The following is a 144,179-nucleotide window of genomic DNA, read 5'->3' on the forward strand; positions in this document are numbered from 1 at the left end:
TGTTCTTCAGCATCATGAATGAATGAAGAATAAACACCAACCTCTTTGTTCTTCAGGATCTTCAGTGTGTTTCATTCTGCAGGGTTCTGGATCACTCATGTTCTCACTGTCCTCTTTAATAAACTCAGTCTTTGCAGATTTCAGCTCTTCCTGATGCTCTGATGCTCGTCTTCACTTGTAGCTGATGGGAATTTACAGCATTTATTGGAGAATTACAGTGGGAGGAGCTTCACTGATGATGTGACCGCTGTGGGAGGAGCTTCACTGATGATGAATTACAGTGGGAGGAGCTTCACTGATGATGAATTGTAGTGTGAGTTGATCTGCCAAAATCAAAAATATTTAAGTTACTGAGTTTGTTTTATGTTCATGGACTACAGAATATAATAATGTCAATTTTCCCAAATATAAATAATGGTAAGAAAAACAGTTGAAAGCATAAACTGTGGTGGCAAACAATTTTCTATTACTGAATGAGAGACAAACATGTATCAAATGACCACGAGAGGAGGGCATCCTTCCTTCATTATTGTCCTGACTCCCCCAAGGTTATTTTTCTAGGATAAATGAAGATATGTCTCAGTTATAACTTACACATTGTTACATAATTTATCACATGCTAGCTTTGAGTGGAGACCCTCTGTCTCGGTCATACTTACACATTTATTTGCACGCATACAAAAGTCATACACATACATACAATCATAAGGGTTAATAACAGTTCACTGTTATATCCATGTAGCAGAGAATCATGGGACTTCACATGCAATCCCTGTGCATTTTATTACCATCATGTTTTCTAAGTTTCTAGGAATATAAGAAAATGTAAACACATAGAACATATACAATTTCTACCACAACAGAAATAAACATTGGCTACATATCATAACCATCAAATACCCTCAGTCTGCTGACACCAATGAAATGAGCTTTAAGTGTCAATTTACAGGAGATCTGAAGACATCAGCATAATAAATGAGGTGAAAACAGGAACTATTGTCATGAAATAAAGAGTGTTTTCAGCAGATCTGTTAATTGATGAGCCTCAGACTATCAACACTCATTCAACAAGCCATTCAGGATCATCAGCAGATCATCTCACTTTATTCTGAGTGTTTGCTCTTAGAAACACATTATTTGAGTCAGGATACATGATAAAAGCCTGTTAAACTGCTCTATTGAAAGACATTACTGCTATTCCTCACAATATAGTCTATCATGGATAAATCATCAATAATAGAACAAAATAATTAAATAAATAACCTATCTTTGTGAACCTCTACAGGCAAATAACTACAACACTATAATATGTAAATTTAAAACTAGTTTGACTTTATAATAACTATTAATTGTAATAAAGTAATTCAATCATTAACATGTTACAGATTTGTATGTACAGAAACTGACAATGATCATAATACTCTTAAAAATAAAAGAAATGTAAAGTTTCCGGTGTCAAACTTCATTAAAATGTATCTATATTCCCATGGATGTATAGATTTCAAATTTCCCTTCGTTACTCATACAGTAATCTGCCAAAGATAAATGTCGAAAAAGAAATAAAGGTAAACATGAAAATGGCAACAGCAACACTTGGGATCGATTCCCATCAATTCTCCTCAGAGATCTCAAACTTTGACTCTCGACTTGACATTCAGTAACAGTTCTCACACAAACATCGAAACAATCACACAAACGAACACAAAATCGCTCAGGTCTGAATGAACTCAACATATTCTCCTCATGCTCGCTGCTGCTGCACTAAATGTTTATTTCAGAAGGAAGATGCCAGAAAAGACGCACAAGTATCGCTGTGATCAATGAAAACAATACAGAAATGAGTCTGTCGCTTAATCAAACTGTATAAAGTGTGTGTGATGGTTGTGTAAATATGAGAAATACAGTGAACTGCTCTCCTCACCTCAGAAGACTTGACGCTGAAACTCAATGAGGGAAGAGACGGCGCGATCGGCCTCCAAAGCATCACGGGCGCGCACTGTTGAAGATTTTATTATTTAGAAAATAAGTAATTTAGCTATATATTTGTACACTATTATTTCCTTTCTGTGTTTGTCTTTGGGTTTTACTTTGGAAGCCTGAACGGCCAGAATGTTGATGCAACAGAGAATTCTATTTCAGTAATTTCACATGGTACAAAATATTTCACAAAATATCCATAGAATGTATTACCATTTTTGGAAGGGATGTAGGAGAAGCTGCCACTGAGCTGGAGTGCCTTTCTGCAGGACCTGTTCGGCTTTGTTTGTGAAATAAAATCTAATATTTCTGGAATCAAAGATCTCTGAGAAGTGATTTCCCAAAAACATTGAAACCACAACAGCACCCAACTGAAGAAGCCAGGTGACGTAGACACTCTAGTGTGTAATACTGAAATTAATGACTATTTAAAAATTTTTGGGTTATATTGCACTTTGCAGACGGTGCCTTCAGACTCTCTCAACCGCCTGCTCATAGAGATCAATTTATATTATAAAGCTCATTTTTAGGAAATTTAGGTTGTAGCTCATTGTCTATGTTACTGTGATTGTAAACTGTAATTTGTGTTTCATGAGTTATTGATCTGGGAAGTTTGAATATGTAAATTGCCAACTTCACTGAACTCCTTGAACTGGGCAAAAAGTTCAAGGCTGACCAAGGAGGTGCTGGCTTAGGGGAACCATAACCATGAAAATCAGAGGGTGGGATGGGAGAAATGGGAACTTGATTGGAAGCACCATTGGATACAGGAACTGGCCTAACTGGTCTGGACTTCCAACTGGGCTTGACAGACTTGGGGGCAAAGACAGAACTGAATCTGCCTTCGGCTCCTGCACCCCTGAATCTGCCTTCGGCATCTGCACCACAGAATTTGCCTTTGGCTCCTGAAGCACTGACTTATGTTTAAATGTGTGTTATAGATTGTTATATATAGCAAACATACAATTGCTATTTCTGGGTTTCTATTGTTAGATACAAAACAATAGTGGACAGTAAGAAGAAGACTGGGAGTGGTGCCTGCAGCTTGGGTCGTTTTCTCATCAATGGAGGACCTCCTGGCTGATGATCCCAGTGTGGTAGCAACATGTATCCAATATGGATGCTAATGTTTTTATGACATCACTGAGTGATTGAATTAAAACGTACTAATAAGATCCAATAATGTATACGTTTTTATAAAAGCATGAATATAACATTTTCTGATACGCCCACTGTTGCGAATTCGCAACAAACCCCTTCCATTCAGACTGCAGGCGAGATAGCGTGTGTTTTCCCCCAATGCCTGTTTGTGCACATTCGATACATACCTAGGAACCTTTTGCACGCACTGGTTTCTCGTAGGAGCGGTCGGAGTGGGAACTACATCCGGTTCACGGAAGCTAATATTTTGGTTTGCAAAATCCGCATATCAAGGGCGCAAATGTGGAGAAATTGCCCTAAAATGAGTTAAGTTGTGCTAAGATAACAATATGTACCAGCTTATTGATTGCTTCTATAGCTATGTTATTCATATAGACTTCATGTGACGAATATTTTTTACGTACTTTGTAGATTTCTGTTTGTAGCAAATTCGCGACATTCGTCCATAACGGCCATTTGGCTAATGGCTACATATTATAATAATGCTATATTTAGATGGTTTCAGCCAAATTTTTTTTATTTTTTATTTATTTTTTTCACAAAAAATAGCATGTTAGGATATAACACTATAAGAATATATAATGTATGCACTGGAGAAACAAGGAAAGAGTTAAACAGAGTGTAGCATGGAATGTATAAAAACTACTGTCAATGTTAGGGAGTAGGAGAGTGTTTTGTTTCTTGCTGTTGTCAAGATTAATTAATTTGTCAATTAAAGTTTATAAGTTCTAACAACTTTGTGCCATGAATAAAATCTACATACCTGAGATGGGAAAATGTGTTTTATTAATTTTACCATTTTGTAAAAAAAATTACCCTAAATGCCTATTGTCGCTAATTTGCAACATACCTAAATTTATATCTATTCTATATGGTATAGACAAATTAACAATCTCAACTTAATTTAGCATCAGCTTGGAGCCAGAAACACACAAAATCAATTTTTTTATTTAATTGTAAATAGATTCAGGCGTCAAGCACTCAACTCATCTGATGTACTAATTAATGTTAGCTTTATTTGAAGGATGTCTATTTTGTGGCTCAGGTAATTAGAAGCTGGGTTAACTGGATGTTTAAAGTAGATTTGTTGGCACATGACTCTAATTTAAAGTAGATGCAGAACCGTAAAATGTATTTGTCAGAGGAAAGTGATGTTTGCTGCCTTGATCATTACCGTTTTGAGGCCACCAAGTTTAAACTTTCTTTCCACTCAGGATCTTCATCAGATCCATTTGGCCCAGGACCATCATCTTCACAACCTAAGCCATCAGCAGAACATGGCAAAAAGAGAAGGCGCAAGTCTGAAGCACCCGAGTGGATTGAGCAGTACGTCACTGAGCAGAGGAGGCAGTCGTTAGATCTCATGGTCCAGCAAAAGCAAGCAGTGGAAGTGGCAAGCGAACATAGCGTAATCTTAAAATAATCTATTTCTGCTTTGACGAAGAAATAGCAACTTGTGTTTTCTCCTTTTGCCACATTCTGCTGATGGTTAGGTTCTATTTTGTTTGTTTAATACCATAAAGTACAGTATATATGATAAAGGAAATACATGCGATCTAGGTTACCCTCACCTTTGTGGCTTAAATACATATTAACTATAAACATATACATACACAACTATACATATGAACTTTATTTTCATGAAATAATTAAAGGTCACATTGCATGGATTATTTTATTATTTTAGAATGTTTCCTGGGGTGCCCTTATAATGTTAGTATGTTTTTTAGATCAAAACTTGTTATAATTTGATAAGCCTAATTTTAGCCTCTGATTTGAACGCTGTTTGAAGGGGCGTGTCTGTGTGAGACTTCAGTGTAAACGCCCACTGCTGTGATTGGCTGCTGTGAGACTTCAGTGTAAACGCCCACTGCTGTGATTGGCTGACATGCTTGCATTTGAAATATCTAGCATTACATGTGGAACTCTATCAAATACTTTTACTATTACAGCTATTATACGTTTTTACTATTACAGCTATCGGCATTAACGAATCGTGAGAAGTTTTTTAAGTATTTAGATCTATTCCCTTCACATAAAAGGGTGCAGTGATGAGCATTGAGCAGATGACAGCCTGTTGATCACGTGAATGAAGATCTTATCATTGCAACGCAGTTTCTGCACTCTCACTAATGATTTCACCAATGCAAACATGAGGTAAGTACAGTAAGAGCTTCGGTGTGCAGTGTAAAAGCGTCATTGATTTCATAATGAGTTTTGGCAAGTGTCCAGATAAACTTGCGCTGTGTGATTGACAGCTCGGGAGATTGGAAAGGGATTGTTCTTTGGTCGCTTTCTGTATATTTATTAAATCACAGTTTAAGTAAGATGTGAAGTTGATCGTTTAGTCACTGGCTTGATTTACTGATGCATAAACAGTATTGAACCACTTTGAGAGAAAGATTATCTGTCTGAACTTGAACAATTACACATCAGACATTCACATAACCCACTGGATCTTCAGAGGCTCGGATGAAGGAACTAAAAAAATACCTTTGTGTTCATTTTTACGTCCAAACACTGAGCAACTGCCATGCTTCGCTCGTTTGCAAGCCATGATGTCTCTCAGGGAAAAACCATATCGCGCTCGCGCAGCTCATTTTCTCAAGGGCAGGCCAAATTCTTTTTGCAGGCAAAGAAGAGAAAGGGGAGGTGACCTTTCCCCTTATGATGACATAAGGGGAAGATTTCTAGATTCGCCCGTCTGAGCTTTCATTTTCTCAAAAATACCCAGGGCTTGGTTTACACCCATCGAAATGTCTGGCCACTGGGGGACCATAGGCAGGCTAGGGAAACTCATATTAAGGTTAAAAACCTCATAAAGTGAAATTTTCATGCAATGGGACCTTTAAAAAGTAGAACCAGCCTATTAGCTCAACATAATGATAGTGTTATATTAATACAATTAACTCAAACTCATGTTTGTTTTCAGTTTCCGGCCAAGTTCATCTAATTTTCTTTTCTGGCCCGGTATCCGGTAAGAGTTGTATGACATCACGGTCATCTCATGATTTGTGGCTCATAGATGTTTGCAATGATAGATGATAAAAAAATTCGCCAAATACTGTTCACAATGACAATGAAAATGTCTATAAACATCAACATAATCACAGACAAAAAATTAAGAAGGATTACACACCGCTTCTCTGTATTCCAGCTGCTCTCTTTCTGCTGGTTGAGTAAAGCAGTGGTGAGATAGAGACATAAATCATTTCAGTTTATTTTGTGAATACTGTGTGTTGTTTAAAGTTCAGAGTAACTATTCTGACTTCATGAAGCCTCATGATGTGAATGAAACATCAAACTGACTAGAACAAACTCTTTGAAATGTATATATGATACTGGATATCAAGGGTGAAACTGATAATAATGTTGACACAGCAATCTCATTCAGTGTCAGTCATGTGTGCATGTGTTTTTTTTTTTTTTTTTTTGTGAATTTTCTGGCACTCTTTCAGTTCATCTTCTTCTGCAGTAAAGGACTTCCAGCAATGGTCTTTCTTCAGAATGAGAAGCAGAAGTGATTTCAGAGCGAAAGCCTGAGCTGCTTCTTCCCAGTGTGAACTCTCATGTGAATCTTCAGACTTGATTTACAGACAGCATTTTTAGCTTCTGTTTTTCCTTTCTCATTCAGGTCCATCGGACCTAAAAGAAACATTAAATCAAGTGATATTTCAAATGAGAGACAAACGTGAAATGAAAAGTCAAGCCTAATGTCAAGATCACTAATGAGTTCAATATTCATTTTCATCCCATTAAATCTGGTCAACAACTGCTGTGCACGATTATGATCTATTTTAATGTCATGAAGATGATTTGTGTTCTAAATCACTAGTTTGGTCATGAAACTCTATTTTCACAACACAAGCTAATTGGCCTCTAGGCAAAAATGTGAGAATTTGTTGACAGACCATCTTTTCATACCGAACTTTACACAAATGTGTGTTGGACTGAAGGAAAAGCAAATTCACGCCTGTTCAACAGAGGGTGATACATGCAAACGTTCAGCCATCGTAAAAATGTCTGCCAAAGCAATAAATGCAAATGTCTTGACACAATTGACTAATCATGGATTACTCGAGTAGTTCAAAGTGTTCATGAAATGCTAATGTTTCATTTAAAGTAATTGTAATGCTTAATGCTGCTTTCACTAATGCCACCAAATGGTCTTAAATGTGTATTTTGCAGCAGCTCAAAGTTTATATCTTATTGGTCAGCACATTTCTTTAAAGACTAAAGAAAATAAAAGAAATTTTCTCTTAAGAATAAAAGCATTGCTTAATTAGTGGGTGAATATTTCAGCCCAGCATGAATGTCTCCACTGTTTCTATTCATATGGCACTTTTCCACTACACAGTACCAGCTCGCCTCGCCTCAACTCGGCTTTGTTTGGTTTTCCACTGTGTAAAAGTTGTACCTGTACCTGCTTTCAGGTACTTTTTTTCGTACCACCTCCGGCGAGGTTCTGAGCGAGCTGAGGCGATACTAAAATGTGACGTGAAAACACCTGTTGACAGGCTAGATCAGACTTAATTTAGCTTACTTTAGGCACAAACACTGGATTGGTTTTGAGAACTGAATACAGGAGTTATGAACCAACTAAGCATGAAGTTCACTTACCCGCCTCACAGTTGAAAGAGCCAATATTAATGCAGTCTTTAGCGAAAGGAGCTTTAAATCAATTCTACCTATAGGATCAAAAGGGGCTGAGGACCACAGACAGATCCCACAATCTGGTTTAAACATAAAAGGCTAAAAGTTTTTTGAAATTTTCAGTGCATGTCTGTGTGAGGTAAAAGGACACAAGCTGTTGAAGCTCCGCCCTCTGTGCCAGGAGCAGCAGCTCATTTGCATTTAAAGGGACAGGCACAAAAACTGTGTGTTTTTGCTCACCCTCAAAAATCGACTATTTGAACATGCTATATAAAAATATCTGTGGGGTATTTTGAGCTAAAACCTCTAGGGACATCAGAGACTTATTTTACATCTTGTGAAAAGGGCATTATACCACCCCTTTATTTAATTTGTATCTTTGTTGTTTTGCATTTATTTGTACTTTTGCTTGTAATTTGATTTTGTTCTTATTTTAATACTGACTGTTTACTTGTCTTTTAAAATGTTGGCTATTACATTTATATAAGTTAAGCTAGTAGTTTTAGCTGAGGTATCACATTGGAATAGAAAATTATGTCATAACTGCCTGTTATTCTGTCATGGCTGGTAAAAGATTATTTGGCATGTTCATTTTTTAACCTGTTAAGCTGCAACCCCACTTTTGAAAAATCCCCAGAAATGACATACCCAAACTGAAACAGATACAGTTCATGAACCCTTTGCATTAAAAGCACAAGTATGATCTCATTTGAAAGCTGACACCTGGCAGTTTATTGTAAATGTAGAATTAATTATTGTCATAATGACAAAAATTGTTATAAATAGCTTCAAAGTTTTGTAAAATTATTAGAAATTAATTTTTATGAAACATCCTCATGAAAATAAAATTGAAGTTGGCACTGGAGCAATCTAGAAATGCACTACAGCTAAAGCCATATGTCTAAACATTCTATGTTTAAAATCTGAAGATAATAAGTCCAAAACTCTGTATTTGGTTAAATGTTTTTCAAGACCATGTCAAATGACTTTATTTTGATTTGACGCTAAAATGCTACTGATGTTTATTGTCATCTTCTAACCATCTATCCAGTATATTGTCTCTATTGTTTTGTGGTGCAGACGATCCCCATTCAGTCTCAGTCTCCCCCTGCACACATTCACACTTCTCCAGCCTGGTTATGGCTCGAAATATGCATTTCTTTTGTCTGCATTATAGCTACTAACGACTGGCTATTCACAGGCTATTCATAGGGTTTCAGTCCCTAATTTCTTTTCTCAAAGTTTACCACACATTTTAAACTGTATCAAATGCATTTCTTGAATAAAGACACATTTCAGGTAGCATTCAAAAAATAATAAAAGTATAACTTCTAGGTAGCAGGTGCACCTAGGGCTAGCTAGCATGTTAGCTTAGCACACCATCAATACACGACAATTTATGAGATTAAAACCATGTTTGTGCTCTAAACTTACTTTTTAACGCACGTTGAGTATTTTAAATAATCTTCTGTGATCTAATTTGGCTTCAGATAAAAAAATCAGACAGAAAATATACTATTGGATAGTGTTCTGCACAATGATAGTCTATATAGATTAGCATTACATTATAAATATAATCTATTATTATGAAAATACCTGGCATGGCTTGAAAAACACAGGTAACTCAAATATCAGTGCAATCATGTTTATTGTCTTCAAAACATCTGTATCTGCATGTTACAGCGCGATCTCTTGTTAGCTTTGTGTGTATCAGTGATGTCCTGGAATGTCACATGGTCATGGCTCTTCTTCTTGTTCCATATATGGACTATTATTGTGCATGTAGCGCCCTCAGGCTATTGGTATGAATTAAAAAACACAGTATCGGAATACCAAATGCTCATAAAGATTACATCGACGCATTTGGGTATAAATTCAATAAATATTATTCCTGTCTATAGAAATATGATGTAAATCTATGAGAATCTATCAATATTTCTCCAAATCTGCACAGTTTTGAGGTAAAGCCCTGAGGGACGTTGTTTTGTGTATCGCTGTCATGACGACAGCACAGAGTTTTTTTATGAATGAAAGCGGCTGACGCGCATAATTCATATTAAAGGTATCGACTCATTTTTTCATTTCATAACTCCTGACACAAATTAAGACATAACTGTCACTATGAGTTTCTCAGAATACAATAGTGGTCAAATACTGAAACTTGAGTATTATATCTTTTTAATTATGTATAGTTTGTCAAGGTATAACATTAAATCTGATAGTAATTTTGAATTAAATAAATAAATAACGCTTCAGTGCGCGGGCGCACTGGCAACGGTTAACAGGTTAAGTCACCGGCCATTGACAGGTGTGACAAAAAGTTAGTTTTGGGCCCTGCTTGCACCTCATAATGAGATACTTATAATAATGAAAATCTTTCCAAGCAGATACCAATCAAAACAACAAAATGTCCTAACGCTCACCATGGCTGTAAGGAAACTACTTTGTTGCTCAGTACATAAAGATGAACTACTTACTGTGATATCTCAGACTGTTTAAGTGGTTTCTCCACTGTATGGATCTTCATGTGTAGCTTCAGGTGACTTTTAAAAGAGAAACTCGTCCCGCACTGATCACACGTGTGCGACTTCTCTCTGCTGTGGGTCCTTTCATGTTTCTTCAGAGTTGATGACTGATTGAATCTCTTGTCACAGAGTGAACACTTGTAAGGTTTTTCTCCAGTGTGGATCTTAATGTGTTGCTCCAGGTTGCGTTTAATAGCGAAACTCATCCCGCACTGATCACATGTGTGCGGCTTCTCTCCAGTGTGGATTCTCTCATGTGTTTTCAGATGTGTTGGCTGACTGAATCTCTTGCCGCAGTGTGAACACTTGTAAGGTTTCTCTCCAGTGTGGATCCTCTCATGTGTTTTCAGAGTTGTTGACACACTGAATCTCTTGTCACAGTGTGAACACTCATAAGGTTTTTCTCCAGTGTGGATCCTCATGTGTAGCTTTAGTTGAGCTTTAACAGAGAAACTCTTTCCACACTGATCACACGTGTGCGGCTTCTCTCCGCTGTGGATCATCTCATGTTTTTTTAGAGTTGATGGTTGACTGAATCTCTTTTCACAGTGTGAACACTTGTAAGGTTTTTCTCCAGTGTGAATTCTCTGGTGCAGTTTTAAAAAGGCCACTGAAATAAAAGACTTCCCACACTCAAAGCACACATGATCTCTTACACCAGTGTGAATTTTCTCATGTCTATGTAAATATGGCAGCAGTGAAAAACTCTTCCCACACACAGAACATGAATGTGGCTTCTCCTTCGTATGAACCGTCAGGTGTGTCTTCAGGGCTAATGCCCACATAAACGTTTTCCCACACTGATTACATGTGTACGGCTTCTCTCCGGTGTGGATATTCCTGTGCCCTTTAAGTTGTACCAATTGTGTGAAACTCTTCCCGCAGTGATCACATGTGAACGGTCTTTCTCCAGTGTGGATCCTCATGTGAACTTTAAGATTTTCTCTGTGTGTGAAACTCTTCCCACACTGAGTGCATGTGAACGGTTTCTCTCCAGTATGAACTCTCATGTGAACCTCTAGTTGTTGTTTGCTTGAGAATCTCTTTTCACAGCAATTACAAGTGAACAGCTTCTCTCCAGTGTGTCTCCTCATGTGAACAATAAGACTTTCTCTGTATGGAAACCTCTTCCCACACTGATCACATGTGAACGGCTTCTCTCCAGTGTGAACTCTCATGTGTTTCTTAAGTAGAGAAGATCGCAAGAAACTCTTCCCACATTGATCGCATGCATGTGGCTTCTCTCCAGTGTGAACACTCATGTGAAGCTCAAGACTTTGTTTGTATGCAAAGCTCTTCCCGCACTGATCACATGAGAACGGCTTCTCTCCGGTGTGGATTCTCATGTGAATCTCAAGACTTTGTTTATTTACGAAACTCTTTCCACAATGAGTGCAGGTGAAAGATTTATTGTCTCTTTTCTTTAAAGATGTCATTTTAGTCTTTGAGCGACTCAAAGGTTTTTTCCCAGGTTTAACATGTTCCTCCTCCACTTCACTCAGTTCTTCATTTTCCTCCTTCACTTCCATTAGTTCTGAAATGAAAGGGATTAAAAAAAAAGTCATTTTTGGTAAATCTTCCAGTTATTGAACATTATTGTCAGAGTTCTGTCACTTCTGTTTGGGTTACATCTTGGGTTGGTGACAGAGCTCTTGCATTCCCGGTCTGTCATGCATTGGGTATAGTCTGGTTTGTTGTGAGCACATGGCTTGTCATGTATTTCCTTGTGCCATGTGCTCTCCAGTCTATTGTCTAAACCCTCCCATCTTGTTACCTGATTATTGATTAATTTGCCCCACCTGCCTTTCTCGTTACCCTCTTTTGTTTGCTTCCTATTTAGTCTCCCTGTGTTTACAGTCCTGTGCTGGATCGTTGTCTAAGTTCCCTTGTGCTTCCTGTTCCTGCCGATGTCTGTCCTGTTTTCCCCCACGGGGAGTTTTTGTTTGTAGTGTTGTTTTATTTCTTTTGTTAATAAATACCCATTTGTTTTCTGCACTTGAGTCCTCGCTCCTTTCAACCCAGTCCGTGACAATTATAGGCACATATCCAATATTTCTGTAGTGAGAACTACAATTTTAATTGAACAACAACACAATTACCTAATGTAATATTAACATTAAATAATAGAGAATACTGCCATAATTATGGCACCAGTCACCTCTGCTACTGAGGATAAGTTTATCCGAGTCACCAGCCTCAGAAATCGCAAGTTAACAGCAGCTCAGATTAGAGACCAGATGAATGCCACGCAGAGTTCTAGCAGCAGACACATCTCTAGAACAACTGTTAAGAGGAGACTGCGCGAATCAGGCCTTCATGGTCAAATAGCTGCTAGGAAACCACTGGTAAGGAGAGGCAACAAGCAGATGAGATTTGTTTGGGTCAAGAAACACAAGGAATGGACATTAGACCAGTGGAAATCTGTGCTTTGGTCTGATGAGTCCAAATTTGAGATCTTTGGTTCCAACCGCCAAGTCTTTGTGCAACACAGAAAAGGTGAATGGATGGATTCTACATGCCTGGTTCCCACCGTGAAGCATGGAGGAGGAGGTGTGATGGTGTGGGGGTACTTTGCTGGTGACACTGTTGGGGATTTATTCAAAATTGAAGGCATACTGAACCAGCATGGCTACCATAGCATCCTGCAGCGACATGCCATCCCATCCGGATTGAGTTTAGTTGGACCATCATTTATTTTATAACAGGACAATGACCCCAAACACACCTCCAGGCTATGTAAAGGCTATTTGACCAAGAAGGAGAGTGATGGAGTGCTGCGCCAGATGACCTGGCCTCCACAGTCACCGGACCTGAACCCAATCGAAATGGTTTGGGGTGAGCTGGACCGCAGAGTGAAGGCAAAAGGGTCAACAAGTGCTAAGCATCTCTGGGAACTCCTTTAAGACAGGTGACTACCTCTTAAAGCTCATCAAGAGAATGCCAAGAGTGTGCAAAGCAGTAATCAGAGCAAAGGGTGGCTACTTTGAAGAAACTAGAATATAAGACATGTTTTCAGTTGTTTAAGTACATAATTCCACATGTGTTCATTCATAGTTTTGATGCCTTCAGTGAGAATCTACAATGTAAATAGTCATGAAAATAAAGGAAACGCATTGAATGAGAAGGTGTGTCCAAACTTTTGGCCTGTAGGGGTGGAACGGTACATGTATTCGTATTGAACTGAAATGGTACGGGCGTCACGGTTCAGTGCATGAATTTACACGGAGAATACACGTTATGAAAATAAAAAAAAACTTGTGTGCAAATTAATGAATGTAATGCGGAACTACTGTTAGATACGCAGGTTCTTTAGGGACAGCTAATCTTTAGCCCCGCCCCCACTCTGATTGGCGCCTATGCAGCCGAGCTCCGCCTATGTTGCACTATGCAGTTTTTTGTCAGGTCGACGGTCCAGTGAGTGAGTCAGAGATAGCAGCGAATATGGCGAGTGGTGGCGACCCACAAGAGTTAGAGGATCTGCCGCCCTCTTTAAGATCACAAGTTTGGGAAAACTTCGGTTTCCCAGTCAGTTACAGTAGTACAGGCGAGTGGTGGATAAGACGAGGACTGTGTGTCGGCGTTGTTCAGCAGTTGTTGGGTATGTGAGTGGAAATACATCTAACATGCTAATGCATATCCGACGCCATCACCCAGATGTGCAAATCACTAGAACGAGACAAAAAAAAAAAAACTTCTCCTCCCTACAGTGCTTAACCAGCCTTTAGATACAAATAGGGCCAAAAAAAAAAAAAAAAAAAAATTCACTGAAGCAATCGGAATTTACATGTCATCTTCAATGCGCCATATTCATTCATAGAGGAACCTGGCTTCAAGTATTTGCTGTACATACTCGAACCTCGTTACAACATGCCATCCCGTACATGAGGCAAAAGCCATTTAACGGTGACAGCTCATTTTATTGACTCTGAGTGGGAAATGAAAGCATCAGTTCTACGGCCCCTGTATGAGCAGCACACAACCACTCACCTAGCTGAGAAGCTAATGGAGGTCGTGGCAGAGTGGAAACTAGAGAGGCCTGGAACAACTATTTCAGTGACCACAGACAATGCAAAAAACATTGTTAATGCCATCAGAGAAGCAGGGCTGGGTCTGCATGTAGCATGATTTGCCCATACCTTAAATTTAGCTGCACAAAAAGCACTGGCAGTCAACCAGGTATCTAGATTATTAGGAAAAAAATACTTTTTTTCATCGTAGCACGACGGCTGCGTATGTTTTGGAGCGTAAACAGGTGGTCCTCGACTTGCCAAAACACTGCCTCGTACATGATGTTTCGACACGCTGGAACTCCAGCTACGAAATGGTCGAGCGCTATCTGGAACAGCAAGTTGCCATTTACTGTGCATTAACAGACAAGTCAGTAAAGAACAAGCAGGACGCCTCACATCTGTCAGACCAGGAGGTGAGCTTCGCAGAGAGTGTGGTTAAGATTATGAAACCTTTGAAGACCATCACTACAATTTTGAGCACAGAAACAACACCGTCGGTTTCAATGATCCTACCACTCGTCAGGGAAATGAAAAATGCCATCAGAGAGAACATGCAAATCCGATACATTGACCCAGATCTCCAGGATTTCTTCAATAAATGCACTGCATTGGACCCCAGGTTCAAATCGCTCCCTCAGTTGGATCCTGCCCGTCAGACCAGAACGTCTTTGAAGATCTCATCACAGAAGTTGTGAGCAGAACAGAGCAGGTATGTATTTAATGCATCTTCCCTGACAATTTGTAAGTCTCTTTTAAAAACGTATTTGTTTTCTTTGGCGTATTGATTTTTTTTTAACAAACTTTTTTTTTTAAATGTGTATATTATATTATATTTGTGTGTATTAAAGTGTGTATATTTAGGATCTGCATTTAGTTGTGTTGTACAGCACTTTGGTCAGTCTTGTGGCTGTTTTAGAATGTGCTTTATAAATTAATTAAACTTGAAACTTGAATGCTAAGGTTGTTTTTTATTTGATTGATTTTTCCTCACTTCTGTCATGTCTTAACCAAATATATTGTTGTTACAGTGTTCACTGATAAAAGCCAATCATTGTCTTTGTTGTATAACACTGCAGACTGAGACCACAGAGACAACACAGGACAAAGAAGTCCTTCCTTCCAAAGAAGTCAGCCATGGCAGAAGTCTTTGGCTCCCTCTTTGCAACTGGTCAGATGAACCATCCTGATTTGAAGCAGAAGGGGAAGGAGGAGGTAAATGCCTACATAGCCAAGGAAAGCACTTCTTTTGGAAGCCAACCCGCTTGGCTGGTGGAAGTCCATTCAAACAATATTTCCAAATCTAGCCAAGTTTGCCAAATGCTACCTGGCAGTACCTGCCACCTTCGTCCCAAGTGAGAGGTTTTTTTTTTTTTTTTGCCCACCTCCTCTTCGGAGGACAACTTTATTTTATTTATTTTTTGTTTTGTTTTTTTCGTACCGGCAATATATATTTTTTGTAAGTACATACACAATATGTTACATTCGAATTACATTTATAGTCAGTGTATTGAACTGTTGTCCTACCATAACCTTTCACCATGTTTTAGTAAGATCCTGGATCCTTATAAGGGCATGGGGGATTAAAGCACCACATACAGAGTAAAACACATAACACTTCTTTTTCTTCTTTTCCCTCGATGCTGATCTCATTGTTCTTCTTTTACCTTGTCCTTCAGTGGTCCTGATGCAGAGTGAATCCAGCGAACAGAATGAGTCTGAGTTTTGAAGTGGTATTTTAGTGGGTTGCTCCAAAGGTTCGGGACCAAGACTGGAAAGAGACCTGTAACTTGACTGCTCTGGCTTAGGAAAGACCTGGAATCGAGACTGCCGGGACACAGACTGGTAACGGGCTTGTGCTGACTGCAGGCCACTGGGCTGGTCCACAGACTGGTAACGGGATTGTGCGGACTGCAGACTGCTGGGCCAGAACACAGACTGGTAACTGGATTGTGCTGACTGCAGACTGCTGGGCTAGTCCACAGACTGGTAACGGGCTTGTGTTGACTGCAGACTGATGGGCCGGGACACAGACTGGTAACGGGCTTGTGCTGACTGCAGGCCACTGGGCTGGTCCACAGACTGGTAACGGGATTGTGCTGACTGCAGACTACTGGGCTGGGACACAGACTGAGAGCTGGTTTATGCTGACTGCAGGCCACTGGGCTGGTCCATAGACTGGTAACGGGCTTGTGCTGACTGCAGGCCACTGATCTGGTCCACAGACTGGTAGCGGACTTATGCTGCCTGCAGACTGCTGGGCCGGAACACAGACTGGTAACTGGATTGTGCTGACTGCAGACTGCTGGGCTGGTCCACAGACTGGTAACGGGCTTATGCTGCCTGCAGACTGCTGGGCCGGAACATAGACTGGTAACTGGACTGTGCTGACTGCAGACAGCCGGGCTGGTCCACAGACTGGTAACGGGCTTGTGCTGACTACAAGCCACTGAACTGGTCCACAGACTGATAACGGGCTTGTGTTGACTGCAGACTGATGGGCCGGGACACAGGCTGGTAACGGGATTGTGCTGACTGCAGAATGCTGGGCTAGTCCACAGACTGGTAACGGGCTTGTGCTGACTGCAAACTACTAGGCTGGGACACAGACTGGTAACTGGATTGTGCTGACTGCAGACTGCTGGGCTGGGACACAGACTGGTAACGGGCTTGTGCTGACTGCAGACTGCTGGGCTGGTCCACAGACTGGTAACGGGCTTGTGCTGACTACAGGCCACTGAACTGGTCCACAAACTGATAACGGGCTTATGTTGACTGCAGACTGATGGGCCGGGACACAGGCTGGTAACGGGATTGTGCTGACTGCAGAATGCTGGGCTAGTCCACAGACTGGTAACGGGCTTGTGCTGACTGCAGACTGCTGGGCAGGGACACAGACTGGTAACAGGCTTGTGCTGCCTGCAGACTACTGGGCTGGGACACAGACTGGTAACGGAATTGTGCTGACTGCAGGCTGCTGATCTGGGACACAGACTGAGAGCTAGTTTGCGCTAACTGCAGGCCAGTGGGCTGGTCCACAGACTGGTAACAGGCTTATGCTAAATGCAGGCCACTGGGATGGTCCACAGACTGTGAGCTGGCTTGGGCGGGTTGTTGGATGCCAGATTGATCCACAGACTGTGAGCTGGCTTGAGCTGGTTGTTGGATACCAGACTGGTCCACAGACTGGTAACGGGCTTGTGCTGACTGCAGACTGCTGGGCTGGGACACAAACTGAGAGCTGGTTTGCGCTGACTGCAGGCCAGTGGGCTGGTCCACAGACTGGTAGCTGGCTTATGCTAATTGCAGACTGCTTAGCCAGGACACAGACTGGTAACGGGCTTGTGCTGGCAGCAGACCACTGGACTGGTCCACAGACTGTGAGCTGGCTTGGGCTGGTTGTTGGATGCCAGACTGGTCCACAGATTGTGAGCTGGCTTGGGCTGGTTGTTGGATGCCAGACTGGTCCACAGATTGTGAACTGACTTGGGCTGGTTGTTGGATGCCAGACTGGTCCACAGATTGTGAGCTGGCTTGGGCTGGTTATTGGATGCCAGACTGGTCCACAGACTGTGAGCTGACTTGGGCTGGTTGTTGGATGCCAGACTGGTCCACAGATTGTGAGCTGGCTTGGGCTGGTTGTTGGATGCCAGACTGGTCCACAGATTGTGAGCTGACTTGGGGTAGTTGTTGGATGCCAGACTGGTCCACAGACTGTGAGCTGACTTGGGCTGGTTGTTGGATGCCAGACTGGTCCACAGATTGTGAGCTGTCTTGGGCTGGTTGTTGGATGCCAGACTGGTCCACAGATTGTGAGCTTACTTGAGCTGGTTGTTGGATGCCAGACTGGTCCACAGACTGTGAGCTGGCTTGGGCTGACAGCAGCCTACCTGACAGTTCAACAAACTGTGAGCTGACTTGGGCTGGTTGTTGGATGCCAGACTGGTCCACAGATTGTGAGCTGGCTTGGGCTGGTTGTTGGATGCCAGACTGGTCCACAGACTGTGAGCTGGCTTGGGCTGGTTGTTGGATGCCAGACTGGTCCACAGACTGTGAGTTGGCTTGGGTGAGTTGTTGGATGCCAGACTGTGAGCTGGCTTGGGCTGGTTGTTGGATGCCAGACTTATCCACAAACTGTGAGCTGGCTTGGGTGGGTTGTTGGATGCCAGACTGTGAGCTGGCTTAGGCTGGTTGTTGGATGCCAGACTTGTCCACAGACTGTGAACTGGCTTGGGTGGGTTGTTGGATGCCAGACTGGTCCACAGACTGTGAGCTGGCTTGGGTGGGTTGTTGGATGCCAGACTGGTCCACAGACTGGTAACGGGATTGTGCTGACTGCAAGACACTGATCTGGGACACAGACTGAGAACTGGTTTGCGCTGACTGCGGGCCAGTGAGCTGGTCTACAGACTGGTAAAGGGCTTGTGCTGACTGCAGACTGTTGAGTCGGAACACAGACTGGTAACGGGATTTTGCTGACTGCAGGCCGCTGATCTGGAACACAGACTGAGAGCTGGTTTGTGCTGACTACAGATCACTGGGCTGGTCCACAGACTGGTAACGGGCTTGTGCTGACTGCAGACTGCTGAGCTGGGACACAGACTGGTAACGGGATTAGGCTGACTGCAGGCCGCTGAGCTGGGACACAGACTGGTAACGGGATTGTGCTGACTGCAGGCCGCTGATCTGGGACACAGACTGAGAGCTGGTTTGTGCTGACTGCAGGCCACTGGACTGGTCCACAAACTGGTAACGGGCTTGTGCTGACTGCAGACTGCTGGGCTGGGACACAGACTGGTAACGAGATTAGGCTGACTGCATGCCGCTGAGCTGGGACACAGACTGGTAACGGGATTGTGCTGACTGCAGGCCGCTGATCTGGGACACAGACTGAGAGCTGGTTTGTGCTGACTGCAGGCCACTGGACTGGTCCACAAACTGGTAACGGGCTTGTGCTGACTGCAGACTGCTGGGCTGGGACACAGACTGGTAACGAGATTAGGCTGACTGCATGCCGCTGAGCTGGGACACAGACTGGTAACGGGATTGTACTGACTGCAGGCCGCTGAGCTGGGACACAGACTGAGAGCTGGTTTGTGCTGACTGCAGGCCGCTGAGCTGGGACACAGACTGGTAACGGGCTTGTACTGACTGCCGACTGCTGGGCTGGGACACAGACTGGTAACGAGATTGGGCTGACTGCAGGCCGCTGAGCTGGGACACAGACTGGTAACGGGATTGGGCTGACTGCAGGCCGCTGAGCTGGGACACAGACTGGTAACAGGATTGTGCTGACTGCAGGCCGCTGATCTGGGACACAGACTGGTAACGAGATTGGGCTGACTGCAGGCCGCTGAGCTGGGACACAGACTGGTAACGGGATTGGGCTGACTGCAGGCCGCTGAGCTGGGACACAGACTGGTAACAGGATTGTGCTGACTGCAGGCCGCTGATCTGGGACACAGACTGAGAGCTAGTTTGTGCTGACTGCAGGCCACTGGGCTGGTCCACAGACTGGTAACGGACTTGTGCTGACTGCAGACTGCTGGGCTGGGACACAGACTGGTAACGGGATTGGGCTGACTGCAGGCCGCTGAGCTGGGAAACAGACTGGTAACGTGAGAGGGTTTTTTCAACGGCAGGTGACGTAGTCACTGCCACAAGATCTACCCTCACTAGTGAAAGTGTGGACATACTTGTGTTTCTGAAAAAAAAAAAAAACTTGAAGCTACAATGAAGCTACCTTTAAGAGGTACATCTTGTGATATACCAGATACACTGCCTCTATTAAGCACAGATTGTTCTTTTATATTTTATAGGAGATGATGGACCACATTTTTATTTTTACTTCACCCATCAGAAATATGGACTATGGGACAGTTTATGTTTACCTCAGCAAGCCATGGTATAAATACATTTAACTGTAATGTCGTAATACACATTTTTTTTTTGACTCCTTAATCTTCTGAAGTTACCAAATTTGCCAGTTGGCACAGGTATGCTTGTTGCACTTAATAGCAAGTAAGTATACATATAATTTTTGTTGTTGTTATTATTCTATGTAATTTACACTTTCAGAAATAAGAGATGCTGTATTTTCTGTTTTATAGCTGATTGTCTTATTTTGTTTACAAGTTACTGATGGATTCTGGAGATGATGTGGGGTACTTATTGTTTACCATTTACATCTTATAGCTCAGAGCACTTCGACTCGGCGCAGTAAAAAGTCACGTTGGTGAGTCCCAAGTGCTATTCCGCCATACATTATAAACTCAGCAAAAAAAGAGACGTCCTCTGACTTTCAACTGTTTTTACTTTCAGTAAACTTAATGTGTGTAAATATTTGTATGAACACTAAAAGAGTCAACACCATAAGACATAAACTAAAAATGTTTCACAGACATGTGACTAACAGAAATAGAATAATGTGTCCCTGAATGAAGGGAGGCTCAAAATCAAAAGTACCAGTCAGTATCTGGTGTGGCCACCAGCTGCTTGAAGTACTGCAGTGCATCTCCTCCTCATGGACTGGACCAGATTTGTCAGTTCTTGCTGTGAGATGTTACCCCACTCTTCCACCAAGGCACTTGCAAGTTCCTGGACATTTCTGGGGGGAATGGCCCTAGCCCTAGGGCTGGGTATCGTTCAAAATCTTTCGATCCGGTGCCATTTTCGATACCTCAGTTTCGATACCGGTTCCTAACGATACTTTTTTCGATACAAATTTTATGAAATCCATTTCAACAAGATTACATAACACATTACCTCAGAAAATTTTGGTTTTATTTTTTCAGTTTGACTCATGCTCCTTAGCCAGTGCACAAAGGAACAAAAAAAGCACAAAGGAACAAAAAATGTTTTATAAAGAGCTCATGCTCACCAAAGCTGAATTTTTTTATATATAAAAAATACAGTAAAACTTGTAATATTGTGAAATAGTATTACAATTTAAAATCTTATTTGAATATATTTCAAAATATAATTTATTCCTGTGATGTCAAAGCTGAATTTTCAAAATCATTACTTCAGTGTCACATGATCCTTCAGAAATATAAAAACAGTTTGCTGCTTAATATTTTGGAAACTATGATACATTTTTTTCATGATTCTTTGATGAATAAAAATGTCAAAAGAACAGCATTTATTTAAAAACTAAATATTTTGTAACATTACACATGTTTTAATGTCACTTTTGATATTAAATGATATCTTTAATGCATCCTTACTGAAAAAAAACCTGACCAACCAAACCAACACATTTTTGAACGGCTGTGTACATTCAGTAGGTTATTATTGCAATATAAACACTGTCAGAGTGATCAACAAGGTACCTCTTCATTTACCAGTCGAAGGCGAAGCAACTTTCTGCTATTATGTTTACTCTGCTGGTATTTGTCGTGGTACCGCAGCAATTATAATACCGCAAATACTGCATCGCGCGCTATGATCGCGCGCTGTTGGCATCGAGCCTGGAGAAATATACCCACACTTTTGATCGACTTTTCCACATCTTTAAGGTATTATGTGTGTATGCTCGCGTCTCATGAATATGTGCGCGGAGTTTGTGTGTGTGCTCGCGTCTCATTGAGTATGTGCGCGAGTTTTGTGTGTGTGCTCGCGTCTGGTATGCACGTGGAGAGTTTGTGCGTGCGCGCGCGCGTCCAATATGAGTATGTGCGCGGAGAGTTCCGCGCTTCTCGTGTGTGTAGAGTTACGCAAACTCTACACATGTATGTGCGTGAGCGACTTTATGTGTGTCGTTGTGCATTTCATATGTATTTGTTTGAGCACTGACGTTGACGAGTTAACCCCTTAGGTATCGAAATCTGGTACCGAACAACATGTCATTTTTCGATACTCAATAGTATCGAGGCAATTCGATCGTTACCTAAAAAGTATCGAAACTCGGTACCCAGCCCTACCTAGCCCTCATCCTGCGATCCAACAGGTCCCAGACGTGCTCAATGGGATTGAGATCCGGGCTCTTCGCTGGCCGTGGCAGAACACTGACATTGCTGTCATGCAGAAACTCACGCACAGAACGAGCAGTATGGCTGGTGGCATTGTCCTGCTGGAGGATCATGTCCGGATGAGCATGCATAAAGGGTACCACATGAGGGAGGAGGATGTCTTCCCTGTACCGCAAGGCATTGAGATTGCCTGCAATGACAACAAGCTCAGTCCGATGGTGATGTGATATACCGCCCCAGACCATGACGGACCCCCCACCTCCAAATTGATCCCGCTCCAGGGTACAGGCCTCGGTGTAACGCTAATTCCTTCGACGATAAACACGAATCCATCCATCACCCCTGGTGAGACAAAACCGTGACTCATCAGTGAAGAGCACTTTTTGCCACTCCTGTCTGGTCCAGCGAAGGTGGGTTTGTGCCCATAGGCGGCGTTGTTGCTGGTGATGTCTGGTAAGGACCTGCCTTACAACAGGCCTACAAGCCCTCAGTCCAGCCTATTGCGGACAGTCTGAGCACTGATGGAGGGATTGTGTGTTCCTGGTGTGACTCGGGCAGTTGTTGTGGCCATCCTGTACCTGTCACGCAGGTGTGATATTCGGATGTACCGATCCTGTGCAGGTGTTGTTACACGTGGTCTTCCACTGCGAGGATGATCAGCTGTCCTTCCTGTCTCCCTGTAGCGCTGTCTTAGGCGTCTCACAGTGCGGACATGGCAATTTATTGCCCTAGCCACATCAGCAGTCCTCATGCCTCCCTGCAGCATGCCTAATGCACGTTCATGCAGATGAGCAGGGACCCTGGGCATCTTTCTTTGGGTGTTTTTCACAGTCAGTAGACAAGTCTCTTTAGTGTCCTGCGTTTTTAGAACTGTGACCTTAAATGCCTACTCTCTGTAAACTGTTAAGGTCTTAACGACCATTCCACAGGTGCATGTTAATTAATTGATTATGGTTAATTGAACATGCATGGAAAACATTGTGTAAACCCTTTACAATGAAGATCTGTAAAGTTATTTGGATTTTTACAACATTATTGTTGAAATACACAGTCCTGAAAAAGGGACGTTTCTTTTTTTGCTGAGTTTAGTTATCCTTTTTACCCGCTTAGAAAAGCGCCACGTTTTATTTTGTCAACATACTTGGTCGTGTAACTGTATTTAAATAGGGAAAACGTGGAGGTGTTTGGTCGCTTCTAGCTTCATCTCTGTCTGGATCCTAATGAATGAACTGGGCTAAGCTAAGTGCTATCAAAGTATCGCCGCGCGCCAGAGCGATTGAGTGCACGCACTGAGACGAGAGAGGTATCTATCAACTCATCTTAGTTAAGGGAATAACATAGTTTAATATGAAACAAACGGTGGAGTGTTCCTTTAATAGCAAGTAAGTATACGTATAATTTTTAGGGCTGGGAATAGATTAAAAAAAATTAACTAATTAATCGCACAATTTGCTGTGATTAATCGCGATTAACCCTCTGGGGTCTGAGGTGTTTTTGGGGTCCTTGAGATGTTCTGACATGCCCTGACATTTGTGCTTTTTTCAGTTGCTTATAAACATATTAATGGCAAAAAAAATTACACACTATTTAGCACAAACAGGGCTACCATAATATGTGAGCAACAAGAATGTACATGTCTGCATTTTTGAGAGAATAATGTTTATGCGTGGTTATTGAAAAAACTAAAAACTAAAGTTTCTGAAATAAGGCCATAAAACACATACTAAATATGTGCCAATAAGACTTTTGTCTAATAGATGTCATTGCCTAGTGTTTTTTCTTCAAAATGATGTGAAAATCACCCTGCCTAATCATTCACATAACACAATACATTGATTTGAATTTTGCAAAGCACTTTCTGTTTGGAAAGGCAATATGCGGAGTGGGCGTCACCGATCATGCATATTTAGTGGTTCACACCTTAGGAGACAATGGGGCCTGCATACTTAATTAGTAGTGGTGTCAACAATAATCGATTCGGCGATGCATCGCAATGCGGGGCATGCACGATTCAGCATCAATGCGGCAAAGTGCCATAATCGATTATGTCACTGTTTTAGGGGTGTAACGGTACGCGTATTCGTACTAAACCGTTCGGTACAAGGCACGCATTTTTAAACCGAACGGTTATTTCAAATGTAAGCGCGTCGCGAGCGCGCTCATAATGTAGACGCTGGCGCGACCACAACATCAAATGGCAAACGCAATGTAAGCGGAACGAAACTGAGCTACTCGTGACGGACTGTTTATCAGTTGGACCATGCAACGCAGCGCAAGCCGATCTTATACTACACAACGCTAAGAGATCCAGTAAAGAAAGCATTTGAACTCGCCACTAAAGTAATAACATCGCTGCGAGATCTAGTGAGAAACATTCACATTTCTCCGTTATTAACGGATCAAACAGCGCTGACGTGGAAACCAGGAAGAAACATTGTGACATGAATGAACTATCCAGTGTCCACAGATCTGCAATATTCACCATGGATTTACTGTAGTAACATTAACTGCAACTTTGGAAGTTTGGCAGGAATAGTAGGCTATAATGCTTTCAAGTAACGTTATGTCGGATTTATTTCGACATTATGAATAACATTGCTGCCCTCAAATGTTAATCTGAACTAAAATAAACATCTGTTTATAAGCACAAAATATTACATTTAATTTTTTTCAAGGAGCTGTTTTGTTTTATATGCTCCATCAATTTTCCGTCTCTTTTTTTGCTGAGTTTATAATGTATGGCGGAATAGCACTTGGGACTCACCAACGTGACTTTTTACTGCGCCGAGTCGAAGTGCTCTGAGCTATAAGATGTAAATGGTAAGTCAATTATAGCTCCATCATTGCTCAAAGAAAAAAAATTCATACTTTATGATGTTAGTTCTAATAAAAAAAGAATAAAAAAAAAATAAAATCAAGGAAATTTCTCTGGCATTTCTTTCTTTTTGCTGTATCGAAAACGTACCGAACCGTGCCACAAGTGTATCGTATTGAACCGAACCATGAATTTTGTGAACCGTTACACCCCTACACTGTTTATTTTCTGGCCTTGAGTTGGACAATAAAGTTGAAATTTAATTTCAAATGGTTCTCAAGCAGAGAGAAGAGAAACATTTCTCATTCAAAGCACTGAAAGCAGTGATTTATGCTTTCTTTTTCAGGTTTGAAAATGCCATATCCAATACCCTGTACCATTCAATTTTATTTTATTTAATGACATTTATGTCAAAGATACAGGAGAGTGATAATACACACATAGCAGCCAATAAAATCTGTTGTTCAATATCTGACTGCTTGTATTGCCTCATGACTGATGAACATTTTGCCTTGTTGTGTGCCAGGGCTCTAGAGTGCGACCAAATTTTGTAAGTGTGCGACTAACATCTTTCCTAGGTCGCACCGGTGCACCTAACGTCCTCGCATCCGCTGCCTCTGCACGAACGTTTGTTGGCGTTTGTTCTCCTTTGACGGAACTCACACTCTTCTCTCACGCGATGCCACAGCTCGCACAACACGGAGGACAGAATTAAACATTCAAACGTAGCCTGGTTACACTTAAGGTCTGTTATATTAGTCTGATTTAATTTTAAATTTCGGCTTCCAAAGATTATAAAAAATAATATATTGAGGTAACTTAAAACCATTAAAAACTATCTACGCGCAACTTCTTCCCTTCGCAGCATTACGCTGTCATTTCTCCCTAAAACTCAGAATCAGAATCAGCACGATCGGTGATTGTTGTAAATGCAGTCTAGCTACTGTTGCTAAATTGTGGGACGCGTTTAATAATTGAAAGAGCTATTAAAAACACAAAAATCTGCGCAAGAGATGTTGTTCGCATGGCGGCGCGCGCTCCGAAACAGTCCGAGACAAGCAAATTATACTTTCGGTTTCATGTGCAGATTGTGCGCGTCTAAACGATCAATTGTACACAAAAGCGTGTCAAAATTACCGGCTTTGAGATTCACTAAAAACAGTTTATGTCTTAAATGGACGTTGTAACGAAAATGAGGAGAAACCAACCACAGACTAATTTTCTGGAAGAAAATTAATTAGAACTCTCTACTTCCGGCCGAACCAAAAGAGAAGATTTGTTCAGAACGTCTCATGATCGTCATCATTCAGGCTATTTAAAAGAGCCTCCCCCCAGCACTAACACATAACTGGTCAATGGCTAGCTTTGTGGCCAACTACGGACTGGTTAAGATAAAGACAGTGTCCGCACATTCCAGAGTCAAATCACCAAGGCCAGAGCCATAAGTCACCCATCCCGGTGCCAGAGAGTCTGCAAAAGACCCTTCTAATGACCAAACTAACGGAAAAGCTTGTCAATGTGTGGGGTTGTTAAAAGACAGATTGGTTCAGAAATTGCACCACAACATTCCTGAACCCCTCCTCCTTAAGACCTCCGAACAAACCAATTCTCTTCTTTTCAAACCAGAGAACTGAGATTTTACCTAACTATACATAAAATCATTCAAGAACAATTTTCAACGGACTTATAAATCAAACATCATGCAACTACAATGATTCGATTTTGTGTCTACAATAAATGTGTGTCTAATGTGCTCAGATCCCATATAATTCATGTAATTGTTATAACTGTTAGATGTTGAATGAAAGTGTGTTGTGTTTCATGTCAATATGATCGTATGCTCATGATTCAAAAGATGACGTGATTGAAATCTGTGTAAAATGTTCATATTCTTATAATAGTAATAATGTCTAAACTGTAGCCTCTGTTCTCTCTGCTAGTAAGGAGATCCCAGATAACGCATGATTTATGACTTTGCAAACAAAGCCAGTGTCTAATTGGTCCGATCTCTTCAGGAGGGGGGACAAAATTTTAGTTTAAAACCTTAGACCCAAAAACAAAGCTCTCTCTCTCTCGCTGCTCTCGAAGATCTCTCTCGGTGCTCTCTCTCGGTTCTCGCTCTGAAGAAGAACTCTCAACAAAGGCAGAACAAAGATGGGCAGAAAAAGATGAAGATCTAAAGCAAGACTAGTAGCATGTAACTGAAGAGCAGACCAACCCAAATTAAGATCAGATGGGTTAGATTCATTTCCAGTCATCTAACTACTCTCCATATCTCATTTCATTTCTTTCTTTGTGTTATTTTCCCTTTCCGATTGAAAGTCTCGGTTTTAAGTTAAGTTTTGCGGCAAAGCTTCGGTCAACGATTTACGGCTGCAACGAACACTTTCAACTTCAAAGACTTTTCATTCAGCAGCTCCAGCACACCACGTGACTGGAACGCGCCACAGACATTTATCCAAGCACGAGGAGGCCAGCCAACGAACGGACCGGGAAAACCCCTTTCACGCAACAAAAAGGGAATCCCCAAAAGCAAATATGCAAGTAGACTACCTCCAGACTTTTAAGCTAAAACTGGTGTTTTGATAAGGGTAATAACCAGTCTTAAGAAACGATAGAAGGGTTAAATTAATGATTGATGGTTCGTTCAGGTCATGTCTAAGTGCATATGGAATCGTGAGATTTCATCCTTTCACTCTTAAACCCACTCTTTCCTCACTCTATCCCTTTCTGCAACGCGTATGAATGTGTATGTGTGTGTGTGTGTGCGTGTGTTTGTGTTAGAGATTAGCTTTATGTGTTAGTAGCCTATATAATCAATAAAGTATTGTCTGTATTTAAAAGAGATTACTCGTGTGTGCTTATCAGATTTATTGTCTTGAACTTCGATTTAAGTTACCTATGCTGTTACCCTTAATTTACTTCGTAATTTATTGTTAGCTGGGGATTAATTCTTTCTTGGCCAGGAAGATATTATATTTCCTAGAGTTAATACTTGTTTATGCTTTCTGTTCATTGGATGAACTGATAAAATGATCATACTATTGATTCTGCTACAGTAAATTCTGAAAATAATTAAAAATAATTAAAATATTAATTATTGGTCATATTCCATTATGAATAATAATTAATAATATTTATACGTGGGCGTATAAACGCTACAACGTAGTTATGGAAACAGTTGGGAGAATATGGTGCATCAGTAGCCTATTAGATCTGCACCCGGTCTTAAAGGGGCCGCAGTCTAATAAACATGCTGACGATTGCGCCATTACTGCAAATCAAACAACAAGAGAAAAATCACTCACAGCTCTCGAAAGAATAACTTCAGCTTTGATAAGCATTAATCTATTTATGATAAATTTTACAGTGTTATTTTACATTTTATTACTTTATTAGATTTCTTTTTAGGCCATGCCTGAACAGTAGTAGGCCTTCCTGAAATTAAAGCACTGTGTAGGCCTATATAAAGTGTATCTTTGTTTAATTGTTTATCTTTTGTTTATCTTTGTTTATTATATATAAAACAAAAAGAACCATAAGAATACAGTTAAAGTACTGTATCGATAAGCAGTATCGGTAAGAGTAGGAATACCGTTAATAATTGTGCTTCAAAAAATAAATAAAAGTTTTTACCTACACCTTCTTGTTTAAATTCATTTACATAATATATATGAATGTGTATAGAGCGTGATAAAAAGGTGACCTTAAAATTGTGGCGTTAAAGGTGATACATCCGAGAAAAAATTTGGGTGCACCCAAATTTTGTGCTGGTGCACCTAAATAAAAAAGTTAGGCGCACCAGTGCAACCAAGGCAAAAAGTTAGTCTGGAGCCCTGTGTGCAGTAGAATTCTGATGCATCGCAATGCATTGTAGAATCGAATTGAATCGAATCGTTACCTGGTGAATCGTAATCGAATCGAATCGTGAGGGCAGTGCCAATGCACACCCCTATTAATTAGCCATTCATTCAGGTGAGTCACTGAGCCACAAGAATGCAAGAGCAACAGTTGGAAGCATCTCAATTCTTTTTTATTTTTCCACATATTGTGCTTGCAATTTGGCCTATAATATCCAAGGAAAACATGTCTAGTAATTGTGCAGTTAATTCTCATACTGTATTTTCAGTTTTGGAATATTTATCCTCTCCCCAAATTTGTCACTAATAAAACACAATAAAAATTATTTAAAGAAAAGGCTTGTATTTACCTTTTAATAGTTTGTTTACATCTACCTTGTAAATATATTTTTTATTAAAAAGGTTACAATTACAACAACAATTCAAGTGTAATCTTTCTTTGTAAAAACTAAAGTATACATTTTATCATACATATTTCAAAGTTAAAAAGGTTACAACAACAATAATTACAATTTCAACAATATTTCAAGTGTACTCTTTCTTTGTAAAAAAAAGATTATAGGCCTACATTTTATCTATGTATTCATTACTTTGAATATAGCCAACATTGGAACAGCTAACATCTTAGTTGATGACTTTATTTTTGACAAAAATAGTAGGCTATTTTATATATAGAAATTGCTAAACAAAAGCTTATTTGATGTGGCAGTATATTCTACAGTAAAAACTGTACTCAAATCTACAAAAAAAAATGTTGTCTTTCATATTTCGCCTGACTGTAACAGTGTTTTCATGAAATATTAGTGCATATTGTTAATTTGCCGTTTAATACGTTGCTTATACAAATAGCCTACATTTTATTTAAACATATTTAAGTCGATTTTTACTCATCTCAGTATAGCAATACAGTTTGCTAAAACAACATCATTCATTCACAAACGCGATTTAAATTTAACTTCTGGCAAATATGAAGTTGATGATAGGCTATTGACTCGCGATCTTCGCAGTAGGCTAGTGAACGCACCGGAGAAATGCACATTTATTAGGCTACATAGTTTTTTTTTTTTTTTTGGATGGTTTTGTTTAGAACCAGCTTTCTGTAAATATATTAAAAATGTTTTAGACATGTGAGGCGAGTAGGCTACGGGTTCATGATGATCTCCAGTTCAGACCTTATGTTGTGATTGCTAGCCTATATTTACTTTAAATCCAGGAAATTTGTTAATGAAAAAATTATTAAAATTAAGATACAATTGATACAAAACGAAATTCGTTTTAAAGAAAGGATTTGTACTTTCTGTTTTGAGGTCTCTGTGAATGTTTGAAAGTATTTTAGTGCTTAGAGCGCTCGCGTCCATAATGGAGAACTGTCACGTAATATTGTTTTTTTCCTCATAAATGCGAACACGAAAAATAAAAGACAAAAGACTTTTAAGTAAAACTTACTCCGAAATTGTGTCCTCGGCGGAATTCGCTCTTCAATATGCTACCGTTCGTCGTCTGTTACAATCTTCCTCTGAGGAAACAACCCGGTATCGTGCATTCTTCCTCGCTGTCCAGAATCATCTGAAGGGCGTCTTTATTACCGGAGAAGCGCGCCATACTCAAAACGCGATGAACTATCAGTAAGTCTGATAGAAACTGTGTTTTTATGGCATTGATCGGGGGGCGTATGCGAGGCATACTAGATCACCTAAACCAGTGATTCTCAACCGGTGGGTCGCGGCCCTCTGGTGGGCCTCGGAGCGTCATCTGGTGGGCCGTGTAGCCAGTGGTAGACTACCCCCAAATTTATTTTTATTTATTTTTTAATTTACAAATCTTGTTATTTTCTAATGATCTAATTGTTCTTATGAATTTATATGATCAAAAACACTCAAGTCAAGTCAAAATGCATTATCTAAAAGCAAATTTAGGTTTAAATATCACAACACCAATCACGTCAGATTGAACGTTTGTTCGATCAGACGCAGTAACATTACGATACTGTAATATCGTTAATCGTTTTCTGGAAAGAAAAGCAGATGTGGGAGACAGACCTGTGCAGGGAAAAGCTTTGAAGTGTGTGGTGAGAAAATACGACGCTGAATACATTAAATTTGGTTTTATAAGGGCAGGTACTGAGGGAGTCGCACACGGACGAGAAGCGCAGCGCTGCGTCTACAACTCGAGGTATCGAACACGCGCACTTTCTCAGTTTATGGCCAGCAATATTGTTATGTTTAAGGACATTACGAAATTAAGATAATGTCTGTACTATGTTATGATTGCAATTCAATTTTCAATTACAATTAAATACAATCGTTGCTGAGTCTGCCGTCTGAACACTTTACCTCAGGACGTACATTAACTGAATTAATTGAGAATCTCACCTGAAAATCAGGTCATTTTCATCCACGCAGCTGATTTCTGTAAATTTGAATATAAAACTAAATGTATCTTGCAGCACAGGGTGAAGTCAGTGGCTACATTAATGATGCTTTGATACAAATATAATGTAGTAAATTTAATATAAAACTATGTAAATGGCGCTCTGTGGCGCGACAGGTTTTTGAACAGAATCTTGAGCCATAGCTGGCGCTGCGGACAGACGCTGCCGGTGTGTGTACACTCAGAAAATAATGTGTTCGAATTTTAAAGACGTGCCGCTGCGCTTCTCGTCCAGTGTGCGACCCCCTTAAGCCGAAGGCGCATGTGGAGAAATGTTGTTGAATGTGGAGAAATGTTGTCAAATGAGGCGCTAAAACCATCAAAGCTCCAGAGACATTTGAACAAAACTGGGCTGTTTAATATTGTTTAAAACAGTCAAGTTCATATCACTTACTGTATTTGATAAATTACACTTACAGTATAGGCTATGCAAATTGGGGTGAATGAACTTTGTTGAACATTTCGTATCTATACCACGAATGTTATTTCTCGTGGAATTTATACGGCAAAATTTACACAGTGTAGCTTTAAATGTGATTGAGTTTGTAATGCGTGTATGTGCCTGATAAAGGTCATGAGAACGAAACGTTGCCAATAAAGAATTTTTGATACTTTTTTGCAAGTACGGATAGTGTGCGAGAGTTCTTTGTTTTTTATTTTACTTGACCTACCTACATGGTCTTTTTTTCCCACACACCCATCACCTGCAGGTGTGCGATGATGTTTGCGCTCTGATCTCCAATAGGTAGGAAATACAATTAAAATGAAATGTGGAGGATATTAACTGTGTTAAGATGACGCAGCAACAGAGGAGAACAAGAAGAGAACAAGAAGAGGCCAAACTACGCTCAGTATTAAAGACAGCTTATCCCAGCGGACAACTCTCTATAGCAGGAGGAGGTCTAGCAATGCTTTAATTGAAAGGCTCGTAGGGGGCAATTGCATCTAGGGAAGGGCGATATGGACTTAAAACTATATCACGATATTTTCTGCTATTTATTGCCATAACGATATCAGTGACGAATATCAATCACGTCTGTTTTTTGCACTTTAGTTTCTGCTTGCTCAAAAAGGCTGATTCAATTCCAACTGAACTTATTTTTACAGGAAAACGCAACAATGAATATCGTTTACATGCAGCACGTCAATTCTGCGCGTTATAAGACTCCCTCGCTCTCTCTTTAAGTGTGTGAGAAACACTAGCGCTCTCAGCAAAGCGACAGCCAGTTGTGCGCCTCACACTAGCATTTACGTATGCGTCACATACACTGTGCATTCATTGAGAATAACTGAAATGCCAAGGAAAATATATCTGTGTCTACGGGTTCCAGATTGTAGAGGTAGTTCCTCAATTATCGATAAACTCAAGCCTCAGCTTCATGTCCACTAGGTAATAATATATCGACCATCCCTACTGGAGGCCCCAGTCTCTGGCGCCGGCCAATGACATTGTTGCGTTTGAATCATGTGCTACAGACATAGAGACAAAACAACAATTAATACAATAATACATTGAGGTCACACAGCATGTGTTCCCCACAAAACTTCTGTGTTCTATTAATGACAAACACAACATTACTAGAAACTACAAATCTGGTTTTGCTTAAGTTTCTCAAACCTCCTTTTACTCACCATTTGTTGAAAACAAACAAAAAACATTCTGTACCATTTCATTGTTTAACTGTTTATCTAAATGTGCTTGAATGTTTCTAGCATGAATGTTCTTCAGCATCATGAATGAATGAAGAATAAACACCAACCTCTTTGTTCTTCAGGATCTTCAGTGTGTTTCATTCTGCAGGGTTCTGGATCACTCATGTTCTCACTGTCCTCTTTAATAAACTCAGTCTTTGCAGATTTCAGCTCTTCCTGATGCTCTGATGCTCGACTTCACTTGTAGCTGATGGGAAATTACAGCATTTATTGGAGAAATTCTGTTGGAGGAGCTGATCAGACAAAATAAAACATAATATCAGTTCCTGAATTTGTTTTTATACTAAATATCACATCTAAGCATTTATGTCGGTCTGAAGTAAAGTAACTGATGCAAATGTATATCTTATTTTATGGCTAACCTTAAAGCTCATTTGGTGTCAACAGACTGTATTTGTGTCAATTTACAGGAGATCTGCAGACATCAGCATAATAAATGAGGTGAAAACAGGAACTATTGTCATGAAATAAAGAGTGTTTTCAGCAGATCTGTTAATATTGATGAGCCTCAGACTATCAACACTCATTCAACAAGCCATTCAGGATCATCAGCAGATCATCTCACTTTATTCTGAGTGTTTGCTGTTAGAAACACATTATTTGAGTCAGGATACCTGATAAAAGCCTGTAAAACTGATCTATTGAAAGAAAATACTGTTGCTTAACATCTGACACAATTTTTTTTTTTTTTTTATAAAAACAAACCAAACTTAATTAACCACCTCATCTAAATAACTACAACAGCATAATACCAATATCTGAATTACAATCATTACATAATGTTATTCAAAACTGACAATGATCCTAAAAAACTCATTATAAGCTGAATGTGAAGTATTTAGCAGTATCTGTTCCAGTATATTAAGTAATATGTTAACCAATTTGATTTGTTAAAGATAAAATAAAACAGCAGCAGCATCAATTCTCCTCACAGACCTCAAACTTTAACTCTTGACTTAAACATTCAGTAACAGTTCTCACTCCAAACATCGAGACAATCACACAAACGAACACAAACTCGCTCAGGTCTGAATGAACTCAACATATTCTCCTCATGCTCGCTGCTGCTCCACTAAATGTTTATTTCAGAAGGAAGACGCCAGAAAAGACGCACAAGTATCGCTGTGATCGATGAAAACAATACAGAAATGAGTCTGTCGCTTAATCAAACTGTATAAAGTGTGTGTGATGGTTGAGTAAATATGAGAAATACCGCAAACTGCTCTCCTCACCTCAGAAGACTCTTCTTCTTCTTCTTCTTCTTTTTCTTCTTCCACTTGTTTATTGGCGGCTCGAATTAGCGCCATCTGTTGTGGGTTTTGGATCAGAGACTCATTTTACTCCTTTTTTTTTCATGTGATGCATGATGAGGAAGCAAGCACTTTTTTATTTCAAAAAGTACAGAGATGACATGTTTATGATATACTAATTTGTATACAAAATTAACAATGTCATCAGAATACTAATGAGAAAATAAGAGTTAACAGTGATTACAAACACATGATTCTGAACGTCATCAACAAGAGATTCATCAGTCAGACAAACTTGTCAATTATAGACAAATATTAATTTTTATGGTAACACTTTACAATAACGTTTATTAGTTAACATTAGTTAATAACAATGACAAAAACAATGAGCAATACATTATTATAGTATTTATTAATCTTTGTTAATGTTAGTTAATAAAACTTCAGCTGTTCATTGTTTGTTCATGCTAGTTCACAGTGCATTAACTAATGTTAACAAATACAACCTTTAATTTTAATAATGTAAATGTTGAAATTAATATTAACAAAAATTGATAAATGCTGTTCATGTTAACTTATTGTGAACCGGGAACCGCACTCCAATGGTTCAAGTCTTACCTCTCAGGTAGGTCCTTTAGGGTATCGTGGAGGGGTGAGGTGTCTAAGATCTGTGCTTCAGAAACATGTTTTTTTCTATCACTGCTTTCATCTAGCTACTGAAGTGCCTCAGGGCTCAGTGATGGGACCACTTCTCTTCTCCATCTACATGTCATCACAAGGATCTGTGATTCAGAACCATGTTTTTCCTCTCACTGCTACGCTGATGACACACAGCTCTACCTCTCATTCCAGCCGGACGATCCGGTTGCTCAGACTAGTTTCCTATGCTTTCTTAGTCTTATTCTAATAAAAGGTAAAAACACCAGAAAAAAAATATTTTAAAAATGTATATTAGTTCAACACATCATATCCCCATAAGTTGAAGCTATCCAGCCTGTACAGGTTAAGACAACAACACACAAAACACAAATAACCTTAATAATAAGGGTGACTAATGTAGACAAACAGCCGTCTCATTCTATCTCAGTCATGTGTGGAGTAAAGTATAGTTTATTAGGCAATTAAAAGCATTGAGTAATTTAAAACAGAGAACCCGCAAATATAATACTTCATGGTTTTCAGATATTATGACAGTAATATCATGATGGTATGATATTATATTTTGCATCTGGGATTTCTAAATAAATCATAAATGGAAGAATAATTATCATTTTAAAAACAACAAATAAAGAACAAAATAAAAATAAATTGTGTGTTACAGCCTCTTCTTCAGCTTAAGCTTTTTACTTTCCTTCATGAAGGAGTAAGCACAATACTGAGATGCATTTGGATTATTAGACAAGTGACCATAATATATGAAACTCATAAGCACGCACAACAAAATAATGTATATCATGAAGCAAAATGATATACAAGATTAAACTTTTTGACATTTTTCTTTGGGGAGGAACTTTGAGTTGATCTGAATCCCACAGCTGAATCTGCTGGTTTTAAATATTAACTTTATTCACTGTGAAAACTTCAGATAAAGTTTCTTTGTCATGTCAGTTGTTATGGCTGGTTAGGACAGATTTATCCAGATTATATTTTATTGCTTGATGCATTATTGTGTCACATTTGTCGAAGACACAGCATCAAACCTGAAAGATCTGGATCTGAAGAGGATCTACTGACAGTGAATGTGTTTTGTATGTTTGAATAGAGAAGATGGATGATTGAAACGCTTCCCACATGCAGCGCAGGGATACGGCTTTTCTCCAGTGTGAATAATCCGGTGCAGTTTTAAATTGCCCGCTGTAGTAAAAGTCTTCTCACACTCAAAGCACATGTACTCTCTCACACCAGTGTGAATTTTCTCATGTCTTCGTAAATTGTGCCGCAGTGAAAAACTCTTTCCACACTCAGAACATGAATGCGGCTTCTCCTTCGTATGAACTGTCAGGTGTGACTTCAGGATTGAATTCAACAAAAAAGTTTTGCCACATTGATCACATGTGTACAGCTTCTCTCCAGTGTGGATGTTTATGTGTTCCTTAAGGTGTGTTGATTTAGTGAAGCTCTTTCCACACTGATCACAAATGAACGGTCTCTCTCCAGTGTGAACTCTCATGTGACCCGTAAGATATGCTTTATCTGTGAAACTCGATCCACACTGATCACACGTGTGCGGTTTCTCTCCAGTGTGGTTCCTCTCATGTCTTCTCAGAGATATCGACTGATTGAATCTCTTGTCACAGTGTGAACACTTGTAAGGTTTTTCTCCAGTGTGGATCCTCTCATGTGTTTTCAGAGTTGTTGACTGGATGAATCTCTTGTCACAGTGTGAACACTTGTAAGGTTTCTCTCCCGTGTGGATCCTCATGTGACGCTCAAGATTACGTTTGCTTGTAAAACTCTTTCCACACTGAGTGCAGGTGGACGATTTCTTGGCTCTTCTTTTCTTTAAATCTTTCTGTTTGGTTTGAAAGTGACTCAAAGGTTTTTCTCCAGTTTTAACATTATTTTTCTCCTCAACTTCACTCAATTCTTCATTCTCCTCATTTTCTTCAATCAAATCTGAAATAAAGGTAAACACAATTCATTTTCACTAACTCAAAAAAAAAAAATTAAATGAGAAAAGTGAAGGACATAAAGGTGAACCCTGATGCAACAGTGGACATTAGGCCATTTCTATTTTTAAAAAATCTTAGACAATGTTGATGCATTTTTATTAAGTATACATCCTTGCAACTTTACATGAATGAGGTACATTGATCTTACAATTATTATTTAAAAAATATTATAGGCACAAATCCCATGTTTCTATGGGGAGAACAATTAAATATCTTTGATCACCTATGCAATTATCTAACGTACATTTTGTCTGGATTTTATTTCCCCAGTTCATAGAAAGTGTCCCTTATTATTTATTGCTACAGCTAGATTATTCAACAGCTGTGAAGATTTTTCTTATTACAACAAATCTAAATCTAAAACTGCTTGAAGAATAAACACCAACCTCTTTGTTCTTCAGGATCTTCAGTGTGTTTCATTCTGCAGGGTTCTGGATCACTCATGTTCTCACTGTCCTCTTTAATAAACTCAGTCTTTGCAGATTTCAGCTCTTCCTGATGCTCGTCTTCACTTGTAGCTGATGGGAATTTACAGCATTTATTGGAGAATTGCTGTGGGAGGAGCTTCACTGATGATGTGATTGCTGTGGGAGGAGCTTCACTGATGATGTGACTGTAGTGGGAGGAGCTGATCTGCCAAAATCAAAAATTTCTCATTTAATGAGTTTTTTTTTAATAATAATTGACACATCTACAAATTTATGTCTGTCTGTCTATTGTAAAGTAACTGGTGCTAATTCACAAATCCATTGTATTGTTCACCCTAACATTATTCTGCTTCTTCGTTTAAATATAGCCATATTTAAAATTTAGAAAATAAAATAATGAAAATCCTTACAAATATAAATAATGGTAAGATAAACAGTTGAAAGCATAAACACAGAAATAAATGTACATATTTGTAATCATCAAATACCCTCAGTCTGTTGACACCAATGAAATGAGCTTTAAGTGTCAATTTTCAGGAGATCTGAAGACATCAGCATAATAAATGAGGTGAAAACAGGAACTATTGTCATGAAATAAAGAGTGTTTTCAGCAGATCTGTTAATATTGATGAGCCTCAGACTATCAACACTCATTCAACAAGCCATTCAGGATCATCAGCAGATCATCGTAACACTTTATTTTACAGTGTCCTTGTTACATATGTTACATGTACTTACCATAGTAATAACAGTAAATTATGCATAATTACATGAAACTAACCCTCAACCAAAGCCTAATCCAACCCTAACCCTATAGTAAGTACATGTAGTTGCTTAATATTACTCAGTACTTAAATATAGTAACTGTTTATAGTCATTGTCAATATAGTCAATATAGTCATTGTTACACTGTTACACTGTAACAATGACACCTTAAAATAAAGTGTAACCAAAAGCGGCTGAAGTCTCTTCTGCATATATACTGTCCTCACGTACGGTGGCTAAAGATGAAGACTGCTTTTACAGATTTAAGAGAAAGTCTGGATAACAAAGGTTAAGTGAATTCAGCATTTAAACTAAAAATAACCTTAGAAATGCTCCTAGCATCAAATATTTTAGATTGTTGTAATGGTTCTAATTTGGAAGGTAAAGATTTACATTTTAACATTTGTGAATGAATTTAAAATTAAATTACATCATGTCTAAGTTACAGTCTTAAGACGGCTCTTGAAAAGATTATGGTAACACTTTACTAAAAGCCTTTATGTATAATGCATTATAAAGGTATTCGTAATATATGTTACAATGTATTATCTTTTTCTTAAATAATCGTAACCAAAGTTACGATAAATTATAACATTTAAAATATAATAGTTACATCTGAAATACATAAGTATTATATTATAACTGTGGTTACAATTAATCATGGACCATACAATTCATTAAAGGTGCATTATAAAGGCTTTAAGTAAAGTATTACCCAACATTTAAATGACATATAACAAAGATCTGAATCTGTTTCCCACAGGGATCTGATGATCCTGATTCGCTGAATCAATACTCTACAGTATGTGAACGAGCGGCACTTTGTTTCTTCACAAGGAGGAATAAAGCTGATTTCCAGACCCTTTACTCCCTCCGTTCCTCTGTGGTGAAACGAGCTGCTAAACTCCATCTGATCTACTGAGATCATCACAACCTTACAAAACAAGGCACTTTCCAAGAATTTTTTTTTTTTCTACATTTCACATCTGCTCTGGTTATTTCTAGGATTGAATTCACTTCAATCATACCTGATTAATGAATGTAATAAAGTTTGATCTAGGTTACCTAATCTGCCTTTTGTTTTATCCACCTTATTCTTCTCTAAACAATGGGCGCTGCCATAACGACGACTCCGGTTCCCTACTTCCGGTTCGTAGCGCTTGACCTGTACTAGTAGCGAGAGAAGTTCAATTTTAACGCTAACCACTCTAAACGTTTACTTTATTGAATGTATCTGATACGGAACCGGACATGGGCATTATCTTATGCTCGAAACACTCAGTTTCTAAAAAGTTTGAAATCTTCTTTGAATTGTTAAAACAAATAACAACAGCACACGAGGAGCTTGAACTCATTCTCTCGCTGCTAGTACAGGTCAAGCGCTACGAACGGAAGTAGGAAACCGGAGTCGTCGTCATGGCAGCGCGCATTGTTTAGACTGAGCAGAAAAAGGTGGATAGGTAGTGCTCAAGCACCAGGTTTTTCTGGCCTATGTCTAGTTACGTGCCATTTGCAAGGCAGCTTTTATTTGATTTCTTTTTCCAATTGCATATTGTAGTTTATAAACTTGCCAAATTTAACACTCTCTAATGGTCATCTGACGGACGCTGAGGAAAAAGCATTTGTGGCCAAGCGTTCATACAGGGTTCGCCTAACACTCAGAAATGAGAAAACAATAAACAATAGCCGTTTGAACTCATACCGCTGTCAATAACATGCTATAAATATTTACTGGAAATAGAACAGATAGCAGCTAAACATGGTCAACACTTGTTTATAAGGAGGCTGAACAGAGAACACAGAACTCGAACAACAAAACTGGGGGATCACGGAGACAGAGGCAACCATTACACTTACAACAACTGACAAAATAACAAGTGAAACACAAGGGCTATGAATACCTAGGGACAAACAAGCTTAACTAAGTAATGAGGAAACAAGATACACCTGGGAACAATCATTAACTAATCAACAGGGAAAAACTATAAAGGACTACAAAAACGTGGCACAAAACAGGAAATAATAAAAGTCCACACAAGACAAGGGGAACACAAGGCAGGAATCATAACAGTTAAGGAGTTACAGTTAATCATAACAGTTAATCATCCCCACTTAAGGAGCGGATTCCAGACGCTCCTCAGTGAACAACAGTCCAGGAGGGTGGTGGGGTGGAGTGGAGGCGGTCTTGGGGAGGGATGGAGGGCCAGGTCCATGGAGAGGAAGGCCTGGAGATTGCAGCAGGACGGGAGGCCAGGGCGGAGCAGGCGACATTTTATTTGTCGTTTTGACGGTCTAACATTAAAAAAAACATAAAGTGCTTCTCCCCATTTTTTGGACACAACTGTCTCCATTTGTTTATTATGTAACAAAGATTGCTTAAGTCAACAGATTTTACTAACAGACCTACCAAAAAATAATGATACTGCCATCTTTCTAAAGTCATTTTTGTCCCCTTAGTAATTTGGCTCCCCAGACAGCAACATAGTGTCGGCCCAGATCCAGCCCACATCTGGTAGCACTAGGTTGCTATCTGGGTCTGAATCTCAGGTGAAAATTGTCTTTTAGACCCACCTCTACAACATTTTCATCTCCTTACCGTAGCCTGATTCACAGCGGTAAGCTTTTAACGGGTTCTAATTTGAGTGGTACTGGTAGGTTTCCACGGTAAATATGAGCTTGCTGCGGTTCGTCTCTGCGTCATTACGTCACGTCTGAATATAAAGAAGGAGTCTCGGCTAGTAGGCTATTTTGCGTGTGAGGTTGCTGCAGGTGGCAGATCATTTCTAGCCTTAAATACACATAGTCATGTAGTGTTGATAACATGAACAATTTGAGAACAAAGTATAACAATAATAATTTGCACGGTTTGACGTGATCTGAGCTTACTTTGCGATCATTAGATTTAATCATCAGTTGATCAGAACAAAAGTGGCTGACATGTTACTTGTTCAGATAACATTTTCCTTCTTATTTTGGAAATAATTCCTGGAGGTCGTATCTGTAATTCTGAAGTACAGTGAATATCCACACTGGTGCATTGACTGACAGCCCACACTTACACCTCAAGACATTATTCATCCATGCTCATGAGCCGTGCTGATGCACAACACTCGTAAAGATGATTAATGCAAAATAAATAAATGCAATTGCAGATTTCAAACAGACACGGCGACAAAAAGGCGAAACTTACAGACTCCGGTTTATGAAGCGACTAGAATACGTTTTGTGTGCAAAAACAAAACAAAAATAACGACTTTATTCATCAATTTCTTCTCTTCCGTCATTCTCCTACCCTGTTTACATTGTTCTACGTCAGAACGCTGACTCAGTATTGGCCGACGCTGGTCACGTGAGCAGCACAACGCATTCGTGTGATCCTGACACAGAACTGGCCAACAACGAGGCAGTGTTCTGACGTAAATCCCGGAAACACTGCACTGTGTGCAACAACGTGTGCAGGGGCCTGTACCATGATGGTAGTTGAACAAACTCGGGGTTACAGTATTGGTTTTGAGTCGACAAAACAAAACTGATGCAATCAGGCTTTATTGGTACCATGACGATAGCTCATCAACTTTCTCTGTCAACTCAGGCTTTGATCCTTAAGCTATGATTACTCCACGCGCGCGTGCACATAAAACAGTGACGTCGACACTGAACAACCAATCGCGTTCGATATGGATAGAGCGAGAGCTATATATTTTTCCACGCTGGAGCAAGAGATTATTCTTCAGAAATATGAAGAATATAGAAGTGTTTTTCAAGCACGCAGTAACACTGTATTTGCTGCCAAAGCAAGAGAACAATCTTGGAGGAAGATTGCTGATTGCGTTAATGCGTAGGCTAAGTTAAACAATTAATGTAAATTCATGTAGGCTAATCATATTAAAAATGTATTAAATGCTAAAATGAAAATGTGTGTATTCATGTTGATATATATATACATACATACATACGTGTGTGTGTGTAGATGTACTGATTTTCATTGATTTTTAGATGCAACCCCAACTCCAAACGTTCTTGGCAGCTGATCAAGACAAAATATAAAAATATAAGGTAACACTTTAGATCACAGCCCGGAAAGTACTGCGTAATTAAAGCGATTTTACAGTGTAACTTTCGGTAATTATAGCGTACCTATAAAGTACTTGCATGTAAGTATAAGGGAACAATTTGTAAAGTTTGGAGAATAAAGGGGTAACAACCAGGAGAATAAAAAATGATTTATACTGTAAGTATTATAGAACTAAGGGATACTTATTCTACTATTATGATACAACAATTTTACATTTGGTAGCAATTTAGCGAGAACATACACGGCATACCTTTTTGTAATAATGGTGTACCAATACATACTGTAATAAAAATTACAGGGTTTTGTGGCCCTGTCTAAGGGTCAGGATAGGGGGTTAGAAAAAAACTCTGGCATGCATAACCTCTATGTCCTACCAACAGGCCATCAAAAAGCCCTGTCATAGAACAAAAAAGGGGAAAATTGTGTAAGTTTTGCTATTAAAATTAAAACTAAAAACTTTAAAGTGTACTGTACCAAATTTAACTTGCCTTCCTCAAAGCGCTGACACAAAATAGACTCACGGAAAATTTGCGAGCCATGCACTGAATTACATCATGTCTAAGTTATAGTCGGCTCTTGAAAAGACTATGGTAACACTTTACTAAAAGCCTTTATGTATAATGCATTATAAAGGTATTCATAATATGTTACAATGCATTATCTTTTTCTTAAATAATCGTAACCAAAGTTACGATAAATTATAATATTTATAATATTTGCAGATTCCTAGTTACATCTGAAATACATAAGTATTATATTATAACTGTGGTTACAATTAATCATGAGACCATACAATTCATTAAAGGTGCATTACAAGGCTAGCCTGACGTCGTCATACTCAGATTCTAGTCAGAATGTGAGTCTGAGACTGCTCCATAGAGATTTGATTATGGGGTGTGTCTCAACCGAACCAGGAAAAAAAAAACCTCTGCACTCAATTGGATAGACCTACAACCAATCAGAGCAACGGAGTAAATGACGCATGTTCTTCATTCATATTTTCAACCAACAAAATGTCGCGGCTCTCTGTTCCTCTTTTAAAATGAATGCGCTGTGAATATCTTCTATAACAGACGCGATGGCGGAATCTACACATGATTTTTAATAAACAAAGTTCGGGAGGAGCACGTACAAATAATCAATCCAATATCAACTTGTCATCAAACAATACCATGTCTAACGTTACCCTATCTATCAGCATGAGGAAGCATATTCACTCTGTCAACTTACCTAACACTCCTTGACAGTTTTTCAGCATCCCTCCACCACCCCGAATCCTCACTCTTGTCTTGTTCTCTCACAACCAGGAATACGGGGGAGTATGGCTACCGAGCCCACAGCCCTCTCCTCGGACAGCACGTCATATACGCATTTATTCTATCGACTTATTTGTGTGAAATCTTATATACGCATTTATTCTATCTGACTTATTTGTAAATGTGAACTCGTGAAATCTCAATTCTCCAGCAGCAGTCGTCTTTGTTGTAAACTAATTCAAATCAAGCGCTCTTTGGTGACGTGGATGATTACGTTACCGTTGCTCATCTGTCCATCATCGTATAAAGCCCGCCCTGACAATTTGATTGGTCCGAACAATTTTTGTTCGGGCATAATAGCTCCTCAACGGAGCGAGTCCAGACCGAACTTCCCGACCAAAAAATTTTGTGGGCGGGGTTCGGGCTGGCACCCAGGCTATTACAAGGCATAATTAATGCATTAAAATACTTTTATAATGCATTATAAAGGCTTTAAGTAAAGTATTATCCAACATTTAAATTACATATAATCAAACATCTGAATCTGTTTCCCAGAGGGATCTGATTCGCTGAATCAATACTCTACAGTATGTGAACGAGCGGCACTTTGTTTCTTCACAAGGAGGAATAAAGCTGATTTCCAGACCCTTTACTCCCTCCGTTCCTCTGTGGTGAAACGAGCTGCTAAACTCCATCTGATCTACTGAGATCATCACAACCTTACAAAACAAGGCACTTTACAAGAAAAATGTATTTTCTACATTTCAAGTCTGCTCTGGTTATTTCTTGGATTGAATTCACTTCAATCATACCTGATTAATGAATGTAAGAAAGTTTGATCTAGGTTACCTAATCTGCCTTTTGTTTTATAGGTAGTGCTCAAGCACCAGGTTTTTCTGGCCTCTGTCTAGTTACGGGCCATTTGCAAGGCAGCTTTTATTTGATTTCTTTTTCTAATTGCATATTGTAGTTTTTAAACTTGCCAAATTTAACACTCTCTAATGGTCATCTGCCAGCAGACAGACGGTGTCACGGTTCATGAATTCACTGTTTTCTTCGTGTCTCGTGTATTTGTTGTTCTTCTGTGTGTGTGGGTGTGTGTGAGTGGGCGTTACTATGGAGCTATTCTTGTGCCAATAAAAATGAACGTAGCTTTTCAAGAAACTAATGAAAAAATAAATTGAAACTAAATAAATTATCTCTAAAACTGAAAAAGAATAAATCGCAGGCAAATTTTTTGACTTCGGTTTTAATACACTGCATGTTTTGCTAACTATTTCTCATATTTCAATCGCTGATCTGAACTTACAAATGCGCTTCCAGAGTTTTCATTTACGCTTCTGAAGTTTTCGTTTACGCTTCTGAAGTTTTCGTTTACGCTCCCAGAGTTTTCGTTCGCCGTTCTGACACATTTCTCTCGTGGGGGCGGGGCTAGTAGCAGTGTGTTCTCATTGGTTACTGAGCTTTTGATTGATAGCTTCGTGACCTGGAAGTGAAGACGTCAGTGGTGTGTTTATGTGTGGATGTGAGCGTCTGTAATCGCAGCTTTCTATTTCATTTTAGTGATAAGTTATGTTTGTTTTTTAATTTTATCTGTATTTACCTGCTGCTACTACTTAGTTGGCAGAAGCTTTTTAGGAGCACAAGAGATCTATTCAGTCTATTCAGGTGTAATTGCACATTAAAGTACTGTCTGTATATAATACTTAAAATATTGTGGTGTCCAATGTTTTCGGAGAACATTTGTTTCTTCCTGATGATTATTTTGCATGTTAGGCTCTGATTAGGTTCAGCTGTTACAATTTAAAGAGAATATTAACAAACGTGTGTGATATATTCCGTCAAGAAAGTCAAACTTCAACCAGGTAATCAAGGTTGGCAGCCATGGCCATCACACTACTCATTGTTAGCATGATATACGTTTACACCATCAAAATGAATGATCACTTAAATAAGAGGAATTTAAACAAAATGAAAATTACGCAGGTGGGAATTTTCTTGACTCAAAGTTGTCCTGAGGGCAGAAACGTTTGTGATTGGTTCAATCTGACAACCAATCGCAAGAGGGGAGAGAATTGCAGAGGCGGGGCCACCATTTTGAAAATTCCCGCAAATATTCCTCCCGGTGCGCAGGCAGGCAATTAGGAACTGATTATCCTTTTGCGGTGGGCAGGCAAGAGGAACTGCAAGAGGAACTGCAACTGGAACTGGTTATCATTTTGAAAGTAAGTTTGTAAAAACAAAAACGAAATTTCCTTGAAAATAGAGCATTGTATGTAACAGTTTAGCACTATGTGTGATTTTCTTTCTGCCCTCGAAATCATAGTATAATGGTGCAGCTTGTAGCTTAAGGGTAGGCTAGCCTACTGTTTCAGAAGCAAGCTAGTGTTGTAGCTTGCATTAAAATGTTGCAGTAACTGTTGCCAGCGGTTCTTATAACAAAAATGTAGAAGAACAAGATCATTCAGAAAAACGTCAACTTTTTAGTGTGTGCACATAACTTACATGTAAACCATAAGCGCTAGCTAGTCAAGCTAATCAGGTGAGCTAGAAAGTACATTGCAATAAGCTTTACTGTACTCATATTCAAAAAATCAATGACTATTTAGGGCGTTGTAGTCTATTTATAAATTTGGCTTTTCTTCATGACTGTTTAGTCTCATCTGGTCCCAGGGCAGAGACTATTGTTTCCCACAATTTTGTCTCAGGGCAGGTGAATCCCTCCTGGTCTCAGGGCAGAAGTCAGTCTAATTTATAAATTTGGCTTTTCTTCATGACTGTTAGTATCATCTGGTCCCAGGGCAGACAGATATTTTTAGATTTTGGCTTTTCTTCATGACTGTTAGTATCATCTGGTCCCAATTAAGGCAGAGACTGTTTCCTATGGAATGCCAAAGCTGACTTTATTTTAAATAAATAAATAAATGCATAAATATACGAAGAAATGTAAAAGAGCAAAAATACATAAATATACAAAGAAATGTAAAAAAGTACAAATAAATTAGTATTTATACTTTTATTTCCTTAAAATATAATATTCCTTATTCCTATATAAAAAAAAAAATTTTCACACATTTATTTATTTCAACTTATTTATTTCCACAAGATTTATTTATACAAGGTGTCACTGTGGCCTCAAAGCTTCAGCACTGCCACTCTGAGCTCGATTGCTGATGTGATGTCTGAGGTAAAACACGCCCCCCTCATTAGCATACGGACAGAGAAATGTGGAAATAAATAAATGTGGAAATAAATAAATGTGGAAATGAATAAAAGTGGAAATAAATAAATGTAGAAATAAATAAAAGTGTGAAAAATACAATTATACATTAAAGCTGCAAGCAGCGATGAAAGGGCCCTCGCACCCGTGCCATCAACACTCGGTGGCTTTAGGAAGGCAGAGCATGGTTGGGAAATGTACATTTAAGGAGGTATATATAGTAAGAGTATGTCAAAGTCAGTTACAAAATGTTTTGTATAATGGTGATAATAGCATGCTTCATGACTCAGCTAAGTGTTGCTAGCATGTTCAGTCTGTTTCTAGCATGCTTAGTACACAATAATTATGTGGTTAGTACTGCACGGTGTTAACCATGTCAGTTTCTGTTGCCAGTAGGTGGCGTTATGACTATAACTGAATATGAGCATGGATGTGTGTTCAGGACAGAACTCTTATCAAACATGTGAAGTTTGGTGCAAATTGGACATTGCCTTCTTGAGTAACAACAAAGTCATGTTTCATTGAATTAGCATTCTTTAGAACTTAGCTAAGCATTGTTAGCATGTTTTAACATGTTGCTAGAACGGCATCAACGTGTTAAACATGTCACTTCCTGTTGCCAGTTGGTGGCGCTATTACTATAACTGAACATTCTCATGTAGATGTGTTCAGGCCATGACTCTTATCAAACGTGTGAAGTTTGGGGCAGATTGGACATTCCATGCCTGAGTTACAGCAAATTCCTATTTAATTGCAATAATAGCATGCTTTAGCACTTGGCTAAGAGTTTGCTAGCATGTTTCTAGTAGGTTTCTAGTATGTTGTTAGCATGTTTAGCACTTGCTGGCACTTTTTTATATGTTATCAGGAGTTCACAACAGTGTTAAACATGTCACTTCCTGTTGTCAGCAGGTGGCGCTATGACTGTAACTGAATATGAGCATGGTCATGTGTTCAGGACAGAACGCTTATCAAACGTGTGAAGTTTGGGGCAGATTGGACATTGCCTTCTTGAGTAACAACAACATCCTGTTTCATTGAATTAGCATGCTTTAGCACTCAGCTAAGTTTTGCTAGCATGTTTTAACATGTTTCTAGCATGTTTAGAAGTCAATGGCATTTTTAACATGTTGCTAGAACGGCATCAACGTGTTAAACATGACACTTCCTGTTACCAGTAGGTGGCGCTATTACTATAACTGAATATTCTCATGTAGATGTGTTCAGGCCATGACTCTTATCAAACGTGTGAAGTTTGGGGCAGATTGGACATTCCGTGCCTGAGTTACAGCAAATTCCTATTTAATTGCAGTAATAGCATGCTTTAGCACTAAGCTAAGTGTTTGCTAGCATGTTTTAGCATGTGTCTAGTATGTTGTTAGCATGTTTAGCACTTGCTGGCACTTTTTTATATGTTATCAGGAGTTCACAACAGTGTTAAACATGCCACTTCCTGTTGCCAGCAGGTGGCGCTATGACTGTAACTGAATATGAGCATGGTCATGTGTTCAGGACAGAACGCTTATCAAAAGTGTGAAGTTTGGGGCAGATTGGACATTGCCTTCTTGAGTAACAACAACATCCTGTTTCATTGAATTAGCATGCTTTAGCACTCAGCTAAGTTTTGCTAGCATGTTTTAACATGTTTCTAGCATGTTTAGAAGTCAATGGCATTTTTAACATGTTGCTAGAACGGCATCAACGTGTTAAACATGACACTTCCTGTTACCAGTAGGTGGCGCTATTACTATAACTGAATATTCTCATGTAGATGTGTTCAGGCCATGACTCTTATCAAACGTGTGAAGTTTGGGGCAGATTGGACATTCCGTGCCTGAGTTACAGCAAATTCCTATTTAATTGCAGTAATAGCATGCTTTAGCACTTAGCTAAGTGTTTGCTAACATGTTTTAGTATGTGTCTAGTATGTTGTTAGCATGTTTAGCACTTGCTGGCACTTTTTTATATGTTATCAGGAGTTCACAACAGTGTTAAACATGTCACTTCCTGTTGCCAGCAGGTGGCGCTATGACTGTAACTGAATATGAGCATGGTCATGTGTTCAGGACAGAACGCTTATCAAAAGTGTGAAGTTTGGGGCAGATTGGACATTCCATGCCTGAGTTACAGCAACTTCCTGTTTCATGGCGAAACATCAAAATTTGTCAGGCCGCCGAGGACCCGCCCTTCGACGAAAACTCAAGATCTTCGCAATTTAACGTCGCAAAGGCCTTAAGATTACACTCACCAAATTTGAAGATGATCAGATTAAAACTGTAGGAGGAGTTCGTTAAAGTATGAGGCCTGAAAATGGCAAAAAGTGCACAAAAATCAGAGAGGAAGTTGAAAATGGCTGACTTCCTGTTGTGTTTAGAGCTATGCTCCAAGAGACTTTTTTGTAGGTATTAGGTCCTTACACATATGTACCGAATTTCGTACACGTACGTGGAACACAGCGGGAGGCGCACTCCGTTGAACTTTTATAGGTGGCGCTATCGAGCCATTTTGACCCGCCCAATTCTGAAACCTATATCAGATGTAAATATTCGCCAGTTCTGACGCGTGTGCAAAGTTTCGTGAGTTTTCGAGCATGTTTAGGCCCTCAAAAATGCAATTAAATGCGGAGAATAATAATAATAATAATAATAATAAACAGAGCAATTCCAAGAGGGTCCTCACACCATCGGTGCTCGGGCCCTAATAAAGTAATAAAAGTATAAATTCTCATTTATTTGTACTTTTTTACATTTCTTTGTATATTTATTTATGTATGTATTTTTGCTCTTTTACATTTCTTCGTATATTTATTTATGTATTTATTTATAATAAAGTCAGCTTTGGCATTCCAGGTTTCCCACAATTCTGTCCCAGGGCAGGTGAATCCATCCTGGTCTCAGGGCAGAAGTTGTTTTGTAGGATTTTCCTCATGACTGTTTAGTCTCATCTGGTCCCAGGGCAAAAACCATTATTTTCCACAATTTTGTCCCAGGGCAGGTGAATCCCTCCTGGTCTCAGGACAGAAGTCGTATTTTTCTGTTCTCAGGGCAATATAGTTGGACAAAAGGGAGTCAGCTGTCTTCTCTGGTCTCAGGGCAGAAGTGGTCTGAGGGCAGGACGGTGAATCCCTCCTGGTCTCAGGGCAGAAGTCATATTTTTCTGTTCTCAGGGCAATATAGTTGGACAAAAGGGAGTCAGCTGTCTTCTCTGGTCTCAGGGCAGAAGTGGTCTGAGGGCAGGACGGTGAATCTCTCCTGGTCTCAGGGCAGAAGTCATATTTTTCTCTTCTCAGGGCAATATAGTTGGACAAAAGGGAGTCAACTGTCTTCTCTGGTCTCAGGGCAGAAGTGGTCTGAGGGCAGGACGGTGAATCTCTCCTGGTCTCAGGGCAGAAGTCATATTTTTCTCTTCTCAGGGCAATATAGTTGGACAAAAGGGAGTCAACTGTCTTCTCTGGTCTCAGGGCAGAAGTGGTCTGAGGGCAGGACGGTGAATCCCTCCTGGTCTCAGGGCAGAAGTCATATTTTTCTCTTCTCAGGGCAATATAGTTGGACAAAAGGGAGTCAGCTGTCTTCTCTGGTCTCAGGGCAGAAGTGGTCTGAGGGCAGGACGGTGAATCTCTCCTGGTCTCAGGGCAGAAGTCATATTTTTCTCTTCTCAGGGCAATATATTTGGACAAAAGGGAGTCAGCTGTTTTCTCTGGTCTCAGGGCAGAAGTGGTCTGAGGGCAGGACGGTGAATCTCTCCTGGTCTCAGGGCAGAAGTCATATTTTTCTCTTCTCAGGGCAATATAGTTGGACAAAAGGGAGTCAGCTGTCTTCTCTGGTCTCAGGGCAGAAGTGGTCTGAGGGCAGGACGGTGAATCTCTCCTGGTCTCAGGGCAGAAGTCATATTTTTCTCTTCTCAGGGCAATATATTTGGACAAAAGGGAGTCAGCTGTCTTTTCTGGTCTCAGGGCAGAAGTGGTCTGAGGGCAGGACGGTGAATCTCTCCTGGTCTCAGGGCAGAAGTCATATTTTTCTCTTCTCAGGGCAATATAGTTGGACAAAAGGGAGTCAGCTGTCTTCTCTGGTCTCAGGGCAGAAGTGGTCTCAGGGCAGGACGGTGAATCCCTCCTGGTCTCAGGGCAGAAGTCATATTTTTCTCTTCTCAGGGCAATATAGTTGGACAAAAGGGAGTCAGCTGTCTTCTCTGGTCTCAGGGCAGAAGTGGTCTGAGGGCAGGACGGTGAATCCCTCCTGGTCTCAGGGCAGAAGTCATATTTTTCTCTTCTCAGGGCAATATAGTTGGACAAAAGGGAGTCAGCTGTCTTCTCTGGTCTCAGGGCAGAAGTGGTCTCAGGGCAGGACGGTGAATCCCTCCTGGTCTCAGGGCAGAAGTCATATTTTTCTCTTCTCAGGGCAATATAGTTGGACAAAAGGGAGTCAGCTGTCTTCTCTGGTCTCAGGGCAGAAGTGGTCTGAGGGCAGGACGGTGAATCCCTCCTGGTCTCAGGGCAGAAGTCATATTTTTCTCTTCTCAGGGCAATATAGTTGGACAAAAGGGAGTCAGCTGTCTTCTCTGGTCTCAGGGCAGAAGTGGTCTGAGGGCAGGACGGTGAATCTCTCCTGGTCTCAGGGCAGAAGTCATATTTTTCTCTTCTCAGGGCAATATATTTGGACAAAAGGGAGTCAGCTGTTTTCTCTGGTCTCAGGGCAGAAGTGGTCTGAGGGCAGGACGGTGAATCCCTCCTGGTCTCAGGGCAGAAGTCATATTTTTCTCTTCTCAGGGCAATATAGTTGGACAAAAGGGAGTCAACTGTCTTTTCTGGTCTCAGGGCAGAAGTGGTCTGAGGGCAGGTGAATCTCTCCTGGTCTCAGGGCAGAAGTCATATTTTTCTCTTCTCAGGGCAATATAGTTGGACAAAAGGGAGTCAGCTGTCTTCTCTGGTCTCAGGGCAGAAGTGGTCTCAGGGCAGGACGGTGAATCCCTCCTGGTCTCAGGGCAGAAGTCATATTTTTCTCTTCTCAGGGCAATATAGTTGGACAAAAGGGAGTCAACTGTCTTCTCTGGTCTCAGGGCAGAAGTGGTCTGAGGGCAGGACGGTGAATCCCTCCTGGTCTCAGGGCAGAAGTCATATTTTTCTCTTCTCAGGGCAATATAGTTGGACAAAAGGGAGTCAACTGTCTTCTCTGGTCTCAGGGCAGAAGTGGTCTGAGGGCAGGACGGTGAATCCCTCCTGGTCTCAGGGCAGAAGTCATATTTTTCTCTTCTCAGGGCAATATAGTTGGACAAAAGGGAGTCAGCTGTCTTCTCTGGTCTCAGGGCAGAAGTGGTCTCAGGGCAGGACGGTGAATCCCTCCTGGTCTCAGGGCAGAAGTCATATTTTTCTCTTCTCAGGGCAATATAGTTGGACAAAAGGGAGTCAGCTGTCTTCTCTGGTCTCAGGGCAGAAGTGGTCTGAGGGCAGGTGAATCCCTCCTGGTCTCAGGGCAGAAGTCATATTTTTCTCTTCTCAGGGCAATATAGTTGGACAAAAGGGAGTCAGCTGTCTTCTCTGGTCTCAGGGCAGAAGTGGTCTGAGGGCAGGACGGTGAATCTCTCCTGGTCTCAGGGCAGAAGTCATATTTTTCTCTTCTCAGGGCAATATAGTTGGACAAAAGGGAGTCAGCTGTCTTCTCTGGTCTCAGGGCAGAAGTGGTCTCAGGGCAGGACGGTGAATCCCTCCTGGTCTCAGGGCAGAAGTCATATTTTTCTCTTCTCAGGGCAATATAGTTGGACAAAAGGGAGTCAACTGTCTTTTCTGGTCTCAGGGCAGAAGTGGTCTCAGGGCAGGACGGTGAATCCCTCCTGGTCTCAGGGCAGAAGTCATATTTTTCTCTTCTCAGGGCAATATAGTTGGACAAAAGGGAGTCAGCTGTCTTCTCTGGTCTCAGGGCAGAAGTGGTCTGAGGGCAGGTGAATCTCTCCTGGTCTCAGGGCAGAAGTCATATTTTTCTCTTCTCAGGGCAATATAGTTGGACAAAAGGGAGTCAGCTGTCTTCTCTGGTCTCAGGGCAGAAGTGGTCTCAGGGCAGGACGGTGAATCCCTCCTGGTCTCAGGGCAGAAGTCATATTTTTCTCTTCTCAGGGCAATATAGTTGGACAAAAGGGAGTCAACTGTCTTTTCTGGTCTCAGGGCAGAAGTGGTCTGAGGGCAGGTGAATCTCTCCTGGTCTCAGGGCAGAAGTCATATTTTTCTCTTCTCAGGGCAATATAGTTGGACAAAAGGGAGTCAGCTGTCTTCTCTGGTCTCAGGGCAGAAGTGGTCTGAGGGCAGGTGAATCCCTCCTGGTCTCAGGGCAGAAGTCATATTTTTCTCTTCTCAGGGCAATATAGTTGGACAAAAGGGAGTCAGCTGTCTTCTCTGGTCTCAGGGCAGAAGTGGTCTCAGGGCAGGACGGTGAATCCCTCCTGGTCTCAGGGCAGAAGTCATATTTTTCTCTTCTCAGGGCAATATAGTTGGACAAAAGGGAGTCAGCTGTCTTCTCTGGTCTCAGGGCAGAAGTGGTCTGAGGGCAGGACGGTGAATCCCTCCTGGTCTCAGGGCAGAAGTCATATTTTTCTCTTCTCAGGGCAATATAGTTGGACAAAAGGGAGTCAACTGTCTTTTCTGGTCTCAGGGCAGAAGTGGTCTGAGGGCAGGACGGTGAATCTCTCCTGGTCTCAGGGCAGAAGTCATATTTTTCTCTTCTCAGGGCAATATAGTTGGACAAAAGGGAGTCAGCTGTCTTCTCTGGTCTCAGGGCAGAAGTGGTCTCAGGGCAGGACGGTGAATCCCTCCTGGTCTCAGGGCAGAAGTCATATTTTTCTCTTCTCAGGGCAATATAGTTGGACAAAAGGGAGTCAGCTGTCTTCTCTGGTCTCAGGGCAGAAGTGGTCTCAGGGCAGGACGGTGAATCTCTCCTGGTCTCAGGGCAGAAGTCATATTTTTCTCTTCTCAGGGCAATATAGTTGGACAAAAGGGAGTCAGCTGTCTTCTCTGGTCTCAGGGCAGAAGTGGTCTCAGGGCAGGACGGTGAATCCCTCCTGGTCTCAGGGCAGAAGTCATATTTTTCTCTTCTCAGGGCAATATAGTTGGACAAAAGGGAGTCAACTGTCTTTTCTGGTCTCAGGGCAGAAGTGGTCTCAGGGCAGGACGGTGAATCTCTCCTGGTCTCAGGGCAGAAGTCATATTTTTCTCTTCTCAGGGCAATATAGTTGGACAAAAGGGAGTCAGCTGTCTTCTCTGGTCTCAGGGCAGAAGTGGTCTCAGGGCAGGACGGTGAATCCCTCCTGGTCTCAGGGCAGAAGTCATATTTTTCTCTTCTCAGGGCAATATAGTTGGACAAAAGGGAGTCAGCTGTCTTCTCTGGTCTCAGGGCAGAAGTGGTCTCAGGGCAGGACGGTGAATCCCTCCTGGTCTCAGGGCAGAAGTCATATTTTTCTCTTCTCAGGGCAATATAGTTGGACAAAAGGGAGTCAGCTGTCTTCTCTGGTCTCAGGGCAGAAGTGGTCTGAGGGCAGGACGGTGAATCCCTCCTGGTCTCAGGGCAGAAGTCATATTTTTCTCTTCTCAGGGCAATATAGTTGGACAAAAGGGAGTCAGCTGTCTTCTCTGGTCTCAGGGCAGAAGTGGTCTGAGGGCAGGTGAATCTCTCCTGGTCTCAGGGCAGAAGTCATATTTTTCTCTTCTCAGGGCAATATAGTTGGACAAAAGGGAGTCAACTGTCTTTTCTGGTCTCAGGGCAGAAGTGGTCTCAGGGCAGGACGGTGAATCTCTCCTGGTCTCAGGGCAGAAGTCATATTTTTCTCTTCTCAGAAGTGGTCTGAGGGCAGGACGGTGAATCCTTCCTGGTCTCAGGGCAGAAGTCATATTTTTCTCTTCTCAGGGCAATATAGTTGGACAAAAGGGAGTCAGCTGTCTTCTCTGGTCTCAGGGCAGAAGTCGTCTCAGGGCAGGACGGTGAATCCCTCCTGGTCTCAGGGCAGAAGTCATATTTTTCTCTTCTAAGGGCAATATAGTTGGACAAAAGGGAGTCAGCTGTCTTCTCTGGTCTCAGGGCAGAAGTGGTCTGAGGGCAGGTGAATCTCTCCTGGTCTCAGGGCAGAAGTCATATTTTTCTCTTCTCAGGGCAATATAGTTGGACAAAAGGGAGTCAACTGTCTTTTCTGGTCTCAGGGCAGAAGTGGTCTCAGGGCAGGACGGTGAATCTCTCCTGGTCTCAGGGCAGAAGCACTGATCTATATAATGACTGGATAGCTCATGACGTTCTAAACTGCCACAAGGCAGTGAAGCCACCGGAAGTGTTCGAGCGGCCATCTTACGATTCCCTACCAGCAGAGGGATCCAACGCCCGTTATACAGAGATTGGTAGCTCCGACGGCACTTTTAAGATGACCCGATGTGCAGCATACAAGTGTAAGACGACGTTCACAAAGGGATGTAGAACAACTGCCCACAGGTTGTAATTCAAGCCCTATAAGTAGTAATTTATATGCAAAATTGTCGCTATGCCTGTGTTGTTTTCTCCGAGGCAAGAGCTGCTGCTTCTTCAAAAATCAACGATAAAACAGTCAACAGTAGCCTATAAGAAACCTCAGAGCAGCAATAATCACAATTAAGTGTCCAATAGCGACACCATTTGACAGCTTCAAAAGAGCTTCGTGCAGAGTCCGTTTACCGTTACATTAACCCATACAATTTGTATTAAGCATTTCCTGAACATGTAACTTGCTAATCAAACACTTTATATGAACAAACTACTAATCTATAAAACACAAATCGGTCTTCCGACCTTTTAATATTGTGTCAGTTGATGTTGATATGCGCGAGGGAGAGAGAGCAATACAGCGCTCGGGTTGTTTGAAGGCGCTGAGAGTGCGCGCGCGCGGCCGGGGCTCTCTCTGCACTGATCTAAATAATTCGTTGTTACGACGACTTGTTCCCTCGTTTTAATAAATCGTGGACACGTTTAACTAATTCCCTCCCTCATTTTGATTTAACGAATTACAACGTGGCCACAATATAATAAAACGAGGGAACAAATTAGTATTGTGCTGAGGTATTATTAATTCGTACGAAACAATATTCACATGAATATTCACCAATTCAAAAAAATATAGGTCTTTAGCATTCACTATTTAATTAATAGTATCAAACTGTTTTTCTTACCTGTGAAGATAGCTTTTCAGTGAAGGCCGACTAGTGTTCTCGTACAGCTTTTAATTCCTTTTGCAAAGAAATTGCCGTTTTTTAATAAGCAGGAAAAATTTCCGACTTTAAACAAATACCCATTTAAATGCTAAGAGTGTTTGCGTTGTAAAAATGTGCAGGGAGACTTTATATTTTAAAATGGTGTCTCGTTAGGCAATGTTTTTTCAGTCAAATCATAAAATTTCCTATTGATTCAATAGAACGCATGAGCTCACTAGGGAATACCAATATGGCGGCGCGGTGGCTTCACTGTTCATGACGTCATGAGCTATCCAGTCATTCTATATAGATCAGTGGGCAGAAGTCATATTTTTCTCTTCTCAGAAGTGGTCTGAGGGCAAAAGGGAGTCAGCTGTCTTCTCTGGTCTCAGGGCAGAAGTGGTCTCAGGGCAGAAGTCATATTTTTCTCTTCTCAGGGCAATATAGTTGGACAAAAGGGAGTCAACTGTCTTTTCTGGTCTCAGGGCAGAAGTGGTCTGAGGGCAGGTGAATCTCTCCTGGTCTCAGGGCAGAAGTCATATTTTTCTCTTCTCAGGGCAATATATTTGGACAAAAGGGAGTCAGCTGTCTTCTCTGGTCTCAGGGCAGAAGTGGTCTCAGGGCAGAAGTCATATTTTTCTCTTCTCAGGGCAATATAGTTGGACAAAAGGGAGTCAGCTGTCTTCTCTGGTCTCAGGGCAGAAGTCATATTTTTTATGTATTATTTAGTATATTAGTAGTTTGTATAATATGCAGCGCTTCTTCTTCTTCTTCTTCAGTTAAATATTCAAAATATTTATCAGGACCGATCAGTTTGATGCTTAGCCTGTGTTTCTCCAAAAATCTATATGTTCAAGTATAGTGTCTTTTATAATTTCAGAATATGGCGACACATTGGGTGAATGGTGTTAAAAAACGGTTGAAGAAGCCACATGATTCCAGGGTCCACCAAGATGTTGTTATTATTAGGGGGGATGCCAAGGAGTTCATGGAGGGTTACATCAAAGAAGTGCAGGAGAAGGAGCATTGCTACTTCAGACCCCCAGTCTGCCGCCGGCAGGACTATTATTACTATGGCTGTGACCGTGGGAATCACGCTGCAGGCAAAAGTAATGGAGAAGCCACACAAACTCGGGCCAATTCTTGCAAGGCATACATCTCTTTCAAAGTCATCACGGATGCCGGAATATCAGGTGCCATAATCCAAAAGATGCTACAGCACACTGGCCATGACGAGGCTAATTCTAAAGAGAAAAACCGCATCCACCCAGACCTGCATTCCCTCATTGAAATATGGCTTCAACAGGGTTGTTCTACTTCTGAGATCTTAATAAAAAGCTATGATTGGGCTCAACAAAATGGGCATGTGGACAAAAAAGACCGCCGGTTTTACTTGACCCCTAATGACATTCGGCTTTTAAAGAAAAACCTCAGAGGTGTGGGTGACAGTGATTCTGTCAGTGTGGACCATTTGGTTTCCATGGAACTCAGAGACAACATCTGTTTTTATCAGCCACTTCACAATGAACAACCATTCATTTTAGTTGTACAAACACCATTTCAAAAACAACTTTTGGAAGAGAACCCCCATCCAATGGTTTTCATGGATGCTTCATACAAAGGCATAACAGCCTACGGGTATGCATTTTATGCACTGTTATTGATAAACAAAACTGGAAGAGGCGTGCCATTTGCCTATTTTATCCTGAGCAAGGAAACTACTGCAACAGTAAGCCTCTGCCTACAGAAGCTTCAATTGAGTAACCCAAGCTTCTATCCAAGGTCAGTCAAATGTTAGCATAATTTATGTTATACTGTATTTATTCTTTGTAATTGGAACAACAGGAAATATGCATGTTTGACTTTGAATCTGGAAATACTACTGCACTGAGCTACAGCTTTTGAATTTTGGATCTCACTAGGTTCTTAACTCTATTCTAAATGTTCTTGATACAATGTTTACACTGTATACAATACACTCTGTCTAATGTATGCTTTTGGGTGTGGTGCAACTTTTTCCTCTCTTCTCTTTTCTTTCTTTTTCAATGTTACAGGTCAGTGATGATGGACCGTGACTTGAGAGTGCTTAATGCTATTAAAAGCGTTTTCCCAAATGCAAAGCTTCTCCTTTGTTGGTTCCATGTGCTTCAGGTAAGTCGATGAATATACAATATCACTATTTGTGACATTTAAATCTACAATGTTGTGCAGTTGACATTGACAAACTAACAGGAAAGGTCAACTGAGCAGGTACAAAGTACTATTCTAGAGATCTTTGGCAAAGTGTGCTGTTTTCAACAGTGTTCTTTAAAAATGTGGTGGGTGTGTAAACAAGTGTAATCTTTAACTGTACTGTACTGTACTGTACCTTAAATAGGGCAATCAACTAGTGGTCTGCAACGTAATTGCTGGTGGTTGTGACAAATACTTACAGTTTGCAGTATATGCTTATTTCAAATCCTGAATTCTACTTACATGAAACATGAAAATTTGGGATATACTGAGTTACATTGCAGTACAATAACATAAACTCCCTTTTGGCCAAGCAATAGAAACTAACTGCCACGTGACAGGGTGAAATAACATACCCTAATGTGCATCTGAAGCAATTTATGCTGTTATAGGCTGTTAACCGGTGGCTTGTGAAGACAGATGGAGGTCACCTGACACCTGAACAAAGAAATGTGGTCATTCATGCCATGGCATCAATGAAAGCTTGTCTGACGGTACTATATTTTCTTACATTCATAACCCCAGTGCAACTAAGTGGTCCTGAACAAATTATGCATTCTGTAGTGCAGTGGTTCCCAAACCTGTCCTGGAGGACCACCAACACTGCACGTTTTCTTTTTCTCCCTAGTCAAACACACCTGATTCAACTCATCAGCTCATTAACCCATGTGATAATGAGCTGATGAGTTGAATCAGGTGTATTTGACTAGGGAGAAAAAGAAAACGTGCAGTGTTGGTGGTCCTCCAGGACAGGTTTGTGAACCACTGCTGTAGTGTACATAATAGTGAGTTTACAATTATTTATACTTTTTCTTTTTAATGTTTGTATATAAGCATCTCAGATTAAATATGTTTTTCCCCTAAGGAGGAAGAGTTTCTCAATGTATCTGCCAAGAAATGCAGTGAGATCGACACCTTTTTGGATAGTCCCCATGTAACAACTTATCTGAAGACAAATTGGTTTACTTATGCGGAGCTGTGGGTAAACTTTGGCAGAACGTTCTATCACTGTAGCAGTGAGACAAACAACAAGGCTGAAAGGTATTTTACTTACATTTGCCAATAATATTTCAAATAATTTATTTTCATATTGGGATCAGAGTATTTGCTTAAAACATCAAGGTGTTGCTAACATCATGTTCCTAAAATTATGCATGCAAATATAGTGCCAGTCTCTACTAGCTTTTGTCAAAATGGCATGGGCCTATCTAATACCACATATTGAACACTGACTTACTATGCACTGAACGTTACGTCTTACCACAAGGCCGGCTCACCTCGTGGTCTGACTATTGGGAGGCAAAGTTTACCATGAGCTGAAAAACCCATATTCCCCAAATCAGCAGTTAATGCAGCTCTTTAGGTTGAATGAGCGAGGTTTCACTGAAGTCAGAAAAAATATGTAGGAATCAGTGTTTTACACTGATAGTTTATTTTGTATTGCTATTCAATTATTTTCTCCCAATTTGATAGGAAGCCAATGGTATGGTGGGTGTCAGATTTGTAATTGTCAAGCTTTTCACGTTTTTCATGCCTTTCTGTCTTAAAGATTTTTCCTTACGTTGAAATACCAGTTTCTGCGAGGCCAGGCAAACCGAAGAGTCGACCAACTTCTGCTTTTGCTATGTGGAGATGTAGAAAAGTATTACAGGTTAGTAATCTATCTAACAGGGAATGTGGATTTTGCCAAATGGCTATTTCAGCCTGTTATAGAATAAAATAAAATGAGACGCAGCTACTTTCATGAAGCTTGCCACCCTCTCACAGTCTTAACAGTGAATTCATTTTTTATGGAGCTGTTGCACTAAAAAACAATCACCATGGCTATATGACTACACAATGAAACTTGCATTTAGCTAAAATCTATCCAACAATAAGGGCCAATATACAGAATGGTTATGAGTTTATGGTATTGCATAAGTTATTGGCCATCCAATCAGAATATGCAAAATGTGTGCCATTAAAAAGTTTGTGATGGTGCACTTACCTGTGTTGAAGCTAGCTAGGGCACACTCTCACACACTGGTCCCCTGTCGCTTCCCACTGTCCTATCTGAGGCAAAGGCTACTATTTTACTGTAATTCCAAATTTGTGTCTTGTTTTTCATTACTGCAGCTACATGGATGGCCTCAGCGAAGCAGGACGACTGACATTATCCAGCTCTGCAGCTCACCAGGCTGCTGCGCTGCTATTTAAAAATGGTGTGGGCAAAGATTTGGACATAGAAGCGGGGCAGTGCTTTGTGCCGTCACAGTCAACCAACACAGCCTACAAAGTTAACTTGTTACACTTCACGTGTGAATGCACCAATTTCCGGATGGGAAACATATGCAAACATATTCTCTTGGTGAAGATGGAGGTAGGCAGGAGAGGTATTGACATTGAAAAAATGCGTAATAATAAAGCGCTAGAAATCATCAGCCTCCGTCTCTACCAGCAGACTGAAGATGAAATAACCATCTTCAATAGTGATGGGACTATGAGTATTGTGAATAGGAAAACTCCGACTTTGTGCACATGCATTGCTAATAGTTTTGGAGAAAGATGTGTTTGCATACATGTCACACATGTCCTCAAGCCTCAAGACATTCTCACAGACCCCAAAGAAAATGCACAAGTGTCTGAAGCCTCCCATGGGAATCCTCCCATACAGTCCATGTTATCAGACCTACTAGAGTGGAGCAAGTCCGAAGCATTTGAACATACCCCTGAACTGTACAATACCATCAAAAGAGCACACAAGCTGGCTTTTGGAAAATTCACTGCTGTGTCCAGAAAAAGGAAAATTACCCCTTTACATGGTTACCGTAAAAAAATTAAAAAAGCTAGACTGCAGAGAGCAGTAGTTGAGAACTTTAAAAGCAAAAGAAGAGCAAGAAGAACTTAATTCTGTTATTCTGGAGGTGCCATTGTTTGCATGTGAAAGCGCCCGTCTTGATTGGTTGATGAATTTTCTTGGTAGTTAAGGTAAATAAAATACTGATAATTAAATCAAAGTTTTATGAAGTTTTGGGAAATATATAGACTTCTTACATTAATGGCAGAAGCAATAGTAGTGTTTTACCAATATGAAATGTAAATTACACCAGCAGAGTGGTGAAGTACACAGGTCCCGTAATTCAGTAAAAGTATTGATCCCCAAGAAAAATGTACTCACAATTACAAATAAAGAAAATTGCTTTATAACTTTGATGCTTTGATACATTCTCAGTCCAAAACCAAGACTTTCCATACATTCTTATGGTTTAACTTAACATGTATTTGGCAAATTATGTTTTCAACCTTGTGTTGTCACAAAAAAAAAAAAACACTTTCTTCAACGTTTGAAGCCATTTTTTTCAGTTTGTTTTTGCTTTTTCCAACATTTTAAATTATTTCTTTTACACATTTTCAGTGCTTATTTCTACGTCCCATATTTTCTGATATAAAACAAAAATTGAAAACGGGTCAATTTCACCCGAAGTCAACACAAGGGTTAAATCACATCTATATAGTGCAAAGTGTTTTACTTAGTAAACCATAAAGACTATTCCTTTGTCAAGGCTACCCATAAATGCAGATACCACTTTAAAATTGACATGCTTTATTTACTTCTGGAGGCAGTGGAGGTTCTCTGCCTCGACCAGGCACGCATCAATTAAAGAAAACGCACCCTTCAACATTTCTGGCCCAAGGCCATGCGTAGCGAGGTTGTAATAGGACCAGTTGGCCTCCATCGCGGTCTTTATCCTTGTTAGTGTCTGCCTGCAAAAGTGTTAAAAACAGATGTTATTGACATAAAGAACAGTGGTAGAGGTGATGTAATACAATAATGCATATGTAGATCTAAGCCTTTTTAATCTTGCATACTGGCATTGGTAACAACAGATCAATGAACCTGCAGTGTTGGGCCTTGACGATGGCCTCAAGATGTGGGTCCTCCTCCAGGCAAGCCTGGCCAATTTTTTGAATTGGTAGGTATTTAAAACCCATGTAATTTACATCCTCTGCAAGGGCCAGACATTCTTCTACAAATACACAAGAGAGTACAAAAAAATTATATTTTTGTCAAACTAAGAATGGAGTATAGACTGTTAAGGACAGAAACAAGATTCAGTCATTCCAAAAAAAGTTCTGATCAACATGTGAAAGTGCCTTGATGATGAGTCCACCTAGTTGATAAGATCTATGAAAATTTCATAATTACAGCCTATAATGTTACTTGGGGAAGAGGTAAGTCCTGTTAATTCAAGACCTCTCAGTAATACAAAGGTAGATTCTTTCTGAGCCTACTTATCCCAGAATCTTCATTTAAGTGGGCTAACATCTTACAGAGACATAAGACACGATAACGAGATAGCGTCTATAAACAAAAGATGTTTTCCCAACCTCCTATCTCACTGTTTTCTGCAACCAAAAACATATAGATCAGAGTTAATAATCTATGTGCATCCGTGTTGGTGGCAACTTCTAATTGATTAGGTCAATGATGCAATAATCACAATAAATAATAAAACTTGTAAAACAAGATTTGAAAATTAAAAAATATTTTTGCTATTTGTCTTATTCATTCTTATGATTTGACATCACAGTGAGGTTGCAATTTCACCCCGATTGCATGCCATACTGCTGTAAAGTGTAAGATGGTGGTATTGGAAAAGCCTAATATTTTCTGAGGTGGTACTCAAGGTAAAAAAAAATTAAAATCACTGCCCAATGTCATGCAGAATAGTTATTTCTGGCAATGTGTTTGTATTGTGCGTAACGAGAACTAATTTCAATGCCTTCACATCCTGCCAAAATAGTGCAAAATTACCAAAATCTTAATGGTAACAAAGATTTCCGCCTAGCCAGACTATTAAGAAAAGATTCTTATACCAGCTGTGTGAAGTGATGGGTGGTCCACTGCCCTTAAACTCTTGCACATCATGTTCTTAACCTCTAGACCTCAGTTACCTTCACACAACTTGCTGACACTTGTTGACAACCTGATTCGTGGTCCTGGCTCCACCTGTGAGTCGTGCAACTTGGCCATGACCGCCTCTTTTTGGCTCTTGCCTTTCCTTAAGTAGGCCACCAGAGCATTGGGCGAATAGCCCTCTGGTGGCCCACACCTTCTAACCAGTTCCTCCCTAGTCACTTTATATCTGCAATATCAGTGGAGATTTTAAGCAGGCATAAAGAGTTAAAACAATCTTCTACCTTGTAGAAATGTTGGTAGGTAACACTTTAGGTACAGGAGAACACATACATGACACCTTAAAAAGGGTTTTAAATAACTTATTCCTAACAGCTTCTTAAGACATGACTCAGTATTACTGACTTTGGCCCAGTATATCTAGGTGGAAGCTGGGGACTTTTAAAGATTTATTCCACAGCAAAGGTGCTGCATGTAGGAATTTTGTGCCATGTTAGCATGATGAGCCATGTAAGAGGCTGTTATGAGCTTTTGTAAAGGCTTAGGAATATGATATGCACCTGTCCTTACAGCAAGAGTTTACCTAAATTTGGGAAATTAGTAATTGTCTGTAGAGAAACAGATTTCTGCTTAAAAATTCCTTCTGTGTACTTCTGATAGCCTACAGTAGTTACCAGCCCCACCCACTTCATTTCATACAGTAAGTGTGACCCCGCACAATCACAGTTCCGGACTTTGAAAACATACCGAGCCAAACGCGTTCCTCCCTTGTACACAGAAACATTTTTCGATTGTCTACGTTCGTTAGTACCTCCCAAGAAGGTAATTTCTCAGGGCCAGACATAACTGCAGAACAAATTTAAATTTAAATATAATAGCGTGCAACACCGAGGGTTATACCCAGTCTAATATACCGTATTTTCCGCACTATAAGGTGGTAATCGTGCAATGTGTAGACCTGTGCACAGTTATTGTTTGGAACTATTAATTGCTTAGAGAAGAATTATGTAAATGTATGAAATATTGATGGTAATGACATACAAAGTTACCTTTTGGCCTTGGTCCCGTCAGGTAACCGGAGAACACTCTCCACTTCGAATAATACTGTAGAAGTGAAAAAATATTGTTTTTATTTTATTGTCAACTCATTTCATGGCCAAAACTATGCTGACCATAAATACAGTATCTTCCTACCTTGTTCACCCTCTGTGGACTCAGATTCCTGTGCAAGGCCACCATCTACTATATTTAAAGGAGAAATCCGGTGAATTTTAACATTGAGCTAATTTTTTTGTAATAAAAATATTTTTGGATAAAAATTATGTTATTTAAGCCAGCGCAAATACTTATATTTACATCCTGTTTTCGGTCGAAGGCCATAGTAATCGATTGTTGAGTTCACGCGCGTGATCATAGGTAACTAAACCTATGCGCGTGAACTCGACAATCGACTAGTATGGCCTTTGACCGAAAACAGGATGTAAATATAGGTATGAGCGCTGGCTGAATTAACTTCACTTTTATTCATATCTTTCACATCTACTGCAGTCAGATTCAACCCGTGTTCACTCTGAAGGAATCACTCACATTGGCTGTGCACTTGTAATGACACATCAAGGATGTTAAGAGGATAAAAGCAGGTTTAAAACTTGCCCCATTGAAGTCAACAGGGTGCAAATTTTAAAAAGAGGATAACACGGTGTAGGCAACACCGATTTTTGTCGTTGTTCTCTGTACTGACAGCACTCCAAATTTACAAAAAAATTAGCTCAATGTTAAAATTGACCGGAGTTCTCCTTTAAGACCAATCAGAGAACAGCATTCAGGGAACAAACAGTTTCAAAAGAAAGATCTCTGTACTTTCCTAACAGCAAAGTTAATACATCAAAGACACAATTGCTTACTGAAAAGATCCCTAAATGTATGTTGTGAGTGAGTGACTCGAATGCTGACCATAAATACAGTATCTTCCTACCTTGTTCACTCTCCGTGGACTCAGATTCCTGTGCAAGGCCACCATCTACTATATATAAGACCAATCAGAGAACAGCATTCAGGGAACAAACTGTTTCAAAAGAAAGATCTCTGTACTTTCCTAACAGCAATGTGCTGTTGGTGGCAGAGGAAAGGTGCGTATGTGTGTGTGTGTTCTCTATATTTTTTTTTACCTGCACATGGGTGCTCTCCAACAGGTTGATCTGTCCAAACATAAAAGAAAACAAATGCCTACATGAAAGATCTTCAGGTGGGCTGTGTGTGTTTGTATATTTCTTACCTAAAAAGCAGTGCTATGTGGATCAGTTAATACATCAAAGACACAATTGACCTTTCGCCGGCCCCTCCCCCTTAACGGCCATTGTCCAATCACACATCATAGCAAGATGGTGTTGAAGCGTGCGCCCACGGCGTTTGTAAATCGGACACTAGATACCCCGAGAGATTGTCTGGAGGAGTTGTGTTCTTTCCATTCCCAAAGCCGAAAACACAACGTGAGCGATGCCTACAATGGATAAAACAGTGTGGACGGCCCCACTCCCAGTTAAATGTGTCGAACATTACGAAGCATAAATACGTCTGCTGGCTGTGGTGTCGATGGCTACTTAAAGTTTTTTTGTTTTGTTTTTCTGATCTGAAAAACTATCCTATCTGTTACTCAAAAAACATAATATTGTCTGAACCGCGAGTTTTATGATCTGTTGTCCCCCTAATAAATATTATAGTAAGTGCATTATGAAAGACAAGCAATGAAAGTTATTTAGATGCAAATTAAGGCTATGTCTGGTTAAACAGTTATTGTGCCCTATCTTGCACCCAGCGCAATTGACTTTGTACACGTACGCATGTATCATTCCTATTTTGCACCCGCGCAAAGCGGACTTTTCCCTCCACAGAAGCACGTCGGTTAACTAAGAAATACACTTGCGCTCCCCGGGGCGGTTCAGCGCAAAGAGGAGGCGTGTTCCGGCGCAAACGTTCCCTCATGCTATTTTACAGGTTTAGAAAACAATTCCGCCACTGACCAAAAAAAAACAGTTTAAAGTCAGTGGCGCGTTGCACATGTTATTCATATGCTATTTTAAGGGCGCATGCTTGGCCATAATCAATGTAGCGTGTGCACAACGCACATACACTTTGATTCTCTCATCTACACACAGACGCAGCAGTTATCATTTTTGCAAATCATACATTATTACGATAGATAGATAGATAGATAGATAGATAGATAGATAGATAGATAGATAGATAGATAGATATAGTTTATTATAAAAGCATACATCTAGCTTATACATTTACCCAAATTATCATACGCCTGTTTAACCGATGTTAATTTGGGTGTGTTTCTCCATCCCCAATGTCCCTGACGGGAACGTCGGTCTCCTCGGCTGTGAACCGCTCCTGTCGTGCGCCTGGCAAATCCGCATTATAATAGGAATCCGCTATAGAACAAGCGCGCCTGCTCTCAAAGGGAATGTGAGATGTCGCTCTGATTGGTTTATTTCACGTTACGCCCAAACCACACCTATGAATAATGAAGCTACTTCAGACCAACCCCTTTTAGATTTGCGCCAGGCGCAAGAGTCATTTATCCCGCCGGGAAAATAGCAACAGCGCCAAGACCCGCCCACAAAGTTACTTGCGCTTTGACACTTGCGTTTCAGATCGTTAAAATAGGGCCCATTGTGTGATTTCGTTTATTGTGCGTTGTCAACTTGAAGCATGAATTTGAGAAAGAAAATCATTTTTGGAAGAAAATGCACCACGTACTTTTGTCAATGATATAAGTTATAGCTAAAAGATTGTAAAAGCTTTCAGTTCACCCTGCCTAATTGTAGTTGAAAAGTCAAATTAAGCTTGATTAATGATATACTGTGACTGATCAGATAAACTACAGCATCGAGAATATAACTCCCATGTGTTTTGCAGCATTTAAAATTTTTGTCATAGTGTGTTATGCGAAAAAACACACATAAGAAATTATTGCTGACAGCACTTTTATTTTCAGAGAGTTTTTTCTTTCACACAAAAACACAACAGTTTCAACAGTGTCTTTCAATGCTTTTAAACACTTGTTTTCTTGTTCTTTGTCATATCACAAATGATGTGTATGAACACCGGTAAGTTAAGCATTAGCCTCGATAGAGACGTAGATAGTAGTCGTGTCTCCTTCATTGCGTATTTTTATATTTTGAATATATCCCTCCACTGCATACTGTAACCCCTTTTGCCTCGATCTGGAGGATATCGCGGAGGTATTGCTCCAAAAATGGTCACTGACACGCACGGGTATACCTCTTCCCGTCGCGCTGGTTGTGTTTGACCATTTGTTTGTCGGACGTAGCAACAGTAACTAAGGGGGGCGGGGCTCGGCGAAAGGTCAATTGCTTACTGAAAAGATCCCTACATGTATGTTGTGAGTGAGTGACTCGAATGCTGACCATAAATAAAGTATCTTCCTACCTTGTTCACCCTCCGTGGACTCAGATTCCTGTGCAAGGCCACCATCTACTATATATAAGACCAATCAGAGAACAGCATTCAGGGAACAAACTGTTTCAAAAGAAAGATCTCTGTACTTTCCTAACAGCAAAGTTAATACATCAAAGACACAATTGCTTACTGAAAAGATCCCTACATGTATGTTGTGAGTGAGTGACTCGAATGCTGATCACCATCTACTGTATTTAAGACTGTGTCTGTGTGTGTGTGTGTGTGTGTGTGTGTACCTAAGCTAATCAAGAGCAGAACCAGTCTTGGAACAACATTGGTACAAATTTACTTAACATTAACAATTATACTAGGTTTGGTTGTAGCTTGTCTACATACATCAGCCCTACTTACCAAACAGAATTGCCTAGAATCTCAATACACCTAAAATGAATCCCAGTCTGTGGCTGTTCTTACCTGTATTTTTAGACTTGGCGATTTTTCCCTAGAAAAGAGAAAAAAACATTAAGTATACAATGTGTTGAGAAACAGTATGTATATTTTGATCATTAACCCTTGCCTTTTTTCTTCTTAGAGTCTTCGTATCTAAAAGAAATGAACATGTTTCTTAATGTCATTTTAATGTTATTATAATGTTTCAAAAACCAAATAATAATCATGAAAATAATGATTCATTCTGCATGCTTATTTCAATGTGCGTAGAACCAAGACAGTGTATTCACCTCATCCTTCTAAGAAAGATCGTAAATAAATAGCATCTGATTTTGAACATAAACTTAATGTCATATTTTATGCTTGAAATGATGTAGTAACAATGTACTCCGAAGTATGACATCCTCCGAATTTACAAGTTAAAGCTACCACTCCAAATCATCAGTAAGTTAAACTTAATGCAGGCAGCTACAGGTAGCCAGCAGAGCTCAATAAGGAGCACCCATACCATACATATGTCTACTACTTACCAAGGGAGTTGAACAACAAAGTCCCAAGTCTCTCCCGCTCTTGAGCGATAGGGAGGCATTGGAGGTGCCCTTGTTGTCCCTGGAGGATCATTTCTGCAAACTAAAAGAGCAACAGAAAGTCTATTTTAATGAAATAATGTAACTTATAATAAATGTGAACAACAAATTGTGGTAAAAAATTTTTGGACTATATTACAAGAGAAGATTATGGGGCTCATTTAATAATTATATGATCATGATTCCTGTATCGTGTGCTGAAGGTAGTACTGTGTCCATGTCAAAAATCCATTAATATTTGATCTGAAACTTTCATTCAAAATTGCTCTAAAGTGAAAACTAAAAATATTTATATTTTCAAAAGAAAACAGAAACATTATGCAGAAAACGACCAAACTGTACCATTAGTGAGAACACCCCACATGACAAAGCGTCGTTTTGTAAGTCATGGTCCCTCTTCATCATCTTCCAGGGCCCTTGGCAGCCTCTGCTAGCAGCAAATAAGCTGAAAGATTAGAGAAAATAATTGTGAAGGAGATCTCTGCTGAATTTTCATTATCTCATTTTATAGAGCAATACAAAAACCTTGTACCTCCAATTTTCCATTATTTGGAAGCAACGCTGTGGTTGCTCCCCCAAGGAGTCGATGTAGGTGATAGTTCCCTCTTTCAAGTTGCAATGCTATACAAAAGATGGGAAAACATATGAGAAAGGTTTGAAGGAGAATTTCAACCAATCTGTGTTGAAAATGATTGAAATTATTTTAAAATGTGAAGCACTAACAGCTCATACAACACAAATGAGAATGACACAACAGCAACAATAATGACTAGTGTGATGCTATTTAGCGAATAATAGTCTCTGCATAACCTAACAGCAACCTACAAAGAGGGTCCAGTGGCACTCTCCCAGCAAGTAGGGCCCGAAGATGGCACTGGCTCCTTTAAGAATGTTTTTCTGACAGGAAAAGAAGAAAACATTCATGAACAAACATAAATAAACTTGACACCTAATGTGTTCAGCAGCACTGCCACTGAACAATAACTTTAAACATTTACATAACTCTTACTTTTAAGAAATAAGTACTCCTAGCCCTAGAGCTGCCCTCCAAAATCAGGCACATAGCCTGACTATTAATTGCCTCTGTCCCAGGCTGGCTCTAAGCGAGGGAGAGAAATGGTTTAAGTCATTAAATCATGTTAAATCTATATTTGAATTGTATGTATGTATGTGAGTGAGTGAGTGAGTGAGTTTTGTAAAAAGGTATGAGTTACCCTGCTCATGACGTAAAATAAGGCATCCATTACCTGGGGAAGTAATACATAAAAAAATTATATAAAATTATATAATATACATATATATATATAAACTGCAATAAATCACAATAGAGTCAAGGTGAAGGGGAAGAGGATAATTTTTTTAAAGAAATAGAAAATTACCTCATCTGGAAGTTCAAATGGGCCTAAAAGGGCCTCCAAACTACCCAGAAAGATTTGGAAAGGCCCAATTGTCCCAAGGACATCTTCACTATGAAGTCCTTGGGACTTCAGTGTTTCTAAGTCTGCATGGGTGAAGAAAATAAAAGTCCCAAAATAAGTCACCTTACTTAGGCTAACAGGCACAAATGTAATCCAATCAACTATTACATGTAGCATACAAAACTACTTTAAAGTAGTGCTGGCAATTTGGCGAATTAGTTTTTTCCCCACGATTTTTATAATCTTTGGCGACTAAAATTCACATTTATCGACTAGCGACTTTTTGCCGACTTCTGAATGTGTTGGTTTCACACGTTGTTTTGGTGATAACCATCAAAATACACAGTCTAACAGCGCTCTGTTTCAAGTGCTTATCTGTGAGTTAGTGATGTCACACTAGGCTGAAACGGGCAACTAGAGCATATGGGCAAAAGTTTTAGACACATGTACTATGTTGAGGCAAGTCGGGGCCACATATTATACAATTTATAAATAGCCTAGTTGTGTTGAATGCCATGCCAATGATGTTTAATGTTACAGCAGCGCCAGCACTTCTCATTATTTCACAAATTTTTGGTAGGTTACAGCCTCATCATGGGCCTATTACATAAAAACAATCTGGCAAGTGCTTGTGTTGCCCATGTGTCTAATCGTTCTAAAAACACCAGCTAAAAAAAGTACCGGAATGTGCTCTACCTGGTCAGATGTATGCAAATTATATCATTATGTATGCAGATGATGCCAATGAGTAACATAGATTAGGAAAAAAATAGTTTTGAATAACTTACTGTTCATTTGGCTTGGTTAAGTTTCCCTTTACAGGCAAAGACAAAAGACAAAAATTAAAAACATGTATTTCTGCTGAAGCATTAAATTGGATACTTATGACAACCTATAACTATGATACTTACATCCCTGAGGCAAAACTTAAATGGAGGAAAAGACACTGGCCTCAAACTAATTCTAAGCCAGGGCAGGGTAGCCTGGGATCAGTGCAGACCTGAGACCAGGAGAGATTCACCGTCCTGCCCTCAGACCACTTCTGCCCTGAGACCAGAGAAGACAGCTGACTCCCTTTTGTCCAACTATATTGCCCTGAGAAGAGAAAAATATGACTTCTGCCCTGAGACCAGGAGAGATTCACCGTCCTGCCCTCAGACCACTTCTGCCCTGAGACCAGAGAAGACAGCTGACTCCCTTTTGTCCAACTATATTGCCCTGAGAAGAGAAAAATATGACTTCTGCCCTGAGACCAGGAGGGATTCACCGTCCTGCCCTGAGACCACTTCTGCCCTGAGACCAGAGAAGACAGCTGACTCCCTTTTGTCCAACTATATTGCCCTGAGAAGAGAAAAATATGACTTCTGCCCTGAGACCAGGAGAGATTCACCGTCCTGCCCTCAGACCACTTCTGCCCTGAGACCAGAGAAGACAGTTGACTCCCTTTTGTCCAACTATATTGCCCTGAGAAGAGAAAAATATGACTTCTGCCCTGAGACCAGGAGGGATTCACCTGCCCTCAGACCACTTCTGCCCTGAGACCAGAAAAGACAGTTGACTCCCTTTTGTCCAACTATATTGCCCTGAGAAGAGAAAAATATGACTTCTGCCCTGAGACCAGGAGAGATTCACCTGCCCTCAGACCACTTCTGCCCTGAGACCAGAGAAGACAGCTGACTCCCTTTTGTCCAACTATATTGCCCTGAGAAGAGAAAAATATGACTTCTGCCCTGAGACCAGGAGGGATTCACCGTCCTGCCCTGAGACCACTTCTGCCCTGAGACCAGAGAAGACAGCTGACTCCCTTTTGTCCAACTATATTGCCCTGAGAAGAGAAAAATATGACTTCTGCCCTGAGACCAGGAGGGATTCACCGTCCTGCCCTGAGACCACTTCTGCCCTGAGACCAGAGAAGACAGCTGACTCCCTTTTGTCCAACTATATTGCCCTGAGAAGAGAAAAATATGACTTCTGCCCTGAGACCAGGAGAGATTCACCGTCCTGCCCTCAGACCACTTCTGCCCTGAGACCAGAGAAGACAGTTGACTCCCTTTTGTCCAACTATATTGCCCTGAGAAGAGAAAAATATGACTTCTGCCCTGAGACCAGGAGAGATTCACCTGCCCTCAGACCACTTCTGCCCTGAGACCAGAGAAGACAGCTGACTCCCTTTTGTCCAACTATATTGCCCTGAGAAGAGAAAAATATGACTTCTGCCCTGAGACCAGGAGAGATTCACCTGCCCTCAGACCACTTCTGCCCTGAGACCAGAAAAGACAGTTGACTCCCTTTTGTCCAACTATATTGCCCTGAGAAGAGAAAAATATGACTTCTGCCCTGAGACCAGGAGGGATTCACCGTCCTGCCCTGAGACCACTTCTGCCCTGAGACCAGAGAAGACAGCTATAGTCTTCATCAAAAGTACAAATAAATGAGTATTTATACTTTTATTACTTTATGTATAATTGTATTTTTCACACTTTTATTTATTTCTACATTTATTTAATTCCACATTTATTTATTTCCACATTTATTTATTTCCACATTTATTTATTTGTTTTACCTCAGACATCACATCAGCAATCGAGCTCAGAGTGGCAGTGCTGAAGCTTTGAGGCCACAGTGACACCTTGTATAAATAAATCTTGTGGAAATAAATAAGTTGAAATAAATAAATGTGTGAAAAAATAAAATTTTATATAGGAATAAGGAATATTATATTTTAAGGAATTAAAAGTATAAATACTAATTTATTTGTACTTTTTTACATTTCTTTGTATATTTATGTATTTTTGCTCTTTTACATTTCTTCGTATATTTATGCATTTATTTATTTATTTAAAATAAAGTCAGCTTTGGCATTCCATAGGAAACAGTCTCTGCCTTAATTGGGACCAGATGATACTAACAGTCATGAAGAAAAGCCAAAATCTAAAAATATCTGTCTGCCCTGGGACCAGATGATACTAACAGTCATGAAGAAAAGCCAAATTTATAAATTAGACTGACTTCTGCCCTGAGACCAGGAGGAGGGATTCACCTGCCCTGAGACAAAATTGTGGAAAATAATGGTCTCTGCCCTGGGACCAGATGAGACTAAACAGTCATGAAGAAAAGCCAAATTTATAAATGTAACTAAATTTATAAATTTAACATTGAGCATATAAAACAAAAAAAGCTCATTGGAAAAAATGAAATGTAATATTGTAGTAGTTAAAGGTTTATTTTTAGTTCAGATTAACATTTGAGATCAGCAATTGTATTCACAATGTCAAAATAAAACCGGCGTAATGTTACTTGAAAGCATTATTGATCCGTTAATAACGGAGAAATGAGAATGTTTCTCACTAACGTTAGATCTCGCAGCGATGTTATTACTTCTGTGGCGAATTCAAATGCTTTCATTACTGGATCTCTTATTAGCGCTGTGTAGTAACAGTGTCGCATGATCACGATCGGCTCGCGCTGCTTTGGTCCAAACTGATAAACGGTCCTTCAACCACACAATAACGAGCAGTTTCGTTCCACTTGCATTACGTTTGCCATTTGATGTTGGGCAATGTTGTGGTCGCGCCGGCATCTCTTACATTATGAGCGTGCTCATCTGAAAATAACGAAATTTTGGTCGGCAGGAAAAATGGTCCAATGAACCGTTCGGTTTGAATACACATTGTTCCGTTGCACATACAATGCTCCATTTTCGAGAATATTACGTTTTTGTTTTTAAAAAACTTACTTTGAAATGATAACCACCAGTTCCTCTTGCCTGCGCACCACGGAGGGATTTTGACGGTTGAGATTGGAAATGGTGGCCCCGCCTCTGCAATTCTCTCCCCTCTTGCGATTGGTTGTCATATTGAACCAATCACAAACGTTTCTGCCCTCAGGACAACTTTGAGTCAAGAAAATTGAGATGGTGCTCGATGCAGAGCCAAATGGGAGGAGCTAGAGCTCCAGCCCCTCCCCTCGCTGGAGCTCCAGCCCCTCCCCTCGCTGGATTTAGTGAGCGGGGATTCGCTGCAGCTAGAGGTCTAGCTCACCCTTGCTGGATCTAGTGCGAGTTCAACCGTGATCGAAGGACAAGTTTGTTTTGATGCGCAAGATGCTGGCATACATCATATTGTATTTTTCTCTAATATTTGTCGTGATTATGATTAAATATTTATCGTTTCTGTGACAAACGCGTAAACACCTAATAAGAACATTACTCACACTGTGTGTGTGTGTGTTTGTGTTTGTTTCTAAAAACGGTTGAAACTTTGTATCTATTTATTATTTTATCTTTATAACGGTTTCGTTGTTTTCCTCACTTTTAAAGCTGCTTTGGACAAAAGCGTCTGCTTGATTATGTAAATTACTAGACTTAAAAGGCAATGTAAAAGCTTAGATAGTGCACCCCTATTTATTTTTTGTCCACCGCATTTACGTGACCTTGTCAGCCACAACATAATGACGTCACATATTTTCCAACCCAGCCCTCAGCCCCGTTCGCATGAAACAGCTTCCAGCGCGCCTGGATGGAGGTGGTGCTGCTGATGCTGGGGATGGAGGTGCTACCCAGCTAACAAAAAAAGGTCCCCAGAACGTCCCCTAAATGGCCTGTGCGAACGTCCCCCCGAACGTCCCCTTCCTCCTCCGGACGTTCAAAAGGACGTTCACATGACCAACAGCGGCCTTTCGGAACGTTTATGGGACTTTTATGGTTTTTTACTTTTTTTACCAAAAGAAAACAGCCATAGAAGACAAGTGAGAAATTGTAAGGACCAAAGATTTTATTTTAACTGAACAATTGTACAGGTGAGGGTGAGTGTGTGTGAGGGTGAGTGAGTGTGTGTGTGTGTGTGTGTGTGTGTGTGTGTGTGTGTGTTGGGGAGGGGTCTGGTCTGGGTCTGGGTCTGGGGCTGTCAGCTGTCGCCGGGGTTACTCCGATGGAAATTCTTCCTGTTGGCTTCTAACCTGAAATAACGAAATGAGCAGAGTATCCTATTGGTAACTGTTTTTATGTTATCATTGTGCAAATGCATCATAGGCTACAGCTCGATCCTATATGCTAGTAGGCCTATAGGCTATCATGTCTTTATCATAGGCAACTTCTACGTTCAAGCAATAGCCCCCAATGGACATTCATGTTAAATTTTTACTGTGCATAGCCTACATATTGTGTCCCCTGCAATTTGAACAACGGATGCATCAAACATTAGGCTATTCTGTGCTCTAAAAACTTATTAAAAAATATTTCATGGTATTGTGTCATGCAAGGTAAATGCAAAAGAAATGTGCGGGGTGGCCAGTGGGGGAGAGTTGAGACACTAGGCTACCCCAGATTTATGTTGAATTGTTCAGTGTTATGATAGCCTACTGTACACAGCCTATTAATACATAATGAAAATGCTTCGTTATTTTTTTCAGACACATTTATTATCATTAGCCTACTTTTGCCGGTGCTTGCTTGAACTGCACCCAGGATGGATTAATGCGATATAGTAATTGCTTAGGCTAAATGAATGACTAACGTTAAAAATATTTAGTCTATCAACTCTAATCAAATTAGATGGCCTTATCTAATGACATAAAGCCTATTTAAGTATTAGTATCCAGCTCTTTACATTACATTAGACGAGTTAGCATTTTATTAACCTAATAACAAAATAAAGTTTAAATTAAGATGCTATAAAAGGCTATGCTATTTCTATATAGCAGGCCTTATTCCACAAAGGACTGTTTATAAGGTGATAATCCGTTATACTGTAGGCTATCTTGAAGATTTTTGTAGGCTATCTTCTGGTATAAAGACGAAGATTGATATTTCGTTAATGAAATAAATAAGAACATATTGAAAAAAATGAACAACTCAGGTTATGTTATGTTAGATGTGTTTTTGTTTAATTATGAAGATAGCCTATTAACAAATATACATTTTAATATATTAGCCTATATAAAAAACATTATAGGACTATATAAAATATATTTAAAAATAGGGCCTTTATTTGTTTTATTTATATGTGGAAATAAATCTGATATTGGATGTGCATTTTGGACCTGCCGTGTGCGGACAGATCGTACATTCTGGCAATGTCGTAGGCTACGTCATTAACGTGATAGGCCGTTTATTTAAGCTTTTTCCTTCTCCATATCTTCCCAAGAAACTGTGGAATATCGCTAAAATGCAAACGCATATCAAACTGATCTTTTCTCTCTCTTTTGCTATTTATCTTGGCCTCACTGTAGAAGTAACCATGGCAACTGATCAACTGATAGAGTTACCACCTAAAATGGCGGCGCCTTCCTGGAATGCAACGCTGCGGGAAAAGATCGTGACGTAACTCTTTGATAGCGAGAAAGTTTACCTGCGCATGCGCGGCCCCGCCCACTAAATCCAGCGAGGGGAGGGGCTGGAGCTCTAGCTCCTCCCACTTGGCTCTGCATCGAGCCCCACTTGAGAAAATTCCCACCTGCAGACAGCTCAGGCAGCACCCAATAGGATTATAGGTAACCAATTTGTGTGTTCTACAACAGGGGTTCCCGAACTTTTTCATTCTAGGACCCACCTAGACAAGTATGATCAATCTCAAGACCCACTTGCACTGGTGCTACCAACTTTCTCAGTTGGTCGCACCAGCATGATTTGGTCGCACCTTTTTTTTTTTTTTTTTTTTTGCTACATGCCATGGGATTAATCAATGCATGCTGAATCTGATGGTCTAAATCTGTATACCCTAGTTTTGCACTGATGTAAAAAGACTGACAGTGACAAGACCTCATGTTAGCAAAATATTTTAAACTTTTAACTCTAAAAAAACTATTAAAAAAACATGCATGTTCTTTAATGTTTGATTATAATTTTACCGTCTTCACATAGGGATGGGAAATTATAAGATTTTATCAATAATATAATGCCACTGACGATTCTGATTATCGATCCGATTCTTTAACGATTCTCTTATCGATTCTTGATAGCACTGTGTGGAAAAATGTAGTCATATGCTTTAAAAAAAAAACAAAAAAACAAGGGTTTTTATTTATTTTAAAGCTTGAGTAAGCAAACTGTACTTTTTATGTAATAAATAGAACGTTATTGTAAAGTGTTACTGATTAGTTATACACCGATTCAGACGTCTGCTGAGTTCACTGTTGGAAAGATCAGTTCATTAAAATGAATCGTTCAAAGGAGTGTCATGCGCGTTGTGTGATTATCCAAGCAGTTAGGACATGGACATCCAAGATTTGTGTCAAGACAGAAAACATTTCATCACTGGATAGTTTTTTTCGTTTAATTAAAGTGTTGTTTTATGTCAGCTGAATGTCTGGGACGCTTTTCAGAGAATATTTCAGAGAATAGATAAGGCAACAACTTATTTAGCACAATTCACACCCAGCGGTAAGGAAAAAAAATCTCCGAATGCTCCACATGAAACTTTGGTCTTCCGACCTTTTATCACCGTGTCGATTTATTTTGATTAATATGTGCGAGGGAGAGAGAGAGCAAGACAGCGCTTATAGTTTGGAGACGGTGAAGTCTTTTCGCCTGGCTCCGAAGAGAGAAAGAGAGCGCGCGCGCGACCGTCTCTCTCTCTCTCTGCTCGTTCTTGTTCTTTCAGTCAAACATGCAAGTTACAAGCACAAGCGCAGGAGTTCATCTACATTACTCACCGATCAAATAAGACTTTGGCGGGACAAAAATTAACTTTGGCGGGCGCTAAAACTCACTTAAGAGTCGTTTGGTCATTAATCGGACTGGTTTTGTTTCACTCATCGTAACGTAAATTTAGCTGCAGCTAAGTGCCTTTGTGCGACCCACCTTTTCTCACTGTGCGACCCACAAGTGGGTCGCGACCCACAGTTTGAAAACCACTGTTCTACAATACCTCCCTGGTCCATGCTCACCTTCCCTGCCCACTGATTTACTATGACAAAAAAATAAATTATTGTATCTATTTATCTCCAGCAACCTCTTGCAACAGACACCTTGCTGGGAAGGTATGCTTACACCAGTGTTGCCAGATCTCGCGAGACAAATAAGCAACCAGGCCCGTGAAAACAAGCCCAAAACAAGCGACTTTTTTACGGAGCACCCCTAGGTTCCGAGAAGAGAAAAATAAATAAACTGTGTGCACGGTTTTTAAACTGTGGGTACAGATTGTCAATTGACATCCATGTGGACAGATTGGTAAACTGTGCGCAGTTCTTTTAAAACCAAATATCATATATCAGAGATTTTGAAGCCCCATGTATTTCCTCATTCCTCTACAGATACACTCTTTGTATCTGTTTTAAAACAAACTCTACATTATGCCCTCTTTTCCAAACGGCCCCGTCATCTGCAAATAAAGATAACCCAAATCCTCTCTCTATTTTAACAAAGATATCATTAATCATTATATTAAATAAAACTGGACTTATTACACTACCCTATGGGGTTCCATTCTCTATGTCCACAGTCTTTGAACTAACACTACCAACCTTTACTTGAATTGTTCTTTTCATTAAAAATTTCTTTATCCAATTAAAGATTCATCCCCTAACTCCCATGTCAAAAATTTTAATCATCAATCCCTCCTTCCACAAAGAATCATAAGCCTTCTCAATATCAAGAAATACACTCACTACTTTTTCCTTATTGCTAAATGCCCTTTTAATATCTTGATCTAGAACTGCAACTGACTCCATTGTAGATCTTCCATTTCTAAAACCATTCTGTACATCAACAAATTGACCCCTAGTTTCTAAAAAAAATATACTAATCTGTTAGTTACCATCCTCTCCATAATCTTACAAGTCACTGCTGTGAGTGCTATAGGGCGGTATGAATTAGGGTCAGATGCCTCTTTCCCTGGTTTCAAGACAGGGACCACAATGGCATGTTTCCACTCCTTGGGCAAATGACCCTCTGCCCACACAGTATTAAACAAAGCTAAGATTTCTTCAAGTACAAAATCATCCAGATATTTAAATAACTCATAAGACAGCCTATCTCTCCCCGGGGTAGTATTTGCCCAGACATAATTGCATCCTTTAACTCTTTTAAAGAAAAGGACAAATTAATAGGATTTTCATTTTCTAAACTCCTCTCCAACTTCCACCGATTAACTTCCATCAATTCAGCCCTCTTCCTACACCTCTCAACCCCCATTCTCTCTGATCTATGCACAGCTTGAAAACTCTCAACAAACATGTCTGCTTTTTCCTTATTGGAAACTGCTACCACCTCTCCCTTTTGTAACACTGGTATCAATTTTCTTTTATATACCCCTGACATTCTACGTACAGCTGACCACAAATGCCTTACTGGTGTTTCAGGACCTAACATACCACAAAACTTCCTCCAACTATTTCTTTTTGCATCCTTTATAACTCGTCTTGCTACTGCCCTTAGACGTTTGTACTCTATTGCATTGACCAACATTGGATACTTTCTTAATCTTCTATATGCTTTATTCCTACTCCTTACAGCTTCATCACATTCTTTATTCCACCAAGGAACCAGCATAGGTGACCTATAGGTTCCTGTTTCACAGGAATAGTATAGCAAGCAGCCTCATGTATCATGAGACTAATTTAAGTATTCCAGTTATCTACAGAACCCTCACTATCAACATTTCCAATTAAGCTTTGAGCATTCTCCTGGTATTTATCCCATTTGGCCTGAGAAAAGTTATATCTAGGGATATTCTTTTCCACTTCTCTTCTCAAATCCCTACCAAACCTGCATAAAATTGGATAATGATCAATATTGTATATGAATCTATAACTCTTCTTCTTCTTCTTTTTCATTGGCAGCTTGAATTAGCGCCATCTATTGTGGGTTTTGGATCAGACACTCATTTTACTCCTTTTTTTTCATGTGATGCATGATGAGGAAGGAAGCAGTTTTTATTTCAAAAAGTACAGCAATTACATATTTATTATATACAACTTTGTGTACAAAAAATACAAAATGTATTAACAATGTGTTCAATGTCATCAGAATACAAATGAGAAAATTAGAGTGAACAGTGATTAGCTGAAAACTGAAAAATAAAAGACAAAAAAGAAGATAGAGAGAAAGTACACAAGAGTAAAATTCTTACAAATACTTGCTTTCATATTTACTGAAGATGTAGGCCTAATTTGTAGTAATTTGTATTTTAAATTCTTTCAAAAACACAGAAAAAATGGTTTGTTAATGGCAAACTTACATTTATGTATATAACATTTTCCAAGAAGTCAAATTACATTTATAACAAAGCAAGTCAAATATTTCTGAGCTGAAGTCACAAGATCATCCGAAACAACAAATATGAAATGTAAATATTAAACCTCTAGTATGTCTAAAATAAAAGGCAAAGCAAACGATGAGGGAGGGAAGCACAGGCATTTGAAAATACTACAGGTTTTCTAATGATACAAAACTTAATGCTAATCGGTGAAGTATGCCTTTAAGTCTACCTTTTTCACAAGAATTTATAACTACAGATTTTCTAATATAGTGTTTATAATTTTTCCAAAAGAAATTAAATAAACATTGGTGAACTATCCTGGAAGTCTGAGCATCAACATAAAGAGATGTAGCAGAGTTAGCTAGACGTGAAAGACCATCTGTTTTGGAAAGTAAAGTTCTACCCTTGAGAGACAGATCTCTGTGTAACCAGAGATTTTGTGTCTTTCTGTTTAGTTTTTTTCCAGAATCAAGAGAAAAGTAATCAACACATCTGTTCATCATATCCTAGAAACGACTCTCCCAAATAAGTAACTTTCACTGGGATGCCTTCAATGTTTGTTAAACAACAATTTTTGATTGATAAGAGTTCACATTTATGTATATTTAAAAGTAAGCCTGATGTCCTGGAAAATAACCTAATAATACTAATAGCTAAATAAACCTGAGCAGAGTTGTGTAAAACAGTGTAGTATCATCTTTGACTCAATATGATCTCTCTATCCACGATATTAATGCCCTGTATAGTACTTGTCCTAAGACGAACAGAAAGTAATTGACCAGCTTATAAAAATAAATACGGTGAAATTGAACAGCCTTGTCTAATTCCACGTAGTAAATTAAATCTGGTGGATGAGCCCGTTTTCAATTTGATTGTAACGAAACTGAGGAAAGCAGGCGAAGACGTGGATCTAAACGCAGGGTGATTTAATAAAGTAACACATAAAACAGAGAACACAGAACTCGAAGAACAAAGGAACAAAACCGGGGGGATCACGGAGACAGAGGCAACTATTACACTCACAACAACTGACAAAGTAACAAGTGAAACACAAGGGCTATACACTCACCTAAAGGATTATTAGGAACACCATACTAATACTGTGTTTGACCCCCTTTCGCCTTCAGAACTGCCTTAATTCTACGTGACAGTGATTCAACAAGGTGCTGAAAGCATTCTTTAGAAATGTTGGCCCATATTGATAGGATAGCATCTTGCAGTTGATGGAGAGTTGTGGGATGCACATCCAGGGCACGAAGCTCCCGTTCCACCACATCCCAAAGATGCTCTATTGGGTTGAGATCTGGTGACTGTGGGGGCCATTTTAGTACAGTGAACTCATTGTCATGTTCAAGAAACCAATTTGAAATGATTCGAGCTTTGTGACATGGTGCATTATCCTGCTGGAAGTAGCCATCAGAGGATGGGCATATGGTGGTCATAAAGGGATGGACATGGTCAGAAACAATGCTCAGGTAGGCCGTGGCATTTAAACGATGCCCAATTGGCACTAAGGGGCCTAAAGTGTGCCAAGAAAACATCCCCCACACCATTACACCACCACCACCAGCCTGCACAGTGGTAACAAGGCATGATGGATCCATGTGATGGATCCATCCTACCATCTGAATGTCTCAACAGAAATCGAGACTCATCAGACCAGGCAACATTTTTCCAGTCTTCAACTGTCCAATTTTGGTGAGCTTGTGCAAATTGTAGCCTCTTTTTCCTATTTGTAGTGGAGATGAGTGGTACCCGGTGGGGTCTTCTGCTGTTGTAGCCCATCCGCCTCAAGGTTGTGCGTGTTGTGGCTTCACAAATGCTTTGCTGCATACCTCGGTTGTAACGAGTGGTTATTTCAGTCAAAGTTGCTCTTCTATCAGCTTGAATCAGTCGGCCCATTCTCCTCTGACCTCTAGCATCAACAAGGCATTTTCGCCCACAGGACTGCCGCATACTGGATGTTTTTCTCTTTTCACACCATTCTTTGTAAACCCTAGAAATGGTTGTGCGTGAAAATCACAGTAACTGAGCAGATTGTGAAATACTCAGACCGGCCCGTCTGGCACCAACAACCATGCCACGCTCAAAATTGCTTAAATCACCTTTCTTTCCCATTCTGTCATTCAGTTTGGAGTTCAGGAGATTGTCTTGACCAGGACCACACCCCTAAATGCATTGAAGCAACTGCCATGTGATTGGTTGATTAGATAATTGCATTAATGAGAAATTGAACAGGTGTTCCTAATAAACCTTTAGGTGAGTGTAAATACACATGGACAAACAAGCTTAACTAAGTAATGAGGAAACAAGATACACCTGGGAACAATCATGAACTAATCAACAGGAAAAACTACAAAGGACTACAAAAACAGGAAATAATAAAAGTCCACACAAGACAAGGGGATGTAACGCAAAGAAGATGATCAGATTGTCAGCTCTCCCTCTACATGATTAAATTACTGAAATTACCCCTATTGTCTCAATATTCCGCCGCCAGGACGTGCAGACCAAATGGCGCCACAAACGGCGTAAATCAGCGACTGGCTATCTTAAAACACAGATCTCTCACTTTTGAATCAACAAAACCCTTCTGTTTCATTGCTTGGCGAACATCCGCTGACCAAGAATAAACACCAACCTCTTTGTTCTTCAGTATCATGATGTTTCATTCTGCAGGTTCTGGATCACTGGCGTTCTTTCTGTCCTCTCCTTCCAGATGCTTTCTGGCAGTTCTGCTAAAAACAAACAAGTTTCATTTCTTACAGACAAGATGAGAGAGGAATAATCAATATTTCAAGTACTAAGGCTAATCACATGTTAAAAAAAATAGTGACCTTGATCATGTAACCTAACAGTGTTGTTCAATAAAACCCAAATTATGACTTACTTTGAAACTTTATTTTAACCAATTATTGATTTTTATTATATATTTGTATTTTAATGGCTGTTGTTTTACTTGGATCTATCTTTATTACCACATTTTTGTTGATTACTCGATTTATCAGTGGAATAATTGGCAAAATACTCAATTACTAAAATAATCGATAGCTGCAGCCCTACTTTACTTTTGCTTTAAAAAAGGATTTCATAGACATTTGGATTTCATTTGGCGTTTCACTACTGAAGTCCTGTTTATTTTTTCCATCTAGCTGTGCTGAACAGAAGCCCAGAACATGTGGATATACTGACATTCAGAACATGCTGACTTTCTCAGACTTATTATTGTTATTACTAATATTTAGTTATTTTATTTTTATTTTATGTTTGAATACATTTTTTTACTAAATTAGTCAATAGATTAATCGATACAAAAATAGTCGTTAGTGGCAGCCCTAGAAAAAACTATTATGGAGTGAAAATGGCTTATAAGTCAATAAGCGGTCCTCTGCCGCCATCTACTGTTTATAGTACATTTTTAAATAAATATGTTGGTTTGCTAAGGGGAAGTGTTGGGTGAGTAAATCATGGGCTAATTTTCCTTTTTGGGTGAAATATCCCTTTAATTGCCTTCTAAAGGTTACACGGTTGTTGATGGGCCCTGTTTCTAATGACATTTTTTTTTTACTTGTTTTTTTTTTTTTTTTTGATTGTTTCTAACATGTCCTGTTCTGTAGGCTTGCTCTTTATTTATAGTTTTTATACTGTAGTGTACATACAACCAGTAAAACATATCCTGTTCTGTAGACATGGTTATTATGTATTTATTCATGTTGTACCAGTCCAATATGACTATCAGTTGAAATAAACCTTGTGTTTATTTGTTATGAATCTATTTTCATGCGTTTTCCTATAACTTTTATGTTTAAAAATATCAAAATTAACATCGATATCACAATATCACATTTGGTCAATATCGTGCAGCCCTACCTTGATCTCTGACTGCGGTGATGTGGTTTCTCCACTGCATGGATCCTCATGTGTCGCTTCAGGCTAATTTTAACAGAGAAACTCTTTCCACACTGATCACACGTGTGCGGTTTCTCTCCAGTGTGGATCCTCTCGTGTGTTGTTTTATCTGCCGACTGAATGAATCTCTTGTCACAGTGTGAACACTTGTAAGGCTTCTCTCCAGTGTGGATCCTCTCATGTTTTTTCAGATTTGATGAATAACTGAATCTCTTGTCACAGTGTGAACACTTGTAAGGTTTTTCTCCAGTGTGAATTCTCTGGTGCAGTTTTAAACTGTCCGCTCTAGTAAAAGTCTTCTCACACTCAAAGCACATGTACTCTCTCACACCAGTGTGGATTTTCTCATGTGTGTATAAATGTTGCAGCTGTGAAAAACTCTTTCCACACACAGAACATGAATGCGGCTTCTCCTTCATATGAACTGTCAGGTGTGTCTTCAGGTGTGATGCACTAAGAAATGTTTTGCCGCATTGATCACACGTGAACGGCTTCTCTCCGGTGTGGATCCTCATGTGAATCTCAAGACTTTGTTTGGTTGATAAACTCTTTTCACACTGATCACACATGAATGGCTTCTCTTCAGTGTGGATCCTCATGTGACCATTAAGATTGTTTTTGTTTGAGAAACTCTTCCCACATTGATCACAAGGGAACGGCTTCTCTCCAGTGTGGATCCTCTCGTGTGTTTTTTTATCTGCCGATTGAATGAATCTCTTGTCACAGTGTGAACACTTGTAAGGTTTTTCTCCAGTGTGGATCCTCTCATGTGTTTTCAGATTTGCTGACTGACTGAATCTCTTGTCACAGTGTGAACACTTGTAAGGTTTTTCTCCAGTGTGAATTCTCTGGTGCTGTTTTAGACTGTCCGCTCTAGTAAAAGTCTTCTCACACTCAAAGCACATGTACTCTCTCACACCAGTGTGTATTTTCTCATGATTCTGTAAAGTATGCAGCAGTGAAAAACTCTTTCCACACACAGAACATGAATGCGGCTTCTCCTTCGTATGAACTGTCAGGTGTGTCTTCAGCTTTGATGCACAGACAAATGTTTTGCTGCATTGATCACATGTGTACGGCTTCTCTCCAGTGTGGATCCTCACGTGCATCTTAAGACTTTGTTTGTTTGAGAATCTCTTTTCACACTGATCACACATGAATGGCTTCTCTCCGGTGTGGATCCTCATGTGTAATTTATGGTGTGAAGATTGACTGAAATCTTTCCCACATTGATCACACTTAAATGGCTTCTCTTCAGTGTGAACTCTCATGTGAACATCAAAAGTCTGTTTGGTTGTGAAACTCTTTCCACACTGATCACATGTGAACGGCTTCTCTCCAGTGTGGATTCTCATGTGAAGCTCAAGACTTTGTTTGCTTGATAAACTCTTTCCACACTGAGTGCAGGTGAAAGATTTCTTGGCTCTTCTTTTCTTTAAAAATGTCTGTTTAGTCTTTGAGCGACTCAAAGGTTTTTCTCCAGGTTTAACATGATGTTCCTCCTCCACTTCACCCAGTTCTTCACTCTCCTCGCTCTTTTCCATCAGGTCTGACATCAAAAAAAAAAAATTAATTTCATTTTCAGTACATCAACATAATTAAAAGAGAAATATAGTGTGAAAGGACATGAAATTGAACCCTGATGTAATAGTATAAAGTAAACAACTGCTATAAAATATGATAATTTGATAATTTGCCTTTTTATTGATTATATGTCCTTGAAACTTTCCATGAATGAGGTAAATTTATCTTCCAATTTTTATTTTTAAAAAAATTATAGGCATGAATCCCATGTTTCTTTAACAAAATATATAATATATATTTGATAAATGACACAATCATCTAACATGATGTTAACATTAAAATATACAATACTGCCATATTTTGTCACCGACTTTGAAAATATTTATTTTACTAAAAAAGGTTTTGAATTATTAATGGCCGTTCACACTAGACTTTCTTTTTAGACTTCCATTCATGCGCACGTGAAAGTGGGACACCAGAAACACAAGCTCAAGTGAATTACCCTGTGAGAAATAACACAAGCGTTCAGCATTCAAGTGGAGTGGATTGTTTATTTTTTAAATTTTAATTATTATTATTTCTTATATGTTGAACTTGTGTCTGTAAAAAAGCTGCCGCAGAATGTGACGTCCTTTCACGACTGTTGCAGTGTGTAGAAACTTCACAAGCTCAAAGTGTAGAGTGACCGCAGCTTTAACTATATTTAAATTAACTATTTTATTAGCTTTATCTGTGTTCTTTATGTTTCACTCAACCCTGTTACTCCTGACATGATTTTCCTCCTTTCAAAAACAGAACATTTCCTAAAACTAGGGCTGCAAAAATGCGATATGCGATATCCTATATGCAATACGACAATGCTTAAAGTGAGTAAAATAAACTTCAATTATTTTAAAAATTTACTTAAAATGATATAACCAACATACGTGTTTCACATTATTTTTGTGACAAGAAAACATCCCTACAGCTTCAGAAAGTGAACATCAGTGTTTTACTGTAACATAAGAAGTGTTATTGTAACAACAGGGTAAACCACGGGGTTCAGCTTATCCTACATTAGGGTTATTATACAACAGAAGCTGAATAATCAAATATGAAAATAAAACACAGATTATTAATTCTGATTCTTAAAGGTAGGGTAGGTAGGATTTTTATAAAAAAAAATTTTTTTCAAATTTGTTAAACTGTCTTTATATACCAATACATAATTAAAATGTAAGTGCTCTGAAAAAGATAGCATAAAAATCAAGTGACTGTAGACCTTTTAATCTGCAATAAACACAGCTCATTATTTCCATTTGGGACGAAACAATTGATTGGTTTGGGCAGCTGTCACTCACTATCACAACCATGGCTACACTCCTGTTGCTAGATCTGCCCATATGCGCACGCACCCGTTTGATTTGAGGAGTGCAAGAGAGACGCAGAACCTACGAAGAGTGAAATTATGGCAGAGAAAGAGCATTCAAAATTCAAAGGACCTGCATATGCAGTCAGCGAAGGCAAACAAGGCAAAAACTACTTCCTCGGACCCTGGTTGCCCACACTCTTGCACGACCTCCTCTGCTTCGCCCTCGACCCTCGACCTGTCCTCGAACCAACGATGCGGTAATTGTCTCTGGAGTGTAACGTTAGTCCTCCTCAGAGTCAACAATGTTTTCATCATGGAAACGCTTACATGCAAAACACTGTATATGTTATTAATCTTAAACGAAATTCACCTTCATCACAGTTTAACTGATGATAATGGAAAAACGTGTATCAATGCAACTTGTTTTTAGCATTGCCTTATAAATATAGCTCGTTACCTATAAATATAGCTTGTTACCGAACCAACTTTTTACTTTACCAGTATCGATATGCTAGCTTGATAGTGAGTACTAAAAGCCATCTTATTTGTTTATATTTATAGTGATAAAGTTAGGTATTTTATTACATGTGATTCTGACATGATTTCACTGCATGCACTACACTGAGCGCTCCTCTCCACTCGTCTCAGGTAAATAAATGCGTCTTCCAGCTGAGCCTGAGCGTTCGGGGTCACGCGTTCATGTGTTTTGGGGGTGTGGCTTTGGAAGGAGCTCAGAAGGGAGGGGGTGGAGTGAATGGAAATAATTAGCTGTGTTTACAACAGTCGTGAAAGGTCTACAGACACTCGATTTTTATACTCTCTTTTTCAAAGTACTTACATTTTAATTATGTATTGGTATATAAAGAAAGTTTAAACAAATTTGGAATGTTTTTTTTTTTTAGAAAAATCCTACCTACCCTGTCTTTAAAGCTACAAAAGTTATTCAGCCAAGAGCAGTGAGTGATTTTCTCTTTATCTTTTGTTCATGACCCCAGTTATTGCAAGCCGTTTCGATATGCATATCGCAATATATACCTCTGCGGTAGGGCTGAACAATTAATTGCATTTGTGATAATATCGCAATATGATGAAACTATTTTTTAACCGCAAAAGCTGCGATTACACTCTGGTCACGTGACACGCGAGAGAAAAGCAGTCTGCAAATTTAGCATCAACTTGGCACACTAATCATACAGGCCTGGCATACAGGAAAGAACACTCCGTTCAATTTATGTGATATTATGTCATAATAATATATATATATATATATATATATATATATATATATATATATATGTTATAGATTCTCTCTCCAACGATTCAGAGAATTTCAGAATCGAGTCTGAGCTTAGTTTTTAAACACAGATGCGTGATGTATTGGCTTTCCTGTGCCGTTGCAGTTGATAATAGGAGTATGCAAGTTTAGAACGCGTACAAACAGAGTCCATGCAGATGGATATAGATGCATAAAAAATGTCTCTTTATGACTTGTGCTCCATTAAACATGATCACAACCTTCCTGTGGCCTTTCCTTGTTCACATGTACACACAAAGCCATACCTTATAGACCGCATACAACTAAAATCCAACAGGGTAAACCACGGGGTTTATGGTGAATCCACTGCTGCTTTAGTGTATATGTAATGAGTGATTATAAATCAAGGTATTAATCAATATTTTTCCTTCTAAATATCAAATGAGTTGAATGACTTCTGTGAGGGATTTACTTTGTTATAGAAGTTACCAGTAATGTACCTTAATGGTCCAGTGGTAGAGCTTAAGGGGTGGTGGTGGCGCAATGGATAAGACACATGCCTTTGGTGTGAGAGACCCCGGTTCGAATCCACTGTGAGACGCCAATGTGTCAAGACTGAGCAAGACACTTAACCCCTAGTTGCTCCAGAGGCGTGTGACCCCTGACATATATAGCAATTGTAAGTCGCTTTGGATAAAAGCGTCAGATAAATGTAAATGTAATATCGCAATATGATGAAACACGATTTTTTAACAGCAAAAGCTGCGATTACACTCTGGTCACGTGACACGCGAGAGAAAAGCAGTCTGCAGATGTACCATCAACTTGGCACACTACACATACAGGCCTGGCATACAGGAAAGAACACTTTGTTCTAATATATATAATATATACTAACAAACTACATCTTAAATTTCAAAAGAGGTTTGCACTAGCTACCGCTCGCTGCTCGCATCAAGTTCAAGGCATTGACGCTTGCTTACAGATCTATCACAGGCTCAGCTCCCTCCTACTTTCACTCACTCCTACGAGTCTACACCCCTACCAGAAGCCTACGATCGGTCAACGAGCGACGTCTCCCAGAAGCCTACGATCGGTCAACGAGCAACATGTACAAGAAGCCTACGATCGGTCAACGAGCGACGTCTCCCAGAAGCCTACGATCGGTCAACGAGCGACATCTACTAGAAGCCTACGATCGGTCAACGAGCGACGTCTCCCAGAAGCCTACGATCGGTCAACGAGCGACGTCTACTAGAAGCCTATGATCGGTCAACGAGCGACGTCTACTAGAAGCCTACGATCGGTCAACGAGCGACGTCTACCAGAAACCTATAATCTGTCAAGGAGCGACGTCTACCAGAAGCCTACGATCGGTCAAAGAGCGACGACTACCAGAAGCCTACGATCGGTCAAAGAGCGACGACTACCAGAAGCCTACGATCGGTCAACGAGCGAGAAGCCTACGATCGGTCAACGAGCGACGTCTACCAGAAGCCTACGATCGGTCAACGAGCGACGTCTACCAGAAGCCTACGATCGGTCAACGAGCGACGTCTACTAGAAGCCTACGATCGGTCAACGAGCGACGTCTCCCAGAAGCCTACGATCGGTCAACGAGCGACGTCTACCAGAAACCTATGATCTGTCAACGAGCGACGTCTACCAGAAGCCTATGATCGGTCAAAGAGCGACGACTACCAGAAGCCTACGATCGGTCAACGAGCGACGTCTACTAGAAGCCTACGATCAGTCAACGAGCGACGTCTACTAGAAGCCTACGATCGGTCAACGAGCGACGTCTACTAGAAGCCTACGATCGGTCAACGAGCGACGTCTCCCAGAAGCCTATGATCGGTCAACGAGCGACGTCTACCAGAAACCTATGATCTGTCAACGAGCGACGTCTAACAGAAGCCTACGATCGGTCAAAGAGCGACAACTACCAGAAGCCTACGATCGGTCAAAGAGCGACGACTACCAGAAGCCTACGATCGGTCAACGAGCGACATCTACCAGAAGCCTACGATCGGTCAACGAGCGACGTCTACCAGAAGCCTACGATCGGTCAACGAGCGACGTCTACCAGAAGCCTATGATCGGTGGTCAACGAGCGACGTCTACCAGAAGCCTACGATCGGTCAACGAGCGACGTCTACTAGAAGCCTACGATCGGTCAACGAGCGACGTCTCCCAGAAGCCTACGATTGGTCAACGAGCGACGTCTACCAGAAACCTATGATCTGTCAACGAGCGACGTCTACCAGAAGCCTACGATCGGTCAAAGAGCGACGACTACCAGAAGCCTACGATCGGTCAAAGAGCGACGACTACCAGAAGCCTACGATCGGTCAAAGAGCGACGACTACCAGAAGCCTACGATCGGTCAAAGAGCGACGACTACCAGAAGCCTACGATCGGTCAACGAGCGAGAAGCCTACGATCGGTCAACGAGCGACGTCTACCAGAAGCCTACGATCGGTCAACGAGCGACGTCTACCAGAAGCCTACGATCGGTCAACGAGCGACGTCTACGCTTAATTTAGTCCTAATTTGTAAGTCGCTTGGGACAAAAGTGTCTGCTAAATGACTAAATGTAAATGTAAAAGAGATCTGTGCATTAGTGTGAATGCAGCTTATCGTATCTAAACTGAGAAATAAAATCACTCACAGCTCTTGAACAGAAAGCGTTCAGACAGCCTACTTTTAAATACTGAAAGCACTCTTTGTTTATTGCTTGTAATGTTTTTTTTTTGTTCCTCTTTATTATTTACTAGCTTTTGTATTTAAGCTATATTAGATTATATAGCCTATTTAAATTCTTTATTGTTTTTAATAATGCATGACACATGTAATTAAATAATGATTTTAAGTGTTATTAATAAGATTAATTAAGAAAATAGTAGATCATGAGGTGCCTAAAGATTCCCATCCCTATTATACAATGATTTATTGCTTGTCTTTGTCGAATAATACAGAAGATAAATAACTTATAACAATCACATATTAAATCGCAATCGCAATATTGGTAAATGGTGCAATTACAACTAGATTATTTTCCAAAATCATTCAGCCCTACTTTGGGATATTTTGATATATTAAATATATTAACCCTCTGAGGTCGACAAACGCGCGGGCGCGTTTTGCTGGATTTTCTCCACATTGTAGCAATATAAACTTAAATTTGTCCGTCATTTGTGGTCATACAGAAAAAAGAAATATAAAAAAAGAACCTGTGATATTTCTACTTTTGTATGTGTCCACTTACAATCAAGCCAAAACATTGTGCTTTTGTAAAATAAAGAAAACAAACAGGGTGTGCATTCTGCCTCTCCGTCACGGTGAACTTTTTTTTTATTGAGCATGTCTATAAACTGAAACAAAACGCAGCGAATACTTGTCACACATTTATGAGCCATATACCTTTATAAACATTTAAGTGTGTACTTTTAAATGATCGGATTCAAACTGAAAACAAATATTCTCTGTTTAAGTAATTTGTATAAAACCAACAAGATGTCCAGCTTCTCAAACGCTTGGTCATTATTTTTTTAACCCTCATGTGGTGTTCAAAATCCTATTACACCTATGGTGTTCCTGGTCAAAAATGACAGGCCTATAAAAAATAGCTTATAAATCACTCATTTAACCACATTTTCACACAATCTTGGATTCAATCTTTTTGTCAACTTGTTTTCTGTCAATTAGGACTGGTTTTATATTTCTATTTTTTTTCTAAAAAGAAACTTTGCTGCCGTACCATGAGTGCAGCAGGCGTAATGATATGACGCAGCGCATGCCGCCTGATAATAGGCTACTGAGCTGGGGACTATTATCAGAGCAAAGTTTCTTGATTATTACGCAGGAATGAGAGTATAGTTCCTAGCCATATATCAGCCTAAAAAATTGCAACTTTTCATTTCCCGTCGGTCTTAGTACACGATGTAACTACAGAAGAGTCAAGTTTTAAATAGGAAAAATATCGAAACCCTTTGTTCATTTTTTGAGAGAGATGCTAATGGTCTTGTCCGGTTCAATTCATTATGCTAAGCTATGCTAAAAGTGGGACCCCCAGACCCGGAGATCGGCTGAATGGATTCGAAAACGGTAAAACTCAACCGTTTAACTCTGGGGGAGATGTAAAATGAGCCTATTTCCAAAAAAAGTGGAGTATCCCTTTAACTAGTATTTTCAGGAAAAAGAAAATCTTCTCCAGTCAAAAATGACATGAACACCACATGATACCACGCCCACTCGCGCAAAAGATATTCACGTGCAAATCTCCACATGGAACGCGATCGGGCTCATTAGGCCTACCTCAAAAACAAAACACCAAAACACTTTACAAGTCTCTGCTTTTAGACGCGCCTGAGCTTACATTGGATTTACATCAGAAGAAGAACGCGATTTGAAGACAAGAAAGATAAGGTAAGAAATTCTTACATATGCTAGTTTGTTATTGTTGCATAAATTTCACATTGCAGTTGAACTGTTGCTAGATATATGGTGAATATTATAATATTTAGACCCGCGTTTACTGTTACTGTGTTTGTGGATATCTGCTAAAACGTAGATATGTATATGGTAACCATAATGTTTTATATTTGAGCGCGATCGCGCTTGAATGTATCATATTTTGCAGCGCAATCGCGTTTGAATGTATCATATTTTGCAGCGCAATCGCGTTTGAATGTATCATATTTTGCAGCGCAATCGCGTTTGAATGTATCATATTTTGCAGCGCAATTGCGTTTGAATGTATCATATTTTGCAGCGCAATCGCGTTTGAATGTATCATATTTTGCAGCGCGATCGCGTTTGAAAAGCAAACGGCTTCATGTTTTTACTATTATCTCATTTCATATCATCATAACGAATGGAAACATTTGAAGTAACATGATAATCAATATATTTTTCTCTAGCTTAGTTGTTACTGAAATCTTTTGGAAGATTTATACTGCTACAGATTATTGTTATTTTATCCAGCACCAGTGGCGGTTCTAGGATTTTTCTGTAACAGGGGCCATTAAGGGGCCACATGTAACATTCAGGGGCCAAATACAGGGTACATTCAAGCACACAAAATAATGTATTCAGTATGGTGCAAATACATTTCAGCAGTCATTCCTTTTTCAAACGCTCTTATAAAAAATTATGAGCCAGTAAAGTTCTTAATGATTTTTTTCATTTATTTATAGCCTACTGTGCATAAAGGACACAATGCACTTCTTTCTGAATTCCACCTTTTAAGTTTCAGAATCATGTCGTCGCTTATAAACAGTAAATTATGGTTAATTGTTTGGGAGTGGAATTACATCTGAGATCGTTGTGAAGAATTCTCCAGTTGCTCTTCTCGTTGAGGATTGATGGGTGGGAATCTCTAGTCTAGGCACCTCACGATTCGATTCCGATTCAGAGCGTAACGATTATCGATTATTAACGATTATTTTTATTTTTTTTACTACTTGGTACTTTTTAAAGCAAAGTATTTATGATGACCCATAACATACTTACTTCCAATACTTCCTATATTCATTTTATTAATAAAACAAATGGAAGTGATTTGGCAAGTCAACTGTAAGGTTACATTTGCCAGCATTTGTCCCAAGATTGCAAAGAACCAACAGGAAAATAAATGTGTGCCTGTACTAGCAGCAAACTTGTAGTAAATTAACACAAACTTCAGCATATTCTGAATCTCTAGCATTTAAGAATAGACTTCTAAACAACATCCTCTTGTTATTTCCAGTGAGCAATATAATCCTTAAGACAAAAAAAAAAAAAAAAAAACATTTTGCTGTAGAAAAATCACAAACAGTTTTCGATCAAATATATAGAATTATGTACCAGCAGCTCTCATATAATGCTTGTGGACTTGCGCATATTCTGAATAATTAGTAACATATAAGCCGCTCTTAAATCACAACTAAATAAGAGTTATGACTTGAAATGTTTGATGTATACCACAATCAAAAACAGCTTATACAAAAAAGTGAATGAACATCTGCAGAGAGCACAGTCAAAATTTAACTTTTTGTGACTGGCATTGCACATAATTGCAGGGCAGTACAACGTACGTATAACAGATCAGTTTACAGCATATTGATGTGAAAACTAAACAATACAGAAAGCAGCTCTCATACAAAAAATACTAAATAGGTAACAATGAAATTGCCAATTTTCCATTGGTGATTCTGTGAAATCGGTGCCTTTTGCGTCCCTTACAAATAATCAGTTCTAAAGTTGCTTTAACAACAAATAAATGTGTAATTTAAAAAACTTAATGTTACTATAGATCATATGCATCAATATAAGACCAGGTAAAAGCCAATAAAATATAATTTTAAATAATTAAAATCACATATTATATGCTATGGGTAAGGGTTTTGGCCTGTCCCTCGCTATGGTTGTTCTTTTTCAACAGGACTTCTCATTTGTAAAATGTTAGTAAAATGAAACAATTTTCACAATTTTATTTTGTCTCAAGTGTAATCTCATTGTTAAGCAATGGTTTTGACATAAATAGATATATTTTCTTAGAAATATAAGTAATTTTATCACTGTCCCCTAATTTCATATCAGTCCTGTTACTAACACCAAAACCCCCCTATAAAATAATGGTACAAACCAGAAGTGACATAATTTAAAGGAAGTGACATCATTTAGATTAAGTGGATTCCACAGTGTAAGCAAGGGTAATTTTCTGTCTTCTTAAATATTCTATTTTTCATATTTTGTCAGGGTTGGTAGAGAGGGGTCGGCATACAACATCAGTCCTGTTACCATTTTTTAAAGTGTACATATAAACAATTATTTATTAATCCTGATATTATCAAAATCTAGAAGTAATAACCTTTCAGATTACATACCATGTGCCTTTCTGACATTGACCTGTTAGCTAGAAATGAGCATATTAGCATCAAATCATCAGTCCTGTTACCATCAGTCCTGTTACTATACCAGTCAAATATGATGAAGACCTTGACAGTGCACGGCCACGGAGTAAACATAAGAGCAGAAAGTGGCTCCGTCTTTGACTGGTAAATGAAGAGATACCTTGTTGATCACTCTGACAGTGTTTATATTGCAATAATGACCTACTGAGTGTACAGCTGTTCAAAAATGTGTTGATTACTCAGAATTTTTTTTTTTTCAGTAAGGATGCATTAAAGTTATCAAAAGTGACATTAAAACGTGTAATGTTACAAAATATTTCGTTTTTAAATAAATGCTGTTCTTTTGACATTTTTATTCATCAAAGAATCATGAAAATTTTTTATCATAGTTTCCAAAATATTAAGCAGCAAACTGTTTTCATATTTCTGAAGGATCATATGACACTGAAGTAATGATTTTGAAAATTCAGCTTTGACATCACAGGAATAAACTACATTTTGAAATATATTCAAATAAGATTTTAAATTGTAATACTATTTCACAATATTACAAGTTTTACTGTATTTTTTATTTAAAAAAATTCAGCTTTGGTGAGCATGAGCTCTTTATAAAACATTTTTTGTTCCTTTGTGCACTGGCTAAGGAGCATGAGTCAAACTGAAAAAATAAAACCAAAATTTTCTGAGGTAATGTGTATGTAATCTTGTTGTAATCTTGTTAAAATGGATTTCATAAAATTGGTATCGAAAAAAGTATCGTTAGGAACCGGTATCGAAACTGAGGTATCGAAAATGGCACCGGATCGAAAGATTTTGAACGATACCTAGCCCTAATACCAGAGCAATAGGGGGCATAGATTCTAGCCCAGCTGCATAACTAGGTCATAGATGGTGTATTTGTTATTTACATTCAATTGCAATTTAAGGATTAGTACAACAACTCAGGGACATAGACATTTATAAAGGTTATTTTGTGTATTTTTAAGCTAAAACCAGTGACATATGACTCAGTAGCATATGAGCATCAAGTACATGCTGCTTAGTTACCATTGTTTGTTTCTGCATCGTTTTTTCATTTGTATACTTATGGAACTTACTTTGTACTTTGTCTTATTTGCATAGAATTAACACCACTTAATCTGTTATACACTTTTACAGTTGTTAGTAACATGCCATTAACTGCAGCTGAGAAGCAACGGCGCTATCGCACACGTAGAGACCAGGATCCAGAGAGGAGGGAAAGTTTTTATACGTACAAAGTTGATTTAAATCAACCAAATGGTTTTAAGTCAGTTATTTATATCTTTTGCTGTATTGTGTCAGTAGGAAATATCAGTTTACATTTCCAAACATTCTTTTTGCCATTAACTGTAATAATCCAGTGAGATTTGTGTATGCACAAGGAGTCTGACAACAGCCGGTATGATCTGATCTCACCATCATCGAGTCCGTCATGAAGAAACAGAAGAAACTGAGAGAGACTAAATCCAGAAGAATGTCTCCGAGACGCTTGAAGAAACCTTCCTGCAAAGCTACAGTACTATGAAAAGTACTGCACTTGTGTTAATATGCTGTAAAGTGAGAATGCTTTCAAAAATAAAACTTCTATTAACTAATTCAAATCAATATGGTGTAACAACCATTTGCATTTAAAACGGCTTTTGTCCAAGTACACTTGTGCATAGTTTTTCAGGTAGCTTTGCAGGAAGGTTTCTTCAAGCATCTCGGAGACATTCCCGCAGTTCTTCTGGATTTAGTCTGTCTCAGTTTCTGTAATTCTAGATTACCTCCCATAAGGAGGCAGATTGTCATGGCCTAATGTTCCATAGGTAACTAGTACGTAAATAAGTTCATAACTCTTGTCCATAATGCATGCAATTAACTGCAATGACAAACAATAGGTGACTAAAGACCCTCTCGGTTATTGAGAGCTCAGTCCTGTTACTGTCATTAATTTGATATTTTAAAAGAAAAATGACATTTGACAGTCAAACAGATCTCACCATAGTAACATGTACTATACTGCATTTTGGACAAGACCCTTTTTAAAATAAATGTCTTGTCAAAGTATACATATTTCTTAATTGTAATGTGATGTCATCCCTGAAATAGGACATTTTTAGTAATCTGAATGGCAATTATGATATAAAACATATTTTTTTTAAATATGACATAATCTGAATGAAAAGAGGGACCAAAATACTACTTATATATGTGCAAACTGTTGCATATTTGTAATTGGAAGTATTATATATAGTATCACTTTAGTCAGTAACAGGACTGAGGAAAATATCAAAACATGAAATAAATAAACAGTCATAAAATAATAAATGGCATAGCTTGAGATGGCCCAACACAATTTCTTGTCACGTTAAAATGTCTTGGATTAATTGGTATTGAAAAAAATCAGTTTGAAACAATTATATTTTTCAAATTTTTAAAGTTGAAAAGGCACCGATTTCGTGGAATGACCCCCATACGTTAGCTTTGAACGAAGAGGGTGCCGTTTGAATTTGGCGTTCAGCCATAATGTGTCTGTTATGTGCGACAGTGCGCAACTCTGTTGTGCACGCCACAGACTGTCCGCGGCGCGCACTGCATGTGCACGTCCGCTTTAGAGTTCCGCCTTTTGCGTTCCGTCAATATTAAGGTATTAGAAAAAAAAATATATAGATTTGTTTTTAGAAAATCGATTTTTGACATTTGTGAATCGATTCAGAATCGTCCACGTCCGCATTGCGATGCATCTAAGAATCGTTTTTTTCCCCCAACCCCTAGGAACGGGGGCCAATCAGGGGCCAATCAGATTTCAGCAGGGGCCAGGGCCCCTGTGGCCCCGCCTCTAGAACCGCCCCTGCTGCACATAGCTTATGCCTACAAGGCACAACAAACCTGGTGTTATATTGTTGGAAACATTTGTGTGTGTGTGTGTGTGTGTGTGTATTCTGTGAATTTTAAAAAGCAATTTTAACCAGGAAAATCTAAAATTTATTCCCAAAATCGTGCAGGCCTTTCTCTTGATATCAGTATGTTCACTTTTTTTTTTCAGGGCCCAGATGCCACTGAGGACTTCAGTGAACATGAACATGGTAAAGTGAAAATCAAACACCTTGGAAATGAAATGTACAATGTTTTTAGGAATGGCACAAAGGTCTCTGTCTTTGGATCATTGTTTTCAATAAGTGCTTTTTTGGCATTTGTTGTGTGTATCTTTGGACTATGTTGTGTTGTAAATAAATCCAAACAATTTAAAAGCCATTCTTTTATAAATCTCCTCATTTACAGTATTGTGCAAGGTTGCTCAGAATGACAGGGCCTGATAGCTCCTAATAGGGCCGTTAGGGGAGGGTCTTTGTCTTTCTCAGGTGAGAAAAGCTTACATATTAATGAGCTCCCGCATAAAGCTTTTTCACACAAAACACGTTGTAAAATTTTTAAATCAATATATTGTCTTATCTGAATGAGCAGTCAGGGTGATTTTCACCAGAGGTGTCAAGTAACGAAGTACAAATACTTTGTTACATTACTTAAGTAGAAATTTTGGGTATCTATACTTTACTGGAGTAATTATTTTTCAGACGACTTTTTACTTCTACTCCTTACATTTTCACGCAATTATCTGTACTTTCTACTCCTTACATTTTAAAAATAGCCTCGTTACTCCTAGTTCATTTTGGCTTGTTTTCATCCCGGCTTGTTGTCGTTAAAAAAAAAATTGGCCAATTACACAAACGGTTAATAGATCTGAGTCCCGTCTCCTGAACACACATCGCTAAACTGATTGGCTTTATGTTTTCTTTCTAACTTGTTAGAGGCTGTAGTCACATTTGGTTGTGCGAAGCGCCAAAACTCCTCCAAGTCCCAAGGAAACCTAGATGCGGTAAGCGAGGGAGAAATCAACAGTTCTGTGCTCAAGAATACGGGGCAAATCGCGTCAAATATTGATTTGGGGACAGACGTTTTTACAATATAATGACAATTGTAACATAACACTAACATAATCGTTAGTGTGTGTGTGTGTGTGTGTGTGTGTGTGTGTGTGTGTGTGTGTGTGTGTGAGAGAAAGAGGCATGTAAAAATGCAGACAGTTTTCTGTGATAGGTAATGTCTATGGAAAGTCCCCATAAAACATGAAAAAATAACATTGCTTGGTCTGTTGAAGGCTGGTCTTGTTGAAATGAGAGGCCTGTTGATCAAGTTTCAGTGCTCTTAGGACACTGAAAACATGGCTCAGAGCAATGGTCACAAGTGACACTTGACAGTATTGCTGTGTCGTGTCCAACAGGACAAACTGGACAGTATTGATGTGAAACATATGCCAACAGTTAATTTCTGTTAAATGATTAGTTCACTTAGTTAAAAATGAAAATTCTGTCATCATTTACTCACTCTCAAGTTGTTTCAAACCAGTTTCTTTCCTCTGCTGAACACAAAAGAAGATATTTTGAAGAATGTCGATAACCAGACAGTTGATGGTAGCCATTGACTTTCTTTGTATTTTTTTTTCTAACTATGGAAGTCAATGGGGTCCATCCACTGTCTGGTTATCGACAATATTCAAAATATCTTCTTTTGTGTTCAGCAGAACAAAGAAATTCATACAGGATTGAAACAGTTTTAGGGTGAGTAAATGATTTTCAGTTTTAGGTAACTATATCCCTTTAATGAAAGATGCAGACATGTGTTTGGCTTCTTCAAAAAGCAAGGAACAAGACAGTATTGCACTATTGCATTGCACTATGAGCAGAGTAAAGTTAAGTCTCTGTTAAACTGCCACCATGTCTTTATTAGTTATTTGTAACATTACAGAATTAAATAATTTACTTATTGTTAAGGTCAATATAGACTAAAAACCTTAATACATTACTCTATTAATTTCCTGATTCCTCCGCTCATTTAGCTTATTTATTTAGAAAATTAATGTTCTATGGGCATATATACGGCTGAAACAGGTAGCCTAGTGCATCATCCCAAATTTTTCAACATCAACATTTTAATATAATTATAGTCGATTATGGCCTTTAGAAATGTGTTTTTTTGAGGAGCTGGGGTAGTGCACTAGATAGGCCCCTGTGGTGTGGCCTAAGCTTTTGTCCTTAATGGCATTTTTGTATTTACATTACTTTTACTTTTATACTTTAAGTAGTTTTGAAACCAGTTCTTTTATACTTTTACTTGAGTAAAAAGCTTGAGTTGATACTTCAACTTCTACAGAAGTCTTTTTAAAACCTTGTATCTATACTTCTACTTGAGTAATGAATGTGAATACTTTTGACACCTCTGATTTTCACATAGTTTTGCAGTTAATATTCTAGGCTACGTCATACAATTTTCAAAAGTCTTGTGAAGAAATAATCAGTATGGGTTTCATGACCTTATTTCAGTGAGAATTTTTTTTTTTGTATTTTCACAAACCACGCATAAATGTCATTATCTCAAAACTACAAACTTTTACACACATGCTGCTGATATATTATTGTAGCAGAGTTTGTGCTGAATACAGTGTAATTAGACTTTAGCCATGAAAATGTCACAAGTAACAGAAATAACCAGAAATGTCAGATCCAGGGCCCAGAAAACAGCTCAGACCTCAGAGGGTTAAAAAAGGAAGATGTGTTTGTTGTTTTGCCGGCCAGATTTAAAAGTTGAATCTATCATCTAATGTTAGCTCCGCTGTAGGATAAGCGCTCTGGTTGGTTGAAACGCTGACCTATTGCGTGCAGAGGGAATTTGAAAGACAGCCGTTTATCCCATCCCTCGGATTGAGCCGCGTCTATGGTGAGTTACCAGACCCAACATCTTGATGTAGGTCTGGCTTGCCAGGCTAGCATATTGGGAACCAGAAATAAATGTCAAATAAAACAGATAAAATAGTATTTAGCTTGATCTGATGTTGACAATCAATATACAAATTTCTAAAACCTCCCTTTACTGACCATTTGTTGAAAACAAACAAAAAAAAAAATCTGTACCATCTCAGAGTAAACTTTTGTACCCATTTCACAGTTTAACTGTTGAATGTGCTTGATTGTTTCTAACATGAATGTTCTTCAGCATCATGAATAAATGAAGAATAAACACCAACCTCTTTGTTCTTCAGGATCTTCAGTGTGTTTCATTCTGCAGGGTTCTGGATCACTCATGTTCTCACTGTCCTCTTTAATAAACTCAGTCTTTACAGATTTCAGCTCCTCCTGATGCTCTGATGATCGTCTTCTGTTGTAGCTGATGGGAATTTACAGCATTTAAAGGAGAAATGCCGTGGGAGGAGCTTCACTGTCCATGTGACTGCAGTGGGAGGAGCTGATCTGACAAAATAAAAAATATTATCAGTTCCTGAATTTGTTTTGATACTAAATATCACATCTAAGCATTTGCGTCTGTCTGTCTGAAGTAAAGTAACTGATGCAAATTTATATCTTATGTTATGGCTAACCAGAACACTCTCCTGCTTTTTGCATTACAATATAGACAGAAAAATAGAAATGATAAAGAATATAAACATCATAAGGTCTTCCAAATATTAACAATGGTCAGAAAAACAAGAACAACAAAAAAAGTTGAAAGTATGGACACAGAAATAAACATATTTTTGAGCAAAGAATACAGTCTGCTGACACCAATGAAATGAGCTTTAAGTGTCAATTTACAGGAGATCTGCAGACATCAGCATAATAAATGAGGTGAAAACAGGAACTATTGTCATGAAATAAAGAGTGTTTTCAGCAGATCTGTTAATATTGATGAGCCTCAGACTATCGACACTCATTCAACAAGCCATTCGGGATCATCAGCAGATCATCTCACTTTATTCTGAGTGTTTAACCGTTAAAAACAGATTATTTTTATTTGAGTCAGGATAGGCTGGATGATAAAAGCCTGTGTAACTGCCCTATTGAAAGAAAATGCTGTTATTTCTCACCATCTGACACAAATAAAACATAAAACATATCAAAAACCAAACCAAACTCAATTAACCACCTCATTTAAGTATAACAATCATTGCACTATGTTATTCAAAACTGACAAATCCTAAAAAAAAACCCTCATTATAAGCTCATCAATTTCTCTCACAGATCTCTGTAACTCGACTTGACATTCAGTAACAGTTCTCTCTCCAAACATCGAGACAATCACACAAACAAACAAACAAACGAACACAAATCTCTCAGGTCTGAATGAACTCAACATATTCTCCTCATGCTCGCTGCTGCTGCACTAAATGTTTATTTCAGAAGGAAGACGCCAGAAAAGACGCACAAGTATCGCTGTGATCGATGAAAACAATACAGAAATGAGTCTGTCGCTTAATCAAACTCTATAAAGTGTGTGTGATGGTTGTGTAAATATGAGAAATAGCCTACCGTGAACTGCTCTCCTCACCTCGGGACTCATAAATTTTGGGGCATCTCGCCCGGGGGGCGGGGTTACGTCCTGCGTCACATCTCTCATGCGCTCAGTTTATTAAATACATCCAACCTGAAATGTCTCTTACAAACTAAGGGGCAATGAATCAATACACTGGCATGGAAATGCTAGACAGATAGCCTACTTTGTTTGCACAGTCCTAACGTGATTTTTGTCACTCTTCTCTCCACTCCTAGACCTACGTCTGGTGACAGCGGGGAAACTTTTACCTCGATAAAGTTAGGCCTACTTATTGTATTGCAGAAAAGAAAAGTAAACTCCAGTTTACCAGTTCATGTTCCTTCTTTAGGTGATTCAAGCAGTAACAACTGATTAGACTCAATACTGCTATTACAGGTGGAATTATAAAATAGAAACAGGCCTTAATGCAAGATTTTAATCATGTCAATACACAATAGAACATTTAATTAATAAATTAATCAATAAGTCAGGACAGCCCATTCATGCAGGTAGTGAAATAGTTAAATCAAATACAAATACACAGTAAAAAAAAAAAAAGGTTGTTAACCTTAACCCATTATCAAGTCAATTAAACAATATATTTCAATGTGTGCACGGTGTGTTAATTGTTTGTGTATGGTGTGTATGTGTGTTTTTTTTTTTTGTTTGTTTTTTGGTAATGCAATGTTTTCAACACAGGGAAATACAGCATTTGTCAAATTTTCCCTTAACCCCCCACCCCCAATTCCAATCCCTTACCAACAACACATGGATCAGCATTAGTCAGCAGAGTACAAATACATGTGTGAAGTAATCATACAAAATAAACACACACACAAAAAAAGAAACAAAACAAAAAAAAGAAAAGAAAAAGAGACACCTATTTACAAAGCAACTCTTGTGTGTATATCTTGTGTGTAATGTATGCTTCACTATGTCTTGTGACTGCCCTGTGAATGAGTCTGGTTCTTCAGCGTTGTGGTCAAACTGGAGGTCTGGGGGTCAAAGCCAGGTGTCATGACAGCTGTCTCTTTTCCCAACAGGTGTCAGGAGTAGAATGGCTTACCGTGAGGTTTTGAGAGGCATAATCATCCTACTCCTGTCATGAGAGACAGCTGTCATGACACCTGGCTTTGACCCCCAGACCTCCAGTTTGACCACAACGCTGAAGAACCAGACTTCATTCACAGGACAGTCACAAGACATAGTGAAGACACATTTTCAACTAGCAGAATAGTACAGAATCATGATACACAGTCTCATTTGTAGCTGTGTCTTTTAACTATTATAATATTTTGAAGGGCAAAAATAGGAACTTTTAATTGGCTTTACTGTCATCAACTGTCACTTTAGCGCGAGGCCCTGTGCAGTCGCAGACTTGGTACTGTCAGTTGCATATAACGTTATAGAATTACTTCCCCAGCTGCATAGAAATAAACATATATCTATGCCCAGCCTGAACTAAAAACTCGATCACGTCGAGCTAGGTGATTTCAGATACAGCCAGTAGATGGGCTCTGATACAGCCAGGCTCTAGCTCACGCCCCGCCTCTGCCCATCCGGGAGTGACGCAAGGCCAAGATGGCGACGGCCGGCTCCCCCCACTTTAGGCTTCAAAAATGCTCTTCAGAAACCTACGGGTGATGTCACGGACACTACGTCCATATTTTTTTACAGTCTATGGTCCCTCTTCACCTCAGAAGATTTGACGCTGAAACTCTTCTTCTTCTTCTTGTTTTTTTTTACGGCGGATCGCAGACATATTTGTGCATTACCGCCACCTATATTGGAAATGGACCATTGACACTTTCCTTACCAACATAAATTCCTTTATTTACCCGCACAGAGGCTTCATCGAATTTCATCCGGCGCTGCGTGTTCAGCTCCTCCGTCCACTCTCAACCCCCATGACAGATAAAATAAAATAAATAAATAAATAAAATACCCTAATTTAAATACGCTTATTTAACCCAGTATTTCCCAAATATTGTATCATTAAATTTATTATACTCCTATCTGACTTTAATACATTTAGAATTGTAAACTTAACTCCTATATTATTTAATTTCTCCTTCAACTCTTTCCTTTCAACATTATATCTCCTACACTTCATTAATACATGCTTAATTGTTTCACTAACTTCACATACCTCACATAAACCTGTTGGATGCTTACTTATTAAGTGCAGTGTGCTATTCAATCTTGTATGCCCCAATCTTAATCTTGTAATCATATTCTCTTCATACCTTCTTCTACCTGATATTCTTCCCTTACCCACTGTTGACTGTATTTGATGCATATGTCTACCTTTTATTTCATTATCCCAATATAGCTGCCATTTTTTCATAATATTCTTTTTTATTATTGACTTAATTTCTGACCTATTAAATAAAATCTGTATATCTACTATTTCTCGTTCTATTGCCTTTTTTGCTAATGCATCAGCCTCCTCATTACCTCTCAACCCAATATGTGCAGGAACCCACAAAAACTGTACCTCCAAACTATCTTGTTTAATTGAATATAACTCTTGAATTATCTTTATTACCATATCCTGTCTTGTTTCTGACTTCATCTCATTCAAACTTATTAGAGCTGAACTACAATCTGAACAAATTACTGCCTTAGATATTTTAACTTCCCTAATCCACTTTATTGCCATAATTATTGCAATAATTATTATTGCCATAATTATTGCAAACATTATTGCAAACATCTCTCCAGTAAACACCGTTTATCAGTTTTTGAATCTTTTGATGCCTCTGTAAAAATGTGCATATATTCCCCATATCTTGACCCAATATACTCCCTTACATTATATACTTCTGTTTCATATGAACCTTCCTTTTGTCTCTTTTCTAATAAACTTAAATCTACTTCTGGTTGCGGCAAAACCCATAATGGTACTGGAGATAAAGGAATTATTGGAGCATATCCAACCTCCTCCAATCTCATATCTCTAACTAATTTCCCGACACTCCATCCAAAACTATTACAATCTTTCTTCTCATGTTCCCAACTAGGACTCATTACTTTTCTTGTTGGATGATCCTCACTCTGTCCTCTCAAATTTGCCCAATAAGATGCCATTAATTGCTGTCTTCTTATCTGCAAAGGCATTTCACCCATCTCTACCTGAAGAGCCGAAACTGGAGAAGTTGGAAATGCTCCGCAGCAAATTCTTAATGCTTGAGTTTGAATTCTTTCTATTTTAATCAAATGAGATTTACTTGCAGAACCATATACAATACAACCATAATCCATTATAGATCTTATCATAGATATATATATATATAGTTTTTAAAGCCAATCTATCTGCTTCCCATTCCTGACCTGAAATACATCTCATTACATTCACTACTCGCTTACATCTTCCCACCATTTTTTCAATATGCTCTCTCCAATTTAATCTATTATCAAACCAAACTCCTAGAAATCTTACTGTACTTACACGCTCTAATTCTTTTTTGTATAATTTTAACTTAACATCCATATTCCTCCTCATTTTATTAAAAACTATTATTTTTGTCTTTTCCACTGAAAACTTAAAACCATTTTTCCCTGACCACTTTTCTACTTCATTTAGCGCACATTGCATTTTCTTTATGTTATACTCTATATTCTTTCCTCTAAACCAGATAGCACCATCATCAGGAAACAATGATTTCCCCATACTTCTATCAATCCTTGAAAAAACATCATTAATCTGTCACAGTGTCTGGTTTGTGTTCCCTGGGTAAACACTAGAGGTCCCCTTCCCTCACGGTGTCACTCACTGATGAACAGCAATTCCCACAATTCCGTCTGTACCAATCACTGTTAATTACACTCAGTTCTCCGTCATCACTGTTTCAGCTGTTCCCCATTAGCATTGTCATTTCCTTGTGTATATATACCCTGTCTGTTTTAGTGTTTGTTACGGAGTCCTTGTTGAATGTCACTGCACTTTTGAAGTCTGTTTTCCTTGCTTGTTCTTGTATTATTTCTTGTGTTTGGATTGGAATATATGGATTTTGACCCCCTGCTTGGATGACTACGAGATTGGATTTCATTTAATAAACTACTGCTATTGGATCTACCTGATTCCCGTGTGTGTTCGTGACAGAAGGACTCCGTCATCAAAGAGATCCAGCGGTATGTTTGCCCACTTCTCCTCCCCAGCCACCGAGCGGGAGAGGAAAGACTGGTTTGAGGGAACCCGTTTAGCCATTTTTCGTGGGACCCGGGGAGGTAGCAGAGGAGTTGGTCATCGAGAGGAAGTCCAACATCACTTTCCTCCCCTGCCCCCCTTCGACCCTGGACCCATGAGGGATGGATCGGAGCCGCCGTCTAGCCATCGTGGACGGAGAAGGGGGAGGAGGCACACGTCTGCCGATCCAGAGAAGGTTCACGTCACTTCTGCTGAGCCTGGGTCCCCGGACAAGATGGCTGCCGCAGAGCCGGTGTCCCCTGAGAAGATGGCCACTGAAACATTATTGGATTATTTTTCTACGCTATTCAATATCCTAGAAACTCCCAGGAGTGTTCACGTCACGTCTACCGATCCAAAGACCGTTCACGTCACGTCTGCCGATCCAGAGACTGTTTACATCACATCTGCCGATCTAGAGATTGCTCGCGTCACGTCTGTCGAGCCTGTGTCTTCAGACAAGATGGTCACCGCCGAGCCTGTTCACGTCACGTCTGCCGAGCCTGGATCTTCGGACAAGATGGCTGCCGCCGAACCTGTTCACGTCACGCCTGCCGAGCCTGTGTCTTCAGACAAGATGGCCGCCGTCGAGCCTGTGTCTGAACTTGAGCCGGTGGGGTCTGTTCCTGAGTCGGAGCCGGTGGTGCGAGTTCCAGTGCCCGAGCCGGTGGTGCCAGTTCCAGTGCCCGAGCCGGTGGGGCCAGTTCCAGTGCCCGAGCCGGTGGCATCTGGGACATTGTCAGATTACTTTGAGCGTCTGGCCAGGATCTTGGAGATGCCTTTTGGACCCACAGTGTCTGTTCCTGAGCCGGAGCCAGTGTCTGTTCCTGAGCCGGAGCCAGTGTCTGTTCCTGAGCCGGAGCCAGTGTCTGTTCCGGAGCCGGAGCCAGTGTCTGTTCCGGAGCCGGAGCCAGTGTATATTCCGGAGCCGGAGCCAGTGTATGTTCCGGAGCCGGTGTCTGTTCCGGAGCCGGAGCCGGTGTCTGTTCCGGAGCCGGAGCCAGTGTCTGTTCCGGAGCCGGAGCCAGTGTCTGTTCCGGAGCCGGAGCCAGTGTCTGTTCCGGAGCCGGAGCCAGTGTCTGTTCCGGAGCCGGAGCCAGTGTCTGTGTCTGTTCCGGAGCCGGAGCCAGTGTCTGTGTCTGTTCCGGAGCCGGAGCCAGTGTCTGTTTCTGAGCCGGAGCCAGTGTCTGTGTCTGTGTCTGTTCCAGTTCCTGAGCTGGAGCCTGTGTCTGTGTCTGTTCCTGAACCTGAGCGGTGGTGCCAGTTCCGGTGGTGCCAGTTCCGGTGGTGCCAGTTCCGGTGGTGCCAGTTCCAGTTCCTGCGCCCTGGCCGCCCGAGGGAAAGTCTCCGCCCTGGGCGCCCGATGGACTGTTGTCTCCGCCCTGGGCGCCCGATGGACTGTTGTCTCCGCCCTGGGCGCCCGATGGACTGTTGTCTCCGCCCTGGCCGCCCGATGGACTGTTGTCTCCGCCCTGGCCGCCCGATGGACTGTTGTCTCCGCCCCGGCCGCCCGAGGGAAAGTCTCCGCCCCAGCCGCCCGATGGACTGTTGTCTCCGCCCCGGCCGCCTGAGGGAAAGTCTCCGCCCGAAGGGTCGTCTTCGCCATGGAAGTTTCTGTTCCCCTTCATGGACCTGTTTTTGTAGTAATCCAAACTTTGTCGTATGAGCACTGTGCTGATTTGCTGAAGTTAAAATTAGGTGATAAAAGGAAATAAAATAAAGGAAATAAAATGTAAAAAAATAGGAGATAAAATGTAAAAGCGATAGAGCAAAGCGTGGAGCAGTAAGCAAGAGCGTCCGAACAGTAGCTGAGCAGGAAGTAAAAAAAAACTACCATCAAATCTCCATTGCTTAACACTTTTGCATTCTTAATTTCTCCAACGACTTTCCTCAACTCTTTTGTTAACACAATTGGACTTACCTTTTGTATTCCACCATCCTCTTTAAATTTTATTATTACCTTCAACTCATCCAAATTTACATTCCTCTCCTCCTGTTCATTTCCACTCTCTCCTAAACTTCTTACCTCTGTCTGATGTTTTTTCTTTCTTTTCTTTGTACCTACATCTTCCCTTATGTCTATAATCCTCTCTTCTCCTGTCTTTCCTAATTCCATTTGATAATCTTCCACATCCGTATCATCAACACTAACTAGTGTCTTATACTTATAACTGAGCTTATACTTTGACATAATCGATTTCGTTGCATTTGCCGCCATCCACCAAACACTCCTCACGTCACTTCCGTATTCTTCACCGTCACGTCCGCTGAAACTCTTCTTCTTCTTCTTCTTCTTCTTCTTCCTTGGCGGCTTGCATTAGCGCCATCTATTGTGGGTTTTGGATCAGAGACTCATTTTACTTTTTTTTTTTCATGTGAAGCATGATAATGAGGAAGGAAGCAGTTTTTATTTCAAAAAGTACAGCAATTAAATTTATTATATACAATTTTGTGTACAAAAAAGTCAAATATTTCTGAGCTGAAGTCACAAGATCATCCGAAACAACAAATATGAAATGTAAATATTAAACCTCTGGTATGTCTGAAATAAAAGGCATAGCAAAAGATGAAGGAAGCACAGGCATTTGAAAATACTACAGGTTTTCTAATGATACAAAACTTAATGCTAATTGATGAAGTATCCCTTTAAGTATACCTTTTCCATAAGAATTTATAACTACAGATTTTATGATATAGTGTTTCTAATTTTTCCAAAAGAAATTAAATAAACATTGGTGAACTATCCTGGAAGTCTGAGCATCAACATAAAGAGATGTAGCAGAGTTAGCAAGACGTGAAAGACCATCTGCTTTGGAAAGTAAATCTGCTAGTTGACTCTGTATGATCTCTCTATCCACGATATTAATGCCCTGTATAGTACTTGTCCTAAGATAAACAAAGTAATTGACCAGCTCATAAAAATAAATACGGTGAAATTGGACAACCTTGTCTAATTCCACATAGTAAATAAAATCTGGTAGATGAGCCCGTTTTCAATTTGATTGTAACGAAACTGAGGAAAGCAGGCGAAGACGTGGATCTAAACACAGGGTGATTTAATAAAGTAGGAAGGCCTGGAGATTGCAGCAGGACGGGAGGCCAGGGCGGAGCAGGCGACATTTTATTTGTTGTTTTGACGGTGTTACGAACCCATCAAATTAATTATGGATCGACATAACATATAAAAGACCACAGAGATTAGGTGATACGCCTTAACGTACGCAGAGCATGGTGGCAAAAATAAACATAACAAAAACAAAAGAAAACCCTGACCCACACTATTCTTCAAAGCGGATGAAACTTGCCTGCCTCCCGTTCAAAACAAAAGACAGAGTTTGTGTGAGTCTTCCGGGTCCTCTTTCTCCTGCTCTCCACTAATCTGTACTAAATAATATGCAAAAACCCATCACCAGTTACCACCAGCTGTAAATAAATACAATAAACAAAAAAAATAACAAACAATAATCCCATATCGGGATCATGCTTGTGAAACCAACATTGAAAACCAGCTCCAAACAAGTTCAAAGGAAGCAGCAGGCCAAGCACGCGTCAGAGCTTGTGCTCCGTCTGCTACCAGGAGCGGATGGGAAGTGAGAGAGAGCTCCCGGTCTCCAGACTGGGCGTCTTTAAAGCAGTTGCCCCGCCCACAATCACAGCCGGCGGGACCTCACGTGATCTGTATAGGAAATTAAAAACAGATAGAAATAACCGCACTCAGCAGCAGGTAATCGTGGCCATTTAGCAACGTAACACCCCCACCCTTAAAGAAAATAAATTGTTGTTTAAATGACAATATAAAATATACAAACCATTAATGTTCAACAGAAAAAAAAAAACTGCTAAACTAAACAGAAAAAAAAATTAAGGTGCAATCAATACACATTTTTTTTTAAGCACAATTTATTTACAATATTTTCCTTCAAGCACGGGACAATGCATCTGCAACTACATTGTCGCGTCCTCGGATGTGCCTAATCTGCAAGTTGTACCCTTGCAAAATCAAACTCCACCGCATTAAGCGCAGGTTAGAATTGCGCATGCAATCGAGAAAAACCAATCGGTTGTGGTCGGTGTATACCACAACCGGACATGCGGCACCTCCGACATAGACCTCAAAGTGCTGAAAGGCAAGCACAAGAGCAAGGGCTTCCTTTTCTATGGTCGAATAAGCACGCTGATGTCGGTTAAACTTGCGCGAGAAGAAACAAACAGGATGTTCCAGACCCTCCTCGTCATGCTGCAAAAGAACAGCCCCCCGCTCCAAGGTCGCTCGCATCAACAGCGAGGGAAAAAGGCCGGGAAAAGTCAGGAGCAGCCAACACAGGCGCAGTAGTCAGCAATGCTTTAACGGACTCGAAAGCCACTTGGCTCCGTGAAGTCCAGTCGAAGGTCACTTTTGAACTGAGCAAATCAGTGAGGGGTGAGGCAAAAGCAGAGAAATTTTTGCAAAATGACCGGTAGTAACCTACCATGCCCAGAAAACGGCGGAGTTCGCGACGAGTGGTTGGAGGAGGATAATTCAAAATCGCCTCAACTTTTGACTGGACAGGACGCACCTGCCCACGGCCAACCACTTTACCCAGATACACCACGGTGGCCTGGCCAAACTCACATTTAGCTAGATTGATGGTTAAATTAGCTTCTGATAACCTGCGAAACACAGTAGAAAGATGGGCGATATGCGAAGGCCAGGTGGCACTATAAATGACCAATTCGTCTAAATAGGCCTCACAATTAGGCACACCATCAAGAACGCCGTTGATAAGCCTTTGAAAGGTGGCGGGAGCGTTCCGAAGGCCGAAGGCCATGGCGGTGTACTGTAGGAAGTGGTCGGGTGTCACAAAAGCTGAAATCTCTTTGGCACGGAGTGTCAGCGGAACTTGCCAGTAACCCTTTAATAGGTCGATTTTACTGACAAATACCGCTGAGCCCAAACGATCAACACAATCGTCAATACGTGGTAATGGGTAACTATCAGGTTTTGTAACGGCATTCACCCTCCTAAAATCCGTGCAAAATCGCATGGAACCATCACTTTTTGGCACCAGCAAACAAGGCGAACTCCATGGGCTATTACTAGCTTATGCAATGCCATTTTTCAACATGAATTTTACCTCACTTTGAAACAACAACCTTTTATGTGGATTTGTACGATACGGATGCTGTTTAATTGGACATGTAACCCCCACATCAATGTCATGTTCAATTGCCGTTGTTCGACGAGGCACATCAGGAAACAAACTCTCATTTTTTTTAATCAAGGAGATTAAATCGTTGCGTTCTGATGTTGATAAATTAGACAAAAATAAATCTAAATCATTAAGAACTTCAGAATTCTTCATTCTTCCTTCAATAACCTCCACCGATGGAGTACGACCCTCATCTTCAAGGTAAGGACTCGCCACAGCACCGTGTTGTACTGACAGAGACGCATTTTCTCCTTGTCCCACAACCGCCAGTGAAGAAACAACTTCAGCACCACACGCCTTGGACAGCGCCGGTTTAGTTGCGCAAGCATCTTCACGAACAGTTGAAGTGCAAGGCGGGGTGAGTTCCGAGATTGAATCTTCTCCTCGATCACAGTACAATTTTAAACGGTTAATGTGACACAGTGTGGTCTTTCTCCTTCGGTCTGGAGTAGAGATGACATAATTCAAATCATTCATTCTGCGAGCAACGCGATAAGGTCCACTATAACGAGCATGTAAAGCGGAACCCATCCCCGGAATCAGCACAAGAACTTTATCACCAGGACTGAAACTTCGGGAAACAGCCTTCTGATCAAACCTCTGTTTCATTCTCTTCTGACAAAGACCTAAATTGTCTCTGGCCAACTGACATGCACGGCTGAGCCTATTACGCATGTTGGACACATAATCAGTCAAACTGGAACACTCTTTAGGCTCGGCGAGCCACGACTCTTTTAACAGCTTTAAAGGTCCACGAACCGTGTGTCCGAAAACCAGCTCTGAGGGGCTAAAACCCAAACTCTCCTGTACCACCTCGCGTACAGCAAAGAGAGTAAGCGGTACACCTTCATCCCAATCACGCTGGAACTCGAGGCAGAAACACTTAAGCATACTTTTCAAAGTTTGATGGAACCTCTCAAGTGCACCTTGAGTCTGTGGACGGTACGGGCTGGAGGTAACATGATGGACAGCGAGCTGACGCATAGCTTGCGCAAACGCACGGGACATAAAATTAGCACCGCGGTCGGTCTGAATGGTTTTCGGAAGGCCAAAAACAGAGAAGAAACCCATCAGGGCTTTAATAATGACAGGAGCTGTGATTTTACGGAGCGGTATGGCCTCTGGAAAACGAGTGAAGCTACACATTATGGTGAGTAACCACTGATTCCCAGATTTTGTTCGAGGCAATGGGCCAACACAGTCTAGTATAACGTGTTCAAACGGCTCAGACGTAACCGGAATCGGCTGTAAAGGCGCAGGCGGAATCACCTGGTTAGGTTTACCAGTGACCTGACATAGATGACATGTTCGGCAATATCTCACGACATCTTTTTTAATACCTGGCCAGAAAAAATGGCGTAAAATTCTGTCAGTAGTCTTATTCACGCCAAGATGACCCGCGAAGTGATGGTCATGAGCTATACTCAAAACGTTATCACGAAAAGAAATTGGGACAACAATTTTAAAGAGAACTCTCCACTCATCTTGCGCTGAGGCCATAAGAGGTCTCCACTTGCGCATTAAGACACCATCTCGTAAAAAATAGCCGTGCGGCGAATGCTCAATGTCTTCTTCAGACATAGCTTCTGAAAGAAGAGAAGACAGAGATGGGTCAATTTTCTGTTCCTTGATAAGCTGCTCTCGACTCATAGATAAATTAGGAACATCAGAGGAAAACGACAGTGAGGCAGAATTCAAAGACAAATCACTATCGCTAGAGAGTGAAGGTCGAGCAATAAAAGTATCACTAAGATCAAGTTGATCCTCAATTTCATCTTTTTTTTCTTTCTTCGCCATCGCACGAGTAACCACGCTAGAGGTGAAAACCTCAGGGAAATTAATTGACAGGTCATCAGTACATGATTTTGGAAATGCATGAGACACTATTGGGCAAGGCAAAACTTTTCCACCACACAAATCGTTACCAAGCAGCACAGCTACATTTTCAACAGGCAGAGAAGGGCGTACGCCCACGATAACTTTGCCAGTTACCAATTCAGACATAAGAGAAATCTCATGCAGAGGGACATTAACATAACCCATTTCAAATCCACGTACAAGAATACTATCCCCAGTAAAAGTCTTCTCACTAAAAGGCAACACATCTTGTACGATAAAGCTCTGTGAAGCGCCAGTGTCACGCAGAATTTTTACAGGAATTTTTGAGCGTTCACCGGGCAAAGAGACAAAGCCATCCATTATAAAAGGCGCAAAACTGTGGTTATCAGTATCGTCCCTACTCACAGGCAAGTTCGAAACACACAACCCTACCTCTGATCTACCAGAAGCTGGTTGACTCGCTACCTTATTTTTACGTTTCAGAGAATAACACTCTGCCAGAACATGACCACGTTTCTTACAGTACGCACAGCTGTAACGTTAGACCCCGACGGACGCCAGTCTGAAGAGCGGCCAGAAACAGGCACGGTTTCTCTGGAAACCTTGGACACATTTGGATGACTAGAAACATTTTGTGAAAATTTTGAATTAGAAGGAACACGCTTGTGTGTGAGTACATACTCATCCGCAAGTACAGCTGCACGAGCCGGAGTCAGATTCTGATGCTCACTAACATGGGTAGCGACTATTTGAGGAAGGCCGTTTTTAAAATCTTCAAGAATAATCAAATCACGAAGAGATTGAAAGGTTGTCACTTCTTGCGAGCTAAGCCAGCGATCAAATAGCATTTCTTTTTCTCTAACATACTCGACATGTGTAAGAGCTTCAGGTTTATGATAATTGCGAAATTTCTGTCGATACGCCTCAGGCACAAGAGCATAAATGCGCAAAACAGCATGTTTAACTTTCTCGTAATCTGCTGCGTCTTCCAGAATTAACGAGGAATAAGCTTCCTGCGCTTTCCCAGTAAAAACACACTGTAACGTCATGGTCCAAATTTCTTTGGGCCATTTAAATGTTGTTGCTACGCGCTCGAAATGTGCAAAAAACTTATCAACTTCGCTCTCATTAAAAGGTGGAACAAGGCGAATGTTACGAGTTATGTCAAATTGATCTTGCCTAACAGAAACACCAGCCTCACGAGCCTTCAGCTCGAGCTCTTTAATACGTAATGCTTGCGCAAACTCAAGATCTTTCAATCTAAATTCATGTTCTCTCTTCTCCCGTTCTCGTACTGTCTGTCTATCAGCCTCTAATCTAGTTTTTTCGCGTTCCCATTCAATTTCCTTCTCTCTTAACTGTAAACGTTTTAACTCTAGTGCTGCTTTACTAGGTGAAGGTGGAGGTTCAATAGGAAAACGCTTACCCTCAGGCAATGTAGATGCATCCGGAGATACTTTCAAAAATACTCCAAGTTCTCGCAAACCTTCAAGAAGCCTATCCTGAAGTTCAGCCTTGGAAGGGTTACCACTCACCTCAAGTTTATAGTGGCCAGCAATTCTAACAAGGTCATCACGCGTAGCAGTTAAGAAAACCTCCTGTGAAGGAGCGAGAATAAAGGCATCTAAATTAAACATTGCGTTAAATAAGAATAGGTCCACCCTAAACGAAAAAAAAATTAAATACACTAAAGAAAAGTCAACGAAAATCCACGGCATAATTAACAAAAAGCGATCACAGCAAACTAATGCGCACTCACAGCGCGCAGTGCGACCACCACAGAAAAAGATTTTCACTAAGAGAAAATCGAACTTCACAAAAAAAAAAAAAAAAAAAAAAATGAACAGTTCAAAACCCGACTAAACGAGCCCCCATTTATATGTTACGAACCCATCAAATTAATAGATTCGATGACAATGTAAATAAATAATTTTAATTAGGTGATACGCCTTAGCGTACGCAGAGCATGGTGGCAAAAATAAACATAACAAAAACAAAAGAAAACCCTGACCCACACTATTCTTCAAAGCGGATGAAACTTGCCTGCCTCCCGTTCAAAACAAAAGACAGAATTTGTGTGAGTCTTCCGGGTCCTCTTTCTCCTGCTCTCCACTAATCTGTACTAAATAATATGCAAAAACCCATCACCAGTGACCACCAGCTGTAAATAAATACAATAAACTAAAAAAATAACAAACAATAATCCCATATCGGGATCATGCTTGTGAAACCAACATTGAAAACCAGCTCCAAACAAGTTCAAAGGAAGCAGCAGGCCGAGCACGCGTCAGAGCTTGTGCTCCGTCTGCTACCAGGAGCGGATGGGAAGTGAGAGAGAGCTCCCGGTCTCCAGACTGGGCGTCTTTAAAGCAGTTGCCCCGCCCACAATCACAGCCGGCGGGACCTCACGTGATCTGTATAGGAAATTAAAAACAGATAGAAATAACCGCACTCAGCAGCAGGTAACCGTGGCCATTTAGCAACGTAACAGACGGTCTAACATAAAAAGTGCTTCTCATTTTTTGGAGACAACTGTCTCCATTTGTTTATTATGCAACAAATATTGCTAAAGTCAACAGATTTACTAACAGACCAACCAATCTCTGTGTAAAAATAAATAATGACGCTGCTGCCATCTTTCTAAAGTATTTTTGTCCCCTTAGTAATTTGGCTCCCCGGACAGCAACATAGTGTCGGCCCAGATCCGGTATCACTAGGTTGCTGTCTGGGTCTGAATCTCAGATGAAAATGGTCTTTTAGACTGTTGTGGCAAAAACAATAATTAAACAATCATCATCACTGCATAAGAGACACCAAGAATCAAATTGTATTTTAAAAGATATTTATTCTCTTCCATGAGGCTTACCCCTCTTTCACACAGCAAGCGTGAGCGGCGCATCCGTGCAACTACATCGTCACTGCAGCAGCAGACTCCCGCGAGTATTCACACTGGAAGCGAAGTACAGCGTCACAGCAGCGGCTGCAAACCGTGTTTGGCAGACAATATAACCATTTCAAACAATGGGTCAGTTCTTTCAACATTTTTGTTTTTATAATAATACACCTTACTTTCACCCAAAACGAATAATTAAAAAGTTTAAATGGGTAAATACATATTTTTTATACTTAATTTTCTTTTCTGGCATAATTGTTAAAAAACTAGACATTGGCATTGTTGTTAAAACTCTTGACATGCTTATTCTGTGCATTTTGAGCACGTTTTGTGTTAAATCACATTTATTTTGTCCATCAAAAGTGTGCTTTCACTTTAATTGAGCGTGAGCAGCACAGCAAAAAATAGACCGGACGCCGAAACCCCCGCTGCACTGCTGTTCACGCGACGCTCCTGCTTGACGCTCACACGCTGCTCCTGCTCCCGGTGTGAATGCACTCATTGATTAACATGGACTGCGAAAAAAATACGCGCTGCTCACGCGCCGCTGACGCTTGCGGTGTGAAAACAGGGTTAGTCACAAAATCACAGCAGCTACCCCGTAACGTTAGCAAGACCTGACACCCAGCCCAGGAAATTCCCTTCTTATACTCCTTCTTCAAGGTCTTTCCTCTGTAGTTTTCCACTCACCCAGCCACATCTAGCTGATTAAGAATAAAATGACCCCTCTAACCCCCCTTGGCTTAATTATCTTCCATACCTAAAGAGTTAAAGGTTCTTAACCATTTGTCTTACTGTGTGTCTTGCTTACACCAGGTGCACAAACATACATGTATCCTGTTCACATTCCACAATTTACTGTAGACATGTGACACATTATGTTGCAATATATGTTGAAGATCAATAGAAATCCAATTTTTCCATTACAAGACTCACCTCCACAACACTTTAATCTCCTTACCGTAACTTGATTCACAGCGGTAAGCTTTTAATGGGTTATAATCTGAGTGGTACTGGTAGGTTTCCACGGGAAATACGAGCTTGCTGCGGTTCGTCTCTGCGTCATTACGTTACGTCTAGATACATAAAGAAGGAGTCTCGGCTAGTAGGCTATTCTGCGTGTGAGGATGCTGCAGGTGGCCGATCATATATAGCCTTAAATATATATAGTCACATAGTGTTGATAACATAAAAAATTTGAGAACAAAGTATAACAATAATAATTTGCATGGTTTGACGTGATCTGAGCTTACTTTGCAATTGTTAGATTTAATCAAGTCAAGTCACCTTTATTTATATAGCGCTTTTTACAATACAGATTGTATCAAAGCAGCTTCACAGTGATAACATGAAAAAATACAAAAAAGATTGTTTCTAGAATAAAACTTGCATCATCGTCCACCCATAAAAAGGCAGATCAATAACATTGTTGAATATTAAATGTCCCCAACTAAGCAAGCCAAAAGCCAAGGCAACAGTGGCAAGGAACCAAAACTCCATCAGTGACGGAATAGAGAAATAAACCTTGGGAGAACCCAGGCTCAGTCGCTCAGTTCTCCTCTGGCCAACGAGCGAACAGTGTATGATTATGATCCAGGCAGCATTACAGGTAAGAAGTCAGATTGATCATGTCGATGAGGCCTTCACATGGCTGATGAGGCTGGCACTTCAGGATGTGTCATGGTTAGGTCTAGGTGCAGATCCACCATCTGATCTAGATACGGCAGGGGTCCATCTCACTTCAGTAAATGGAGAGACTGGTTGATACTTCAGGACTGTGTTGTCGTCGCGTCCAGGCGCTGGTCCTTCATCAGATCTGGATTGCATAATCAGCGTGACCAGATGTTTAATAAACCCTTACAATGTGACCAGATGTTACCTGTCAGTAATTTATTATAAAACCATATAATGTGAGCTCTGTTGATTTCCCCATAAAACTTAAATTAAGTCTTCTGGTTAGTAGGAATAAGTCATGTCAAATTTGCAAATTAATACCATCTTGGTTTATTACTGAAGAAAATGAAATGGTGAAATATATCTACATGTAGGTCAGTAGAAGGTGTCTCTAGCTTCCACAAAACATCAACAACACAAATTATTTTATAAAACTTATTTAATCATTTATATTTTCTAAAACACAAAATCACAAATATATCTCGTTTGACACAACCAATTTAAAATGCATCCCACCCCAATTATCTAATATACTATCCTTAAAGGGATAGTTCACTTTAAAAATAAAATTCTGTTGTTTTAAACTAGTCTGAATTTCGTTCTTCTGCTGAACACGAAGATATTTTGAAGAACGATCTTCCTTTGTGTTCAGCAGAAGAAAGAAATTAATTCAGGTTTAAAACAACTTGAGGGTGAGTATATGATGACAGAATTTTATTTTTAAAGTAAACTATCCATTTAACCCTAATTCTCATTCCTGCTTATTTACAAAGCTGCATGTATCTTGTGAATATCAAAAGACGGCCTGCTTGAAACTCATCTAACACATGAGGGAGCATATACTTAAAATAAAATGCTTTCAGTCTATCTACAGTCTTGGCACAGAATTGCTCATTGAATGGGACTTGTAGCAGAACTTGCTGTGATGGAACTCAGATGAGTAGCTTACAGGCCCTCAGCCCTGTACAGGACATTCCAAGCTGCACTTGCACATAGAAGCCCCGTGGACCATTTGGCTGCAGCTGAGGAGTCCCCTCCACCATCTTCACATCATATCTCTGACTTCTGAAGAGATCCTCCAGAGTCTTGCCACTTTTAAGGAGAGGGGATTTGATGTCCAGCAGTTCCTCTGAGTTCAAAACTCCATCTGGGCTTGATGACAGCTAGGGCTCACTTGCACACACAACTGTGCCTCTGCGGCTGACTGAGAACCCGCAACCCTCTAGCCACTGTATCGCAGACTCCTCGCTTTCTAAGCCATGGTAAGTGGCCGCATTCCCATGGAACCTGGGGCAGAGGTGCTCTCTGAGGAAGGTCTGAGGGTTGACTCTGCTGGGCTTCTCAAATCTTCAACAGGATCTCAGGAAAATAATAATCGATCCCGGACGAGCCCCCAAATTGTTTTCTTGTTTTCAAAACTCACTACCCCGCTCCTATCCAGGGCCGTTTGAAGGAATTTGGGGGCCCCAAGCAAAATGGACATGGAGTCTTTGCTGTGCTTGCCGTGATTCTTACTTTGCGAGAGTCATGCCACAAGTGAGAGGAACTCTGTTCAAGAGTTACACGCTCCAATGCTGTACGCTTGAAGAGATCAATGGCCACGAAACTGTCATAAAACACCATGCACCTCTGGCAGATGTTGGTGCCATCATGGTCAGCATGTGGTAAGGAGGATGCAGGCTTTTCTGGCTCCTGTGTCTGAGCAGCACTCAGACATTTGTGCAGAAGGCTTGAAACAGACAGTCGAATATGCTTGAGACCCTCTCTCAGCTCACCCTGGGTGCAAAATGAAGGAGTGGGAGGCAGAGGGACAATATTGGGCATTACCTCTGACGTCAGTACATCAGTGGCTCGGTGGTGTGAAAAGGTGATGTCCGTTAACCGCTTCGGGCAGAGGTTCCTCTGGGTCCCCACATTCCAGAGCCGCTGCTCATCTGTGCAGGCAATGCCAGTGAGCCCACTGGACACAGCATTTTCCACCTGAGACCAAACAGATGCACTGATGAGCTTGAATACTTAAAATATATTTCAAAACATTCACAGTTGTCTTATTTAAAAATCATTCATTATTATTACACGCAATATTAACCTGCCTTATTCCTTACATACTTAATGTTCACTTATACATGTAGACCTACCTACATTTCCTTTTCCATTTTCAGTGCATGCATATTTTTTTCCTAGCACATTTTACCAATTCCAAACCACATTAATCTTAATAATTAGCATTAATTTTGTATTTAATTATTTATAAGTCATATAAAAAACACATTTAATTCATATGTGCAAAAAGAAAACCTGCTTAATATTTATGCACATCTAAAATACACAATTAATAGTAGTTGTTAAGATTGATGTGGTTTGGAATTGGTCAAATGTGGTCAAATCAAACTGCAAAATAATGATGCATGCACTGTACTTACCTGGCCTCCATTCACTTACCTTACTCCAATGTACAATTAAGAGATTTGACAAGATACTCAGCCTGCCGGTGGTCATCAGGTCATCATCAGCTGTGTATGTCACAAACATTATGTTACTATTAGGGCTGGGAATCGATTAAAAAAAATTAACTAATTAACTGCACAATTTCTGTAATTAATTGCAATTAATTGCGCTTCCCCCAAGCTTGTAATCATCAATATTTAAACTTAGAATCACCTAATTAAACAACACAGGAAAAAAAGGGAACAGAAAATAGCCCTATATTAAAATATTAAACATCAATATATTATTCTTTTTCAATAATCAATCAACATAATCAATTTAACAGATTATTATTATTATTATTTTATTAATTATTAAAACAAAATATAGTCCTACAAAGCTATTATTACCAGAGCATGTGATCAGAGCAGGTCATTTTACCATTGTTGCCCAGCATGACTATACCAGCTCAGCAAACAGAAGTCAACAGAGAAATTTCACGTTACTTGAGTGGACTTTACTTTTCCAGTGCTCGGTACATGATTGAAGCCTTTGGGCCGTTAACGACAGAGCCGCCGACACACACACACACACGGAACGGAGAGCGCGCCGCTGCTGGGCCATTAACGACAGAGCGAGCCGACACACACACACACACGCACACGCACACACGCGCGCGCGGAGCACAGAGCGCGCCGACACACACACACACACACACACACACACACACACACGCACACACACACGCACACACGCACGCGCGGAGCACAGAGCGCGCCGACACACATACACACACACACGCGCGTGCGCGCGGAGCACAGAGCGCGACGCACATACCGAGCGGAAAAGACCCGCTCATGAAAGCTGCCCGAGAATGAAACCTGACTGCCGAACATGGAGGGGCGGGACGGCATATTTCGGCCTTTTTAATAGCAGACGCAACAGGAAATCATTAAAACGAGGCAAAAAAAAAAAAAAAAGTGCTGCGTCAATTGATTTATTTATTTTTAACGCGTTAAACATTTCAAATTAATCGCAAAGATTAACGCGTTAATTCCCCCAGCCCTAGTTAATATACCTAAATATAAACATTTATAAGGGACATTCTACCAGAAACGTACATTTGCTGTCCTGGCACTACTATTGTTTTATAAAACTGGTGTAATCCACATATTTCCCAAAACTGTAATACTGTGAATTAATTTAGAGGGTTTTACAACAGAATATGTTATGTATTTGATTAAATTGTTTTTTATTTTTGTTTAAAAAACAGTTTTTAAAATTAAGAACCCCTAAAATGTACTGTCCCAGGTCAAATCTCAATTCTATACATCATATAAATAATAATTATACATTTGAAATTCATAGAAAAAACAATACCATAGCACATTTAAGATGTTATAATTTGTATTATTCGATTAAAATCTTCAGTAAAATGAATTAATAATAAATAGATTTTTTAGAAGTGTCCCCGGGTTTCTGTCATGCCCTGTCACACTTGCATAAAAGATTCCAAGAAAAGTGTATGATATGTCTTTAAGGTCCCAAATCACAGGAAGTGACCTCATTTGCCTCTCATCACACACTGACACCAACCAGAGGTAAGTTCTGTCCTTGAATTTTGTAATTTTAAGCCTTTCTGCATGTTTTTACCTGAGGTCGAGCTACTACGTCAGTTCCTGTCACGCAATAATGTCCCAGAAAATGTATGTCAATAGGTTTAGATTTGGAACAAATTAAATCTTTTGTGTAAATACTCTCTGAAATGTTGTCAGTTTTTATGCTAGCATGCTAAATAGCTGAGTCATAGCTGTTAAAATGGCTGACTGTCAGGCCCTGTCACGTCAGGCTCTGTCACATTTCACAGTGACAGGGCCTGACATTCTGTGACGGGGCCTGATAGATTGCTTGTTTGTAGTGAATACCACAGGTAATCTTCTTGTTTCATTGCAGATGAATATGTTGACTTCTGCTAACATTTGTTTATTTATTTATTTTGAATAAACGCCTAATTTCAATTCAGATTCAATTTAATTTTGATGCTGCAAACACTCATAAATGATAGATACAAATCTCTCTTTTGTCTGCGACAAAGATGAGCTGCATTTTAAGTTGTGTTTTGTTTATAAAAAAAAGAACAAATGTTTATAACTGTATATTTGCATAATAATGAGTAATCAATGAAATTCAAACAGATTCCAATGGCACCAGTTAGTGCAGTGGAGAGGCAAAGACGGTGGCGGGCCGTTGAAATGCTGATCCATGAAATACATCAATTTGTTATGTGTTTTTTTAAAAGCTTACATAACTGAATCAGTTTAGTATTACCTGTAAGGATTTAATAGTTAATGATTTAAAGAATATATCTTGAACTCGTTTAAAAATGTGCTTTATGTGTTGCTACTTGTTCATCATTATTCAATTTTTAAATAAAAAAGATTCAACTGTTAAAAAATGGTTTTGTACAACAATATTAATTAATACAGTAACACCAAAGACAAGTGTGCTGTGTGTATTGTTTCTTCTATTATACAGCTCTTAAGTTAGTGATTCAATAAGGAATCTGGGTAAAGATATATGATAACATATATAGGATATATTAATGAATTTTACTTGTAGCCTACACAGGTTTAAAGTGGCTCATAATAGGCCTATTAGAGAATTAAAATACTGTTTACTCTTTAAAATCGAGACTATCTTTTCCCATTGTTAATTGTGTTAGATTAATTTTATTAATAAAGACTTATCCACTATTTAAATACAGATTTTTAGTATATTACTACAAATTATAAACATTTAGTTTTTTTAGTTTTTCAGAGAAAATCTGGTCATTTTAATGTAATTCGTAATGCTTGATGGAAAAAAATGTCAGTCCTGTCACAACATTGTCAACCCTGTCACACCACGGTCAGTCCTGTCACAAAGTATATTTTAGTCCAAAAATGGCTATTTTGATTATAACAATTATTGAAATGGGTATATAGTGATAGTAAAGACTGGATTATATATTTACAATAATGCGTTGGTACCAAACTTTACCCCAAAAGCCCCTTATTCAACAACATTATGTGAACCTGATGGTCATTCTTTATCTAAGAGCCCACAAAACAAGCAAAATCAGCCTGATAGCTGTGCTTTTTTTAATGAATTATATGTTTCCTTCAATAAGGGACAGATCCTCATTAAAATGATGATATTTGTGCAGAAGAGAGCATATTCTTTAACACACTTACATTATCAGCCATGTCTGTGACGGAGCCTGACATATTAAAGAGTAACTGCATATTAAAATGCTTATAATTCAAAAATTATTATCTGCCGAGGTGGGATTTCAATAATTTACAATTATTCACTATCTCCTTTGTTAAAGTCAGTGTTAAAGTTGAAGGTTATTAATACTTTTTTTTTTTTTTTTGGGGGGGATAGAAAATGTACGTTTCTGGTAGAATGTCCCATAACATACTTATGTTAACAACTCGAACGTTGCAAGATATTATCATGAATAATAAATACTAATAATGAGTGTGATATAGTCATACCTTCCATAATATAGAGGCTGCGTGGCTACAGGACCTTCCCAAACCAGCGATGCACGAACATCCAGTAGTCTCCACTGATCCCAGGCTGCTAACTAACACCCACGCAGAGTGGTGTGGACTGCTCGACTGGCTGGGGTGCATGTTTGCTTTTATAAATACAAAGTCACCCTCACAGTGTAAGAGTACACAACCCACTTTCCCACTGTGTAAATACTGATAGGCCTCACCCAGCTAACAAAAAGACGTCCCTAGAACGTCCCTGAACGTTCTCTGCGAACGTCCTCTGGACGTCTTCGTGTAGGGTTCTTTAAACGTTAGCAGGACGTCGCGGGGGACGTTCGCAGGACGTTTGCAGGACCGTCGTGCGACGTCCCGAGGGACCTTCGTGGGACGTATGGAAAACATTCGGGGACCTTTACAGAACGTTCATTAGAACTCCTTTTAACATCCTTTTATCATTTTATTTTATTTTACTTCTGGCTAACCAAAGAAAACAGACACGTTGTAAGGAACAAAGTATTTATTTGAACAATTGTAAAGGTGTTGTGCTCTTTCCATGTGTGTGTGTGTGTGTGTGTGTGTGTGTGTGTGTGTGTGTGTGTCTTCAAACGCGCTGGCAGCTGTGTGTGTGTCTCGGTCGGTCAGCTGTGGTTAGTCCGTTGGCAATTCTTCCCCCTGGCATCTAAAACAACAAAATTAACACATTCAGTAGTGTTATGATTTTATATGTCTATATATGAATATGTGAAATATAACGTCGTCTCATTTCAGCTACATTTAACGTTAGTTTCGTAGTGTTAGCATAACGGTTAGCAGTGGTACACGGGGGACAACTTCAGCAAACGTTTTAAAAGGTCAAATTTTCATAATATGTAATGATGTATAGTGGTTACGATAACTAATTTATACTAATATAAAAATTAAAAATACCTTTTAGACAGAAGAAAGGGAAAACACAAGGCCGCGTCTGAAGAGGACCGTTAACTGTCACTACGCAGCCGAGCGTTGCCATGGATACATGGATAAATGCTGCGTGCCATAATGAATGACGTCACTCGCTTAGGTGCATTTGATCATAACTTGCTAGTGTGTTATGGAAGGCATTCTGCCAAAATTATAGTGTGTAGCTATATGACACTTTTTTGTTATTTGAAATGTAATGTGCTATCAGTCTTAAGTGCAATAATTAGAATAATATTTTTCCTAAAATAACTTATTTTGAATAAAACCAGTCCTTCGATCTCCTGACCAACATTTTTACAGGTAGCCTAAATTAGGATACATTTGTCTTACCTGTGTTATTTTCCACTTTCTTTCCAGCATGTGCTATTCCATTCTTCACATTTTCCTTGGCTGCATTCATCATGTGAAGTCGATGCATTATTTTAGAGCTCCTGAGATTCAACCTCTCATGTTTTTGATGTTTAAATTATATTGGCTGAAAACAGACTTGTGATTTGATTACATCTTTAATTAGTGATAGAAGTTATAAGTAACATGAAAGTTATTATCTTAACATTACATTTAAAACACTAACATTTTTTATAGGGCTGTCAAAAGATTAATTGTGATTAATCACATCCAAAATAAAAGTTTGTGTTTACATAATATATGTGTGTACTGTGTATATTTAAATTTGTATATATAAATACACACACATGCTTGTATATATTTAAGAAAAATGTGTAATTTATATATAAAAAAATTATATTTATATATAATATAAATTATATATAAATATATACAGTATATGTATGCAAATATTTCTTAAATATATACATGCATGTGTGTGTATTTATATATACAAAATAATTATACACAGTACACACACATATATTATGCAAACACAAACTTTTATTTTGGATGCGATTAATCGTGATTAATCTTTTGACAGCCCTAATTTTTTTTTAAATTAACTTAATTTCAGAATTAATTTAAATAATATTTTTACTATAGTTTATTTGCAGTTATAAAACTACACAACGTCAATCTGCAAAACAAAACAAAAAACATGTTTTTTAGATAAAATCCATTATCACAGTTAATTTAATGGATAAAGAAATCCCCTTTTAAATCCAATATGGGTTTATATTTTAGTTTAATCATTCGTTTGTCTGAGTTGCAAGATGTCCGGTCTAATGATAAATCAAAGGTATGGGCGACTGGATTGTGTTGTCATGGAAATGGCAGGTGAGGGAGATGTTCACAAACTGGCCCGGACAAATGTCCTCAGAACGTCCATCAGCGAACGTTACAAAGCGGACCAGATGCGGACGTCCTCCGAAGGTCCGCTCTGGAACGTTACAAAGCGGACCAGATGCGGACGTCCTCCGAAGGTCCGCTCGGGAACGTTACAAAGCGGTCCAGATGCGGACGTCCTCCGAAGGTCTTCTCGGGAACGTTATAAAGCGGACCAAATGCGGACGTCCCCCGAAGGTCCGCTTGGGAACGTTACAAAGCTGACCAAATGCGGACGGTCCCCCGAAGGTCCGCTCGGGAACGTTACAAAGCGGACCAAATGCGGACGTCCTCCGAACGTCCGCTCGGGAACGTTACAAAGCGGTCCAGATGCGGACGTCCTCCGAAGGTCCGCTCGGGAACGTTACAAAGCGGTCCAGATGCGGACGTCCTCCGAAGGTCCGCTCGGGAACGTTACAAAGCGGTCCAGATGCGGACGTCCTCCGAAGGTCTTCTCGGGAACGTTATAAAGCGGACCAAATGCGGACGTCCCCCGAAGGTCCGCTCGGGAACGTTACAAAGCGGACGTCCTCCGAACGTCCGCTCGGGAACGTTACAAATCGGACCTAATGCGGACCTAAGGGGACGTTCGAAACGTCCGGGGGACGTCCCCTGTTTGCTGGGCAGTACTTTTATAGTTTTTCATGGCTGCTCCATCAACTCCTTCTGACAGGACGAAGTAATTAAATATGTCCCCATAGGTTACCTCAGGCCACTTCTTCATATCGTCTATCCACGTTAACAATGACAATGGATGGAACAATATGAGACCATCTGATCATCGCAAGTTTTCTCCATGCTCCCAATTTAAAACAGAATTAATGTTATTCGTCATTTTTGTCAAGTTTTAGCTAGCTATAAACAATCTTCTATTTACTGAAATAGCTACCGGATGTGCCGTGTCAGTTTACCGGAAGTCGGATGACAAAATGCGGAAGTGCGAAGTATTAAAAGTGGGCGGGGCGGAATAAGGTGAATATGAAATATTATTAACATCACCTGGGTTACATCTGTGTGTTTTAATTGGAAAGTTAGTTTACCTATTTATATAAACAATAACTATTGGGTAACGTTCTATAGTTGGTAACTATTACTATGTTAATATTAAAAATGTCTATGTTGTTAAAAATAACTATCCTGCAACGTTTTGGGAATATTATTTTATTGTTGCAAAAAATAAATAAAAGAGCATTCCTAGAACATTATTATTTAGTTCCCAAAACAATAACTAAACAGGAACCAAATACCAATGTTAGGGGAACGTTCTGTGTTTGCTGGGAAGCCCCTGAAACAAACGTATTACTTGGCTTTCAGATCTGAAAATTATGGAATTATTCCTGAAGCAAGTAGAATCTGCAGACGATAAAATTGGACAATAACAACAAGCTGTTGATGCAATAATGAGTTTAATCAATCATTACTTGAAGTACAAAAATGTATAAAAATTAAAACTAATGAGACGAGTTAAAATTAATATCAGATTCATGTCTCTGCTAAAAGTGTTACAGCCTCTTCTTCAGCTCCTGAACATGAAAGTGTTTTTCCAGTGTAATATTTCTGGTGCTCTTCTTCTGAATGAAAGGCAGAAGTGATTTCAGAACGAAGGCCCGAGTGAAACTCTTCCCGCATTGATCACATTTGTAAAGTTTCTCTCCGCTGTGGATCCTCATGTGAATCTTCAGAATTGATTTACATGTAAAGAGTTTTTTAGGCTTCTGTTTTTCCTTTCTCGTTCACGTTCATCAGGTCTAAAAGAAACATTAAATCAAGTGAGATTTCAAATGAGAGACAAATGTGAAATGAAAAGTGAAGCTCAAAGTCAAGATCACTGATGAGTTCAATAGTCATTTTAATCTAATCAAATCTGGTGGACAACTGATGTGCACGATTATGATCTATTTTAATGTCATTAAGATGATTTGTGTTATAAAACACTAGTTTGGTCATGAAACAATGTAAATCTGTTGAGCATCAGCATGTTCTTCATCATGAAGAATGAATAAGGAATCAAGAATAAACACCAACCTCTTTGTTCTTCAGTATCATTATGTTTCATTCTGCAGGTTCTGGATCACTGGCTCTGTCCTCTCCTTCCAGATGCTTTCTGGCAGTTCTGCTAAAAACAAACAAGTTTAATTTATTACAGACATGATACGAGATGAATAATCAATATTTTAAGTACTAAGGCTAATCGCATTGTAAGAAAAAATGATGTGGACGTCGAAGATCTCAAAAATGAAGTTTATTACAGCTTAGCAGTGGCAAGGTACACAAAGCACCTTGGGTTCACCGGCGTCAGAATGAACCCAGAACATCCAAATCTCAAACCTTTTATCCTGTTACAGTTTACAACTCTTAATGTAAATGAAGTTGCTCTTATTGTAACAGCTGTGGTCTGTATGTTAATGAAGTTAAGACACCCCAATTTCTGAGAAGATTCTCTATGTCCTAAACCCATTCCCATTCTACAATTGATTACCATTTGTTCAGGATGTGTTCAACCCAAATGGTCAACTCTTAATGTAAATGAAATCAGAACAGCAAAAGGTTTAGGTGATACAATATATCTGAAGTGATCACATCTTTGATCTTCTGTTAAAACAGAACGGTCAAATGTTTAAGGTGACAAGCTATTTGAAGTCGCTGTATTCAAGATGGTTGTTGGTTGCCCTCTGTGATACTATTTACATATTACTGAGATTGGATGTAATTGTCTCTATATGATAATTAAGCTCTTTTAAGTGAAGGAACATTTTGATATCTATATATATTGGAGTGGAAGTTGTTGGGAACAGACCATAATTTCTTATAGCATGTTAAAAAAACATGTGACCTTGATCATGTAACCTAACAGTGTTGTTCAATAAAACCCAAATGATTACTTACTTTAATACTTTATTTGAACCAATTATTGCTTGTTATTATATATTTGTATTTTAATGGATGTTGTTTCACTTGGATCTATTTTTATTACCACATTTTTATTTGATTAGTCGATTTATCGGTGGAATAATTGGCAAAATACTTAATTACTAAAATAATCAAAAGGATTTCATAGAAATTTGGATTTCATTTGGTGTTTCACTACTGAAGTCCTGTTTATTTTTTCCATCTAGCTGTGCTGAACAGAAGCCCAGAAGATGTGGAGATATTGACATTCAGAACATGCTGACTTTCTCAGACTTATTATTTTTCATTTTATGTTTGTATACAAATTTTTACTAAATTTGTCAATAGATTAATCGACACAAAAATAGTCGTTAGTGGCAGTCCTAGAAAAATCTATTATGGAGTGGAAATGGCTTATAAGTCAATAAGCGGTCCTCTGCCGCCATCTACTGTTTATAGTACATTTTTAAATAAATATGTTGGTTTGCTAAGGGGAAGTGTTGGGTGAGTAAATCATGGGCTAATTTTCATTTTTGGGTGAAATATCCCTTTAACCCTCTGGGGTCTGAGGTGTTTTCTGGGCCTGGAGGTGTTCTGACATGCTCTGACATTTGTGCTTATTTCTGTTACTTGTGACATTTTCATGGCTAAAGTCTAATTACACTGTATTCAGCACAAACTCTGCTACAATAATATATCAGCAGCATGTGTGTAAAAGTTTGTTGTTTTGAGATAATGACATTTATGCGTGGTTTGTGAAAATACAAAAAAAATTCTCACTGAAATAAGGTCATGAAACCCATACTGATTATTTCTTCACAAGACTTTTGAAAATTGTATGATGTAGCCTAGAATATTTGCTCTAAAACTATGTGAAAATCACCCTGACTGCTCATTCAGAGAAGACAATATATTGATTTAAAAAATGTACATGTTTTGTGTGAAAAAGCTTTATGCTCATTAATATGTAAGCTTTTCACACCTGAGAAAGACAAAGACCCTTTTACAAAGAATGAGGAGATTTAAAAAAGAATGGCTTTTAGATTTTTTGGATTTATTTACAACACAACATAATCCAAAGATACAAAACAAATGACAAAAAAGAACTCATTGAAAACAATTATCCAAAGACAGAGACCTTTGTGCCATTCCTAAAAACATTGTACATACCTTTCATTTCCAAGGTGTTTGATTTTCACTTTACCATGTTCATGTACAGAGACTCATGTGAATGTTGAAGTCAGCAGGAGTGGCATCTGGGCCCTGAAAAAAAAAAAAAAGTGAACATTCTGATATCAAGAGAAACTATAGGCCTGCACGATTTTGGGAATAAATTTTAGATTTTTCTGGTTAAAATTGCTTTTTAAAATTCACAGAATACACTAAGGGTGTCACGATTTCGATTTTAAATCGAAATCGATCAAAATCAATGCTCATTCTCGATCATCGAATCAAAAAATGGAATCGTCGATGCTGCCACGCCCCATATGTCACGTCAGCTCGGCTTGCCTGTAATAGGTAAAACTCCTTTTCTCAAGAATATTGAAGCCTTTATTTTAAAACGCATTGCAGCGAGAGCATCATAGCTCGTCTGAGCGAGCTGTTTGCCTGTGCTGCGGAAACTGCACGAACCTATGGCGAGTTAGCAGTGGCGTGCGGTCCAACGGGAGCGCTTGGCGCCCTGCCAACCTCGAGCGCGCCAATTTGGACGTGGCTGAAGTGTATACATTCAGAGAAAACTCGCCAAAGGACTTTAGGTTTAAATCGACTCAAGCGAAGTACCTGATATGAGCGAAATAGCACGGCAAGGCAACGCAGTACTCGTTCCCTTATCTCTAAGGGAACCGAGGTTACGCAAGTAACCAAGTAAGTTCCCTCACGAGAACGTTCTCTTGTACTGCGATGCAAACGCTGTGGGAACCCAATTTAAAACACCGTGCTATTCGCCTGTGACTGCTCTGAGGAGTCCAGGGAGCCCCGGGACTATAGTAGGTAATAGGTTATATTGTTTAAGTTTCCAATTGACTTAATATATAAGTTATTGTTACATTATGTTGTTAATAAACATTTTAAATTTGACAATGTAGTGTGTGGTACATTGCGAACAATGGTCAGATATTATTATATTGCATAAAAGTTTAAAAATGGCATAGCTTGTGCTTTCAATTTTTTTTTTTTTTTAAATCGAGAATCGAATCGAACCGTGACTTTAGAATCGAAAATGTAATCGAATCGAGGATTTGGAGAATTGTGACACCCTTAGAATACACATTTACACACACACATAAATGTTCCAACAATAATATAATGAACATCAGGTTTGGTGTGCCTTGTAGGCATTGGCTATGCACAGTGCTGCATAAAATAATAATAACAATAACCATATCAGCCTATAAATCTTCCAAAATATTTCAGTAACAACTAAGCTAGAGAAAAATATATTGATTATCATGTTACTTCAATGTTTCCATTCGTTATGATGATATGAAATGAGATAATAGTAAAAACATGAAGCCGTTTGGTGCTTTTCAAACGCGATTACGATCCAAAATATGATACATTAAAACGCGATCGCGCTCAAATATAAAACATTATGGTTACCATATACATATCTACATTTGAGCAGATATCCACAAACACAGTAACAGTAAACACGGGTCTAAATATTATAATATTCACCATATATCTAGCAACAGTTCAACTGCAATGTGAAGTTTATGCAACAATAACAAACTAATATGTAAGAATTTCTTACCTGTATCTTTCTTGTCTTCAAATCGCATTCTTCTTCTTCTGAGGTAAATCCAATGTAAGCTCACGGCGCGTCTTTCAAACTTGACGAAAAGCAGAGACTTGTGAAGTGTTTTGGTGTTTTGTTTTTGAGGTAATGAGCGCGATCGCGTTCCATGTGGAGATTTGCATGTGAATGTCTTTTGCGCTTTAAAAATAATTAGGAAGCGTTTGAGAAGCTGGACAGCTTGTTGGTTTTATACAAATTACTTAAACAGAGAATATTTGTCTTCAGTTTGAATCCGATCATTTAAAAGTACACACTTAAATGTTTATAAAGATATATGTCTCATAAATGTGTGACAAGTATTTGCTGAGTTCTGTTTCAGTTTATAGACGTGCTCAAGAAAAAAAAAAGTTCACCGCGACGGAGAGGCAGAACGCACACCCTGTTTATTTTCTTTATTTTACAAAAGCACAATGTTTTGATTTGATTGTAAGTGGACACATACAAAAGTAAAAATATCACAGATTCTTTTTTTATATTTCTTTTTTCTGTATGACCATAAATGACGGAGTAATTTAAGTTTATAGTGCTACAATATGAAGAAAATCCAGCAAAATGCGCCGGCGCGTTTGCCGACCTCAGAGGGTTAAAATAAACTACTCGCCATGATCTAGGGGTGCACGATATATGGACTCAATATCGTTATCGCAATATCAAGTTGCCCGATATGCATCCCGTCCGACATGCACCTCTTAAAAAAATTGTTGCTTGGAGAGTGTTAACTTTTCATGCTACAGATTTCCCACAGTGGTCAGAAAGAACAGGGGATACACTTTGTTTCTCTTAATATGACTCTCGAGTCGCTACTCGCTCCAAAGCTAATCGCCATCAACAACCAGATGCATTTACACTTGTCCAGTTTCGTCTGGAATGTGGCCCAGACCTCCTCCTGAAGTGGTGTGAGTGGATCGCATTCAAATCCGCCTCGAATGTGTTGCGGAGGGCACTTACACCTGGTCTTTTCACGATCGGATAGCTATCCCTTCACAGAAAACGCGTGAAGTGGCCAGGTGTAAACAGTCCCTTCCATACGGCCAAACCTCTACCTGTGAATTGCCGGGGAAAGTGCAAATTGCCTTCTAAAGGTTACACGGTTGTTTAAGGGCCCTGACTTGCTCTTTATTTATAGTTTTTATACTGTAGTGTGCATACAACCAGTAAAACATGTTCTGTTCTGTAGACATGGTTATTATGTATTTATTCATGTTGTACCAGTCCATGACTGTCAGTTGAAATAAACCTTGTGTTGTAAGAAAACTTATTTTATTTGTTATGAATCTATTTTGATACGTTTTCCCATAACTTTTGTAATTTTACATATTAAATATTATTTAATATTATATATAATATATTTTATTATAATTTTAATATTATTATCATATTAAAAATATAAAAATTAATATCGTATCACAATATCACATTTGGTCAATACCATACACTACCCCTACCGTGATCTCTGACTGGGGTGATGTGGTTTCTCCACTGCATGGATCCTCATGTGTTGCTTCAGGTGAGTTTTAACAGAGAAACTCTTCCCACACTGATCACACGTGAATTGCTTCTCTCCAGTGTGGATCCTCTCATGTGTTTTCAGAGATGCTAACTGAATGAATCTCTTGTCACAGTGTGAACACTTGTAAGGTTTTTCTCCAGTGTGGATCCTCTCATGTGTTTTCAGATGTGATGACACACTGAATCTCTTGTCACAGTGTGAACACTTGTAAGGTTTTTCTCCCGTGTGGATCCTCTCATGTGTTTTCAGATGTGTTGACTGACTGAATCTCTTGTCACAGTGTGAACACTTGTAAGGTTTTTCTCCAGTGTGGATCCTCTGGTGCTCTTTTAAACTGTCCACTGTAATAAAAGTCTTCCCACACTCAAAGCACATGTACTCTCTCACACCAGTGTGAATTTTCTCATGTTTATGTAAATTACCCCGCTGTGAAAAACTCTTTCCACACACAGAACATGAATGCGGCTTCTCCTTCGTATGAACTGTCAGGTGTGTCTTCAGGTGTGATGCACTAAGAAATGTTTTGCCGCATTGATCACATGTGAACGGCTTCTCTCCGGTGTGGATCCTCATGTGAATCTCAAGACTTTGTTTGGTTGATAAACTCTTTTCACACAGATCACACATGAATGGCTTCTCTCCGGTGTGGATCCTCATGTGTAATTTATGGTGTGAAGATTGACTGAAATCTTTCCCACATTGATCACACTTAAATGGCTTCTCATCAGTGTGAACTCTCATGTGAACATCAAAAGTCTGTTTGGTTGTGAAACTCTTCCCGCATTGATCACATGTGAACGGTCTCTCTCCGGTGTGGATCATCATGTGAACATCAAGGTTTGATGATTGTGTGAAACTCTTCCCACACTGATCACATGTGAACGGCTTCTCTCCAGTGTGGATCCTCATGTGAATCTCAAGACTTTGTTTGCTTGATAAACTCTTTCCACACTGAATGCAGGTGAAAGATTTATTGGCTCTTCTTTTCTTTAAAAATGTCTTTTTAGTCTTTGAGCGACTCAAAGGTTTTTCTCCAGGTTTAACATGATGTCCCTCCTCCACTTCACTCAGTTCTTCTCTCTCCTCCTTCACTTCACTCAGTTCTTCTCTCTCCTCCTTCACTTCACTCAGTTCTTCACTTTCCTCCTTCACTTCACTCAGTTCTTCACTCTCCTCCTTCACTTCACTCAGTTCTTCACTCTCCTCCTTCACTTCACTCAGTTCTTCACTTTCCTCCTTCACTTCACTCAGTTCTTCTCTCTCCTCCTTCACTTCACTCAGTTCTTCACTCTCCTCCTTCACTTCACTCAGTTCTTCACTCTCCTCACTCTCTTCCATCAGGTCTGACATCAAAGGAAAAAAAAATTAAATTTCATTTTCAGTACATTAACATAATTAAGAGAAATATAATGTGAAAGGACACGAAAGTGAGCCCTGATGTAATAGTAGAAAGTAGACAACTGTTATAAAATATTATGATAATTTGATGCCTTTTTATAAATGTATTATATTTTCTTGAAACTTTTCATGAATGGGGAAAATTTATCTTCCAATTATTATTTTTAAAACATTATAGGCACAAATTCCATGTTTATTTAGCAAGACCTATTAAATATATTTGATCAATGACAATTATCTAACATAATATTAACCCTCTGAGGTCGGCAAACGCGCCGACGCGTTTTGCTGGATTTTGTTCACATTGTAGCACTATAAACTTAAATTACGTCATTTATGTTCATACAGAAAAAAGAAATATGAAAAAAGAATCTGTGAGATGTCTACATTTGTATGTGTCCACTTACAATCAAATCAAAACATTGTGCCTTGTAAAATAAAGAAAATACACAGGGTGTGCTTTCTGCCTCTCGCGGTGAACTTTTTTTTGAGCACGTCTATAAACAAACAAAACTCAGCGAATACTTGTCACACATTTATGAGCCATATACCTTTATAAACATTTAAGTGTGTACTTTTAAATGATCGGATTCAAACTGAAAACAAATATTCTCTGCTTAAGTAATTTGTATAAAACCAACAAGATGTCCAGCTTCTCAAACGCTTGCTCATTTTTATTTTTATTTATTTTTATTTGACCACGGCCACGCGCGCAAAAGAGTATGCAAATTCTAGTAAAGCGCAATTCACATGCAAATCTCCACATGGAACGCGAACGCACTCATTACCTCAAAAACAAAGCACCAACAAACTTCACAAGTCTCTGCTTTTCGTCGATTTTGGAAGACACACTGCGAGCTTACATTGGATTTACCTCAGAAGAAGAAGAACGCGATTTGAAGACAAGAAAGATGTAATGTAATAAATTCTTACTTATTAGTTTATGTTATTGTTGCATAAACTTCACATTGCAGTTGAACTGTTTTTAGATGTATGGTAAATATTATCTTATTTAGACCCATGTTTACTGTTACTGTGTTTGTGAATATCTGCTCAAACGTAGATATGTATGATATGGTAACCATAATGTTTCATATTTTGGAGCACGCTCTGCGTTTGAATGCACCATATTTTGGAGCACGCTCTGCGTTTGAATGATTCATATTTTGGAGCGCGCTCTGCGTTTGAATTGTTACGCTCCACGCGTGTTTTGTTTTCAAGTGGTATCAGTGATTTCAGGCCCAAAAATATTTTTATCACATTTTTCTAATCTTTCCTAACGATCCACTAGCTGCCTGCCCCATAAGCATGCTGTCAAAAAAAACGCGTCTCTGTAGGCAGCCTAGGCTCTGAGATCTGCACACAAAAACAAATGGTTTAGCCAAGCAGTGTTCCAACCAATCACCGACAGGGGGAGGGTGTTGTGAGGTTGTGCTCGTGCACGGCTGCACACGAAGTCAGAACTGAAGAAAAAGCTGGCTCAAAACCTCACAACACCCTCCCCCTGTCGGTGATTGGTTGGAACACTATTTGTTTTGGTTTTGAGTGTTTGGCTAAACCATTTGTTTTTGTGTGCAGATCTCAGAGCCTAGGCTGCCTACAGAGACGCGTTTTTTTTGATGGCATTCTTATGGGGCGGGTAGCTAGCGGATCGTTAGGAAAGATAAGATGAATGTGATAAAAATATTTTTGGGCCTGGAATCACTGATACCACCTTTAATATATAAATGTTGGTGAAAAACCTGGTGTTTATTATATATTGTTGGAAACATTTGTGTGTGTGTGTGTGTGTGTATTCTGTGAATTTTAAAAAGCGATTTTAACCAGAAATATCTAAAAATCTATTCCCAAAATCGTGCAGCCCTAAAGTTTCTCTTGATATCAGTATGTTCACAGTTTTGTTTTGTTTTTTGTTTTTTTTACAGGGCCCAGATGCCCTGAGTCCTGCTGACTTTAACATTCACATGAGTCTCTGTATATGAACATGGTAAAGTGAAAATCAAACACCTTGGAAATGAAAGGTATGTACAATGTTTTTAGGAATGGCACAAAGGTCTCTGTCTTTGGATCATTGTTTTCAATAATGTGCTTTTTTGTCATTTGTTGTGTATCTTTGGATTATATTGTGTTGTAAATAAATCCAAACAATCAAAAAGCCATTCTTTTTTAAATCTCCTTATTCTTTGTGCAAGGTTGCTCAGAACGACAGGGCCTGATAGCTCCTAATAGGAGATGGTCCTCACAGCAGAACACAAAATCCAGGGGGAGGAGTTGGATCCAGATCCAACTCCTTCCACCTTACATATACCTAAACCTACCCATCTCCACCCCCTGATCCCTAAACCCACCCTAAACCTACCAATCTCCACCCCTTAGATGTGCATACAACCCTGCCCCCTGGATCTTGTGGACTGCATTGAGGTGCTACTGCCTAATAGGGCCTAATTAGGGGAGGGTCTTTGTCTTTCTCAGGTGTGAAAGCCATACATATTCAGGATGTGTTACGCCTCTTTGCATAAAGCTTTCTTACACAAAACACGTCTTACAAATTTTAAATCAATATATTGTCTTATCTGAATGAGCAGTCAGGGTGATTTCCACAGTTTTGGAGCAAATATATAATCAGTATGGGTTTCATGGCCTTATTTCAGTGACAATTTTTATTTTTTTTGTATTTTCACAAACCACGCATAAAATGTAATTATCTCAAAACTACAAACTTTCACATACATGCTGCTGATATATTATTGTAGCAGAGTTTGTGCTGAATACAGTGTAATCAGACTTTAGCCATGAAAATGTCTAGCCTGACTACGTCAGACTTCTTAATTCCGCTCAATTTCATTTCGCTTCTGTACTCAGTCTGAGACAGCGTAATAGCTTTCCGTTTTCCTCCGGCCTGAAAACAGCCGGGCCAATCAACGAACAGAGGGCAGGCTGAGAGCCATGACGTAGACGCTGATTGTACCGTGGATGCGTAGATTTTTACTTCACATAATCTGCAAAAGTCGTTGACAGCCATGTTCACTCCGGTATTTCGCTCGATGGTTTTGTTTTCGCATCATACATGTGTTTACAGTGGAAGTTAGATGCGGCTGAGCATGCGCATAACACACGCCATAACCAAACGTTATGTGATTGGCTTACGGGTAACCAATGATTTTAAACTTCAGACAGAGGGGACGAGAGGGTTAACATTAAAATATACAATACTGGCATATTTTAACACCAACTTTGAGATTGATATTTATTTTACTAAAACTTTTGAATTATTAATGGCCGTTCACACAAGACTTTTCCTTCCACTGACTTCCATTCATGCGCATGTGAAAGTGGGACACCAGAAGCACAAGCTCATGTGAATTACCCTGTGAGAAATAACACAAACGTTTAGCATTCAAGTGGAGTGGATTGTTTATTTTTTAAATTTTTGAATTATTATTATTATTTGTTATATGTTGAACTTTTATCTGTAAAAAAGCTGCCGCAGAATGTGACGTCATTTCATGACTGTTTCAGTGTGTGTAGAAACTTCACATGCTCAAAGTGTTGAGTGACCGCAGCTTTAACTAGATTTAAATTAACTATTTTATTAGCATTATCTGTGTCATTTCACTAAACCTTGTTACTCCTGACATGATTTTCCTCCTTTTAAAAACAGAGCATTTCCTAAAACTAGGGCTGCACGATATTGAAGAAAAATGCGATATCTGATATGCGATACGATAATGCTTAAAGTGAGTAAAATAAACTTAAATTATTTTTAAAATTGATTTAAAATGATATAACCAACGAACGTGTTTCACATTATTTTTGTGACAAGAAAACATCCCTACAGCTTCAGATAGTGAACATCAGTGTTTTACTGTAACATTAGAAGTGTTATTGCAACATCAGTGTAAACCTCGGTGTTTATGGTGATTTGGGGGGGGGGGGGGGTGTAATCCACTGCTGCTTCAATGTATATGTAATGAGTGATTATAATCAAGGTATTAATCATTATTTTTTCCTTCTAAATATCAAAAGAGTTGAATGACTTCTGTGAGGATTTTGTTATAGAAGTTACTAGTGTGATTACTGAAATGTTCTTTTCATGTATTCTGTATGTCTGTATTTGATATCTGAATGCAGTAACAGTGCTCGCTCATTCAGCCCGGCTTTCAGAAATTAAATAGGGACATGTTTTGTGTTTGAGAAAAGTCTTCAACATGTTAAAACATACAGTGAGGAAAATAAGTATTTGAACACCCTGCTATTTTGCAAGTTCTGCCACTTGGAAATCATGGAGGGGTCTGAAATTGTCATCGTAGGTGCATGTCCACTGTGAGAGACATAATCTAAAAAAAATAAAAAAATCCAGAAATCACAATATATGATTTTTTAACTATTTATTTGTATGATACAGCTGCAAATAAGTATTTGAACACCTGACTATCAGCTAGAATTCTGACCCTCAAGACCTGTTAGTCTGCCTTTAAAATGTCCACCTCCACTCCATTTATTATCCTAAATTAGATGCAACTGTTTAAGGTCGTTAGCTGCATAAAGACACCCCCGTTCACCGCATACAATCAGTAAGAATTAAACTACTAACATGGCCAAAACCAAAGAGCTGTCCAAAGACACTAGAGACAAAATTGTACACCTCCACAAGGCTGGAAAGGGCTACGGGGAAATTGCCAAGCAGCTTGGTGAAAAAAGGTCCACTGTTGGATCAATCATTAGAAAATGGAAGAAGCTAAACATGACTGTCAATCTCCCTCGGACTGGGGCTCCATGCAAGATCTCACCTCGTGGGGTCTCAATGATCCTAAGAAAGGTGAGAAATCAGCCCAGAACTACACGGTAGCTGGTCAATGACCTGAAATGAGCTGGGACCACCGTTTCCAAGGTTACTGTTGGTAATACACTAAGACGTCATGGTTTTGAAATCATGCATGGCACGGAAGGTTACTCTGCTTAAACCAGCACATGTCAAGGCCCGTCTAAAGTTTGCCAATGACCATTTGGATGATCCAGAGGAGTCATGGGAGAAAGTCATGTGGTCAGATGAGATAAAATAGAACTTTTTGGTCATAATTCCACTAAACGTGTTTGGAGGAAGAAGAATGATGAGTACCATCCCAAGAACACCATCCCTACTGGGAAGCATGGGGGTGGTAGCATCATGCTTTGGGGGTGTTTTTCTGCACATGGGACAGGGCGACTGCACTGTATTAAGGAGAGGATGACCGGGGCCATGTATTGCGAGATTTTGGGGAACAACCTCCTTCCCTCAGTTAGAGCATTGAAGATGGGTCGAGGCTGGGTCTTCCAACATGACAATGACCCGAAGCACACAGCCAGGATAACCAAGGAGTGGCTCTGTAAGAAGCAGATCAAGGTTCTGGCGTGGCCTAGCCAGTCTCCAGACCTAAACCCAATAGAGAATCTTTGGAGGGAGCTCAAACTCCGTGTTTCTCAGCGACAGCCCAGAAACCTGACTGATCTAGAGAAGATCTGTGTGGGGTAGAGGCTGACATTTTTTCGGGAATCCCGCGGGTCTCGGGAATCCGAGAACAAAAACAAAATCACTATTAATCACGGGATTGGGACGGGACAGGAAAAAATGTCAGCGGGAGTGGGCGGGACCGGGAATCATAATAAAACTATGATACCCAACTTTATACTCAAATATACAGTTTCTATAAATAAACTATATATTTAAATTTTGAACTAAATTCTATTTGCCCTTTATGCTCTCCTGTGTGCTTTGGTGTGGCTGGTAAAGTGAATGACGTGCTCCTCCACACACCCGTACCAGTTGGTGGCAATAATATATGCACAATGCCAACCACCAATAATATAAGAGAAAAGGGCTTCCCCCATACACTGTGTTGCCGCGAAAATCACAATCAAAATGGAGTCAGACATGAAAGACACACTGCTACGACTACTGTCGGAAAACAATCCATCTGTTGTGCTCACCGACATTTCAGGGTGGTCTGAAATCACCAAAAAATGTAGACGTGTTGAGAAAGACGGCGTAAAAACGCCATACGCAAGTTGCAAGACATGCAGACAAATGATTAAATACCATTCCGACTCAGGCACGAGTGGCCTTCAGCGTCACACATGTAAAGCATTCAGCTCAAGGGAACCGGCAATTTCGTCATTCATAAAGCGTAAGGTGCCAATGAATGGAAAGTCAAGATTTACAGACGCAATGGCTCGTTTGTGCAGCCAGGATCTAAGACCGTTCTCTATTGTTGAGGGACGAGGCTTCATTGAAGTCGCGAAAGAGCTCATTAATATCGGAGCTAAATATGGAAGCAGCGTTGAGGTCGAAGATGTGCTACCAAGTGCACGGACTGTTTCTCGTCATGTTGAAGACGAGTACGAGAAAGTAAAGAAACATGTTATAGACGAGCTACAACAGGTATGCCTGGCTATATTGCTTCCCTTTAATGTTGGTCTCTCTCTCTATATTTTTTTTTTGACATTTTTGGAGCCTACTTTTATGGGATTGTAAATTAAAAGCATATTGTCAAATGATTATCTGTTCATGTAAGATCCTGTGAAGCCTGAAATAACATTAGGCCTACATCATACTCTATTCCTTTAGTGCCCAGACTGGGCTGTGACAACTGACCTTTGGGCAGAAGAAAGGACAAACACGCACTGCATAACAGTTACAGTCCATTATATTCTTGGATGGAAATTGTTGAACCGGGTCCTGGCTACAAGGGAGATCATGGGTGTAAAAACCCATGACAATATCAGAAGGACTGTGGAGTCCATCCTTCAGGTATCTGTCTATTACCCCCAATCTCCTCCTGTGTAACATAATATGTGTGTGTAGTACATACTAAACAGTGTTATACTGTATTTATTGGCTTGTCTACATAATATGGTAATATTCAATTCAGTGTTACATTTGTTAACTGTTCTGACTAGCCCAAGCTTTAACAATAATTTACTTACAAAGTAATCATTAAGTTACATTTATTTGTGTAAATAATTTTATTAATATTTTATGTTTGTGCTATTTTTTTTTTTATCTAACCAAACATATAGGAGTTTGGCATCTTGAGCAAGGATGTTGTTGTAGTGACCGACAATGGTTCAAATGTGGTTGCAGCTTTACAGGATTACACCAGACTGTCCTGTGCAGGCCATAATATTAACCTGATTCTTAAATACACATTTGACCATTTGGATGTGGAGAATCCACTGCACAGTCCAGTCATCAACCTGTTTTGTGATGTGAAGACTCTGGTTACCAGTGGTGTAGTGGTAAAAAAAGAGGTGGGTAAACTAAATTCTGGTGGACCACGACATGGTCACCCGGTAAGGTGGGCCACTGCCTACCGGTGTATGTGTATCCTGATGACATCGCTATAGGCTATAATTTGATGGTACTATCAAGGGTATCACTGGTTGTTCCCTCATCATAGGTCACACAATCACTATTCAATTCATGCATTAATCTAAGTTCTTGTTAAAGAGACTCAAAAAGGAATAATATGGTTGAAATCCATAAAGTTTACTAAATGACAAAACAGAGAGAACAAAAATATTTAAGAGAGATCGAGAGGGAGGCTTATATCCAGGGCTTCCAATGCAATGCACTTGTGCATAATGATTAGGGATTTGGGGTTATTATTTTCATAGTTGATTAATCTGTTGAATATTTCTTCGATTAATTGATTAGTTGTTTGTTCTATCAGAAAAATGTGGATCAGTGTTTCCCTGTAGAGGGAAAAGTTTTTTAACCTGGTGCAGGCTTGATTCCCTCTGAATCTCTTGTACAGTTGGGTTTTGACATGCTCCCTACATTAAACCAGCTGCCTGTAATGAATTTAAAAAATCACTTTTTTTGCATCGTTTTAATGATTTCCTGTTGCGGCTGCGCCTGCGATCAAGTTTCATTCTCGCGCAGCTTGTTTAGTAACTTCACGAGCGTGTGTTTTCTGCTACGTGTGTGCGCCGTTCTCTTTGTTCCATGTGTGTGTGTGTGTGTGTGTGTGTGTGTGTGTGTCAGCGCGCTGCGCTCTCTGCTCCATGTTTGCGCGCTGCGCGTTCTGCTCAGCCGTTAACGGCCCAAATGCTCGAATCATGTGCCGATCGGCGATCACGCACTGGAAAAGCAAAGTCCGCTCAAATAATGTGAAATTTAGAGGTGGATAAACGCAATGTAGAGGTGGATAAACGCACTTTGGAGGTGGGCAAACGTTATTTCCAAATTTTGGGAGGTGCGTAAACGGCGTTTACGTGCGTTTAGCCTCCACTACATCCCTGCTGGTTACACACTTCAAAAGAGCAGGGTAAGATATTTTACAGTCTTTTCATGCCTGTTTGGTGTAGTTTGCAGGTATTTTTATGAGTTTATACAGTTTATTTTAAAATATTATTACAAAAAAAATCTACATAAAAACAACTGCTGTAATTAATAAATTGTTTTCTTGTTCAGCAAGCTATTTTGACTCAACAATTCTGCTGTTAATCTGTTTGTAATTCTTAAAAAAAAAATATATACTTGAAAGAGATTTTATCACCTTACATAGTGTAGTGTACACTGTCTCTTTCTTGAATTTCAGATTGCAAAAAGCACTGGACAGATCACTTAAGCAAGCAGTGGATACAAGGTGGAATACCAGACTTGCAATGTTGCAATCTGTAAGGGATGCTCTGCAGTCTGGTAAGCAGCACGAGGTCCTGCTTCACCGAAATGAACTCTGTTATGTCAACAACATAGACCCAGACCTTCTTGAAGACATTATCCGCCTTATGGAAACTTTTGATGAGGCTACCAGGCACCTGTCCACTGATCAGACACCTAGTCTTCACCTAGTCCTCCCAACCAAGGCAACCCTACTGAGGGGTCTGTTGCTTCAGGATGGAGACAGTGTTATTGTGAAAGAGGTAATATAATACAGTTCTCATTTGTAATTGTTTTGTTAGTCATTTAGGTAACTAAAAGCAGGTGCCCATTATCCAATAACAATGTTGCCTATCATGTAATTGTATTTTTCCTCCTCCTAGCTGAAACGGATATTATGCCAGGCAGTGGAACTGAAATTCAAAATCCACCTTTACCACAAGATAGCCACAGCACTCTCTCCTAGTCTGAGGTG

General features: G+C 39.6%; 3 protein-coding genes across 7 annotated transcripts; all 3 read right to left on the reverse strand.

Moving 5' to 3' along the window:
- Window positions 1–3,675: 3,675 nt before the first annotated feature.
- Window positions 3,676–34,472, reverse strand: LOC308692290 (uncharacterized protein). 5 transcript variants are annotated; one of them, XM_081368144.1, is made up of 4 exons: window positions 34,344–34,472; window positions 33,159–33,344; window positions 10,269–11,850; window positions 3,676–6,783 (listed from the first exon to the last, which is right to left on the reverse strand). In XM_081368144.1, the coding sequence occupies exons 2-4, from the start codon at window positions 33,214–33,216 to the stop codon at window positions 6,765–6,767; spliced, it is 1,659 nt and encodes a 552-aa protein (XP_081224270.1). In that variant the 5' UTR covers window positions 33,217–33,344; window positions 34,344–34,472; the 3' UTR covers window positions 3,676–6,764. The 5 variants fall into 5 exon arrangements, with proteins under 5 accessions (XP_081224270.1, XP_081224272.1, XP_081224273.1 ...); XM_081368146.1 differs by having other exon boundaries at window positions 33,159–33,298; window positions 34,344–34,386; XM_081368147.1 differs by having other exon boundaries at window positions 33,159–33,298; window positions 34,325–34,367.
- Window positions 34,473–61,360: 26,888 nt separating this feature from the next.
- On the reverse strand, window positions 61,361–73,741 carry LOC308686995 (uncharacterized protein). The gene is made up of 18 exons (XM_081359159.1): window positions 73,716–73,741; window positions 70,768–70,793; window positions 69,941–70,062; window positions 69,776–69,808; window positions 69,571–69,660; window positions 69,387–69,458; window positions 69,094–69,182; window positions 68,904–69,006; window positions 68,505–68,604; window positions 68,102–68,127; window positions 67,999–68,026; window positions 67,555–67,602; window positions 65,265–65,294; window positions 65,072–65,119; window positions 64,291–64,338; window positions 64,146–64,200; window positions 62,077–62,206; window positions 61,361–61,943 (listed from the first exon to the last, which is right to left on the reverse strand). The coding sequence occupies exons 2-17, from the start codon at window positions 70,772–70,774 to the stop codon at window positions 62,161–62,163; spliced, it is 945 nt and encodes a 314-aa protein (XP_081215285.1). The 5' UTR covers window positions 70,775–70,793; window positions 73,716–73,741; the 3' UTR covers window positions 61,361–61,943; window positions 62,077–62,160.
- Window positions 73,742–127,857: 54,116 nt separating this feature from the next.
- LOC308695030 (uncharacterized protein) lies at window positions 127,858–135,015 on the reverse strand (the record flags this gene model as incomplete). Its single annotated transcript, XM_081372938.1, has 3 exons — window positions 127,858–128,214; window positions 128,492–128,582; window positions 133,601–135,015. 2 exons carry the CDS (start codon window positions 135,013–135,015, stop codon window positions 128,519–128,521), a joined length of 1,479 nt encoding a protein of 492 aa, XP_081229064.1. The 3' UTR covers window positions 127,858–128,214; window positions 128,492–128,518.
- Between the last annotated feature and the right edge of the window lie 9,164 nt (window positions 135,016–144,179).

The sequence above is a fragment of the Scardinius erythrophthalmus genome, assembly GCF_964197995.2.
Source record: "Scardinius erythrophthalmus genome assembly, chromosome: 1".
In the NCBI taxonomy this organism is placed as follows: domain Eukaryota; kingdom Metazoa; phylum Chordata; class Actinopteri; order Cypriniformes; family Leuciscidae; genus Scardinius; species Scardinius erythrophthalmus.

Excerpts from the sequence above, each read along its gene's own strand:
- LOC308692290 (XM_081368144.1), bottom strand. The coding sequence starts at position 33,216 with ATGAGTGATCCAGAACCCTGCAGAATGAAACACACTGAAGATCCTGAA. Across the intron at positions 11,851-33,158 it reads AGATCCTGAAGAACAAAGAG|AACTAATGGAAGTGAAGGAG; the intron begins GTTGGTGTTTAT and ends CTTTCATTTCAG.
- LOC308686995 (XM_081359159.1), bottom strand. Across the intron at positions 68,128-68,504 it reads TTTGTTGTTCAACTCCCTTG|ATACGAAGACTCTAAGAAGA; the intron begins GTAAGTAGTAGA and ends CATTTCTTTTAG. Across the intron at positions 67,603-67,998 it reads CGCCAAGTCTAAAAATACAG|TAGATGGTGGCCTTGCACAG; the intron begins GTAAGAACAGCC and ends TCTTATATATAG.